Raw genomic sequence first — 135,957 nt, 5'->3', positions numbered from 1 at the left:
TTGTATGCTTTCATGTTGTAACTTATGAACCAATGTTTCTCTATGTGACCATTAATTTTATCTCCTTAAGTTTTCCACCATCTTCATCACTTCTATATCCAAGAAGGTGTGAAAGACCGATTTTGATTTTAAGTCAAGTTCCCAACCACCACAAAGGATATTAAAATATTGTGATTGAGCAAATTGACTCCACTCCTGGCAACCGGCTGAAGAAACAACAGCAAACAAGAGATTTCATAAACATGCAAAAGTCTTCCACCCACAATTCAATTTTCACCTGGAGTTGACTGGTAATTCAACCTTCAGTCTTAACAATTTCAGTAAACTGAAAGCATCAGTCAGAAACTTTTGCATCATCCTCACTCCTGCATGAAATGGGCAGTAGCAAAAGGCCGGAATTCGTGATATATATTAAAGCAAGTCACAGAGTTTTTGTGAGATTAAGCTGATCGATCAGTTCTGCATGTCTGAAATACATTCTCCAATGAATTAAGAAAGCATCTTATTTCATAAAGTGTGGTACTACATAGTCATAAATGCAAATTGCCAAGTTTTTCTGGTGGAAGGAAGACATTAATTTTAAAAAGGGATAATATCAAAAACACATACCTGCATTTAATGCACCTTCTCAGGAATAAGCTACTTTCATTCTGAAACTGGAATTGCTTTGGTTTTCAATCACTGTTATAAAATCACAGCACAGATTGTTTTTACCTACGTTGACACCTTATCTATTCAGTTTAGATCAAAGGTATCTGAATTTCAGGAAACAAAATGAATCTCTTTTTTATTTGTAAGAATTTATGACTAGGAGATAAAAGTTTGTTAACAAAGAGGCATAATGGGAGATTATAAAGCTTCTGTCAAAATATGTTAATAATTCACCTTTTTTAATGGGTGAATTGTCTCTGCAGCTTGCAGTGTTTAAATAGATGCCCTCCTTCCATGAAACAGATTGGATTTATACTGTTGGTCTCTACTATAGACAAGTGCATTACTGTCAGTGGACCTTTACAGCAGTTTGAATTTGTGCAATATGTAATGGAAATGGAGTAGTTTAACAGGAATTATTCATGACCATTTTCTGAATTATTAAGGGATTTGTTTAATGTATAGGTTGCAGGTAAAGAGAATTTTAATTTCTCAGGGTTGATCTCAGTAGTTGGGAGTAAAGGAAAGTAATAGAGACAAGACTAGAAGAGAGACAGGGTGGGAATGTATTGTTGATTAAGGGGAGTCAGGGGAAGGAAATGGAGAGTAGAAATCAACATAAGTAACAAAGTACTGAAAAAAAATCAGAGAGATTTAATATCAGCAGCACATGTCGTGAAATGCATAATAAGTAAATAGAGAGGAAAAAAACTGAGTTATATTAAGTATGTAAATGTCTATTAAATAGTTAATTTAAAATAAGTAGCGAAAAAAACAAATATAAAAAAGTAGTGAGGTGGTGTTCATGGGTTCAATGTCCATTTAGAAATCCGACGGCAGAGGGGAAGAGGCTATTCCTGAATCGCAGAGTGTGTGCCTTCAGGCTTCTGTATCTCCTTCCTGACAGTAACGACAAGAAGAGCGCCTGCCCTGGTTGATGGGGGTCCTTAATGATGGATGCCGCCTTTCTAAGGCACCACTCCTTAAAGATGTCTTGGATACTATAGAAGCTGGTACCTATGATGGAGCTGACTAATTTTACAAGGCCAGTAATGGCAGATACACCCCTGGGACCTGATGATACGCATCACAACGTTTTGAAAGAGGTAGCAATAGAGACAGTGAACACACTGGTTGTTATTTTCCAAAGATAAAAAAAATCCATGGATTCTCAAAAAATTCCCACTGAATGGAATTCTTTAGTTTCTAAAGAACAAGTAACTACAGATTAGTTAAATTGACACCAGTTATAGGAAAGATTATGTTAATTTATCATTAAGGAAATGGTAACAGGGAACTCAGAAAATAATACTAGGAGAGTTAACATGGATTGATCGTCATAGAGACATAGAAAAGTTAAGGGCAAAAACAAGCCCTTCAGCCTGGAGGAGGTGGACAGGAGGGGAGGGGGGTGGGGAGTGGGGGAGAGGGGTGGGAGGGGAAGGGGAGGGGGAGGGGGAGATCTGTAGCAACTGCCGCCACAAAATCCTGACATTCTTTCCCATGCGATGCCTCAGTTGGCCGCCCCGACCTGGAACTGCTCGACCGCAGGGCCGTGTCTTCCATGCCACAACTGGAGAATGTCGGAGAACAGCTGGTTGGTTGGTGAGCTCCAGTAGTGGGAGCTTATCCACCCAGAAAAACAGCAGTTTGAGTGCTGTTGCAGATCAGGAACTTCGATAGAACCCCAGCCAACTTGAAAAGAGAAAAAGAGACATTAAATGGAGGAATTTAAGCTGGTTCCATAGATGAGTTTGGAGAAGCAGCCATTTCAGCCCCAGAAATGCTAACACTTCTTCCCCCATCATGTCCTTCCATCTGGTTTCCCAATCAAGCAAAGCCGACTCACCCCTCACATTCTCACAATTCCTATTTGACCCTAGTTTCAGGTTGAATTTCATTTTCAATCAGTTCTGTCATCGGCTACTTTTCTGTAAAGGCCCATTGTAACGGTGATTAATTAACCCTTTTTCAATGCACAATATGAGGTCTAAACTCCCTCACTGGTTATTCAACATATTGATCCAGAAAACCAGGGTCACGGCCTGAAACGTCGACTGTTTATTCTTTTCCACAGATGCTGCTGGGTTGCTGAGTTCCTCCAGCATTTTGCGTGCGTTGCTCTGGATTTCCAGCATCTGCAGACTTTCTTGTGTTTGTTACATATTTCATGACTTTGTCCTTTGCCTTTTGCTGCTAATTTGGGCTTCTATTTGTAAGTTAAATTCCCCACTTTGAATTTACTGATTTATACCCAGTACCAGCAGTCACTCGGGTCGAGTAAGATGTCCTCCTGAGGGGTTATCTATTGCTGAGCCCTCCACCGGTTGTAGAGGCCGATCTGGGATGTGTGGTTAGTAACAGAGTCTTTTGGTTGTTCAGACTCTCCTTTCACAGCTGCCACTTGCTCTCTGCAACACAGCAGAGGGTTGCTCTCAAGTTCAAGCTGACATAAGACGAAGGAGCAGAAGTTGGCCATTCAGCCCATCGAGTCTGCTCCATCATTTTGTCCCTTTGAAGGACATGTCATCATACAGTGTCCTCAGTATTTGTAAGTACTTGTCAGGGTAGCCAGGTCTTGATAGTATGCACCAGAGGACTTGGCAGGCTACTTTGTTAACTGCCTTTGTCAAATCTATGAAAGCCAAGTACGAATGTCGCCTTCATTGGCAACATTTTTCCTATAATTGGCGTGCTGTGAAGATCATGTCCGTGGTATCTCTAGAAGGGCACTGTGATTCAGGAAGTAATCCTTCAGATAGCAGAAGGAGTGGGTTGACAAGGATACGTGCAGGCACTTTGCCTGTTGTTGACAGGAGGGAGATGCCTATGTAATTACCACATCCGCCTTGTCTCCTTTCTTCAATGTGATCACTGCTAGAGTGTCCCTGAGCTCTGAGGCAGCTGTTCCTTTTCCCAGATCTTCGAGTGCTGGCTCACCTTCCTTGGGAATCTCTGCTCCAGCGAAGATCAACCAATAACTGCCCCCAAAGATTTTGTCCTTTTGCTGTTTTTTTTAACTCCAACCAGATTGATTCCAATTCTACAGACAAACACAAAAAATTGGAGCACCCGTGGGTCACCTAGCCCCTAAGCCCTGCTCCAGCATTTAGTAAGACCACGACTATTGCGATTGTAACCTAAACTCAGCATTCCTGTCTTCTTTCACACCTTTGCTTATAAGAAGCTACCTACCTCTGCTGCAAAGATATTCCAAAACTCTACTTTGAAGGAAAAGATCCAAAGGTTCACAATTCTCAAGGGAAAAAAGTGCCACATCTTTGTTTTTAGTGGGCAAACCTTTATTTTTAAACAGTGGCCCCTTACTCTGAAATTATCCCACAAAGGGAAAGTTCCTCAGAAACAGCTTCTTCTCCTTTGCTATCAGGTTTATGAAAGGTCCTCATTATTTATTTTATTTTGGAATATATTTATTTTATAATTTATAGTTATTTATGTCTGCACTGTACCGCTGCCGCAAAACAACAAATTTCACATCATCTAAGACAGTGAAAATAAACCTGAGTTTGATTCCCTCCACAACTACCCTACCAAAACCCCTCAGGGTCTCATTTATGTTGATTGTGCCCTTCTAGTTAAGTGTCTCTTCTACTGACTCTTCTAAGCACCAACAGATGTATGACTATCCCATCATAAACAGGAAAAAATCTGCAGATGCTGGCAATCCAAGCAATACACACACAAAATGTTGGAGGAACTCAGCAGGCCAGGCAGCATCTATGGAAAACAGTACAGTTGACATTTCGGGCCGAGACCTTTCATCAGGACTGTACTGTTTTCCATAGATGTTGCCTGGCCTGTTGAGTTCCTCCAGCATTGTGTGTGTGTGTGTGACTATCCTATCTAACTTTTCCTCCATAGACAACCTGTCCATTTTATCTGACAAGCTTAGATCACTTTTATTCCTGTAATGACTGCACTGGTCCTACCCCTGAATACTCCACCTCCTTTCCCCTTGACGATCATTGCTAAATACCTAATTATCCTGTGCCCATGCTTTTAATTATTTGTGCTGTGAAGTCTTTCATCTTGTAGGGCATTTAGCTTTTGTACCTTTAATTTTGCCTTTTTACTATTTGTCAGCACTTTGACCTCATTTGCTGAGTGCCTTTGTTCTGCCTATCTATTTAATTTACACATAAAGTGCCTTGCCAGAACAGAAGAAATAGGAGGTTGCAATGCACTGAGAAGTGGCCCTCATCGCAAAGTCAGAGCTTGTAAACTTCCAGAGAGTACTTGAGTGATTTCTGACTCAAAGGCTGCTTGAAAATTTGCAACATCTCCACCGAACCTTGGGAATTCCTAGCTGACACCACTCAGAATAAAGGAGCCTGGAGGAGGGTACGGAGAACCTCAAGTTCAAGAGCTCTTCACGAAGACGGAAAAGAAAGCACCGTCACACAAGCACCAATCCACTTGCCCCATTGTGTATCTCCTGCCTCAGCTTGGAAGTCTGCAGTTTGCATCAATCATAACTGAATCCACAAAACCAACATGGAAGCAAATCCTTGATCCCAAGTCAGCCTATTTTTTGTTTCTTTCAAATCTTTTCATTGTATATACGGGAAAAATAACATGAGTACATTGAAGTAACAACATTTACAATGCCTCAAAAAAACCATTATCTTAAAGATTGAAAAAAATATTTGTGATAGCAAGAAAAACCTACTAAGCAGAAAATTGAGAAAAAAAAGAACCCATTAGATGTACAACCCCGGAGTCATGCATCATACAAAAAGCTTCTAAAAATAAATATCAAACTGCCACCCAAGTCACTCTAAACATATTTATGGCAAAGAGATACAACTGCTCCACCTGGTGTCCGGGGACTCCAACTGCACGCATACTCAAAGCAGTCAATGAGGCGCCCAAGCAGGGCCGGATTGAGCTAGTGCAGGGACTGTAGCATATGTTATAAAGGAGCCCTAAATTTTAAAAACGCACATAAGTATTAAAACATAAATTAATTACTTGCATAGTAAAGTAATTCTTTTTTTTTCATTTGCTATATAGCCAGATAATACGACAAATATCTGACACTTCAGTAATAGTATTACTTACATGTAGGTATCAATTTCAAATGTCAAAAGTAACAAAACTACAATTTAAAAGTTACATTTTCTAGATTTAGCAAGAGTAAATTTATTGATGATACTGGAAAAGTCTATTTCATGCAGAAGTTCATGTTCAATGCTCATTAGAGTGAGATTGTTCAATCTGTTTTGACCCATGGTGCTCCTTAGTTCATTTTTAAGCCTTTTCAGTTTTGAAAGTGAGTGTTCTCCTCTGCAGTTGGTAACCATGAGTGACAAATAGATGCGCAAAGCATTTTCTACATTTGGAAAACATGACTCCAAAGAATTGTCAGTTATCAAACGGTACAACTGTGACTCTACAAGGTCTTGTTTGGCGCCAATATGAGAAGCAAGATCAGTTTTCAATAGTTCACTAAACTGTATAGATTCTTCATCAAGACTTTCTTCCAGATCCTCTGGACATGATTTAATAAGATTTGATAACCTCCTTACAATCTCTTCATGTGTAAACGACTGTAACTGACGATGGAATCCAAAAACACCATTCATCTTTAGATAAGCTTTCTGCCTTTTTGACAGGGCGGAAAGCAAGCTGTCAATAGTTTCAAGAAATGTTCGGCTTTTAAACTTCTGAGAAGGCGTTTGAGATTCAACAAGCGGATCAAGAGTGAAATCATCATACGCGCAATTTTGCTTGTGTTTTCTTCGAGTTTGCTGTTGATAAACTTCACACTTGGTCAGATCCTTGGCTTTCTGCTCAATGTCTGAAAAAGTAGACCGCATAGCTTGAATATATCCATGCAAGGATTGATAGACTGCACAAGCTGTGTTCAAGTCTTGGCCAGAAGATTGCAAAGAAGCACTGGTCATTTGAAAACGCTGCAATACTTGATCCCACAATATGACCATTATTCCTGTTTCCAACTTCATCATGGTTGAAAGTAGTCCACGAGCCTGTTGTCAACATTCTGCCTTCTGATCATTGTTATTTGAAATGTCATCCAAGCCTTGTTTTATTGCAGAAAAGCTGTGTAAAAGTGCTTTTGTCGCATCTGCACGAGCTGACCACCTGGTATCTGACATTCTTTTCACAATGGGCAAATGAACACCACCATCAGATAATGCAGCAGAAAGGAGATCCCACCGATAAGTAGAAGCAGAAAAAAATGTGTATAGGCTTTCTACAAATTGAAAGATAATTAATGCTTCTTCACAACATTCAGCAGCACATTTTCCAACCAAATTTAGTAAATGTGCAAAACATGGAATGTAATCTGCAATCTCATTCAGCTCTTTAACTCATGCTTGTAAGCCACTATACTTGCCACTCATGTTGCTGGCATTATTATAACTTTGACCACGGCAGTCTTTTATATCAATGTCATTTTCCTTTAAAAAGTCAAGCAAGCTTTGAGTGAGCTGTTCAGCACTATGACCTTCCATATCCAAAAACTTCACAAATCTTTCAACTGGTCCAGACGGCAAAACATAGCGCACAGTCAAAGTCAGTGGTGCACCCTCCAGCGGCGTAACAGCGCACGCTGCAGAGGCTTGGGAGTGTGGGAGATAGCACAAAGGTCACCACGACACAGCAAGGAGCTAACACACGCCTGCACACAGATACCATGCAGCAGGCAGCTCCCCCAACATGAAAACAACAGCCTTGCCAGATCGTCATGAGAATACGGTGAGATGCTGATTTCACCAGACTGCAGCTTGCAAGCATTTAGTGCAGGGCCCTCGAAAATGCAGGGCCCGTAGCATATACTACTTTTGCTACTAGGTTAATCCGGCCCTGCTCCAAGGTTACGTTCTCATTAGGAATTTCTATCCGTGATACTGATGAAAATCACAACCAAAATCGTGTCCAAGATATCCTGAAGTGGGAGGGTGAGGAGCCAGAGGTCGTGGTACATATAGGTACCAATGACATAGGTAGGAAAAGGGATGAGTTCCTGAAAGGAGAATATAGGGAGCTAGGAAGGGAGTTGAGAAAAAGGACCGCAAAGGTAGTAATCTCGGGATTACTGCCTGTGCCACGCGACAGTGAGAGTAGGAATGCGATGAGGTGGAGGATAAATGCGTGGCTGAGGGATTGGAGCAGGGGGCAGGGATTCAAGTTTTTGGATCATTGGGACCTCTTTTGGCGCAGGCGTGACCTGTACAAAAAGGACGGGTTACACTTGAATCCTAGGGGAACCAATATCCTGGCAGGGAGATTAGTGGGGGCTACTGAGGTGATTTAAACTAGAATGGTTGGGGGGTGGGAATCAAATTAAAGAGGCTAGGCATGTGGAGGTTAGTTCACAACAGAGGGATGGGAACCAGTGCAGAGCGACAGAGGGGTGTAAAGTGAGCGTAGAAGCAAAAAGTACAAAGGAGAAAAGTAAAAGTGGCAGGCCGACAAATCCAGGGCAAGCATTAAAAAGGGCCACTTTTCAACATAATTGTATAAGGGCTAAGAGAGTTGTAAAAGAGCGCCTGAAGGCTTTGTGTGTCAATGCAAGGAGCATTCGTAATAAGGTGGATGAATTGAAAGTGCAGATTGTTATTAATGATTATGATATAGTTGGGATCACAGAGACATGGCTCCAGGGTGACCAGGGATGGGAGCTCAACGTTCAGGGATATTCAATATTCAGGAGGGATAGACATGAAGGAAGGGGAGGTGGGGTGGCATTGCTGGTTAAAGAAGAGATTAACGCAATAGAAAGGAAGGACATAAGCCGGGAAGATGTGGAATCGATATGGGTAGAGCTGCGTAACACTAAGGGGCAGAAGACGCTGGTGGGAGTTGTGTACAGGCAACCTAATAGTAGTAGTGAGGTCGGAGATGGTATTAAACAGGAAATTAGAAATGTGTGCAATAAAGGAACAGCAGTTATAATGGGTGACTTCAATCTACATGTAGATTGGGTGAACCAAATTGGTAAAGGTGCTGAGGAAGAGGATTTCTTGGAATGTATGCGGGATGGTTTTTTGAACCAACATGTCGAGGAACCAACTAGAGAGCAGGCTATTCTGGACTGGGTTTTGAGCAATGAGGAAGGGTTAATTAGCGATCTTGTCGTGAGAGGCCCCTTGGGTAAGAGTGACCATAATATGGTGGAATTCTTCATTAATATGGAGAGTGAGATAGTTAATTCAGAAACAAAGGTTCTGAACTTAAAGAGGGGTAACTTTGAAGGTATGAGACGTGAATTAGCTAAGATAGACTGGCAAATGACACTTCAAGGATTGACGGTGGATATGCAATGGCAAGCATTTAAAGGTTGCATGGATGAACTACAACAATTGTTCATCCCAGTTTGGCAAAAGAATAAATCAAGGAAGGTAGTGCACCCGTGGCTGACAAGAGAAATTTGGGATAGTATCAATTCCAAAGAAGTAGCATACAAATTAGCCAGAGAAAGTGGCTCACCTGAGGACTGGGAGAAATTCAGAGTTCAGCAGAGGAGGACAAAGGGCTTAATTAGGAAGGGGAAAAAAGATTATGAGAGAAAACTGGCGGGGAACATAAAAACGGACTGTAAAAGCTTTTATAGATATGTAAAAAGGAAAAGACTGGTAAAGACAAATGTAGGTCCCCTGCAGACAGAAACAGGTGAATTGATTATGGGGAGCAAGGACATGGCAGACCAATTGAATAATTACTTTGGTTCTGTCTTCACTAAGGAGGACATAAATAATCTTCCAGAAATAGTAAGGGACAGAGGGTCCAGTGAGATGGAGGAACTGAGTGAAATACATGTTAGTAGGGAAGTGGTGTTAGGTAAATTGAAGGGATTGAAGGCAGATAAATCCCCAGGGCCAGATGGTCTGCATCCTAGAGTGCTTAAGGAAGTAGCCCAAGAAATAGTGGATGCATTAGTGATAATTGTTCAAAACTCGTTAGATTCTGGACTAGTTCCTGAGGATTGGAGGGTGGCTAATGTAACCCCACTTTTTAAAAAAGGAGGGAGAGAGAAACCGGGGAATTATAGACCGGTTAGCCTAACGTCGGTGGTGGGGAAACTGCTGGAGTCAGTTATCAAGGATGTGATAACAGCACATTTGGAAAGCGGTGAAATGATCGGACAAAGTCAGCATGGATTTGTGAAAGGAAAATCATGTCTGACGAATCTCATAGAATTTTTTGAGGATGTAACTAATAGAGTGGATAGGGGAGAACCAGTGGATGTGGTATATTTGGATTTTCAAAAGGCTTTTGACAAGGTCCCACACAGGAGATTAGTGTGCAAACTTAAAGCACACGGTATTGGGGGTAAGGTATTGGTGTGGGTGGAGAATTGGTTAGCAGACAGGAAGCAAAGAGTGGGAATAAATGGGACCTTTTCAGAATGGCAGGCGGTGACTAGTGGGGTACCGCAAGGCTCAGTGCTGGGACCCCAGTTGTTTACAATAAATATATTAATGACTTGGATGAGGGAATTAAATGCAGCATCTCCAAGTTTGTGGATGACACGAAGCTGGGTGGCAGTGTTAGCAGTGAGGAGGATGCTAAGAGGATGCAGGGTGACTTGGATAGGTTGGGTGAGTGGGCAAACTCATGGCAGATGCAATTTAATGTGGATAAATGTGAAGTTATCCACTTTGGTGGCAAAAATAGGAAAACAGATTATTATCTGAATGGTGGCCGATTAGGAAAAGGGGAGGTGCAACGAGACCTGGGTGTCATTATACACCAGTCATTGAAAGTGGGCATGCAGGTACAGCAGGCGGTGAAAAAGGCGAATGGTATGCTGGCATTTACAGCAAGAGGATTCGAGTACAGGAGCAGGGAGGTACTACTGCAGTTGTACAAGGCCTTGGTGAGACCACACCTGGAGTATTGTGTGCAGTTTTGGTCCCCTAATCTGAGGAAAGACATCCTTGCCATAGAGGGAGTACAAAGAAGGTTCACCAGATTGATTCCTGGGATGGCAGGACTTTCATATGAAGAAAGACTGGATGAACTGGGCTTGTACTCGTTGGAATTTAGTAGATTGAGGGGGGATCTGATTGAAACGTATAAGATCCTAAAGGGATTGGACAGGCTAGATGCAGGAAGATTTTTCCCGTTGTTGGGGAAGTCCAGAACGAGGGGTCACAGTTTGAGGATAGAGGGGAAGCCTTTTAGGACAGAGATTAGGAAAAACTTCTTCACACAGAGAGTGGTGAATCTGTGGAATTCTCTGCCACAGGAAACTGTTGAGGCCAGTTCATTGGCTATGTTTAAGAGGGAGTTAGATATGGCCCTTGTGGCTACAGGGGTCAGGGGGTATGGAGGGAAGGCTGGGGCGGGGTTCTGAGTTGGATGATCAGCCATGATCATAATAAATGGCGGTGCAGGCTCGAAGGGCCGAATGGCCTACTCCTGCACCTATTTTCTATGTTTCTATGTTTCTATGTTAAAATACTAACATATTGTTTCTCCCAGGAATCTTCTGGTAATCAGTGTATGCTTATACAATGCACATGCATTTCATTTTTGTCAGTCACTGGGTGAATAAAGTATGAAGAATGTATGAGCTAGATTTCAGAGTACTAAATTTGATGGGATTTTCCGGAATACCCAATGTATCGATAGACGATTGATGGAAATTTTGGAGGAACAGCAGAGAATATTAGATCATGGGGTTGAATGTGATTTACTTGTCTTCAAGCCTTTTGCGTCAGCCTGTTGTGTCCAGGTGGGTGGATCAGTAAGCACTTCCTGTAGAGTACTGGGCCCTCTCTAAACTGAACAGCGGAAGGAGATCTGGATGCATTGTTGATGGGTGAGACTACAGCAAGTCGTTCATCTGTGAGGTGGCACGAATGATTGATATTACTGTGAGGAGGATGAAGAGGATGCTTTGCATGCAGGATGGTGTGAGTTGAGTGGTGTGGTTGGGTGGGGGGAATCAAAGGTGTGTTGACAAACAATGGGGAGAGGAATAGAAACACCCGCCATATATAGGGACCTTGAAGCAATAAGCAGCAGGAGAAAGGGGTTGCTATCAAGATCAACTCTATTTCCTTCTCTATTTCCTGAGGCGACTGAGGTCCTTTAACATCTGTTGGACGATGCTGAGGATGTTCTATGAGTCTGTGGTGACCAGTGCGATCATGTTTGCTGTTGTGTTTTGGGGCAGCAGGCTGAGGGTAGCAGACACCAACAGAATCAACAAACTCATTTGTAAGGCCAATGATGCTGTGGGGATGGAACTGGACACTCTGATGGTGGTGTCTGAAAAGAGGATGTTGTCCAAGTTGCATGCCATCTTGGACAATGTCTCCCATCCACTACATAATGTACTGGTTGGGCACAGGAGTACATTCAGCCAGAGACTCATTCCACCGAGATGCAGCACAGAGTGTCATAGGAAGTCATACCTGCCTGTGGCCATCAAACTTTACAACTCCTCCCTTGGAGGGTCAGACATCCTGAGCCAATAGGCTGGTCCTGGACTTATTTCCTGGCATAATTTACATATTACTATTTAATTATTTATGGTTTTATCACTATTTAATTATTTAAGGTGCAACTGTAACAAAAACCAATTTCCCTCGGGATCAATAAAATATGACTATGACTATGACTATGACTAACTCCTGGCCTTAATTCACCTGTGGGTTGATGTTGCAAGCTAATCTGATCAATTATCAAATCTTCTTAATTATCAAGTTTTACTTGAGTTTAAGGTCATTATAGCCAGGGGTGGTAGTTAGGACAAGCTCCCACTATTTATGAAATGCTCCAATGACGTGTGCCTCAAATAGCCTGTGCCTACCAAGTCCAGCTCCTGGCCCTCACGTGTGGCTTTGCTACTAAGCCCAGTGAAACTGTTTCTACTGACAGGAGAAGGGGCAAAGGCGGGTTGCTGACGCCTTAAAACCAGTCACTTTGGACAGATGGGGCTCGTCAGCTGTGGTTGGCAGTTCACTTCGAAGAAGGAAAACTCTGATCTCGAACTCAGCTGCCTGGAGGTTATACCAACGCAAGGGGAAGGCTTCAGGAGTAAACTACAAAGGAAAAATCCAGAGCTGGAGTGCCTAAGGTAAAGTACAGCACGTCGATATTCTGGGGAATGTCAATATTTAAAAAGTAGTGGTATAGGCTGTCTTGAAGTATATTGCGGATACATGCCCAGGGTTTGATGGAATTAATCTCAGGGTACTGGGGGACCAAGAGATAAGCCTTGAGAGTGATTGTAGTGTCCTCTTTAGCCACAAGTGAGGTTCCAGCAGACTGGAGACTGGTCAATGTTGTTTAAGAAGGGTTATAAGGAAAAGCCAAATAATTAAAGGCCAGCAACCCTTGCATCAATGATAAGGAAATTACCAGGGAAGATTCTAAGGGAGAGGATTTACAGGCCCTTGAAGGGTTAAGAATACTTAACTTGAGTACAGTCATGCTCATTCAAAGGGGTGGACTTGCTGGCAGGTGCAGGGCTGCAGGTATTTTGTGCATTGGGGGTACTCTGCTGGCAGTAATAGCTGAATGGTTGGGTTAAATGCCCTGGTCTAACTAAATTTCCCTTGGTCGTGTCTTGCTTTTATTTAAATGTATCGTTAGGCGGCCGCATTTCTGACGTGCAAACTGGTCAAGTTATGAAAAGTTTTCAGGAGAAGAACCCTGTCAAGGCCTGGGCACCACCTGTACTCGCATTTGGAAATAAAAACACATTAGGTGGTAAGGTCCTGCCTCACAAACTTGATCAAAGTTTTTAAGTGACAAAGACGATTGACAAAAGTCAGGCAGTGGATGATGTCTACGTGCACTTCAGTTATGCATTTGAAAAGTCCCTCATGGTGAGTTGGTCCAGAAGATTAAGTCACATGGCATCCATGGTGAGTTGATAAATTTGATAAATTGTATCCAAATTGTCACAGAAGACAGAAGACAGTGGTGATGGGGGTTGATGTAGTTCTCTGAATAAAGGTCTGTGACCTGTAGGGTACAGCAAGGAAATGTGCTGGGACCATTGTTGTTTGTAAAATGTAGAAATAATCTGGATGAAAATGTATGTGGTCTGATTGGTAAATCTGCAGATGACACAATTGATGTTGATTACTGTGAGTAAGATTTCGAAGATGAAGCAGGATGTAGATCAGTAGGGAAGTTTGGAAGAGAACTGGCAGACAGAGTTGAATCTGGACAAGTGGGAGCTAATGTATTTTGATATGTGAATTACGGTAAATGGCAGGACCCTCACGAACATTGATACACAGATGGATCTTGGGTTGTGAGTCCATAACGTCCTGAAAAGCACAACGGAAGGAACAGGGTGGTAAAGAAGAGATCCGTACGCTTGCCTTCTATGGTTGGGGCATCGGGGAGAAAAGTTGGGAAGTTGGTTAGGCCTCATTTGGGAATACTATGTGCTGTTCTGCTGTCCACACTACTGGAAGGATGAGGAGGTTTTGGAGAGAGTGCAGAAGAGGATCACCAGGACATTAGGGTGTATGAGAGGCAGAGACGACTGCTGCTGGGTGGATGCTGGAAGCGGATGTGATGACCATGGTTAAGGGGCATTTAGGCAAGCACATGAATAGGCAGGGAATGCAGGATATAGTTCATATTCGTGCAGATGGGATTAGTTTAGATTGACATGTGGTTAATGAGACAAGGCTTGTTGAATTGCCTGTTTCTCTGCTGTACTGTTCTAGTAAAATTCTCAAAATTCTTTCCTAGGTCATCAATGATGAAGTAATGAAGATCAGTTAATTCTTTACTGAAACTTCACCCGCCCCAAGGCTCACATATGATTTTCAATCACTTGCTGAATATGTGTCTCGGGCAGTTTCCTTCACTGATAAGACAGCTAAGAGATTTTGGTTTTGGAATCATGTATATAAGACTTTTTAACTGAAATAGAATCCAACCACAAAAATAATTAAAGGCACACAAAAGGAAGCTGAAAATTTTCATTTAGTAGCTTGTACTTTAGTATTTCATTGTGGCATTAATGTTAAGTTTGTTGACACAGTAGCAGGGCATTGTGAAGAAATGTTCAGTCTCCTAGGGCAACATTGTTGTATTAAGGAGACACAAACGACAACTGGAATCTGGAACAAAGAACAAACTTCTGGAAGAACTCACAGGTCAAGCAGCATCTGTGGAAGCAGAGGGGATGGTCGACATTTCAGTGAAGAATTTGCAACGTTACCTGCATTTGTACAAAACTATAAATAAAATGGAAGACAAAGGTTTATGAGACAGTCACATTGCTCAGAATGTTGTGCCAGCAATTCTGGCCGAGTTCATTGCTCATTGAAGTGCCAACAAATTTGGGATTTACGCATTCAGTCATTTAACACAGAAATCCATAATCATTGTCAGTGATGCAGCCATTTTGGGTTGACTATATTATTTGCATCATTATGGAAAATCAGTTAAATTGGCATCAGAGGAGGGAAGGGCCAGCTGGTGGCGCAACGACATCGGCGCTGGACCCGGGAGCGAAGGTTCCCGAGTTTGAACCCAGTCGGGTCTGCCCCCGAGTACGCTTTCCATCCGTGCTGGGTTGAGTGTCGAGATCACAACTCGACCTCGTAAAATAAAGGGAAAAATACTGCGAAAATATGTGTGTGAGGAATGGTACGCCACAGTCTCTCTCTCTCGCTCCATGCCTTATAAAAAAGCCATGAAAAATCTATCATCACGGACGCACGCACACACACGCAGATGCACAGACTTGCACGCACGCGGGCACACGCAGATGCACAGACTTGCACACACGCGGGCACACGCAGATGCACAGACTTGCACGCGGGCACACGCAGATGCACAGACTTGCACGCACGTGGGCACACGCAGATGCACAGACTTGCACGCACGCGGGCACACGCAGATGCACAGACTTGCACGCGGGCACACGCAGATGCACAGACTTGCACGCACGCAGGCACACACAGATGCACAGACTTGCACGCGGGCACACACAGATGCACAGACTTGCACGCATGCACGCGGGCACACACAGATGCACAGACTTGCACGCGGGCACACACAGATGCACAGACTTGCACGCATGCATGTGGGCACACACAGATGCACAGACTTGCACGCGGGCACACGCAGATGCACAGACTTGCACGCACGCGGGCACACGCAGATGCACAGACTTGCACGCGGGCACACGCAGATGCACAGACTTGCACGCACGCATGTGGGCACACACAGATGCACAGACTTGCACGCACGCGGGCACACGCAGATGCACAGACTTGCACGCACGTGGGCACACGCAGATGCACAGACTTGCACGCGGGCACACACAGATGCACAGACTTGCACGCACGCACGCGGGCACAGACTTGCACGTGGGCACACACAGATGCACAGACTTGCACGCACGCGGGCACACGCAGATGCACAGACTTGCACGCGGGCACACACAGATGCACAGACTTGCACGCACGCGGGCACACACAGATGCACAGACTTGCACGCACGCACGCGGGCACACACAGATGCACAGACTTGCACGCACGCGGGCACACACAGATGCACAGACTTGCACGCGGGCACACGCAGATGCACAGACTTGCACGCACGCGGGCACACGCAGATGCACAGACTTGCACGCGGGCACACGCAGATGCACAGACTTGCACGCGCGCGGGCACACGCAGATGCACAGACTTGCACGCACGCGGGCACACACAGATGCACAGACTTGCACGCACGCATGTGGGCACACACAGATGCACAGACTTGCACGCACGCGGGCACACGCAACAAAAAAAGAAGAGGAGGGAAGTTCCACCACAGAGATCACCAGGTATCTGTGAAGAGTTTTTATTATATATCAGATCAACAAATGTCACTGTTAATTCGTCACTGATACATTTTGAGACATTGTTTTGAACTTAATGTGTTCATTAGGCTTCCAGGAAATTAGTTTATTTACTTTGTCCACCTGATGGCTTTGACAGTGGTATGCAGGAATTTACCAAAAGGAGCACTGCCAGTTGCAAACTTTTGCTCCTTTGAATTAACATGGAAGTTCCCATCCCTTTCTCTGAGATGTTCCATCTCCACCAAGTCTGTTTCCAAGATGAGGCTTTCCATTCCAGGACACCAGACATGTCCTCTTTCAGGCAATGTGGCTTTCCCTCTACCCTGGTTGATGGACCTGCCTTTGCCCCATTTCTCAGACATCTGCTCTCCCCCCACCCCACCCCAGACAGAACAGGGACAAATTTCCCTTGGCTCTTACTTTTCAACCTACCAGCCTCCACATGTGGAGGATGTGCTGGAGCGTTTGAAAGCATCAAGTTGGATAAGTCACCGGGACCGGACAAGATATAACCAGGCCACTGTGGAAAGCGTGGGAGGAGATTGCTGAGCCTATGGTAATGATCTTTGCATCATCAATGAGGTTAGGAGAGTTCCGGAGGATTGGAGGGTTGCGGATGTTGTTCCCTTATTCAAGGAAGGGAGTAGGGATATCCCAGGAAATTATAGGCCAGTGAGTCTTACTTCAGTGGTTGGTAAGTTGATGGAGAAGATCCTGAGAGGCAGAATTTATGAACATTTGGAGAGGCATAATATGATTAGGAAAAGTCAGCATGACTTTGTCAAAGCAGGTCGTGCTTTACGAGCGAGACTGAATTTTTTGAGGATGTGACTAAACACATTGATGAAGGAAGAGCAGTAGATGTAGTGTATATGGATTTTAGCAAGGCATTTGATAAGGTACCCCATGCAAGGCCTGTTGAGAAAGTAAGGAGGCATGAGATCCAAGGGGACATTGCTTTGTGGATCCAGAACTGGCTTGCCCACAGAAGGCAAGGAGTGGTTGTAGATGGGTCATATTCTGTATGGGGGCAGTGACCAGTGGTGTGCCTCAGGGATCTGTTCTAGTGTGGTGATATCACGTGCAGTGATGTGCCAGTACCTGATTGGAGAGCACTGAGCATGCGCGGGGTTTGCCAGTATGTTCCAGCACGTGGCGTGATTAAGACGTGTTTGTTTATAGCTGTAAATAAAAGTTCTATAATTCTCCCAGAATATGATTCTTTACTGTTAACCCATGGTACGTTCAAATAGAAGAAATACAACATGGTATCAGAAGTGCTTCTGGAAGAATAATATGGGGGAATCGAGAATCGAAAATAATTGAAAAAAGAAGAAGAAAAAAGTTTGAACTGCAAACGGTAAAATGGAAGGTTTACAAACCTCACCAAAGCATCAGCTGACTGGTAACGTAGCAGAGAACTGGAGGACCTTCAAGCAACAGTTTGAAATATATTTATCGGCGATCGGAGCTGATCGAAAAGCAAACAAAACTAGAGCTGCAGTCCTGCTCCATGTAATCAGGACTGACACAGTAGAGGTATATAATAATTTTGTCTTTGAAGACGGAGATAGCTTCAATTTAAACGATAATGGACAGACTTGAAGTATTTTGTATACCTAAGTGCAATTTAACGTATGAGCGATATAAATTCTTCAGATGTGTGCAGAGAGCGGCTGAAACAATTGATCAGTATGTTACTGAGTTAAGAGAGCATAGTAGAACATGCGAGTTTGGATTGCTCACAGACTCTCTTATAGACTAGTTTGTGGCATTCAAGATAATGTACTGAGAGAAAGGCTGTTGAGAGAGCAAGATTTAAATTTTGAAAAAGCTTTTGCGCTCTGCAAAGCTTCTGAGACTGTAAAGTCGCAGGCTGAAGAGCTTTTTGTTGAAAACTGTAATGTAAACGCCGTAAAAAAGTGCAAATATATGAAGAAATATAATAATACGTCGACAAAACCGATAGTGAGCAAGATGGCATTTGAAAAAAAGTCATGTGATCGCTGTGCATGGGAACACCGTCCAAATCAGTGCTCTGCATATGGCAAAATTTGCTACAACTGCGGTAAGATTAATCATTTTTCACGCTGTTGTAGAAGTAGAAAGAAGGAAAATGAAATGACTGTAAAAGCTTTTATAGATATGTAAAAAGGAAAAGACTGGTAAAGACAAATGTAGGTCCCCTGCAGACAGAAACAGGTGAATTGATTATGGGGAACAAGGACATGGCAGACCAATTGAATAATTACTTTGGTTCTGTCTTCACTAAGGAGGACATAAATAATCTTCCAGAAATAGTAGGGGACAGAGGGTCCAGTGAGATGGAGGAACTGAGCGAAATACATGTTAGTAGGGAAGTGGCGTTAGGTAAACTGAAGGGATTGAAGGCAGATAAATCCCCAGGGCCAGATGGTCTGCATCCTAGAGTGCTTAAGGAAGTAGCCCAAGAAATAGTGGATGCATTAGTGATAATTTTTCAAAACTCGTTAGATTCTGGACTAGTTTCTGAGGATTGGAGGGTGGCTAATGTAACCCCACTTTTTAAAAAAGGAGGGAGAGAGAAACTGGGGAATTATAGACCGGTTAGCATAACATCGGTGGTGGGGAAACTGCTGGAGTCAGTTATCAAAGATGTGATAACAGCACATTTGGAAAGCGGTGAAATCATCGGACAAAGTCAGCATGGATTTGTGAAAGGAAAATCATGTCTGACGAATCTCATAGAATTTTTCGAGGATGTAACTAGTAGAGTGGATAGGGGAGAACCAGTGGATGTGGTATATTTGGATTTTCAAAAGGCTTTTGACAAGGTCCCACACAGGAGATTAGTGTGCAAACTTAAAGCACACGGTATTGGGGGTAAGGTATTGGTGTGGGTGGAGAATTGGTTAGCAGACAGGAAGCAAAGAGTGGGAATAAACGGGACCTTTTCAGAATGGCAGGTGGTGACTAGTGGGGTACCGCAAGGCTCAGTGCTGGGACCCCAGTTGTTTACAATATATATTAATGACTTGGATGAGGGAATTAAATGCAGCATCTCCAAGTTTGTGGATGACACGAAGCTGGGTGGCAGTGTTAGCTGTGAGGAGGATGCTAAGAGGATGCAGAGTGACTTGGATAGGTTGGGTGAGTGGGTAAATTCATGGCAGATGCAATTTAATGTGGATAAATGTGAAGTTATCCACTTTGGTGGCAAAAATAGGAAAACAGATTATTATCTGAATAACAACACACATCAAAGTTGCTGGTGAACGCAGCAGGCCAAGCAGCATCTCTAGGAAGAGGTGCAGTCGACGTTACAGGCCGAGACCCTTCGTCAGGACTAACTGAAGGAAGAGTGAGTAAGGGATTTGAAAGTTGGAGAGGGCGGGGGGAGATCCAAAATGATAGGAGAAGACAGGAGGGGGAGGGATAGAGCCAAGTGCTAGACAGGTGATAGGCAAAAGGGGATACGAGAGGATCATGGGACAGGAGGTCCGGGAAGAAAGACAAGGGGGGGGACCCAGAGGATGGGCAAGAGGTATATTCAGAGGGACAGAGGGAGAAAAAGGAGAGTGAGAGAAAGAATGTGTGCATAAAAATGAGTAACAGATGGGGTACGAGGGGGAGGTGGGGCCTTAGCGGAAGTTAGAGAAGTCAATATTCATGCCATCAGGTTGGAGGCTACCCAGACGGAATATAAGGTGTTGTTCCTCTAACCTGAGTGTGGCTTCATCTTTACAGTAGAGGAGGCCGTGGATAGACATGTCAGAATGGGAATGGGATGTGGAATGAAAATGTGTGGCCACTGGGAGATCCTGCTTTCTCTGGCGGACAGAGCGTAGATGTTCAGCAAAGCGGTCTCCCGGTCTGCGTCGGGTCTCACCAATATATAAAAGGCCACATCGGGAGCACCGGACGCAGTATATCACCCCAGTTGACTCACAGGTGAAGTGTTGCCTCACCTGGAAGGACTTTTTGGGGCCCTGAATGGTGGTAAGGGAGGAAGTGTAAGGGCATGTGTAGCACTTGTTCCGCTTACACGGATAAGTGCCAGGAGGGAGATCAGTGGGGAGGGATGGGGGGGACGAATGGACAAGGGAGTCGCGTAGGGAGTGATCCCTGCGGAATGCAGAGAGATGGGGGAAGGGAAAGATGTGCTTAGTTGTGGGATCCCGTTGGAGGTGGCGGAAATTACGGCGAATGATATGTTGGACCCGGAGGCTGGTGGGGTGGTAGGTGAGGACCAGGGGAATCCTAGTGGGGTGGCGGGAGGATGGAGTGAGAGCAGATGTACGTGAAATGGGGGAGATGCGTTTAAGAGCAGAGTTGATAGTGGAGGAAGGGAAGCCCCTTTCTTTAAAAAAGGAAGACATCTCCCTCGTCCTAGAATGAAAAGCCTCATCCTGAGAGCAGATGCGGTGGAGACAGAGGAATTGCGAGAAGGGGATGGCGTTTTTGCAAGAGACAGGGTGAGAAGAGGAATAGTCCAGATAACTGTGAGAGTCAGCAGGCTTATAGTAGACATCAGTGGATAAGCTGTCTCCAGAGACAGAGACAGAAAGATCAAGAAAGGGGAGGGAGGTGTCGGGAATGGACCAGGTAAACTTGAGGGCAGGGTGAAAGTTGGAGGCAAAGTTAATAAAGTCAACGAGTTCTGTATGCGTGCAGGAAGCAGCACCAATGCAGTCGTTGATGTAGCGAAGGAAAAGTGGGGGACAGATACCAGAATAGGCACGGAACATAGATTGTTCCACAAACCCAACAAAAAGGCAGGCATAGCTAGGACCCATACGGGTGCCCATAGCTACACCTTTAGTTTGGAGGAAGTGGGAGGAGCCAAAGGAGAAATTATTAAGAGTAAGGACTAATTCCGCTAGACGGAGCAGAGTGGTGGTAGAGGGGAACTGATTAGGTCTGGAATCCAAAAAGAAGCGTAGAGCTTTGAGACCTTCCTGATGGGGGATGGAAGTATATAGGGACTGGACATCCATGGTGAAAATAAAGCGGTGGGGGCCAGGGAACTTAAAATCATCGAAAAGTTTAAGAGCGTGAGAAGTGTATATATTATTCTCCATAACTTCCGCCACCTCCAACGGGATCCCACCACTAAGCACATTTTTCCCTTCCCCCCTCTCTCTGCATTCCGCAGGGATCGCTCCCTACACAACTCCCTTGTCCATTCGTTCCCCCCCATCCCTCCTCACTGATCTCCCTCCTGGCACTTATCCGTGTAAGCGGAACAAGTGCTACACGTGCCCTTACACTTCCTCCCTAACCACCATTCAGGGCCCCAAACAGTCCTTCCAGGTGAGGCAACACTTCACCTGTGAGTCGACTGGGGTGATATACTGCAGCCAGTGCTCCCGATGTGGCCTTTTATATATTGGCGAGACCCGACGCAGACTGGGAGACCGCTTTGCTGAACATCTACGCTCTGTCCGCCAGAGAAAGCAGGATCTCCCAGTGGCCACACATTTTAATTCCACATCCCATTCCCATTCCGACATGTCTATCCACGGCCTCCTCTACTGTAAAGATGAAGCCACACTCAGGTTGGAGGAACAACACCTTATATTCCGTCTGGGTAGCCTCCAACCTGATGGCATGAACATCGACTTTTCTAACTTCCGCTAAGGCCCCACCTCCCCCTCGTACCCCATCTGTTACTCATTTTTATGCACACATTCTTTCTCTCACTCTCCTTTTTCTCCCTCTGTCCCTCTGAATATACCTCTTGCCCATCCTCGTGGTCACCCCACTTTGCTTTCTTTCCGGACCACCTGTCCCATGATCCTCTCATATCCCCTTTTGCCTATCACCTGTCCAGCTCTTGGCTCTATCCCTCCCCCTCCTATCTTCTCCTATCATTTTGGATCTCCCCCCCCCCTCCAACTTTCAAATCCCTTACTCACTCTTCCTTCAGTTAGTCCTGACGAAGGGTCTCGGCCTGAAACGTCGACTGCACCTCTTCCTAGAGATGCTGCTTGGCCTGCTGCGTTCACCAGCAACTTTGATGTGTGTTGCTTGAATTTCCAGCATCTGCAGAATTCCTGTTGTTTGCGTTATTATCTGAATGGTGGCCGATTAGGAAAAGGGGAGGTGCAACGAGACCTGGGTGTCATTATACACCAGTCATTGAAAGTGGGCATGCAGGTACAGCAGGCGGTGATATGGTATGCTGGCACTTATAGCAAGAGGATTCGAGTACAGGAGCAGGGAGGTACTACTGCAGTTGTACAAGGCCTTGGTGAGACCACACCTGGAGTATTGTGTGCAGTTTTGGTCCCCTAATCTGAGGAAAGACATCCTTGCCATAGAGGGAGTACAAAGAAGGTTCACCAGATTGATTCCTGGGATGGCAGGACTTTCATATGAAGAAAAACTGGATGAACTGGGCTTGTACTCGTTGGAATTTAGAAGATTGAGGGGGGATCTGATTGAAACGTATAAGATCCTAAAGGGATTGGACAGGCTAGATGCAGGAAGATTGTTCCCGATGTTGGGGAAGTCCAGAACAAGGGGTCACAGTTTGAGGATAGAGGGGAAGCCTTTTAGGACAGAGATTAGGAAAAACTTCTTCACACAGAGAGTGGTGAATCTGTGGAATTCTCTGCCACAGGAAACAGTTGAGGCCAGTTCATTGGCTATATTTAAGAGGGTGTTAGATATGGCCCTTGTGGCTATGGGGATCAGGGGGTATGGAGGGAAGGCTGGGGCGGGGTTCTGAGTTGGATGATCAGCCATGATCATAATAAATGACGGTGCAGGCTCGAAGGGCCAAATGGCCTACTCCTGCACCTATTTTCTATGTTTCTATGTTTCTATGAAGCAAGTAAATGCAGTGATTGAAGATGAACGTGAGGAAGTTTATATCGATGTGGTTTATGAAAATGCTGACATGGAGGATATAAAAGCAGTAGCTGCAGTGTCTGAGACGACCAAACAGGAGGCAATTGATGATGTGAAAAGTAATGGCAGGAAGAGGTTGCTTCAATGCAAGCGATTAAAGGGCAAAAGTTTAGGGGTAACATGAGGGGGAACTTCTTTACTCAGAGAGTGGTGGTTGTGTGGAACGAGCTTCCAGCAGAAGTGGTTGAGGCAGATTCGATGTTGTTGTTTAAAGTTAAATTGGATAGGTATATGGACAGGAAAGGAATGGAGCGTTATGGACCGAGTGCAGGTCGGTGGGACTAGGTGAGAGTAGGAGTTCGGCATGGACTAGAAGGGCCGAAATGGCCTGTTTCCGTGCTGTAATTGTTATATGTTATATGGTTATATAATGAAAGAGACACTGAGAGACAAGATCTGTGTGTACCACTTAGGAGGTCTACTCGTGTTCCTAAACCCAAAAAGAGACTGATTGAGACTTGTTGAATTATGTCTTTGCTTTGATTAATGTTGTTAATTATTTTTCTTTTTAAGGAAGGGAAGATGTGGTGATATTACATGCAATGATGTGCCAGTACCTGATTGGAGAGCACTGAGCATGCGTGGGGTTTGCCAGTATGTTCCACCACATGGTGTGATTAAGACGTGTTTGTTTCTAGCCGTAAATAAAAGTTCTCTAATTCTTCCAGAATATGATTCCTTACTGTTAATCCATGGTACGTTCAAACAGAAGAAATGTAACATCTGGGATCCCAACTCTTTGTGATTTTTATCAATGACCTGGATGAGGAAGTGGAGGGATGGGTTAGTAAATTTGCTGATGACACAAAGGTTGGAGGTGTTCTGGAAAGTGTGGAGGGCTGTCAGAGGTTACAGCGGGACATTGATAGGATGCAAAACTGGGCTGAGAAGTGGCAGATGGAGTTCAACTCAGATAGGTGTGAGGTTGTTCATTTTGGTAGGTCAAATATGATGGCAGAATATAGCATTAATGGCAAGACTCTTGGCAGTGTGGAGAATCAGAGGAATCTTGGGGCCTGAGTCCATAGGACACTCAAAGCTGCTACGCAGGTTGACTCTGTGGTTAAGAAAGCATACGGTGCATTGGCCTTCATTAATCGTGGGATTGAGTTTAAGAGCTGAGAGATAATGTCACAGCTATATAGGACCCTGATCAGACCCCACTTGGAGTACTGTGCTCAACTCTGGTCGCCTCACTACAAGAAGGACATGGAAACCATAGAAAGGGTGCAGAGGAGATTTACAAGGATGTTGCCTGGATTGGGGAGCATGCCTTATGAGAATAGGTTGAGTGAACTTGACCTTTTCTCCTTGGAGCAGCGGAGGATGAGGGGTGACCTGATAGAGGTGTACAAGATAATGAGAGGCATTGATTGTGTGGATAGTCAGAGGCTTTTTCCCAGGGCTGAAATGGCTAGCACGAGAGGGCATAGTTTTAAGGTGCTTGAAAGCAGGTTAAGAGGAGATGTCAGGGGTAAGTTTTTTTACACACAGGGTGGTGAGTGCGTGGAATGGGTTGCCGGCGGCGGCGATGGAGGCAGATACAATAGGGTCTTTTAAGAGACTCCTGGATGGATACATGGAGCTTAGAAAAATAGAGGGCTATGGGTACAGCCTAGGTAGTTCTAAGGTAAGGACATGTTCAGCACAGCTTTGTGGGCCGAAGGGCCTGTATTGTGCTGTAGGTTTTCTATGTTTCTATCTACCACATCAACCTCTGTACTCTCCATCAGCTGCAATGAGTTCCCATCACCAGTCACATCTTCCACCCACGCTGTTCTGCTTTCAGCAGGGATCACTCATCCCACAGCTCCCTGGTTCACTCACCCCCACCCTGCAAAGATTCACATATATCTCCTCCAACCTCATCTACTGCACCCATGCTTTTGAAGTAGCCCCCTCTATATTGGCGAGACCTAGCGTAGAATAAGTGATCATATTGTAGAACATCTGCATTCTGTTGACATTGGCCAGTTTGAACTTCTGGTTGCATGGCACTCCAACTCCGTTTCCCATTCCCATCCCGACTCACTTGTCCTTGGCATCCTGCACAGCCAGGCTGAGGACAAACACAAGCTAGAAGGACATCAGCTCATGTTCTGCGAGGGTAGTCTACACCGTCTCAAGATGGCGCCAGCAAACAATGCGACCAACGGCGATGCCCTGCTGACAGTTCACAAAACTACTTCCTTAACTTCTTCTATCAAATATGATTCTACCACTAAGTTGCATGTGATTGGGACCTGTGATATACTTTTTGTTGGTGTTTTGGAGCCAATTGAGCTATCTGGTGCTCTGCTGTCTCCAAGGGCGTTCAATGAGGTTTGGAGCGGAGTGTGTGGCCTGGTGGCCTGGTGGCCTGTTAGCTGGGAGATGGGGCACAAGCCCATGACCGACTCCATTCCTTCTCCCCGAGTGGGGCTTTGAGCGGGGTTGAAGTCGACAAAGTTGAGAGCGGAGGATGGGTGGGTGTTCAGTGCTGTCTGCCGGCATTTGACCGGTCGTCCTCTCTCTCTCATGTTAGCCACGGTCGGAGAGAAGTGCTGGAGTCTTGCCTCATTGCCAGGATTGATCAGCGAGGCTGTGGAGTCATTTTGGAGGACTTCAATGTTCATGTTACATGTGTTCCTGGATTCTGGCTACTTTTTTTTTTGCTGTTTTTGAGCATTTTGATCAATACGTACTGGGGTGCTTCAGTAAGAACGGCCCTCAGTCCTGCATTGTCTAGTGGTGTGGCGCTTGTCACCTGGGTTCAGATATGGCCCAAGTGCGGAGTGAGAGACATTGAAACGGATCAATAGTTCACAGACTTTAATGCGGACAGTGCTAAAGGGAAAACAAAACAATAAATGCTCGGCCAAACAGGGCTGTTAACTAAAACACTCAAATGGAAGACAAAGCCTACACTACGGCTGAAAAGAACAACTAAGAATAAAACGAATACCGCTAGTCTTCAGAGTCAGTTGACTCAACAGTCCAATTTCTCAGGCAAGGCAGAATGGGGATAACGAAGCGTGGGTATGTCCATGTCTCGACAAATACTACAGTGGAATGAATGGAGTTAAATACTATCATAATTAAATAGTTAGCTGACACGTGCATATTCACGAGCGCAATTGCTGAATCTGATGCGCTGCCAAATCCGTGGTTGTCACACGGCCCCCTCTCCAGGCGCAGCCCCTGAGGCTGCACAGACCTGTGTGCGCTGGAAGTCCCAGATAAGGGACTTGTCCAAGATGTCCTTCAGTGAAGCTGGTAGATAAGTGCAATGGTGTTCACTGCCAATATTGGAGCCAAAGACTTCCACGTAGGGACTGAAACAAGAGCTTATACACAGGTAGCTCGACCAAGTGACACCGTGAGACGAATCGTTCTCAAAATGAGCTAATCGGGCATCTGCTTCAACAATAAAACTAACACAGAATCCCTGAGCTTATCAAAGTAAACTTAACATACTTAAGCAGAAAGCACCAGGAAACCACATTACAAAGAGCGAGTTGCTCGAGAAAAACACAAGAAACTTTAAAATTATTAATAACTGTTAATCGACAATTAACCAGTTCAGATGTTCTAAGAACGTCAGAGCCCAAAAGCTCTCTGTTACCCTGCACAGGCTTGAAGTCACTACAACAGTGGTCCCCAACCACCAGGCTGCGAACATGTGCTATCGGGCCGCGTCGAAACGATATGATTTGGCAATATGAAACGATATGAGTCAGCTGCACCTTTCCTCATTCCCTGTCACGCACCATTGAACTTGAATACCCCCCCCCCCCCCCGCCGGGGCGTCTGGTCCGCAAGAATATCGTCAATATTAAACCGGTCCATGGTGCGCAAAAGTTTGGGGACCCCTGCACTACAGGACCGCCCTCCCAACTTACAGCTGGAACCTGATGGCCCAGGAAGACTTGAGAGATCTGGGGAACTTGAAAGAGAGGCTTGGGATCCCCAACAGACTGAGAGACCAGGAACCCTGAGGGGCCTGGGAACCCCAACAGACAGAGATCAAGAAACTTCAGGCGGAACCGAGGGGGAGATTTGGGAGTTCGAGATGGGGAGGAAATTGAAAACCCCTAAACACGTTAAGCCTTGGAAACGATTGGAAAAAGAAAACCCTGGGAACATAGAGAAAAGTCCATGGGAAACCTTGAAACCATGAAACTTGAAACCTAGAGAAGGAATCTTTTCCAATCTTTTTCAGTGTTTTATCCTTCACAATTTTTTCCGGCGACAGTTAGGATATACTCTCAATTTTACAGATCAAGGCAGCATTGAGAGGTTTCTTTCATCACTAAGCCAGGAGGTTCTCTGTAGATCTGTTTAATTTGCTACATGAAAGTTCAATTTTCCCAGTCTGTACCATGAGTTTCATCAAGGGGTTAAAAATACTCTTGATAGGGTTACTTTACTTGTGTATTTGCACACTCCAGCCAGGGATCAGCTTTTGAGTAGGGCTCTTCCAGAATTTACACTTGACTTGAATGTTGAATCAATTGAAAAGCTTGTTTGAAGTGCTCATTTGTTACGCAGACTCAAGTCACAGGACCACAAAGCTGGGAACCTGGGTTCTTGTGACTGGAAAAGCTTGGAATGGATACCAGAGAAACTCAATGTAGACTAGAGAAGCTGAGTATGTAGACTCAGGACTCTCGGAATGTAGTCTGGAATTGCACTGAGAATAGAAAGAACCCTCTCCTCAAGCCACCAATGCCAAAATGTCACTGTTCAAACTTTGCTGGGTCCATTACTTGGCAAGATCCTTCTGTTACATTGGAGACAGAAACAAAAGTTCATACATAGGAATTACAACGGAACATTGTTGCCTCGATGAATCACTGACCAATGAATCTCATGGCCAAGGTCAGTCGCTCTCTCTCCATTGGGTCCATCTTTGCGAGGTCGAAACTTATTGTCACCCGGTTTGGATATGGCCCAAGTGCGGAGTGAGAGACACTGACATGGGTCAATAGTTCACAGACTTTAATGTGAACAGTATTAAATGGAAAAGGAAACAATAAACACTAGGTCAAACAGGGCTGTTAACTAAAACACTCAAATGAGAAACGAAGCCTACAATGCGGCTGAAGAGAACTAAATATAAAATGAATACCACTAGTCTTCAGAGTCAGTTGACTTGACAGTCCAATTTCTCAGGCAAGGCGGAATGGAGATAACGAAGCGTAGCTATGTCCAAGTCTCGACAAGTACTATGCCGGAATGAATGGAGTTAAATACTATCACAATTAAATAATAATTAGCTGACACGTGCATATTCAGAAGCGCAATTGCTATATCTGTTGCGCTGCTGAATCCGTGGTTGTGACAGACGTTGAACTGAATACCACTGGTTTGATGTTTGATATTCTATGTGCTGTTCACTTGCTTTTTACTGGTTGCACAATTTGTTCTTTTCTTTTGCACGTTGGGTGTTTGATGTCACCGTATATTACCTTGAGGTTCATTTTCTTGCAGATATTAACAGCAAAATAAAGAAAATGCAGAAATACAAAAGCATTTCTGAAAACAAAGACTGACAAATAATGTGCAAAAGAAGATAAGTTGTACAAATAATAATAAAAAATAAGTAAATAAATGATACTGAGATCAGGAGTTGTAGAGTCCTTGAAAGTGAGTCTCTCAGTTGTGGAATCAGTTCATCATTGAGTGAGAAGTTAGAAACATAGAAACATAGAAAACCAACAGCACAATACAAGCCCTTTTGCTCACAATGCGGTGCAAAACATGTACTTTCTCTGGAAATTACCTAGGTTTACCCATAGCCCTCTATTTTTCTGAGCTCCATGTACCTCTCCAGGAGTCTCTTAAAAGACCCTATCATTTCTACCTCCACCACCGCTGCTGGCAGCCACTTCCACACACTCACCACTTACCCCTGCGTAAAAAACTTACCCCTGACATCTCCTCTGTACCTACTTCCAAGCACCTTAAAACTGTGCCCTCTCATGTTAGCCTTTTCAGCCCTGGGATGAAGCCTCTGACTATCCCCACGATCAATGCCTCAAGTTGTCCACTCTGGTTCAAGAGCCTAAGGATTGTAGGGTAATAACTGTTCCTGAACATGGTGGTGTGTGGCCTAAAGCTCCTGTACCTCCTGCCCAATGGTAGAAGCAAGAGGCAAGCATGGCCTGGATAATGGGGGTCCTTGATGATGGATGTTGCTTTCTTGTAGCAACACTCCTTGTAAATGTGCTCAACAGTGGGGAAGGCTTTGCCTGTGATGGACTGGGCAGAATCTAATACTTTTTGTAGGTTTTTCCATTCCTCTGCATTGGTGGTTCCATACCAGGCTGTAGTGCATCCAATCACAATACTCTCCACTGTGCATCTATGCAAGTTTATCAAAGTTTTAGATGATGTTCTGAATATACATAAAGACCCTATCGTATCCACCTCCACCACCATTGCCAGCAGCCCATTCCACGCATTCACCACTCTCTGAGTAAAAAAACTTACCCCTGACATCTCCTCTGTACCTACTCCCCAACACCTTAAATCTGTATCCTCTTGTGGCAACCATTTCAGCCCTGGGAAAAAGCCTCTGACTATCCACATGATCAATGCCTCTCATCATCTTATACACCTTTATCAGGACATCTCTCATCCTCCGTCGCTCCAAGGAGAAAAGGCCAAGTTCACTCAACCCATTCTCATAAGGCGTGCTCCCCAATCCATGCAACATCCTTGTAAATCTCCTCTGCACCCTTTCTATGGCTTCCATATCTTTCCTGTAGTGAGGCGACCAGAACTGAGCACAGTATGCCAAGTGGGGTCTGACCAGGGTCCTATATTGCTGCAACATTAAATGTGGCACTGGATCTGGGTAGAAGCAAAAAGTAGTAAGGTGAAAAGTAAAAGTGGCAGGCCAGCAAATCCAGGGCAAAAATCAAAAAGGGCCACTTTTCAACATAATTGTATAAGGGCTAAGGGTGTTGTAAAAGCGAGCCTGAAGGCTTTGTGTGTCAATGCAAGGAGCATTCGTAACAAGGTGGATGAATTGAATGTGCAGATAATTATTAATGAATATGATATAGTTGGGATCACAGAGACATGGCTCCAGGATGACCAAGGCTGGGAGCTCAACATTCAGGGATATTCAATATTCAGGAGGGATAGACATGAAAGAAAAGGAGGTGGGGTGGCATTGCTGGTTAGAGAGGAGATTAACGCAATAGAAAGGAAGGACATTAGCCAAGAGGATGTGGAATCGATATGGGTAGAGCTGCATAACACTAAGGGGCAGAAAACGCTGGTGGGAGTTGTGTACAGGCCACCTAACAGTAGTCGTGAGGTTGGGGATGGCATTAAACAGGAAATTAGAAATGCGTGCAATAAAGGAACAGCAGTTATAATGGGTGACTCCAATCTACATATAGATTAGGTGAACCAAATTGGTAAGGGTGCTGAGGAAGAGGATTTCTTGGAATGCATGCAGGATGGTTTTCTGAACCAACATGTCGATGAACCAACTAGAGAGCAGGCCATTCTAGACTGGGTATTGAGCAATGAGGAAGGATTAGTTAGCAATCTTGTCATGCGAGGCCCCTTGGGTAAGGGTGACCATAATATGGTGGAATTCTTCATTAAGATGGAGAGTGATATAGTTAATTCAGTAACAAAAGTTCTGAACTTAAAGAAGGGTAACTTTGAAGGTAAGAGATGTGAATTAGCTAAGATAGACTGGCAAATGACACTTAAAGGGTTGACAGTGGATATGCAATGGCAAGCATTTAAAGATCACATGGATGAACCACAACAATTGTTCATCCCAGTTTGGCAAAAGAATAAATCAAGGAAGGTAGTGCACCCGTGGCTGACGAGGGAAATTAGGGATAGTATCAATTCCAAAGAAGAAACATACAAATTAGCGAGAAAAAGCGGTTCACCTGAGGACTGGGAGAAATTCAGAGTCCAGCAGAGGAGGACAAAGGGCTTAATTAGGAAAGGGAAAAAAGATTATGGGAGAAAGCTGGCAGGGAACATAAAAACTGACTATAAAAGCTTTTACAGATATGTAAAAAGGAAAAGACTGGTAAAGACAAATGTAGGTCCCCTGCAGACAGAAACAGGTGAATTGATTATGGGGAGCAAGGACATGGCAGACCAATTGAATAATTACTTTGGTTCTGTCTTCACTAAGGAGGACATAAATAATCTTCCAGAAATAGTAGGGGACAGAGGGTCCAGTGAGATGGAGGAACTGAGCGAAATACATGTTAGTAGGGAAGTGGCGTTAGGTAAATTGAAGGGATTAAAGTCAGATAAATCCCCAGGGCCAGATGGTCTGCATCCCAGAGTGCTTAAGGAAGTGGCCCAAGAAATAGTGGATGCAGTAGTGATAATTTTTCAAAACTCTTTAGATTCTGGATTAGTTTCGGAGGATTGGAGGGTGGCTAATGTAACCCCGCTTTTTAAAAAAGGAGGGAGAGAGAAACCAGGGAATTATAGACCGGTAAGCCTGACATCGGTTGTGGGGAAAATGCTAGAGTCAGTTATCAAAGATGTGATAACAGCACATTTGGAAAGCGGTGAAATCATCGGACAAAGTCAACATGGATTTGTGAAAGGAAAATCATGTCTGACAAATCTCATAGAATTTTTTGAGGATGTAACTAGTAGAGTGGATAGGGGAGAATCAGTGGATGTGGTATATTTGGATTTTCAAAAGGCTTTTGATAAGGTCCCACACAGGAGATTAGTGTGAAAACTTAAAGCACACGGTATTGGGGGTAAGGTATTGATGTGGATAGAGAATTGGTTGGCAGACAGGAAGCAAAGAGTGGGAATAAACGGGACCTTTTCAGAATGGCAGGTAGTGACGAGTGGGGTACCGCAAGGCTCAGTGCTGGGACCCCAGTTGTTTACAATATATATTAATGACTTAGATGAGGGAATTGAATGCAGCATCTCCAAGTTTGAGGACGACACGAAGCTGGGCGGCAATGTTAGCTGTGAGGAGGATGCTAAGAGGACGCAGGGTGACTTGGATAGGTTAGGTGAGTGGGCAAATTCATGGCAGATGCAATTTAATGTGGATAAATGTGAGGTTATCCACTTTGGTGGCAAGAACAGGAAAACAGATTATTATCTGAATGGTGGCCGATTAGGAAAAGGGGAGGTGCAACGAGACCTGGGTGTCATTGTACACCAGTCATTGAAAGTGGGCATGCAGGTACAGCAGGCGGTGAAAAAGGCGAATGGTATGCTGGCATTTATAGCAAGAGGATTCGAGTACAGGAGCAGGGAGGTACTACTGCAGTTGTACAAGGCCTTGGTGAGACCATAACTGGAGTATTGTGTGCAGTTTCGGTCCCCTAATCTGAGGAAAGACATTCTTGCCATAGAGGGAGTACAAAGAAGGTTCACAAGATTGATTCCTGGGATGGTAGGACATTCATATGATGAAAGACTGGATTGACTAGGCTTGTTCTCTCTGGAATTTAGAAGATTGAGGGGGGATCTGATTGAAACGTATGAAGTTCTAAAGGTACTGGACAGGCTAGATGCAGGAAGATTGTTCCCGATGTTGGGGAAGTCCAGAACAAGGGGTCACAGTTTGAGGATAAAGGGGAAGCCTTTTAGGACAGAGATGAGGAAAAACTTCACACAGAGAGTGGTGAATCTGTGGAATTCTCTGCCACAGGAAACAGTTGAGGCCAGTTCATTGGCTATATTTAAGAGGGAGTTAGATATGGCCCTTGTGGCTAAAGGGATCAGGGGGTATGGAGAGAAGGCAGGTATAGGGTTCTGAGTTGGATGATTAGCCATGATCATACTGAATGGCGGTGCAGGCTCGAAGGGCCGAATGGCCTACTCCTGCACCTATTTTCTATGTTTCTATGTTTCTATCTGTACTTAGCCACACAATCGTGGGTGTAACCCGAGTAGAACAGGGTGCTAAGCAAACAGCCTTGCGGTGCACCTGTGCTGATGTGATTGTGGAGGAGATGTTGTTACCAGTCTGAATGGATGTTGCATTGAAGTTAATCGTATTTGCCAGTGTTTAGCCCATTACTTTTTAAACCTTTCCAGTCCATGTACCTGTCCTTTAAAAGTTGTTATTGTACATGCTTTAACCACTTCTTGTGGAAGCTGATTCCACATAGATACCATCCTTAGTGTGAGTCAAGAACCAGAAAAGCTTGCTTTGCCTTTGGTCAACTGAAAGATCCAGTTTGGTCACAGAACATCAGGTTGGCCACCAAGTGGAAGGTATACAGGGTCATTGTCATATCAACCTTGTTATACGGATGTGAGACATGCTGCCCATATCAGAGACACTTACGCCAGCTTGACCAACTGCAGCAGTGTCACCTACGTTCTCTGATGAAGATCATCTGGCGAGACAAGGTCTCCAATACCGAGGTCCTCTCTCGAGCCAGAATGCCAGCAGTTTCAACCTTGGTGATGTCAGCCCAACTGCGCTGGGCAGCACATGGTGTCAGAATGCCTGACGGAAGACTGCCCAAGGACATCTTGTATGGCCAACTGTCCAGTGGTACCCGAAAACGAGGAGGCCAGCGACTACGGTACAAAGATGTTCTGCACAGGAGCCTCAGGAAAGCTGACATTGCCCCATCAACATGGGAGGATCTGGCTCAAGATCGCTCACAGTGGAGGGACGCCATCAGAAATGGTGTGGATGCTGCTGAGAACAAGCTGAACGAGGCAACAGAGGAAAGGCACAGGAAGTGCCACAACAGAGATTCTGCCCCTGCTGCCCCTCCAGGCCTCACCTGCCAAGTATGTGGCAAGCAGTGCCTGTCAAGGATTGGCCTGTACAGCCACTCCAGGACACACATATCAAACACCACTAACTGACTGAAAGGAACCATCATCATCCTATGGGATAGATAGCCAGAGAGAGTGTGTAAAAAAACTTTCTGAAGTTCCTCTTAACTCTTTCCATTCTCACATTATACTTCTGCCCTCTTGTTCTTGATATCCCAACTACAGGGAAAGAGATTGAGTACAATCATTCTATCTGTACCTCTCATGATTTTATACACCCCTATAAGATTACCTCTCAGTCTTCTACCCTCTAAGGAACAAAGTCCTAGCCTGTCCAACCGTTCTCTATAACTCAGTCTCTCAAGTCCGGGCAGCACCCTTTAATTCTTTTCCACATTCCTTCTAGCTTAATAACATCTTTCCTATAGCAGGGTAAACAAAACAAAACACAATATTCCAAGTGAGGCCTCAGCAGTGTCCAGTGCAGCATCCACAACCTCTCAACTTTTATACTCAAGGTCAGTGTATCAAATGCCCTCTTCACCATCTTGACTACCTGTGACTCCACTTTCAGGGAGCTCTGTACCTAAACTCCAAGGTTCCTCTGTTCTACAGAACTCTCTGTCGCCCTGCCATTCACTATGAAAGTCCTACCTTGATTTGACTTTCCAAAATTCACACTTATCTGAATTAAACTCCATTTGCCATTCCTTGGCCCACTTACTCAGCTCATCAAGATCCCTCTGAATATTCCACTATACCATCTATTTTAGTGTCATCTGCAAACTTATTAACCATGCCTTGCACACTGCTCTTCAAATTGTTGACATACTGTAGATGACAAACAACAATGGGGGCCAGCACTGAGCCCTGAGGTACACCACTAGTCATGGGCCTCCATTCTGAGAAGATGCTGATTGACCTCTTGAGTTGTTTCAACAGTATCGTTTTGCTCCATGTTATAGCATCTGCATTCTCCTATGCCTCCATTAGAATATTCAAAATGGGTCTTGTAACCCAAGATGAGGTCCCTGCATGAATCCAGTTGTCCACGCATAAAAACACTAAGCTGAGCTATGCATAGTAATAATTGAAATTGTATTTTACCACCCGCTACTTTTTTTTTACCTAAAACATAATAGATTTGAATTTCAGGAAGTTCTTTCTTTCCCCCCCACCCTCCCACATGTTTGCTGAATAAAGATAATTTCAATCTATGGTTACAGATTCTGAGTAATATCCAAATTAGTGATATTGATCAGAGGGATAGACCAAGCCAGATCCTCTTTTATTGGTGAATAGTTATGAAAATGCAATTGCAAGGCACAGTCGGAGCTTAGCAAAGTAAGCTAGTGATTAATGAATAGTGTAGCTAATATGTAAACTATTAGCTACACTGATGTTTACCATGATGAAGATTTTTGGTTTCGCAATTACCTGAGTAGATGTTGCAGAGATTGTAGACTGGATGTCAGCACAAAGAATATGTAAGGATGGGATATGGATGATTGGTGTCAGGGAGGTGATGATAAATGTTAGTTTAACTGCTGACTTTGGAATATGTAATGGCTGTGGGATTTTGAACACTGAAAGCCAAATAAATCAGGTTGAACATTGATTGACCTTTGTCTGAGAATTGAGAGATAGAGATGACTACGTGGTTGAAAATTCACAAAGGCTAAAGGGTTTACATGGAACAACAGGAAAGTGGAGAACAGATACAAAAGGATGGCAGCTGTGTCTGAGGGCTCCAGAGACCCAGGGTTGAGAACTGCTTGTCATTTGTCACAAAATTAAGTATAGAAGGTTGTACTTTCAATATACTGTATTACCAAGCTCACTTTGCCTTGCACAAAAACATTTTCCTGATTCTGAATGAAGAGTCAGAAACCCAGCCAGATGCAGCTGCACAGCTACAAAAGCTGCTGCCTTACAGCTCCTGAGTTCAGTTATCAGCCATAGTACTGTCCTTGTGGAGTTTGCACGCTTCCCTGGTGGCCTGTGCCAAAGTAAACACCAGAAATGGACCCAAACGTAGGCAGCACACTAGCGGAAGCATTCGGCCACATCATTATGTTTGGCTGACCACTGGCTTTGCCACAAATGACACTAAACTTCATTTGTCTGAGTTATAAGATCAAATGAACTGGCAACCCCACATTCAGGAGCATCCAGTGAGACTTCATGTGGTGTACTACCCCAGTGATTTACTGGTAGCTTTGGACAGGAGGCATAGATGAGATGGAGCTTAGCCTGCTGTCAAAGCTGTGTTTGACTTTAAATTTTTAAAACTCTGAGCTGTTTGGAGACATTTAAATCTACTAACATTAAAATGAAAAGCAATACAAGCAATTAAAATCACATCAATTTACTAAGCAACACACATCAAAGTTGCTGGTGAACGCAGCAGGCCAGGCAGCATCTGTAGGAAGAGGTGCAGTCGACGTTGCGTTCACCAGCAACTTTGATGTGTGTTGCTTGAATTTCCAGCATCTGCAGAATTCCTGTTGTTTTCAATTTACTAAGAATGCCTTTAAACATTAGATAGAAATAAAAGAGTAAAAGATGTCACCTTTGTCATTACCTAAGAGTCTTGGTCATGCATCTATATTCAAATGAATGGGACCTCAAGAAGTACACCAGGTCAGACTGATCTGGGATTAAATTTGAGGATGCCCAACATAATCTATCACTTAGATTAAAGTGGATCCACAAAAATCTGGGATTAAACTGGTAGTAATTGAATGTCAATAGAATGCTGATAACTGGAACTGTCAGACACAGTTAGCATGATTTGGTTCATTATGTAGCATGAAGATATCCAACAATTTTACTGCTGGGCTGTATCTAGAACTCTGCCATAGATCCATTGCATTTTACAGCACAAAAATTGGACTTCTTGCCCACCGCGTTCACTTGCCTGCATTAGGATCACACCTTTTCCTGTCCCAAATATCTGTCCAAATGCCTTTTATAGAAACTGGGAGGTGGGAAAGTGAAGTGAGATTTTGGTATGCTAATTACGGGCTTTCCAATCCACGAGCCTCATTAAAACTACTTCTGTCTCTGACCATAAATGTTATGGAGGAGATAACAGAGGTGGATGCTTCCTATTAATTATTTTAAATGGACTGCAGTGGTTTCTAAGGCCATATGCATATAGCTGGTTCCTCACTGAATATCAATGTTCAAATGTTTAAAGAGCTTTTATTATCAAAGTATGTGAACATTATACGACCTCAAGATTTGTCTCCTAACAGGCAGCCACGAAACAGAGCAACCCAAAAGAACCCATAAAAATGAAGTCCGTGCTGAGAAAAGAAAGGAATAACAACCAGTCATGCAGAAAATAACCACAAGCAAATAGCGTTTTCTGAACTGAAGTCCCCTGATGAGAACTGGCTCATGGACCTCTGGTCTCCTTCTGTAGTTAATAATCAGCTCCTTGGTTTTGCTGACATTGAATAAGAGGTTGTTATTGTGGAACCACTCAGCCAGATTTTCTACCCCCCTCCTATATGCTAATTCGTTACCTCCTTTGATTCAGCTAACGGCAAAGGTATCATCAGCAGACTTAAATATGGCATTTTTAGCTTAGATCACATTTCTTTCCATTTCTGATATTTACTCGTAACAACAACTGAACCTATTGACCATGTCTGTATGCTCTTATGCATTGAGTACCTGCCACATGATTGGCTGTTTAGATATTTGCATTAACGAGTAGGCATACCTAATGAAGTGGCCACTGAGGGTACATTTACAATTCTTAAAAAGGAAATAAACTCATGTAATTATTAAACTGTCTACGTTTTATGCAATGAGATATCTTCTTACATTAATATATGATAATATGAGAGATAAGAAGTCAAATCTAAGGATGGATTGTACATTGAAAGCCATTTCCAAATACTGTCCCAAAGAGTTTGAAAGATGAGTTGTACTGTAAGGCCATAAAACATTGGAGCAGAATTAGGCTATTCAGCCCATCAAATGTACTCTGCCATTCAATCATGGCTGATTTATTATCTCAATCAACCCCATTCACCTGCCTTCTCCCCAAATCTTTTGATGCCCTGACTAATCAAGAACCTCACTTTAAATAAACCCAATGACCTGGCCTCCACAGCATGTGTGGCAGTGAATTCCACAGGTATGTTACCCTCTGGCTAAAGAATTTCCTTGTCTCTGTTCTAAAGGGACGTCCTTCTGTTCTGTGGCTGTTCTCTCTGGTCCCAGGAAACCCCGCTTTTGGGAACATCCCCTCAATGTTCACACTCTCTCGGTCTTTCAATATTTAATAGGTTTCAGTGAAATCCCCCACATTCTTCTAAACTTCCATTAAGTACAGGCTCTGAGCCTCAAATGCTCCTCATATGTTAACCCCTTCATTCCTGGGATCGTTCTTGTGAACCTCCTCAAGATCCTTTCCAATGTTAGCACATCCTTTCTTAGATAAGGGGCCCAGAACTGCTTGCAATACTCCAAATGTGGTCTGGCCAATGCCTTATAAAACCTTGGGATTGCATTCTACTTTTATACACAAGTCCTCTTGAAATGAATGCTTTACTTACAACTGTCTCAACCTGTAAATTAACCTTCAGGGAATCCTGTACTAGGCTTCCAATTCTTTTATACTTCAAATTTCTGAATTTGCTCCCTGTGTAGAAAATATTCTACACCTTTATTCCTTCTCCCAAAGTGCATGACCATACACTTCCCTACACTGCATTCTGCCTATCCTGCAGACTCCCTACTTCCTCAACACTACGTGACCCTCCACTTATTTTTGTATCATCTGCAAACTTAGCCACAAAGCCATCAATTCTGTCACCCAGTTATTGACATATAACGTGAAAAGAAACCATCTCAACACCAACCCCTGCAGAACAGCACTAGTCTCTGGCAGCCAACCAGAAAAGGCCCCCTTAAAGCCCACTCTTTGCCTTCTGCCAGTCAGCCAATACTCCGTCCATGATAGCATCTTTCCTGTAATACCAGGGGCTCTTATCTTGATTAGGAGTCTCATGCATGGTACTTTGACAAGCCTTCTGAAATTCAAGTAAACATCATCCTCTGACTCTCCTTTGTCTATCATGCTTGTTATTTCCTCAAGGGATTCCAACACATTCGTCAGGCAAAATTTCCCCTTAAGGAAACCATGCTGACTTCAGCCTATTTCATTATGTGCCTCCAATAACCCAAAACCACATCCTTAACATTCTGCCAACCACTGAATTCAGACTAACATACCTACTGTATAACTTCCTGTCTTTTGCTCCCGCTCTTCTTAAAGAGAAGAGTGACATTTACAATGTTCCAGTTCTCCAGAACCATACCAGAGTCTTGTGATTCTTGAAAGATCTCTACTAATGCCTTCAGAATCTCTTCAGCAACCTCCTTCAGCTCCCTCGGGTGTAGTCCATCTGGTCCAGGTGACTTATCTACCTTCAGACCTTTCATCTTCCCAAGCATCTTCTCCCTAGTAATAGCAACTGCACTCACTTCTGCTCCCTGACACTCCTGAATTTCTGGCATTCTGCTGGTGCCTTCCACTGTGTCGACTGATGTAAAATACTGATGAAATTCGCCTGCCATTTCTTTGTCCCCCATTACTGCCTCCCAAGCATCATTTTCCAGCAGTTCAATATCCACGTACCCTTCTTTTACTCTTTTTATAGTTGAGAAAAAATGTTGGTATCATCTTTTATATTATTGGTTAGTTTTCACTATCATGTATGCCCTCTCTTTTGCTTTCATGCTTTCTTTGACTTCTCTTGTCAGCCATGGTTGCTTCCTTGTCCCTTTAGAATGTTTCTACTTTTTTGAGATGAACCAATTATGCACCTTTTGAATTACTTCCAGAAACTCCAGTCACTGCTGCTCTGCCATCATCCCTGCAAAATCTAGCGGCTTACAAAGCAATCAAGTTAAAAACTACATGTACATGTCTGTAGCCTGATACTATACAAACCCTCTCACCTGTATCTTCCAATACTAATCCCATCCCCACCTCCTGCTCTCAGGGTCTCTCTGGCCCTTCATACAATGTGGCGCTCAGTGAATCCTGTAGTGATCGATTCCCAAACGGCACAGCCTGTGGGATAACCACACTTAAGTGTAAGTGGTTTGTTAGCCCTGTGTCTCAGCATGATAAATAATTAGCAATGGATCCCCTTCTGCCACACACCTACTCCCCACCGGATGTCCTCCAATCACCGTGCTGCTTTCAGATGTTCATTTCACAGCACCACACGATGAAACCATTTCTCACATGTAAAATCGCGTGCCATTGGTAAATCTCACAGCTGGTCATTCTTCGTTGCTCCTTCAATTTACAGACTATATTTTACACATCCAATTATCCAAATCCCTCCGAGCGGAGTTGCATATTTACTGTTCCTCTGGAAGTGTGTTCGCATAGTTAAATCGTTTTTGCCCAAGCTATCCTTTCAGGTGGGACCAGTGTTTCCATTTAAGCTCTTTCTTAGTCTCCACCAGGTTTTAGTTAAGAATTTGATAAAAAATAGGCCAAAGGGTACCCCCATTTTTATTATCTGGGACAGATGTGGACCTATGCCATCTTTCAGAAATTGTAAGAAGATGTCATTGACCCGTTTAGTTGCACTTAGGATACCATGTTGCTCATATGCCTAATATTTTCACTCAGCATAACCCTCAACTTCCTCCCCTGGTCTTGCTTAAGCAAAGAAATCATAGTCTAATTTGCTTGTCCTTCACCTATCACATCCCTAACTGCCTCACTAAATTACCCAATTTGTCCCGTGGGGATTGGTTTCTCCCTTTGAGTCAATTTTTATTTTGGATATGTTCAGGCAATACAGACCAGACCTGCCTGAATATTTTAACCTTTAGCAGGACGTGACTATCATTGAGAGTCACATGGTCAGCCTCCCTTCAACCTTTTGCCAAAAAAAGCACATTGTCATTATTAAGGTTGATAGTGGATCTTTTATTTAGCAACATCTGTTTCTCTGTTGCTGCATAAGGTTCTTCCTCCCCGGACTCTGCATTGTTATTTCCTGCGGTCTTTCCAGGTTACCCAGAAGGGTGCGCCTTCTGCTGCCTTTTTATGAGGTAGAAGTCGTGAATCTTTACTTTGAGTCTCATATTCATCAGCCCAAACTATATTAGTTTCTAGGGTTTCAGTCCTGACGAAGGGTCTCGGCCTGAAACGTCGACTGCACCTCTTCCTACAGATGCTGCTTGGCCTGCTGCGTTCACCAGCAACTTTGATGTGTGTTGCTTAGTTTCTAGGGGAGTGCTTGGAGCTAAACCACCTACCACTCACCCCAGATCAGGGAGTTCTGTGCTTGTTTGGCAATTGCAACTCTGTGGTGATTGCACAATAATGCTGTTACTATTACTACAACCTTTTTAGATTTGCCCTTCGCTTGTTTCTTCCACCAGGCAATTTGCTCAGGGGTTGTTCCGTCCGGACTGTAACCTTCCTTTACCATTTTCTGTATCTGTTACAGTACACTACTGTCTGGAGGAGGGACCTTCCAATTCTCACACAACTTCACTGGTTTCCTCTGGCTTCCTTTCTTCCCTCTGTTGCCTTTGCTTAGAGTGTCTGCAAATCCAGCTCCCTAAGCCTATCTCTCAAATGAAGTTGGTTAGTCAATCAATTTTGTAAATCAATTGCAACCTGTAACCACCCAGACCCCATCCACAAGTTATCCAGACACTCCAATCCCCTGTTCCCCTCACACTCCATGGTCTCTTTTCACCACAACTTACAGTTGCAGCCAACTATGATGTTATTCCCTCACATAACAGGATGGTATCACAAACACACTCACCGAACTAGGAGATTCATAGTCGGCTGTGACCCATTGAGGTATCCTGCCGACTACACCAATTGTAGGAACAAACTGAAAGGCCACACGGAGTTGTTGTTTAAAATTATAGACTATTTATTAAAATTGGTTCATAGTAGGAAACCAGTCAAAGCTGATCTATCTGAGTTTGGATTAACAGAGCTTTTATATTCTCAGTTGACAAGATTAACATTAAAACTATACTTTAATAACTGAATGGTGGTTACAGGAAAACTTAATTAAGTTTCAGACTAGGTTTTGATTACAGAATAAAAAGATTATCAGCAGGTCCAACCGCAAATCCAATTTCCTATTACAACAATGGGTGCACTCTATAACACAATTAGTGGAATTCCTGCAGTCTCGGGTGTCATCATGCTGCATTTCATGTCTCTATTAATGCAGTTTATATTACAATGGGTGTATCCTATAACATAACGAGTGAAGTTTCCCGAAGTCTCGGTGTCATTATACTGCATTTCATGTCTCTACTTTCAGGGTTTGTTTGTGCTGCCTTTTAGCACAATCCACAACTCTGTTTACTCGTTATTAGCCCCACTATTCTTCACCTGCAAGACTGACTACGCTGTCTGTGATTTTCTTTTGTGTTAGACCACATATGAGCAAATAAAGTCAGAAATTCAGGCTCTAACATTGAAGGCAGTTACTCTCAAATGGACAGTTGTATCTTGGTACAATGATGTTTCCTGTGACACACGCCAATTAACATTAAAATATACAGTACACACACACACACAAACACACACACACACACACACACACACAACCTGCTTCTTTAAGAAGGAAATACAACCATGCAATAATTAAACTATTTACCAATTTTATGCAATGAGTTATCCACTTTCATTGAACATAGAATAGTACAGCACAGGAACAGCCCACGATAATGTGTCAAATCAGCTAAAAAGTAAATCAAAAACTCTCAAAAAATGAATCCTTTCTACCTACACAATGTCTATATCCCTCGATCTTCCTCACATTCATACGCCTATCTAAACATCTTTTAAAAGCCTCTAACTTAATTGATATAATTGTTGAAGAAAGTGCAAAAATGGGTCTATCTATCAATTGCAAAAAGACAGAATGTATGGTGATATCCAAAAAGAAGGAGAATCCTATCTGCAGGCTGAGAATAAACAGGGAAGACATAAAACAAGTACAGAACTTTTGCTACATAGGAAGCTGGGTGACATCAGATGGCAGGTGTGACATGAACATCAAAAGAAGAATAGGGATGGCAAAAGACACCTTTACGAGAATGAAGAATATACTGACCAACACTAAACTAGGCATGACAACCCGCCTCAGAGTACTGAAATGTTATGTTTATCCAGTTATGTTATATGGCTCAGAATGTTGGACAATATCTAGTAACATGAGGAAATGAATTGTAGCAGCAGAGATGTGGTTTTCGAGGAGGATGCAAAGAATATCATGGACGAAATGAGTATCTAACGAAGATATCATGAACAGAGCAAACACAAAAGGAGAAATGATGTATGAAATCATGAAAAGGCAACGTACCTTCATTGGACATGTGATTTGGAAAGAGGAGTTAGAATGCACGGTAATTATGGGAAAGATTGAAGGGAAGAAAGCAAGAGGAGGACAAAGACAAATGATGATGGAGACAGCAGCCAGAGAACTGGAAAGGAATACCAATGAATTGATCCACTTGACCCAAGACAGGAGTGTGTGGGGCATGGCAGTCAAAGCTCAAACTGGGCACAGCACTTAATGATGATGATGAATGTATTTGCCTCCAGCACCATACGAGACAGCACATTCCAGGCATCCACCACTCTCTGAGTAAAAACCCCTCTCATCCCCTTTGAACCTACCCCCTCTCACCTTCAACACATGCCCTCTGGTATTAGACATTTCTACCCTGGGAAACAAGATACTCCCTGTCTACTCTATCTATGCCTCTCATAATCTTATAAACCTCTATCAGATCTTCCCTCATCCTCCGCTGCTCTAAAGAAAACAACTCAAGATTGTCCAGCCTCTCATGATAGCACATGCCCTCTAAACCGGGTAGTATCCTGGCAAACCTCTTCTGCACCCTCTCCAAAGCCTTAACATCCTCCCAGTAGTGGGGCAAGCAGAACTGTTTTCAATTCTTCAGATTGGCCCAACTAGAGTTTTATAAAATTGCAACATAACCTCCTGACTTCTGAACTCATTGCCTTGACTAATAAGAGCAAGCATTCCATAAGCCCTCGCGACCACCCCATGGACCTGCGTAGCAACTTTCATGGAGTTATGAACTTGGATCCCAAGATCTCTCTGCTGAGCAACACTGTTAAGGGTCTTGCCCTTAACAGTGTACTGTCTCCTTGTGTTTGCCCGATCGAGGTGAAACCCCTCACAGTTATCTGATTTAAGGTCCATCAGCCTTTTTGCTGCCCATATCCACAACTGATCTATGTCACACTATGTTCTTTGCCAGTCTTCTACACTATCCACAACTCCGATCTTGGTATAATCTGCAAACTTACTAACCCACCCATCTACATTTTCATTCAGGTCATTTATATACATGACAAACAGCAGAGGTCCCAGCTCAGATCCCTGTGGAACACCATTAATTACAGACCTCCAGCTCGAACAAGTCCCTTCAACCTCTACCCTCTATCTTCTATGTGTAAGCCAGTTCTGAATCCAAGCAGCCAATTCACCGCGGACCCCGTGCATCATTACCTTCTGGATTAACCTCCCAGGAGGGACTTCGTCAAATTCCTTACTAAAATCCAGGGAGACAACATTCATGTTCTATCTTCATCAATCTTTCTCGCTGTTATGTCTGTGCACAACTACATATACATTAAATAAAAGCACACACGAGGGTGATGTCTTTAACTGGTGTATTCACATTGCAGTGAGAGAGAGAGAGAGAGAGAACAATGTGTATGTGTAGACAACAGTGCATGCACACAGACAACAGATCAGTACATAGTGCTGGGAGGGGGGTGGGGGTCATTGCTCTAAAAGAAATAGCTCCATACATTACACTTCCTCCCCCTTTAGATTACATGGAAACATAGAAAAGCTACAGCACAATACAGGCCCTTTGGCCCACAAAGCTGTGCCGAACATGTCCTTATCTTAGAAATTACTAGGGTTACCCATAGCCCTCTATTTTTCTAAGCTCCATGTACCTACCCAAAAGTCTCTTAAAAGACCCTATTGTTTCCAACTCCACCACCACCGGCAGCCCATTCCACGCACTCACCACCCTCTGCGTAAAAAACTTAGCCCTGACATCTCCTCTGTACCTACTCCCAAGCACCTTAAACCTGTGCCCTCTTGTGGCAGCCATTTCAGCCCTGGGAAAAAGCTTCTGACTATCCACACGATCAATGCCCCTCATCATCTTATACACCTCTGTCAGGTCATCTCTCATCCTCCATCGCTCCAAGGAGAAAAGGTCGAGTTCACTCAACCTATTATCATAAGGCATGCTCCCCAATCCAGGCAACATCCTTGTAAATCTCCTCGGCACCCTTTCTACGGTTTCCACATCCTTCCTGTAGTGAGGCCATCAGAACTGAGCACAGTCCTCCAAGTGGGGTCTGACCAGGGTCTTATATAGCTGCAACATTACCTCTCGGCTCCTAAATATCACCTGTCTACAACCACTCTTTGCCTTCTGTGGGCAAGCCAGTTCTGGATCCACAAAGCAATGTCCCCTTTGATCCTATGCCTGCTTACTTTCTCAGTAAGTCTTGCATGGGGTACCTTATCAAATGCCTTGCTGAAATCCATATACATTGCATCTACTGCTCTTCCTTCATCAATGTGCTTAGTCATATTCTCAAAAAGTTCAGTGGGGCTCGTAAGGCAAGGACCTGCCCTTGACAAAGCCATGCTGACTATTCTTAATCATATTATGCCTCTCCAAATGTTCATAAGTCCTGCCTCTCTGGATCTTCTCCATCAACTTACCAACACTGAAGTAAGACTCACTGGTCTATAACTTCCTGGGCTATCTCTACCCCCTTTCTTGAATGAAGGAACAACATCCGCAACCCTCCAATCCTCCGGAACCTCTCTCGACTCCACTGATGATTCAAAAATCATCGCCAGAGGCTCAGCAATCTCCTCCCTCGCCTCCCACAGTAGCCTGGGGTACATCTCATCCGGTCCCGGCGACTTATCCAACTTGATTCTTTCCAAAATCTCCAGCATATCCTCCTTCTTAATATCTGCATGCTCAAGCTTTTCAGTCTGCTGCAAGTCATCACTACAATCATCAAGATCCTCTTCCATAGTGAATACTGAAGTAAAGTATTCATTATGTACCTCTGCTATTTCCTCTGGTTCCATACACACTTTCCCACTGTCACACTTGATAGGTCCTATACTTTCACGTCTTATCCTCTTGCTCTTCACATACTTGTAGAATGCCTTGGGGTTTTCCATAATCTTGCCTGCCAAGGCCTTCTCATGGCCCCTTCTGGCTCTCCTAATTTTCTTCTTAAGCTCCTTTCTGTTAGCCTTATAATCTTCTAGATCTTTAACATTTCCTAGCTCTCTGAACCTTTTGTAAGCTTTTCTTTTCTTCTTGACTAGATTTACTACAGCCTTTGTACACCACAGTTCTTGTACCCTACCATAACTTCCCTGTCTCATTGGAACGTACCTATGCAGAACTCCACACAAGTATCCCCTGAACATTTGCCACATTTCTTCCATACCTTTCCCTGAGAACATCTGTTCCCAATTTATGCTTCCAAGTTCCTGCCTGATAGCTTCATATTTCCCCTTATTCCAATTAAACGCTTTTCTAACTTGTCTGTTCCTATCTCTCTCCAATGCTACTGTAAAGGAGATAGAATTATGATCACTATCTCCAAAATGCTCTCCCACTGAGAGATCTGACACCTGACTAGGTTCATTTCCCAATACCAAATCGAGTACAGCCTCTCCTCTTGTAGGCTTATATACATATTGTGTCAAGAAACCTTCCTGAACACACCAAACAAACTCCACCCGATCTAATCCCCTTGCTCTAGGGAGATGCCAATCGATATTTGGGAACATCCTCTCCACATCCATTCTATCAAGGCCCTTCACCATTTGATAGGCTTCAATTAGATCATCCCTCGTTCTTCTGAATTCTAGTGAATACAGACCCGGAGCCATCAAACGCTCTTCAAATGTCAAGCTACTCAATCCTGGAATCTTTTTTTGTGAACCTCCTTTGAACCTTCTCCAGTTTCAGTCCATCCTTTCTATGATAAGGGGCCCAAAACTGCTCACGATACTCAAAGTGAGGTCTCACCATGAAGTCTCAACAGCACGTCCTTGCTCTTGTATTCTAGTCCTCTTGAAATGAATGCTAACATGGCATTTGCCTTCCTCAGCACCGACTCAACCTACAAAGTAACACCCAAGTCCTTTTGTACCTCAAATTATTGTATTTTCTCTCCATTTAGAAAATAGTCAGTCCTTTTATTTCTTCTACCAAAGTGCATGATCATACAATGCCCGACACTGTATTCCATCTGCCACTTCTTTGCCCATTCTCCTAATCTAGATCCTTCCGTAGTCTCTCTACTTCCTCAAAACTACCTGCCCCCCCATCTATTTTCTATCATCTGCAAATATTGCAACAAAGCCATCAACTCCATCATCCAAATCATTGACATATAATGTAAGAAGAATTTGTCCTAACACAAATCTATGTGTAACACCACTAGTCACCAGCAGCCTATGAGAAAATCCCCCCCTTATCCCACTCTTTGCCTCCTGCCAATTAGCCACTGCTTTAACCGTGCTAGAATCTTTCCTGTAATACCACGGGCACATAGCTTGTTAAGCAGCTTTGTGTGGCACCTTGTTAAAGGCCTTCTGAAAATCTAAGTCTATCTTGCTTGTTATTTCTTCAAAGAATTCTAACAGATTTGTCAGCAAGGTTTTCCCTTTGGGAAACTATGCTGACTATGGCCTATTTTATCATGTGTCTCCAAGTACCCCAAACACATCCTTAACAATCAACTCCAACATCCTCAAACAACTGACTAACTGTCGGAGGCAGAACGCTCTGTTCTCAGTAAGGGCCTCACGTTTGTCCCCCTTCGCCCACACCTCAGCGAGTTCCGTGTTCGCCACGATGCGGAACTTTTCTTCCGCCGTCTCCGTCTCCGAGCCTACTTCTTCGGCAAGGACTCTTCCACCCCCACCGATGACCCCTTCTCCCGTCTTCAACCCTCCTCTTCTTCATGGACACCCCGCTCTGGTCTTCTGCCTGCTCTGGATCTCTTTATTGCTAACTGCCGACGGGACATCAACCGTCTCGACTTCACCACACCTTGTCCCCATTCCAACCTCACTCCTTCGGAACGCTCTGCTCTCCACTCCGTCCGCACTAATCCTAACCTTATTATTAAACCCGCCGATAAGGGGGGTGCTGTTGTAGTCTGGCGTACTGACCTCTACCCTGCCGAGGCACAGCGACAACTCGCAGATACCTCCTCTTATTTACCCCTCGATCGTGACCCCACTAAGGAGCACCAGGCCATTGTCTCCCACACTATCACTGACTTTATCCGCTCAGGGGATCTCCCATCCACTGCTACCAACCTTATAGTTCCCACACCCCGCACTTCCCGTTTCTACCTCCTACCCAAGATCCACAAACCTGCCTGTCCTGGCCGACCTATTGTCTCAGCTTGCTCCTGCCCCACCGAACTCATTTCTGCATACCTCGACACTGTTTTATCACCCCTTGTTCAATCCCTTCCGACCTATGTTCGTGACACTTCTCACGCTCTTAAACTTTTCGATGATTTTAAGTTCCCTGGCCCCCACCACTTTATTTTCACCATGGATGTCCAGTCCTTATATACTTCCATCCCCCATCAGGAAGGTCTCAAAGCTCTACGCTTCTTTTTGGATTCCAGACCTAATCAGTTCCCCTCTACCACCACTCTGTTCCGTCTAGCGGAATTAGTCCTTACTCTTAATAATTTCTCCTTTGGCTCCTCCCATTTCCTCCAAACTAAAGGTGTAGCTATGGGCACCCGTATGGGTCCTAGCTATGCCTGCCTTTTTGTTGGGTTTGTGGAACAATCTATGTTCCATGCCTATTCTGGTATCTGTCCCCCACTTTTCCTTCGCTACGTCGACGACTGCATTGGCGCTGCTTCCTGCACGCATACAGAACTCGTTGACTTTATTAACTTTGCCTCCAACTTTAACCCTGCCCTCAAGTTTACCTGGTCCATTTCCGACACCTCCCTCCCCTTTCTAGATCTTTCTGTCTCTGTCTCTGGAGACAGCTTATCCACTGATGTCTACTATAAGCCTACTGACTCTCACAGCTATCTGGACTATTCCTCTTCTCACCCTGTCTCTTGCAAAAACGCCATCCCCTTCTCGCAATTCCTCTGTCTCCGCCGCATCTGCTCTCAGGATGAGGCTTTTCATTCTAGGACGAGGGAGATGTCTTTCTTTTTTAAAGAAAGGGGCTTCCCTTCCTCCACTATCAACTCTGCTCTTAAACGTATCTCCTCCATTTCACGTACATCTGCTCTCACTCCATCCTCCCACCACCCCACTAGGAATAGGGTTCCCCTGGTCCTCACCTACCACCCCATCAGCCTCCGGGTCCAACATATTATTCTCCGTAACTTCCGCCACCTCCAACGGGATCCCACCACTAAGCACATCTTTCCCTCCCCCCCCCCTGCATTCCGCAGGGATCGCTCCCTACACAACTCCCTTGTCCATTCGTCCCCCCCATCCCTCCTCACTGATCTCCCTCCTGGCACTTATCCGTGTAAGCGGAACAAGTGCTACACATGCCCTTACACTTCCTCCCTTACCAACATTCAGGGCCCCAAACAGTCCTTCCAGGTGAGTCATCACTTCACCTGTGAGTCCACTGGGGTGATATACTGCGTCCGGTGCTCTCGATGTGGCCTTTTATATATTGGTGAGACCCGACGCAGACTGGAAGACCGCTTTGCTGAACATCTACGCTCTGTCCGCCAGAGAAAGCAGGATCTCCCAGTGGCCACACATTTTAATTCCACATCCCATTCCCATTCTGACATTTGTCCACGGCCTCCTCTACTGTGGAGATGAAGCCACACTCAGGTTGGAGGAACAACACCTTATATTCCGTCTGGGTAGCCTCCAACCTGATGGCATGAACATCGACTTCTCTAACTTCCGCTAAGGCCCCACCTCCCCCTCGTACCCCATCTGTTACTCATTTTTATGCACACATTCTTTCTCTCACTCTCCTTTTTCTCCCTCTGTCCCTCTGAATATACCTCTTGCCCATCCTCTGGGTCAACCCCCCCCCTTGTCTTTCTTCCCGGACCTCCTGTCCCATGATCCTCTCGTATCCCCTTTTGCTTATCACCTGTCCAGCTCTCAGCTCTATCCCTCCCCCTCCTGTCTTCTCCTATCATTTTGGATCTCCCCCTCCCCTTCCAACTTTCAAATCCCTTACTCACTCTTCCTTCAGTTAGTCCTGACGAAGGGTCTCGGCCTGAAACGTCGACTGCACCTCTTCCTATAGATGCTGCTTGGCCTGCTGCGTTCACCAGCAACTTTGATGTATGTTAACTGGCCTATAATCTTCCTTTCTTCTTCCTTGAAGAGTGGAGTGATATTTACAATTTTCCAGCCTTCCAGAACCATTCCAAAATCTAGTGATTCTTGAAAGATCGTCACTAATACCGCCACAATCTCTTCAGACACCTCTTTCAGAACTCTGGGGTGTACGCCATGTGGTCCAGGGGACTTATCTACCTTGAGATCTTTCAGTTTCCCAAGAACCTTCTTCCTAGTAATGGTAACTCCACACACTTCATGGCCCCTGACACCTGGAACTTCCACCATACTGCTAGCATCTTCCACAGTGAAGACTGATGCAAAATATTATTCAGTTCATTTGCCATTTCCTTGTCCCCCATTACTACTTCTCCAGCATCGTTTTCCAGTGGTCCGGTACCCACTCTCACCTCTCTTTTACACTTTATGTATTTGAAGGAATTTCTGCTATGCTCTTTAATAGTATTGGCTAGCTTACTTTTGTATTCCATCCTTACCTTCTTAATGACTCTTTTACTTACCTTCTGTTGGTATTTAAAAGCTTCCCAATCTTCTAACTTCCCACAATTTTTTGCTCTCTTATATGCCCTCTCTTTGGCTTTATGTTGGCATTGAATTCCCTTTTTAGCCACAGTTGCCTTTAGAATACTTCTCCCTCTTTGACAGGTACTGGATATATCCTGTGCCTTCCGAATTTCTTCCAGGAATTCCAGCCAGTGCTGCCCTGCCGTCATCCCTGCGAGTCTGTTGGCTCTAGTTGTCTCACAGCTGCTTTGGTACACAGGCAGGTACACTAATGAAATGGCAGACATTTTACAATTGCATAACTTTTCACAATTAATATATTTTGAAAGGGAAAATGATAAAATTTAGTAATAACTAAAGTCACATCTAATCCTGTATTAAAAATGTTTAATTTACCACATTACATGCAAGAAGATGAATCATATCACCACTTTCAACAAATCAAAGCCGTTGCATGATTGGTCAACAGGAAACTGACAACACATTGAAATAACCCACTTTAGCACATTCCATACTCCCCAGACAGAAGGATTGGCTGACCCTTCCAAGTGGCAGTCAATGCCTCACTAATTTCAGACAGCCACATGACCCACTGACGCGAGGAAAGGGGACGAGCTTTCAGTGAGAGTTGGTTGAGTGTCGCTCTGGCGAAAGAAAGTTGTACTGTACAATGTTTCAGTGCAAGTGACAGCATGGGTCCTGTCCGTGTTCTTCTGTTCGTCAGTCTTTACGAGCTGGCAGATTCTGTCACCCGAGTTTATTACCTCGCAGTCAAAGAAGAGGTCTGGGACTACGCGCCCGCAGGAGAAAACAATCTTCCAGACCAGAACCTGGAACACGATAAGTATGTAGAAGATGGAATAAATGGAAACATTGTTAGATGCCGCGGAAAGGCAGCCGTTCGTCCTTGTAAACCCTTAGCCTTTTGCAACGTTATTTCTTCAAATCAGGAAACTGCTTTGTGTTTTTTTTCGGGTGAGCGTTTTTGCGGGATGGTTGTCACCCACCCCCACCTTTTTGTTTACAAAAGCACGGCTAATCTTTGTGAAATTAAAGCGCCTATTATGTGTACGTGATAGCACGTTCTTTGAAAAGGTGCTCCGTTATAAGTGCTGAAATGTGTATGTTTAACGTTCTAGACCTTTATTGTGGACCTCCTTACAAATTTGCTTCAAATGTTAAGCCCCGATATGCCAATCATTTTATCACCCATCGTTTAAGCTTCCATACACATGCTAATACCTAATGCCTTACAAATTCAGTCCGTCCACACATTCTACCATGTATCTTCCCCCAAGCGTTGCCAGAGAAGTCCAAAGCATGTTCCGGGTTATATGTACCATCATCTAGGAACTTTTGTAAATGAGACCATCTGTAATTTAAAAATAAAAGTTTGTTAAAATACAGTCCAATTCTATGACAATTGTATAATGGTCCAGCAGTGAAAAATGTTACTGTTAGGATGTGTATAAAGCTGTTGTTTTGAAGAACGTCCTAACAAAGGACAATACAGTCCAGAAATTCAATCATATGACACCCTCTCAAACTGCACAATGCTGGGGAAAATAGAACTTTTTTTTCTGGAGTGAAACATGATTTCAGCTATTTTCAGATGGTGTTGTGTTACACAAGACTCTTCTAGTCATGAGCCATGCTTGTATTCCTGCTTTCTGAGATGGATTATTCCCATAGGAAACTCCCCTTGGAGCTCTGAAGGGAAGCTGGACCATATTGTCCAGTAAACGCCCTTCGATGTTGCTGCTGGAGCAACCTGGGTTTGTCAGTGCAGTGCAGAGCTGGAACCCCTACCGGACAAGTCCATTATACTTAGAGTTCTACCACCAGTTTCCATCTCCAATCGGCCCTGTCCTGCCAGCACCCACTTTAGGATTGGTGTCCAACCTGCTCATGATTCGACAGTTTCCTGAGGCCCAGTCTCTTACCACCCATGATCCTTAACATAACCCATCACATACCGCATTGTGGGCATAGTGCTTCACTTGACCACTCTTGTCTTAAGCCGGCCAACGCTACCATTTCCACCCTCACAACAAAGCATCAGCGGCCCCTGGTATTCAGCCACCATCACATTGCAGATCATTAGTACCAGCATGGTATTCAGATGCTACCAACCCCTTCCCCTAAACTTGCAGTCACAGTCAACAATAGAAACTTAATGCTGATCTGCTGCTCTGTAATTATTTAACCCAGCTTCAGTCTATCAGAATTTCTTGGTCATCTTCCTAAATGTTTTGTATTTTGGAACAAAGTAATCATGAACGGGAATTGTACAAAAACATTTGACATTCAATTCTGTTTCTGAAACTGATCTGCAGTTTAAGATTTCTGAGATTACTCAATCGGTTTTTTCAAGTACGTTCTTGCAACACACCTCACCATATTTGCACATTCTGTTGAGTCTGCTGCGTTTGTTCACCAGCAACTTTTATGTGTGCTGTTGAGTCTAACTCATTTTGAAAACGGATAGCTTTGCATTTACAGATACATTTTGTTGTATTCACTTCAGTTCTGTTTGCTAGTATATCACATTTTTTTGCATTTTAAAATTTTGATATGTAAATACAGGGAAAAAATTGAAATTGAGATTCAATTTAGTTTTGGAGATTTAGATTTTTGCATTAGAAAGGTTCTATAGGATCAGGAGTTCAGTAGCCATCGTGATGCTGACTGAAATGCCTTCTGGAAATTTAAAATTTCCCAAAATGGCTGGTATTTATTGAAAGTTAAAGTTAGCTATTGCCTGAAAAATTATTTTAGAGAAGTAGTTTGTTTTCTTCTTGCAACCCTTCAGACGTCAATCAGGTGCACCACAGGGAATTATCTGTAAAAAGATATCCATATGAGACAGTGAGGGACTTGTTCAAAGGACAATGTGTGCCGCAAGGCAAGTTTACCGTTGTTCTTGTTGCACCAGTTACACACTGTCAGCTGCAGTTCATAACATAAATACAATTTTATGTGGTTCTTATCCACAATTATACAGAGTTTTGATGAGACCATACTTGGAGTATTTTGTCTCGCTTTGCCATTGAGGGAATGCAATGGTGGGATTCCCATCTGAAGAGAAAACAGGTTGAGTAGACTTGCATTAATAAAAATAAGAGATCTAATTGAAATGTAATGAATTTTTAGAGACAGTGAACTGGATACAGGGAGGATATTTCCCCTGGCCGGGGGTCTAGAGCTACAAGTAACAGTTTCAGGATATATTAACAGAAATGTTTTCATCCAGAGCGCATTGAACCCATGGGTGAAGACAATGGGAGCCAAGCCACTAAATACATCCAGTGTACACCTGTACACTTGCTCGTTAATGCAGATATCTAATCAGTCAATCATGTAACAGCAACTCAATGCATAATGGCATGCGGACATGATCAAGATATTGTTCAGACCACATATCAGAATGGGAAGAAATGTGATCTAAGTGACTTTGACCATGGAATGTTTGTCAGTGCCAGACATTCTCAGATGCTGCTGAGATACTTAGTGATGGACGTCACCACCCTGAATGGTGGATGGCACCTTCTTGAGACACTGCCTTCTGAAGATATTCTTGATAGTTGGGAGGGAGCTGGCTGAGTCTGCAACACTTTTCTTGGCTTTATCACACTTGCACAAATGTTGATTGTCTATCTCCTGGATAGATAGTTGGCAGCTTTTCTGTTGTTGAAAATGAAGCTCTTCTGTAGTTACGTAAGAAGCAAGTCAAATTATTACTTCTGTCATTTGGCTATGGCATGAACACAGATAACTTTCTTTAGTGTTAACCTCTACACTTCATCATGGTGCACGGCCAGCAAAGTATTGCGATGTGTGAGACCTAAGTATGTCTCAAACTTCCTGAAGTCATCACTGTTGAGCTGGTTCTTGCAAGTTTGTCATTGTGTTTGACTACTATTGTTAAAATGTTACTGATTGCGTTCAGGCACAGAAAGTGTTTCTGAAAACCGTACCTTTTCCGTTAACAGTGGTATAATTTTCACAATTCCTTGTTGGGCTCTGTGTGTATTTTCTATGAGACTATCTGTTGGTGTGTGTGGGATGATAAAATGATCACAACGCACAAGGTTTGCCATAAGTGAGAAAACTCTGTACAGATCTTGTAAAGAATGTGCAGAATTCTAGGAGGGTTATGCTCCCCTGGCCTGTTTCTACTTCTACAACTGAACTCTTGCCATGCACTCTAACAGCAAATTTAAAACTGCAAGAAGCAAGGTATTCCAGTCATGCACATCTGCTGATAGGATGTAGATAATGAATAACTATTCAGCCCTTGATACAAATGTGTTGCTTCATGCTAAGGTTATTGAACAAGGAACAAGCATCTCATCGTCACAATTATAAAGCTGCAGATAAAAAAGTGATAACCCCAAGTCATGGCCTTTAAGTAACATTGCTCCTCAGGCACTAGTAGTCTTCCTTAGATCGTTTTCTATAGCCATTGTCAGTGCTCAGCCTGAACCCATTCAGGTGGGGAAAATAAGCTAACGCTCACAGTGTAACACAACTCTAAACACTTTTAAAAAGTTTATTAAAACCAAATAACTGGCATAAATCGAGGCACAACTGCGCAGGTGCGTGGACATCAGCGAGTTAGACTAGTGGGAAGAATTAAAAAAAGACAGCTTAGAGCAGGCGCCAGAGAGTGGGAGTCAGAGTAGGAGGGCTTTGGCTCAAAGGGGCTTCGGTGATAACCGGTCGAGGTGGGGTAAGTTACTTGTGAAGAATAGGAATAGGAAGTATGTCTGTGGGGCTGGTGTTCTGTACTGGGTGTCAGATGTGTCGAGCTGCTGCTCCTTAGGGACTGCATTAGGGAACTGGAGATGCAGCTCGATGACCTTCATCTGGTCAGGGAGTGAGGAGGTGATAGAGAGGAGCTATAGGCGGGTAGTCACACCGGGGCCTCGGGAGACAGGTAAGTAAGTAACAGTCAGGAGAGGGAAGGGCAAGAGTCAGATACTAAAGATTACCCCAGTGACTGTACTCCTTGACAATAAGTACTCGAGTACTGTTGGGGGGGAATGACCTACCTGGGGGAAGCAACAGTGGCTGCGCCTCTAGCACAGGGTCTGGTCCTGTGGCTCAGAAGGGCAGGAAAAGGAAGGGGATGGCAGCAGTGATAGGGGACTCTATAGTTAGGGGGTCAGACAGGCAATTCCGTGGATGCAGGAAATAAACACGGATGATAGTTTGCCTCCCAGGTGCCAGGGTACAGGATGTTTTGATTGCATCCACAATATCCTGAAGTGGGAAGGTGAACAGCCAGAGGTCGTGGTACATATTGGTACCAACGACATAGGTAGAAAAAGGGAGGGGGTCCTGAAAACAGACTACAGGGAGTTTGGAAAGAAGCTGAGAAGCAGGACCACAAGGGTAGTAATCTTGGGATTATTGCCTGTGTCATGTGACAGTGAGTATAGGAATAGAGTGAGGTGGAGGATAAATGTGTGGCTGAGGGATTGGAGCAGGGGGCAGGGATTCAGATTTTTGGATCATTGGGACCTCTTTTGGGGCAGGTGTGACCTGTACATAAAGGACGGGTTGCACTCGAATCTGCGGGGGACCAATATCCTGGCGAGGAGGTTTGCAAAGGCTATAGGGGAGAGTTTAAACTTGAATTACTGGGGGGCGGGGTGTAGGAACCGAACTGAAGAGACAGAGGAAGGGGCGGTTAGCTCACAAATAGAGAAAACTTGTAGGCAGTGTGAAAGGAAGGATAGGCAGGTGATAGAGAAGGTGATGCGCTCAGACTGATGGTTTGAGATATGTCTATTTTAATGCAAGGAGTATCATGAACAAAGCAGATGAGCTCAGAGCATGGATCAGTACTTGGAGCGATGATGTTGTGGCCATTACAGAGACTTGGATGGCTCAGGGGCAGGAATGGCTACTTAGAGTGCCAAACCTTAGATGTTTCAGAAAGGACAGGAAGGGATGTAAAAAAGGTGGGGACGTGACACTTCTGCGTTGAATCTACGCCGTAGGTATGGCATAGCAGTAGCCTGACGCGCACCTCCCCAAAAATGTAACTACGTGTCGTGGCGACACAGACTGCAACAACTGTGATTGGTCCACTTGGTAGCATTGCATATTCTCCTGCGCATTTCCAGTTGCTACTTCTCGTCAAGTCGTCAAATCTACCTGCCGACATCCGAAAATATTTGAAATGCATTTCCTCATCCATGTCTCTCAGTGGTTGGACAAGCACAGAAAATTCACCCTCCTTCTGCCTCAATCCGTTCAGTGGTCGTACACACCATCTCCTCTGATGTCTTCTCTCTTTTCTACGTTGCAGTAATTTCAATAATAGTAACTCTTGTTCAACATTTATTAGCTCCAACTCCAACATGATGCGCTCAGTTTCAGTCGCCATTGTTTAGTCATAGTCATACTTTATTGATCCCAGAGGAAATTGGTTTTCGTTACAGTTGCACCATAAATAATAAATAGTAATAGAACCATAAATAGTTAAATAGTAATATGTAAATTATGCCAGTAAATTATGAAATAAGTCCAGGACCAGCCTATCGACAGGGTGTCTGACCCTCCAAGGGAGGAGTTGTAAAGTTTGATGGCCACAGGCAGGAATGACTTCCTATGACGCTCTGTGCTGCATCTCGGAGGAATGAGTCTCTGGCTGAATGTACTCCTGTGCCCACCCAGTACATTATGTAGTGGATGGGAGACATTGACCAAGATGGCATGCAACTTAGACAGCATCCTCTTTTCAGACACCACAGTGAGAGAGTCCAGTTCCATCCCTACAACATCACTGGCCTTACGAATGAGTTTGTTGATTCTGTTGGTGTCTGCTACCCTCAGCCTGCTGCCCCAGCACACAACAGCAAACATGATAGCACTGGCCACCACAGACTCGTAGAACATCCTCAGCATCGTCCAACAGATGTTAAAGGACCTCAGTCTCCTCAGGAAATAGAGGCGGCTCTGACCCTTCTTGTAGACAGCCTCAGTGTTCTTTGACCAGTCCAGTTTATTGTCAATTCGTATCCCCAGGTATTTGTAATCCTCCACCATGTCCACACTGACCCCCTGGATGGAAACAGGGGTCACCGGTACCTTCGCTCTCCTCAGGTCTACCACCAGCTCCTTAGTCTTTTTCACATTAAGCTGCAGATAATTCTGCTCACACCATGTGACAAAGTTTCCTACCGTCTCCCTGTACTCAACCCCATCTCCCTTGCTGATGCATCCAACTATGGCAGAGTCATCCGAAAACTTCTGAAGATGGCAAGACTCTGTGCAGTAGTTGAAGTCTGAGGTGTAAATGGTGAAGAGAAAGGGAGACAAGACAGTCCCCTGTGGAGCCCCAGTGCTGCTGATCACTCTGTCGGACACACAGTGTTGCAAGCACACATACTGTGGTCTGCCAGTCAGGTAATCAAGAATCCATGATACCAGGGAAGCATCCACCTGCATCGCTGTCAGCTTCTCCCCCAGCAGAGCAGGGCGGATGGTGTTGAACGCACTGGAGAAGACAAAAAACATGACCCTCACAGTACTCGCTGGCTTGTCCAGGTGGGCGTAGACACGGTTCAGCAGGTAGACGATGGCATCCTCAACTCCTAGTCGGGGCTGTTAGGCGAACTGGAAGGGATCTAAGTGTGGCCTGACGATAGGCCGGAGCAGCTCCAGAACAAGTCTCTCCAAGTTCTTCATGATATGGGAGGTCAATGCCACTGGTCTGTAGTCATTGAGGCCGCTGGGGCGCGGCGTCTGGGGCGTGGCGTCTTCGGCACAGGGACGAGGCAGGACGTCTTCCACAGTACAGGAACCCTCCGGAGCCTTAGGCTCATGTTGAAGACATGGCGAAGTACTCCACAAGCTGAGGGGCACAGGCTTTGAGCACCCTGGTACCAACACCATCCGGTCCTGCAGCCTTGCTTGGGTTGAGACGTTCCAGCTGTCTTCTCACCTGTTCAGCTGTGAAGCCCACCATGGTGGTTTCGTGTGGGGGAGGGGTATAGTCATGAGAGCAGGGTGGGGGACTGTGAGGAGGGGTAGGAGAGGAGAGTGGAATATGTGTTGGTTGGGGGCCAACAGCAGATGGCTCATGTGGGGGATGGGCAGGGGTCACAATGTCAAATCTGTTAAAGAACAGGTTAAGTTCGTTGGCCCTGTCCACACAAAGAAACTCAACACTGTGGCATAGAAGCCCCATGGCCAACTAGTGTTTTGGCGGTGAATTACAGAGTGATGCAGACACACCAATGCACAAGTATAAATGCTCACAATGGCGTAAGCCACTTGCATAGGCTACGGCGTAGAGCCTACGCATAAGTATAAATCAGCCTATAGTGTCGTGGCTGCAGAAAAGGAGGAAGTCATGAGGGATTGTCTACTGAGTCTCTGTGGGTGGAAGTTAGAAACAAGAAGGGGTCAATAACTCTACTGGGTGTTTTATAGACCACCCAGTCATAACAAGGACATCGAGGAGCAAATAGGGAGACAGATTCTGGAATGGTGCAATAATAATAGGGTTCTCGTGATGGGAGATTTTAATTTCCCAAATATTGATTAGCATCTCCCTAGAGTGAGGGGTTTAGGTGGGGTGGAGTTTGTTAGGTGTGTTCAGGAAGGTTTCTTGACACTATGTAGATAAGCCTACAAGAGGAGAGGCTGTACTTGATCTGGTATTGGGAAATGAACTTGGTCAGGTGTCAGGTCTGTCAGTGGGAGAGCATTTTGGAGATAGTGATCATAATTCTATCTCCTTTACTATAGCATTGGAGAGGGATAGGAACAGACAGGTTAGAAAAGCATTTAATTGGAGTAAGGGGAAATATGAAGCTATCAGGCAGGAACTTGGAAGCATAAATTGGGAACAGATGTTCTCAGGGAAATGTACGGTAGAAATTGGTAAATGTTCAGGAGATATTTGCGTGGAGTTCTGCATAGGTATGTTCCAATGAGACAGGAAGGTTATGGCAGGGTACAGGAACCGTGGTGTACAAAGGCTGTTGAAAATCTAGTCAAGAAGAAGAGAAAAGCTTACGAAAGTTTCAAAAAACTAGGTAATGATAGAGATCTAGAAGATTATAAGGCGAGTGGAAGGAGCATAAAAATGAAATTAGGAGATCCAGAAGGGGCCATGAGAAGGACCTGGTGAACAGGTTTAAGGAAAACCCCAAGGCATTCTACAGGTATGTGAAGAGCAGGAGGATAAGATATGAAAGAATGGGACCAATCAAGTGTGACAGTGGAAAAGTGTGTTTGGAACTGGAGGAGATAGCAGAGGTACATAATGAATACTTTGCTTCAGTATTCACTACAGAAAAGGATCTTGGTGATTGTAGGGATGACTTACAGTGGACTGAAAAGCTTGAGCATGTAGATATTAAGGAAGAAGACGTGCTGGAGCTTTTGGAAAGCATCAAGTTGGATAAGTCTCCAGGACTGGATGAGATGTACCCCAGGCTACTGTGGGAGGTGAGTGAAGAGATTGCTGAGCCTCTGGTGATAATCTATGCATCGTCAATGGGGACGGGAGAGGTTCGGGAGGATTAGAGAGTTGCGGATGTCGTTCCCTTATTCAAGAAAGGGAGTAGGGATAGCCCATGAAATTATAGACCAGTGAGTCTTACTTCAGTGGTTGGTAAGTTGATGAAGAAGATCTTGAGAGGCAGGACTTATGAACATTTGGAGGGCCATAATATGTTTAGGAATAGCCAGCATGACTTTGTCAAAGGCAGGTCATGCCTTACGAGCCTGATTCACTAATTTTTGAGGTTGTGACTGAGCACATTGATGAAGGTAGAGCAGTAGATGTATTATATATGGATTTCAGCAAGGCACTTGATAAGGTACCCCATACAAGGCTCATTGAGAAGGTCAGAGGCAAGGGATCCAAGGGGACCTTGCTTTGTGGATCCAGAATTTGGCTTGCACACAGAAGGCAAAGAGTGGTTGTAGACAGGTGATATTCTGCATGAAGGTTGGTGACCAGTGGTGTGCCTCAGGGATCTGTTCTGGGACAATTTCTGTTCATGATTTTTATAAATGACCTTGATGAGGAAGTGGAAGGATGACACAAAGATTGGGGGTGTTGTGGATAGTTGTGGAGGGCTGTCAAAGGTTACAGCAGGACATTGATAGGATGCAAAACTGGGCTGAGAAGTGGCAGATGAGTTCAACCCAGATAAGTGTGAGGTGGTTCATTTTGGTAGGTCAGTCTGCAAGTCTGTGGTGGCCAGTGCGATCATGTTTGTTGTTGTGTGCTGGGGCAGCAGGCTGAGGGTAGCAGACACCAACAGAATCAACAAACTCATTCATAAGGCCAGTGATGTTGTGGGGATGGAACTGGACTCTCTAATGGTGGTGTCTGAAAAGAGGATGCTGTCTAAGTTGCATGCCATCTTGGACAATTTCTCCCATCCAGTACATAATGGACTGGTTGGGCACAGGAGTACATTCAGCCAGAGACTCATTCCACCGAGATGCAACACAGAGCGTCATAGGAAGTCATTCCTGCCTGTGGCCATCAAACTTTACAACTCCTCCCTTGGAGGGTCAGACACCCTGAGCCAATAGGCTGGTCCTGGACTTATTTCCTGGCATAATTTACATATTACTATTTAATTATTTATGGTTTTATCACTATTTAGTTATTTAAGGTGCAACTGTAACGAAAACCAATTTCCCTCGGGATCACTAAAGTATGACTATAAATATGATGGCAGAATATAGTATTAATGGTAAGACTCTTGGCAGTGTGGAGGATCAGAGGGATCTTGGGGTCCATAGGACACTCAAAGCTGCTGTGCAGGTTGACTGTGTGGTTAAGAAGACATACGATATATTGGCCTTCAGCAACTGTGGGATTGAGTTCAAGAGCTGAGAGGTAATGTTAAAGCTATATAGGACCCTGGTCAGACCCCACTTGGAGTACTGTGCTCTGTTCTTGTCACCCCATTGCAGGAGGGATGTGGAAACTAGAAAGGGTGCAGAGGAGATTTACAAGGATGTTGCCTGGGTTGGGGGGCATGACTTATGAGAATAGGTTGAGTGAACTCGGCCTTTTCTCCTTGGAGCGACGGAGGATGAGAGGTGACCTGATAGAGGTGTACAAAATGATGAGGGGCATTGATCATGTGGATAGCCAGAGGCTTTTTCCCAGGGCTGAAATGGCTAGCACAGGAGGGCACAGTTTTAAGATGCTTCGAAGTAGGTACAGAGGAGGTGTCAGGGATAAGTTTTTTTTTATACAGAGAGTGGTGAGTGCGTGGAATGGGCTGCTGGCGGTGGTGGTTGAGGTGGAAACGATACGGTCTTTTAAGAGACTCCTGGACAGGTGCATGGAGCTCAGAAAAATAGAGGGCTATGGGTAACCCTAGGTAATTTCTAACGTAAGGACGTGTTCGGCACAGCATCATGGGCTGAAGGGCCTGTATTGTGCTGTAGGTTTTCTATGTTTCTATGTTTTTTAAAATACAATCATTACAAATCAAATGACTTAAGGTATTGTATGAAATTTTTAATGGAATGAAATACTACAAATACAACTTCTGTATTCTGTAAAAGGACTATTGCCTTGATGCTGTTGAGTGTAACTGCCCTTTATACTCTACAGCATCAAGCCAATTCTCTGTGTGGATCCCTTGGAAGATGATCATTTAGCTGTGAATATTTTTTTATCTCCAAATACTGGGAGCAGAACTTTCCACCGGATCATTTGTGTACCTGTCAACTGTTGCATCAGTTCTAAAGTGCCATCAACTGTTGAATCAGTTCTAATGTGCCCATCAACTGTTGAATCAGTTCTAATGTGCCCATCAACTGTTGAATCAGTTCTAATGTGCCCATCAACTGTTGAGTTTGTTCTGATCCTCTTCTGGCCAGTCGGGAAGTGCACCTTTTGTACATGTTGCTATAAACAGAATTATTGTTAAATAGGGGGAAATTCTGTGGCACAATTAAACCATGAGTAGTATTCCAGCAGTTTACAGGCATTCTCTACATGTCTTGAATGCAGAAAGATGCACTAAAAAGGATCTAATTAAACATCTGCCCTAGGCAAGAAGGCAAAGTATTAACAAAATTCTACTAAGTTATTAGACAAGTATCACTCAGTTGATTAAAAAGGATTATTTGATTAGAGATACAGCACAGAATAGGCCCTTCGATGAGCATCTCACTGATTTAACCCTAGCCTAATCATGGGACAAATTATCACGAGCAATTAACCTACTAACCGGTACTTCTTCGGACTGTGGGTGGAAACTGGAGCACCCAGAGGAAATCCTCACATTCACGAGGAGGACGTACAAGCTCCTTACAGATGATGTCAGAATCGAACTTCAAACTCCGGCGCCCCGTGCAACTGCTCCATTCATGGCGTCCAGTATGTTCTGTTGATGCCATGAGAGTGGGTTATGTTTGCATTCTGTTGGCCCTGGGATTTCCACCTGTACTGGATGTGGAGGACTGATCTTACTGAGCCTTGGCACCTTCAAGTCAGTAGTCAGGCCTTGGATGGTGAAATGCCCAGCCCCAACTCTTAAAGTGCCCTCTGGCATTTCCGGAACAACAGTGGAGTTGTGACTTGCCTGCTGCTGAGGCTATCATGAATTTGGAACTTATATAAATCTTTGACTTCCAGAAATAATTAAAAACTATTAAAAGTGAAGAAAATAATTTTAAAAGCTTGCAATAAAAAGTTAATTTAAAACAAATAGCAGCTCATGGAAATTATTGAAAGCATTAAAATGAAGCATGATAATTAAAAACATCGTAAGGTACCTCCCGTTTGGTTCCTGACCTAGAATCCTTTGCAACACTCACAAAACGCTGGAGGAACTCAGCTGGTCGGACAGCATCCGTAGAGAGGAGTAAACAGTCGACATTTCGGTCTGAGACCCTTCATCAGGACTTGCGGTCTTTCGCACATCCTAGAACCCTTTGATCGCTCCCTACTTTCACAGTACTTTTCAGGACTGACATTTCCTCTGCTTCCCAGGGTCAGACTTCAATTTCTGTTTGAGTCTGGGAAATACTTTTAAAATGTGCTAATTAAATGAAATGGAGAAAATGCTGTATTCTGTTTGAGTTTGATCTCAAGTACTTACTGTAGGCCTGAGGAAGGGTTTCAGCCCAAAACGTCGACTGTTTATTCATTTCCATAGATGAAGCCTGGCCTGCAGAGTTCCTCCAGCATTTTGTGCGTGTTGCTCTGGATTTCCAGCATCTGCAGATTTTCTCATGTTTATTACTTCCTATAGATATTTTGTAAAGAATCCTTTCAATATGTAAAACATTTTGTATTGACTTACAATAAGTATTAATAAATTTGTTACATAAGCTAAGTATATGGTGTCAGAGAGACGGTTTGAACTGGGGCATAAGAATTTCCCAAGCAGTATCTCCTCCAGACTGCAACTTTATGTGATGTGTTAAGGATATTCATTTGCAAGCCTTCTCTAAAATATACAGATCAATCTCTAATTGCATTGGCCCTGACAATTGTTCTTATCTGAAGCCTGAGAAAAGAATGACACTGCAGCATGGTGTGTAAGAGGAAGGGAAGAGCTGCATGCTCGGAATGAGCTCCAGAAATGTATTTAAAACAAATAGCAGCTCATGGAAATCATTGAACGCGTTAAAATGAAGCATGATAATTAAAAACATTACCTCCCCTTTGGTTCCTGACCTAGAATCCTTTGCAACACTCACAAAATGCTGGAGGAACTCAGCAGGTCAGACAGCATCTATAGAGAGGAGTAAACAGTCGACATTTCGGTCTGAGACCCTTCATCAGGACTCAGTCTTTCGCACATGCTAGATCCCTTTGATCGCTCCCTACTTTCACAGTACTTTTCAGGACTGACGTTTCCGCTGCTTATTGATGTAATTGGATAGTGAAGGAGGTGAGGGCAAGAACCATACGGATGGTGTTGCTGTGGCATGTTATCAGGCACTCTGGAGAAAGGAATGTGTTACGTACCCCATGATGGGTTAAAAGAACCAGCAGAAATGGAACACACCTGGAGTCTGGTTTTGCCGTTTACTAACACTATTTTTATTCGTCACTACACAATGCAGTAATATAAAACTAGATAAATCAAACAGGTTAGCAAAGTTTATGCATATATAGGTGTGGAAATATAAAACCCAAACTTCTTCAAGCTTAGGTGGTAAGTGATATAGTCTTACGATGGTAGGTAAGAAAACTTCAGTTCAGATGCACAGGTTAATTAGTGCAAGATGTTTGTAATCCACAGGCGAATGTTGTGAGAAGGCAATTACGTCGATATTCCACAGATTCCACGACAGCAATATAAGATAACAATAGTGGTAGGTTTTATCTCCAAAGTTGTTCCACTCCACACACAAAATATTACCGACAGTGATCTTCAACGAATATGCTTTCAACACAAGTGGTACCACACCCGAATTCAGCTACGGGACATCTCAAAATGGTGGCTACAGGATACTCAAACAGAATCCACATATGCATTATCTCCAAGAGTAGCTTATCACAAAGGGGACCCTCTTCAAGGGAACCACCACCCAGGTAAGGGTCGACACACCGGTAGATTCCACAAGGTTACCCCAAACACACAACATGATAGCCACTTATCCAGATCCATGACGTACAAAATAACTCCAACAGTGATTTGCCACGGGGTACCTTTCTTCAGTGAACTACCATACCCAGACAAAGGGTAAGTACATATGTGGTATTCATAAAGGTTTTCCCCTCACCAGAGAACCCACTCCTGTGGATTAACTAAGTGACAATCACGCTTTCGTTGTCGAATGGAAACAAATTCACCCTCACAGGCTACTCAGAGTCCAAACAGTGATCTCTTTGTCACTAGGTCTCTTCTGTTTCAAGTCTATCTCTCCTCTCTTCTCTTTCTGCAAACTTGTTCTAGTTGCAGAAAACTTGTGAGAATCATTTATCAATACTTAGGATCGATCTCAACTCACCCCTTTTGAGCTACTGAAAGTTTTAAACCAGCAACTGACTCACTGGTGTCTTCCATGGACCGAATCCATCTTGACTCTTAACTGTGTGTGTCTGTGTGTGTCTGTGTGTCCTTGCATATTCGAAACAAGCTGCAGAGAAATCATAACATTCAAATAACCCCATACATATATCCCCCTCCCCCTCCCCCTCCCCCAGTCTCATTCGCCCGACGTTTTAAAATGACAGTCCACAGAAAATATGAACCCTAGGGGTACATAACAAATGCGATACGTTTCTGGTCATAATCTTTTTATTGGAACTCAAGCCTGAGTTTTCCTTTGAATTGACAACACCCTTATGGGTATTGAGATGAAGCTACTTATTCCCTCTATCAGAACTTCCTGGGACATTATAGAAAGGTAGACAACCTTATCATAGGTCTCTGCAGAATCTGGAAACGTGCTAAAATTTGGGCAAGCTCCCAGTCTGTTTTTCAAATGCTTATTAATTCAAGGAGCTAAGTATTCCAGGGTTTGAGCTGACTAAGTGGAGTGTCAGGACTGAACCCTCTGCCTGATTGTCAAACTCGGGAGTCCTTTAGATCCTATAACCTGAGTACCTCATTTTATTTTATAGTCAGTGGAGTGTCAGGGCTGGCATTTCATCTTCAGTAAAGTTCCAGGTAAAACTAAGGATATAACACAAAAAGACAATTCTCAAGGTTTCTAATTTGAAATTCTTCACAGCCTCTTCATTTCTTTGACTTACGATGATGAGAAATTTCAACTTAAGAGAAGTATTTCAACAACCAGTATAAGAATGAATGGTTTGATTGTATGCACATAATTAACAATTTTTCTTTTAAAGTTATGCTTCTTTTTGTTTTTACGTAGACGTACACCACTATATCTAAAGAGTGGAACAGACAGGATTGGGCAATTGTACAAGAAGGCTGTGTATAAACAATTTACTGATGGAACGTACTTGACTGAGATTCCTAAACCTAATTGGCTGGGATTTCTAGGCCCAGTGCTCAGGGCCGAAGTGGAAGATGTGATTATTATTCACTTTAAAAACTTTGCATCTCGCCCCTACTCTGTGCATCCACATGGAGTCTTCTATGAAAAAGGTTCTGAAGGTAATTTTGCTTCATAAAAGTGAAATAATGTTCATTTATGTAGCACCTTTTCCAACCAGGAGATCCCAGTACACAACAGCCATCGTAGGGATACAAGGAAGAACTTTTTCCTGTTCCTTAAAACACTGACATTTGACTTAGGCACTGAACTAGGTTATTTCCCATTAATATCATAACATAATTTTAACTGACTTTTTAAAAGATGCTATACAACATTATAACAAATTTCCAGGGAATTTTACTTGGAAATTAGTAAGTCTTCATGTTATTCACCTTTATTTCACAAATGCATTGCACTTAAATAAGTTTTTAATGTTCCACCGAGAGTAAAAGGGACATTGGCATGCTATTCTCACAGTCTATTTTCACAAAGTTGGTGTTGTGTATTTAATATTTCAGTAATATCTGAGTAATATAGTAAATATATTGTTTGATTAAGCATTCTTTGTTTACATAATTCATTGCGGGTTATATGTGAATGGCATACATCATTACGCCACCATGCCATAAAAAGAAAATGAATGGAATAAGACATGTTACATCTGCATCATACCACCCTGCTACACTGGGCTTGGTGGAATGGTTTATCCAGAGTCTAGAGAAGACGCTGTGAGCAGTGTCAGCAGAACACACTACACTGGCACTGAATCAGAAGTTCGCCAATTTCCTCCTTGCATATCACATTGCAGCACTCTCCACAACCAACAACTCACCAGCTATCCTGTTCATGGGTCTTCCCTTGTACTCATGACTGGCTCTTCTCAAACCCAATCTCAGAAGGAGTACACAGGACAAACAGCTGAGGCACATTGAGGGCTCCTCAAACAAGGAGGTTTGATGTTTCACTCCTGGACAAGCAGTCCCGGTGAGGGACTACAGAGGTGATCAAAGGTGGGTACTTGGAAAGATTAAAGTCAGAACTAGACCGCTCTCCTACACAGTGGAGATTGCAGCTGGAGATGACACATTGATCAGCTGAGAAGAGTGGATCAATTGTTGGAGAAGAAAATTGTCCTGAGGTGTCAGAACCACTTCCTGCAGTCTCAGAGTCAACTCCTACAACCACCATGGAGGAGACCCCAGAACCCGAGATTGTTTCACAGCCACAAGTCTCCCCTGCCAAACAGAGTGACCTCCCTCATCAGGAAAGATGTTTGATGTGCCTATAAGAAGTATTCACCCACCTTGGATGTTTTCACACTTTTCATGTGTAAGGGGTTTCTGTTTTTTTATGTCATGTGTAGTCTAATTAAAATGGCTTCTTTGTTATGTTATAATTGAAAAGGCCTCTTTGTTATGTTAACGGCTGAGAAAGTCCTCCCGCTAGCAGTTTGTTTGGATCACGGTACTGATAAAAAGATGTTATGAACCAACTGGGATAGTTGTTATGTTTTTGGTGTGTCTGTAAGATATTGTATGCGCGGGGTTTTGGGGCAGAAGGTGGGAGAGAGAGACAGAGGATGAACCAGGTGCTATGAGTCCACTAATGGGGTCGCACCCAGAGCGGGGCGTTCAGCGAGGACAGGACACGGAGACGGACTTGTGTGGAGCGTCTGGTCGACCACCGTTGTTGGTACCAGGCGGCCGGTCGAGGTGGTCCGAGGGGTCGCAGGGTGAAGAAGAAGGGTCCTGAGCTCCAACTGTTTGTGCACGAAGAGATTGAACTTTGATAAGTGTGGCACCTTTTATTTTCCTTTTATATTTTATTCTCTATTAATTATATAGTTCCAGTAATATCTATAAACTGTAAATCATTTAATCGTATCTGGTGTATTGTCTGTTATTTGGTGGTGTGGGGTACATCACATAGCATCCACACAAACTGATTACCCAGTTTGGCAGGGCCAAGGGCTGTTTCCCTAGATGACAGCGAGCGAAGCGACCCTGAGGCTGGCTGGAGGGGGGGGGGGCTTCACATAAATAGATACTGTATATAAATAAATATATTCTCAATATATGTGTATATATATGTGTGTGTGTGTATATATTTGTATATTTATGATTAATTCTATATTGACTTGGATTATAGCTAAGCAGGGAGGAGTGTTCAGTATTTAATATTTCAGTAAAGTTTGAGTAACACCGTAAATATATTGTTTGATTAAGCATTCTGTTGTTTACATAATTCATTATGGGTTGAATGTAAATGTACATGAATGGTATATGTCATCACATCACTACGTCGTATGTGCGTGCCTCACTAAAGTAAAACTGAACATACACGAGTTATCCCCAGCTGCATTTTTTTTTCAATTATTTTTGTGTTTTGGAGTTACATGGAAATTTAAAGTGCGCTGCCATATTTCAATGAAATAATGAAGTCCTGTAGCAAAGGAGACCGATGGCAACCCTTGTACTATTCCGTACATGCATAGCTCTTATTGTATCTCAATACATGAGATCAATCTCTAAGCATTTCATTCAGATGGTTATGAAAATGTATAACTTCCTTAACCTTCTTAACTGTCTTGTGGTTTTAAGTGAGATTGGCAACTAATATCTGTAACAGAAAGATACTCTTTTATGATTTCTGTGACTCTTGTAGGACGCTCGAGTTTGCAAAGAGGTAGTTTACAATTTGATGTGCACTAATTTTTTCCAACATCGCCTGATTTGGATTTATTATATTTTGGTAAATTTAATCTGTACCCAAAGAGCATACATGTCAGAGGTAGAAATGCATGTGAAGTAACATGGAAATGGACAGTTTAAAATTCTAAATGGTACTTCTTTCTGTTGGAGACTTAATTCTTAATCCTTCTGGACGTTAACGTAAAAGAATATTGTTGAAAAATGTGAAATGAACTGTTAATAACTATTAATTAATTGCTGCTTTCATCCTCAGTCTTTGCCATTGGGACATCTTTCATTTCAATCTTTCCTTGTTCATCATTGTTGTGTATTTAATATTTAAGCAATGTTTGAGTGATCTTGTGTGCATGTATATTGGTTGATTAAGCATTCTTGATCATTTAAATAGTTAACTACGAGTTACATGTGTGAATATGTGAATTGCATACATCATCACACTACCACATGATATGTGCACGCCTTGCTTAAACTAAACACAAACAGGCTCACATTTTGGATGTATTTCAAAGTGAATGGCAAATTAATTAAAATGGTATTGGATACTGTTTCAGCCATTCCTCAGAGTTAGTTTGAAGGGCATTTCAAAGCTACTGAATTAAAGTCTGCAGATATCCAGCTAAGAACTTGTACTGGGGAAAAGATAACTCCTGTGGGAATGACATTCGTAACGGTGAAATACAACAACTAAAAAGTCGCATTGAGCTTTTATGTGGTATGAGTCCCTGCATTGTAGAGATGTAATTGTCTGAAAAAGCTACAAGTCGATTGGATATCCATCCACTATTTGCATGCCACATCGCCTGCAATGTAGCCAACCGAAAACGAATTAAGAAAGATACTGGGTGATGCCACAGCAGTCAGAAGCACTTTCTGCAGTCCCAGAGTCAACTCCTAAAACCAGCACAGAGGGCGCCCCAGAACCTGAGATTGGTTCACAGCCACTAATCTCACCTGCCAAGCAGAGTGAAATTCCTTGTCAGAAAAGACGTTATCCCACAAGAGTAAGAAATCCCCCACAGTGGTTAAATCTTTAGGTCTGAATGGGACAATGGAAAATTTACTATGCTGTGGATGTCTGTACATAGCAGTTGTATTACATGATATAGTGTTTATACAGTTAAGTGTATATACACAATGTATATGTGTGTATATTTTTTTTTGATTAAGCATTCTTTGTTTAAATAATTCATTACGAGTTATATTTACAAATACATGAATTGCATATGTCAACTCGAAGTTAGACCTGCATTTTGGATCCCTGTATTTTCCTTTGGATTAGTTTAATATTTTGAAGTTACAGAAGATAAGAATCACCTTATTTAATGAAGATTTGCTATGTTCGGAGATTGCATTTGGTTGTTAACTAAGACCATTCCAGTTTTTGTAGTTTGAGAGCTTCTTTCTTTCAGGTGCTTTTTATCCTGATGGTACATCTGGTAAGCAGAAGATGGACAACGCTGTTCCGGCAGGGGGAAACCACACTTACAGATGGACAGTGAAGGCACAATATAGACCGACAGATGCTGATCCCAACTGCTTAACATGGATTTACCATTCCCATGTGGATGCTCCCAAGGACATTTCATCAGGTTTGATTGGAGCACTGTTAACATGTAAAAAAGGTACAGTCACTCATTGGTTGTTCAACCATCTTAAAAACTAAATTCCTGGGTTTGGGAGGTTACAATGGTTTTGATTTGACTGACGTGCATTGGAGAAGATTGTCAAGGTGGAAAACGTCTATTTTTACATAGCTAGCCACACAATACCACTGTTCCAAAGATTCTTTTACACACCAGTATAAACAAAGTCCTCTACCCTGCCAGCTCAGCAGTGGGCAGGTCAGCCATGATCTCAAAGACCGCCAACTGAAAATTGGGAGTGGGAAGGGAATAGGGTCTGAGGCATCTGAGGGGGTGGGTTGTGATGCAGGAATGCTATAGGACACTGGGCATCAGATGAGCCTTCAGGACTGGGGTGGCTGTGCTAGAGATCAACGTGGGGTTTAAAAGTAGAGCTGTATGGAGATTTAAAACAAGGTGGGTGGTGTTAGTATGAGATATTAGGCTAAATCTTCAGGGAGGCCTAACTTGCACAGAAGTATGTGCTGTGAAGATCTACTTCAGCATGCATGGGCTGTGTCATTTGCAGGATAGGCTTGTCCAAGTTAATTAGCTGCCAGTGACTGTACTATATGCTGTTGATGGCCTCCCTGTACTTACATGTTATCTGCACTCTCAGCATGGTCCAAAAATGGCAACTAACTCAATTTCTATGCTAAGATAAATGCAACAGAATTTTTGCTTAAATTTGATTGTATAAAATCCGAAAATGTTCTGCTGTATAATAGAATTTCTAAGCTGGCGTCTTTGTATTGTACCAAGTACCAGCAGTGAGTTTGCAGGTTTGGTGGAATTGTAAATGCTAAATCAACTCCGTAAATTGCAGAGTTTCTCCTGGACAGTTCGGCAGATCCTTCAGAATTGTAGATTCATTCTGTGAAGGTACACCCGCACCATAAATGTGACCAAATCCATCTAGCACAGCAGTCGCCTCGGTTTATTTTTAACCTGGTACTGAACTATTCCAGAAAAAAAACTTCCACTGTCCAATGATAAATTAATCTATTGTTTGACTCTGATACCAGTTAAGTGGCTTGATCAGTGGATTTAAAATGTTGCTGACTCCAATTATTTGTGGCATTTCTTTCATTACCACTAACATCAGAAAAGGACAGGAGAGGCTCAAATGGAGTATAGGTGGCAGGGTGGGGCAGTCGGGTTGAATGTCAGTGATTTATATTTGATGTAACTGGGAGCGTACATTTCAGAGTTACAGACTTTCACCTCCTACCGATTTCTTCCTCCGGAGAAGATTAATTAGTAAAATGAAGATGAAATTGGGCCACACCACTTCTCTACTAGGAAGCTGCTGTTAGCAAATTAGCTATGTTACAATGTACTCCACATACTTCATTTGACTCCACTGGAGGAGAAACTTTGGCCTAAGATGCAGATCAACGTGAAGTCATTTTTTTTAATACCAGCTATTGCAACTACTGCTATTTAACAGTAGCCGGGTCCTGGTGCGAGTTATGAGCTGTTGTTTAGACAGTTTAAATGCCAGCCCAGATCGGAGGTGAGAGCTGATTTCTCTCCCTTTCAGTGCTGTTCACTCCTCTCTCCAGGGCGCTGGAGCCTTTTCCTGTTCTGTTGTTTGGTCAATTTAAATACTGGCGCAGATAGACTAAAAAGATAGGGTATCGGGATCTGAGGCGAGAGCCGATTTCACTCGCTTTCCGTGCTGTTCACTCCTTTCTTCATGGTACTGAGGCTATGAAGACTGCCCCGGCTGCTGTGCTCCATGCCAGCTAATATGGTGAATTGTTTAGTCAGGCCTTGGGCCTACTCCAGGCTGTTCCGGGGTTTGGATCTGAGGACTGAATTTGGTTTGGAATATTGTTGTTCGCTTCCATTGTTTGCTTGTCTTGTGTGTTTTTTTTCTTTCTCTTGTGCATCAGGTGTTGGTCTTTTATTTTTTTTATCTTTAATTAGCTTCTTTTGGATTTCTTGCTCTGTGGCTACCTGTGAGCAAACAGATCTCCAGGTGATATAATTTATACATTCTTTGATAATAAATGTACTTTGGATCTTTGAATTTTGTTGCAATGATGTGTCCAAAGCAATGAAGAAGCATGTAGTGATGGTTTAGGAATTAGAACATCAGAACATTTTAAAACTCAAAAGAGGAATCCTGACTCTATGAAACTCACAAGGAGTTGCTGAATTTCCTCCACAATAAGCAGAATTGTGAAAGCTGTGCTCCATGATATGATTCAAGGTGAAAGGATTTTTCACAAAGCCATGGAAACAAGTTGTTTTCAGTTGTAGTTTGTAGAAAAATTTTTAAAAAATTTCCTCAGGACTTGATGAAAGCATCTCAAAACATTGTAAGAGGTGTTATTGATGGAGACACTGTTATCATTTTCTAAAATTCCAATCATTTTACAATGGCTCCTATAGATTGGAAGGTACAAATGAATGCCCATTCTTTAAGAAAGATATGAAAGAGAAACTACAGGTCAATGAGTTTGTTATCAGTAGAAGACAAAATGCTTGACTCCATTATTAGAAAATAATAATAGGATTGTCAGAATTAATATTTAGGGAATTGAAATTATATCTGATAAACATCTTAAGAGTTTTTTTTGAGGTGGCAACTCTCAAGCTAAGATATCTGGAACTAGGGATGATGAGTTAACAATTCAGGACTGAGGTGAGAAGAAACTCTTCTTCAGTTAAAGAGTAGTGAATATTTGAAATTGACAGGACTGTGGAGGATCAGTCACTGTGTTTAAGGCAGAGAATGGTATTTTTCAAATATTACGGAAATGAAGGGATGAAGAATAAGAGGAGAAAGTGTTAATTAAGTATAAGATTTGCAACGATCTCATTGAACAGGAGTGTGAGCACAAAAGGCTAAATGGTGTATATCTCATCTCCGACATATGCTAGAGGTACCTAGTAATGTTTTAATAGATTAGTCCACATTTTAGTTTAACTAGACTGAATTGCTTTTTCCTGAATTTTGACATCTCCTCATTGACAGTCAACACAGGCATACCTCAGGAATGCCCACTTACCCTGCTGCTCCAGCCTCTGTACCTAGGCTCGTGACTTTGTAGCTTGGCACAGCTCAGATGCCATCAACAGTCACTGATAATGCCACTGCTGTTGGCAGAGTTTCAGATGGTGACGAGGAGGCATACCAGAGTGAGATAGATCAGCTGGTTGAGTGGTGTCACAACAGCCACCTTTCACTCAGTGTCAGTAAGACGAGGGAATTGATTGAGGACTTCAGAAAGGGGAAGTTGAGGGAACACACACCAATCCTCCTCGAGGGATCAGGAGTGGAAAGGATGAGCAGTTTCACGTTCCTGGGTGTTGACATTTCTGAAGATCTAATCTGAGCCTAACATATTAATGCAATTAGGAAGGCACACCAGCAGCTATGTTTCATGAGGAATTTGAGGAGATTGTAGCAAATTTGAGGAGATTCTAGGAGATGTTAGGAGATCTAGCAAACTTCTACAGATGTACTGTGGAGAGCCCCCTGGCTGGTTACATCACTGCCTTTTAAGGAAACGCCAATGCACAGGATCAGGAAAAAACTGCTGAGGATTGTCGTCTCAACTAGTTCCCTCATGGGCACTAGCCATCCCACTTTCGAGGATATCTTTAAAAGGTGATGCTTCAAGATGGCGGCATCTATTATAAAGGACCTTCACCACCCAGGACATGCTCTCTTATTACTGCCATCGTAAAGGAGGTACAGGAGCCTGAAGTCACACACTCAACATTTTAGGAACAGCTTCTTCCCCTCCACCATTCGTTTTAAGAATGGTCCATGAAGCCCATAAACACTATCTCATTATTTCGCACTACTTTTTGATATTTCTTTTGTAACTTATAGAAATTTTTTAAAGCACTTGCACTGTACTGCTGCAAAATAACAAATTTAATGCCTTATGTCAGTGATAATTCTGATTGATGGCAGATTAAAATGTGTTCCCTTCAGGGCAGTGGAGAGCTGATTAATGTTAATGATACAAGCTGAAAAATGATCTAGTACATGGGTGAACGTCTTTGATGTATGTGGTCTACATTACAAATAGTCTGTAAATGGATTGTGTCTTTGACAGATAACACTGACTGCACTATTCTGTTTACACTTTTCCAGGGACCTTTGATGAGGTGACACTGGAACGGAAAGACGTTGACCAGGATTTTGTTTTAATGTTCTCCGTTGTGGATGAAAATCTGAGTTGGTATCTAGATGAGAACATTAATAAGTATTGCAGCATGCCATCCACAGTTGACAAAGATGATGAAGACTTTCAAGAAAGCAACAAGATGCACTGTGTGTATTTTATCAGAATTTCTGCTTCTTGTTTACACACTTGTATGCAGATGTTTGTATCACTTATTTCAATGATGAATATCTAGTGACTTGACTTGAGTGGTTTTCCACTAATATGATTTTAATTTATTTCATTAAAAATGAAATAATGTGAGTGCAGAGTGCAAGTAATGGATACACAACCAATTAGTGACTCTTGCATAGTGACTCTACCCTCTGTGGAAATAATTTCATCGCATCATGGAATCCATAGATTAACTTCGGGAGTTTTCATATTGGCTCTTGTTCTTTTTCTGTGTCCTGTGCCACTGAATCCTTCCCAATCCAGCTCAGGCGATGACATATCCACTTTAGAGTGGATTTGTACCCAGACTAGGAAAAATTCTGGACCACTTCCATGCCCCTTCCAGTCACTTGTTAATGCTCTCTTTCCTTATCAATATGAACCTCCTCAACTCCCACTCCAGATTGTCACCTTTCTATTCTTAGTGCCCTGTGTTCCTGTTCGATTTTGCAGCTCAGTTTTAAAATTCTACTTAAGAATGTAACAAATACGTGTTGAAAATCAGATGCCTCTTGAGCTCTGTCTTTTAATGTAGGCATTGCTGATCTAATCTTTGGCCTGAACCCCCAGTTTTTGCCCCTTTGACTCCATGTAACTTTGAATATAGTTAATGGCATAATAACCGTAGCTCAAAGATTCACAAGAGAGGACGTTCTCCCTTATTTCAGAGGTGAGTGGTTTAACCTTTTAACCGGAGACTTGGCTGTCTGGTTCTGGATTGTCACGCTTTCACCAGCTCTGGATCCCCCCAAGTCTGGCCTCTGGTCTACTTCTTTCACCATCGGAGGCTGTACCTTTACCTTTGCAGGCCATTAACTCTGCAATTACTTGACCAAGCTGCTACTACTCTCCCCTTACCTCCTCAGAGTTAACCTTTTGAGTTAATTTTTGTCTGAATTGCACTCTTAAGTGAATTTTTAGATATGTTGACTGTTATAACTTGAGACTTAAGTCCATGGTACGACTGATCTTCCACCGTGGCCACTCTCCCAGTTTTGAAGCTCCATTCGTGGGCTACCGGTACCCTAAATTCCTCTCTCAGCACTCACCAGAGGTCTATCGAGTTACCCACTATTGACAATTTTTCAGTCAACACCTTAACTCTTCCAGTCTCCTCATTCACAAGTCTTTCTGCAGAGTTCTTCTGTTTTTTTTAAGACCTGGTATTTGAGTTAAACAATATGCAACTTTAATGAGATTATTAAGGGAAAGCAAAACATTTGGGTTTGAAATTGCCGTTGAATGTTGTGTTAGACACGAAATCCAGTAGCAGTCTGCTTATGCATTTTTATTCTGTTGAATTTCAAATGCAGGCTCTCTATAGTGCAGGATACCATGTAAAAATGTCTGCTCCCATATGGTCTCAAGATCCTTCTGCAGAATAGATTGTCATTGCAGTACGACGTGCCTGCAGATAAATTCCTGCTGCATTTTCTGTTCCAGGCTTTATGTTCTAATCTTCACCTCTGCTATAACTTGCTCTTATCCTACTTCGTATACCCTAAAATCATAGCACAAATATGGCGTTTGAATCAATGAACAAGTGTTTTCATTAATATTTTCACTAGTAATTAAAATGTTTCACTTTACATTTTTGCGTTGACTCCTCAGCGATCAATGGCTATGTGTTTGGAAAGTTACCTGGCCTGAACATGTGCAGAGGTCAGTCTATTTCCTGGCACTTGTTTTCAATTGGAAATGAAGCTGATGTTCACTCGGTGTATTTCCACGGCCAGACTTTCATTAACAGAGGGCACAAAATGGATGTTGTTAGTCTCTTTCCAGCTTCCTTTGCCACAGTGCAAATGTTTCCTAGAAATGTTGGAATATGGCTACTAAGGTGCCAAGTCAATGACCATATTAAAGGTGAGAAAGTAACTTTCTGAATTACTTTAACTATTATTCACTTGGGATGCTGGGCAGAATTTAATGGTTGAATTTAAAATTACATTAAGGTTATATTATAATTTATTTTCTTAGCACTGAGACCTAGTGACATTTTGTGTGGTTAATACAAAATCTTATACTAGAATTGTGTCCCTTTCAATCTAAACTAAAAGGTGGTATAAAATTGGTTTTAGATGTCCACACACAGGTCTTGATGTAATAAATGCAAATTGAATGGCAGTTAACAGAGGATTTTCTCAACTTTATTTCTTATGAAGTCAACAAAAATACAATGGAGGATCAATATAAAACAAGCTGCTAACATGCTGTCATTCATTTTACCCATTCTCACAAATCGATATCTACACTGATGACTTCCAACGATACATGCTACTGAAACTGATTTTAGCTCCTGGACTGTAAAAAGAATATTTAAAGTAATTTAAAACTGGTTTTAATCTCATATTTTCTATTGGATTTCAAGTGTTTATGTCTATTATGGAATTGCAGAAAATGCTAACCCTAAGTGGTTCTGCAAACATTACTTTTCTGGATGTTCTGCTGCAAGAAGGGAATAAAGATTTGGAGCCGGAGAGGGTATAAAACACTTTTATAGGGGAAGGACAATGAATATGACCCAGGCTCCACCCCATTGTGAATAGATTGTAAGATGAATCTTTGGTGGCACCTTAGGCTGCTCCAAGACATTTCTGAGATTTTTTTTTTGACTTACAAAGCCAGTGACCGTTAATTTTTTGCTGGTGTAAGATGGATAATCCGGGTTGATTTTTTTTTCCCCTATAGGAAAGACCTCAGTAAGAGCCAGAGAGGTTAAAAAACTTTTATCCAGTTAGTTCTCTGGAGACTTGGCACTGCTTTAGGTTGAGTGGGTACGGATGGTTCTTGGCACAGACCACCTTGGATTGAATGCTGTGAACAGTTTGAAAAGCTGGGTTGGTAGGCTAGCTTCAGGTTTCAAGGCATTGCTATGGTACATTACTTCATTGAATCATTTCTGAAACTTAATGAAAAACAATAATTTGGTTACAGAGCCACTCTACCAGCAAGAAAAAAGTTCTTTAGGAGAAGGAAGCAGGGATGTTAAACTGTTCAATATTTTTTTCTTGAATTGCTGTGCCCTCATAAATTTGAACTTTCACTTCCTAGCCTTAATATTTTTTTTTATCTTTCAGCTGGTATGCACGCATTATTTGTGGTGCAGGATTGTAACCGCAATGTTTCAGAGATTACACTAACTGGCAAAGAGAGAAGGTACTTCATTGCAGCTGAGCTGGAGAGGTGGAAGTATGCCCCCACAAACAAGAACTCATTTAATGGTCAGCCACTAGATGCAGAAGGAAGGTAATTTTAAAAGCAACCAACTTATGATTAATAATACTAGCTGAAAATCTTATCTTCAGTTTTGACTTCATAATTCACCCCCTTGTAAAGAAATAGATTAGCTTTGCCTTGTACAGATCTTTGACGATAAGTATGAATTTATTTATCTTCAGTTGAGGGCTTGTGTATCAGAATAGATCTACCTTTTTTGGTGCTTAAGTATTCTAACAGAAAAATGTTTCTTTTATGGTTTTCTAGTGTTGTCCGGCTACCAACCCCTTTAATACTACGAAAAAGACACAGGATCATATTTTGCTGACATTTTTGCATTAAATAAGTACATAATAACAGTAAATCTGTGTTATTGGCTAATGACATATACAGCCCATTCTTTTTATAATTTCTCTACAGAAGTTTAAGTAAATCCTTCTTTTATTTTCCTTAAATTCTGCTTTGTATACGAAATTATTTATCCTTGTTTCTTTCTCTTTTTGAGCATGATTTTGTTTTCAGTTACCTCATCAGCATTGTTGGATTAATAGGGTTGAACAGGATTAGAGAATATTATGTTGGATTAATCTAAAGGAGTTCTTTGAAGATGTGGCTAATAGAATTAATAACTGTGCAGCAGTGGATGTCTTGTATTTGAATTTTCAGAAGGTTTGGGATAAGTTGCCACAAAGAAGGTTTAGTCAACATGGAGTTGGAGGTGTTACACTGACAAGGACTGAAAACTTGTGCTGAGATATATCCTAGGTTGCACTAGGACACATCATCAGTGATGTAAGCTGGGGTCATCGGGTGTTTCGGGTCTTTCAACGTCAGACAGGGTTGATCAGGCCCTGGCTTAAGTTCTAGCAGCATTGGTCCACGGGTCACATCTCTTTGTCCATAGCCAACTGGGGGCTCGCAAATACGAAGAGGAATGCATCAAACTTCAATAGGATCTGAACAGGCTCGGTGAATGAAAAGAACAGATCAACCCCTTTGGCGCATAAACCAAGTGAGCAAATTACTTTTAAAACAGTGAGTGATTGGGTTAATGGCCAAAGGAGTTGTGCACAAGTCACTGAAGCCAACATGCAGGTCCTGCGGGTGATTAAGAGGGAAGGTGATCAGTTGGACTTCATTACAAGAGAGTTGAACACAGGAATAAGGAAGATTAACTGAAATGATACCAGGTCTTAGAGAGACTGCAGTTGTAATACTGAGAATAATTTGGGTCTCCTTTCCTCGTAATTCTTGTACTGTCCATATTGGGAATGCAACAGTGGTTTCAGAGGCTTGGTTCCAGTGATAGTGGGTTTGTCATATTATGGGGGATGATTAGACTAAACCTTCATCGTGGCATCTTATCCAAAACCTTCTGAAAATTCCAATACAACACATTCAATTGAACTCTATGGTCTCTAGAGTTCAGGAAAGAAACAAATGATTTCTTTCAAAATTACAACAGTTGTTCAGGGCTGGATATAAGGAAGATGATTCAAAGGAAAGCCAGCAAAAATAATTTAGTATTAAAATATGTAGATATCACAACAAAGCTCAGGAGATTTGATCCAGAGGTTTTAGTCTTACAGTTATCCCTGTAGGAGGTTGGAATAAGTTGATGATAAATTACTTGACTAGGGGGTGGTGACAATCCCAAGGGGATGTAGAAATTTTAGTTACTGGATTAATTCAATGCAGAGATCAATAGATTTCTAGATATTAAGGATTTGAGGGATGTGGGCGTTAAGCAGGAAAATAGTGTTGAGCTAGAAGATCATGGTTAGCAGAGCAGGCTTGAAGGGTCTTCCTTTGTTCCTCTGATAATTCAACAGATTTTCTGTTTAACCTTTACAATGGGAAGAGGTTAGTTCCAAGGGCAAAGGGTGGTTTTCACACTTGTAACTTTATATCTGTATGCCATAATGTTTTTCTTTTTTTTGATTGAAGGGCATTTGTAAATATTAATATCCAACCTAAAAGCCTGTGTCAATGATTTATGGCTGGACAAATATATGTATTTGTCCAACCTTAAATCTTGTATATCTGAGCATGAATCTACAACATTGTCATTATTTGGGACTCTGTGAGTAAACTGTGCTTATCAAGCCTGTCTTCAGAATTTTGGTACTTATTTAATGTTTGATGAACTGGACCTGGTGGAATCGAGATTCATCGTCACCGAGGAGGACTTTAGAAGGGCCTTCCTGAAGATAAATCCAAGGAAGACGACGGGCCCAGATGGTATCCGGGGACGGGTTCTCCGGGCCTGTGCAAGCGAGCTAGCTGGAGTATTTGCTGACATCTTCAATTGCTCCTTGCTTCAGTCTAAGATCCCTTCATGTTTTAAGAAGGCAACGATAATCCCAGTGCCGAAGAAGAGCAAGGTGGCATGCCTGAATGACTATCGACCTGTGGCTCTGACATCAATTGCTATGAAGTGCTTCGAGCGATTGGTTATGGCACACATCAACCACAGCCTACCGGTCAACCTCGACGCATTGCAATTCGCCTACCGGAGCAACAGGTCAACGGCAGATGCCATCTCTCTGGCCCTACATTCCTCCTTAGAACACCATAGAATAAAGACACATACGTAAGGTGTATATATATGTATATATATATATATATATATGCTCTTTTTCATTGACTACAGCTCTGCCTTTAATACCATCATTCCAAATAAACTGATTCTTAAGCTCTGGAACCTGGGCCTTAGCACTCAGATCTGCAGATGGATCTTCAACTTCCTCACAGACAGGACCCAGGCTGTAAAAATAGGGGACAAGCTCTCCTCTACAATCACTCTGAGCACTGGTGCCCCACAAGGCTGTGTACTCAGCCCCCTGCTGTGCTCAATGTACACCCATGATTGTGTAGCCAAGTTTCCATCAAACTCAATATATAAGTTTGCTGATGACACAACAATTGTAGGCCGTATCTTGGGTAATGATGAGTTTGAGTACAGAGAGGAAATTAAGAACCTGGTGGCATGGTGTGAAGACAATAACTTATCCCTCAAAATCAGCAAGACAAAGGAATTGGTTGTTGACTTCAGAAGGAGTAGCGGACCGCACGACCCAATTTACATCGGTGGTGCGCAAGTGGAACAGATCAAAAGCTTTAATATCACAAATGACCTGACTTGGTCCAACCAAGCAGAGTTCACTGCCAAGAAGGCCAACCAGCGCCTTTACTTCCTGAGAAAACTAAAGAAATTTGGCCTGTCCTCTAAAACCCTCACTAATTTTTATAGATGCACCGTAGAAAGCATTTTTCTAGGGTGCATCACAACCTGGTATGGAAGTTGTCCTGTCCAAGACCGAAAGAAGCTGCAGAAGATCGTGACCACAGCGCAGCACATCACACAAACCAATCTTCCGTCTGTGGACTCACTTTACACCGCACGCTGTTGAAGCAGTGCTGCCAGGATAATCAAAGACATGACCCACCCAGCCGACAAACTTTTCATCCCTCTTCTCTCCGGGAAAAGGCTCAGGAGCTTGAAGACTCATACGGCCAGATTTGGGAACAGCTTCTTTCCAACTGTGATAAGACTGCTGAACGGATCCTGACCCGGATCTGGGCCGTACCCTCCAAATATCCGGACCTGCCTCTCGGTTTTTTTGCACTACCTTACTTTCCATTTTTCTATTTTCTATTTATGATTTATAAATTAAGTTTTTAATATTTACTAATTTTTACTATTTTTAGTATTTAATATTTGTAATCCAGGGAGTGGGAAGTGCAGAATCAAATATTGCTGTGATGATTGTACATTCTAGTACCAATTGTTTGGTGACAATAAAGTATAGAAGTATGTTGTTTATATTTTCTTTTAGTGATTCTGAGATCTTCTTCAAGAAGAATGCCAATCGAATAGGAGGAGAATACTGGAAAGTACGATATGTTGAATATACTGATGGAACATTTAGCACCAGAAAAGATCGATTACCAGAGGAGAACCATCTAGGAATACTTGGTACAACACATGATTTACACTTGCTATCTTGTTTTCACTAGTTGAAAACAATCAAGGTTACAATATTTTAATTCGTTTTTAGGCCCAGTGATTAAAGCTGAAGTTGGAGACACCATTATCGTTACTTTTAAGAATAATGCAGATCGGGCCTACAGCATTCAGCCTCACGGGGTGTATTTTACAAAAGAGTTTGATGCAACAAGATATGCTGATGGTAAGGTAATGCATCACTTTCTGTTGCAGGCTTTCTAACTTGAAATGTTCCCGTTTGTTTTTCGAATACTACACATTTGAACTGTTTACAAAAAACAATATTTGATATCAATTCCTTTTTTATCCTTTCAATCATAAGTTCAAAATGAATCTTCATTGCTTTACTCTTCTCTTCCCCCTCCACACCCTCCTGCCCCGTCATCTGCCCTCGCCTCCCCCATCATTATACACCCTCCACCTCCCACTGTTGCCGCTCCCCCCTCTCCCTCACCCCTCTTTGCATTTGCAGAGTATCTTTTAAAACAGGTACAGACAGCAATGGGTTTGGACGTCAATGTAACGAATATAGTCTGGAGGTCCTGGGTGGCATATTATAAGAAGGCAAATGGGTAAAGTTAGTGCTCATGAATTGATGGGGATAGAATGGTGTGGTTGGCCTTCTAGTTGAAATGCATATGAATTAAACATGCATGTTAAGTGGTGAGAAGGGCCATCGCTCCATCTTAACGCATATGTTTAATTCATATATATTTCAACAAGATCGTCAGTTGGGGCATTGAGTTTCATATAGTGATGGATGAGATCAGCGTTGCTTATTGATTGCAAACTCAGTCGGCTACACACACGGCAATAGAACAAGCATTGGTTAGTGCGTGATAAAGCGATTCATCTGACAAAACTCGTGCACCATCTGTGCACAGTACTTCCCTCCTCCTCCTCAGTCTCCCGCAACATCTAAAAGACCAGCAACACTGTTTTGAATTTCCCGCTGCTCGTCTTTTTTGTAAGGGATTATCTCAAGTGGAAGTATTTCTTGGAGTAAAGTGCATCAGCTATATAGAACTTAACAGAAGACTAATTAATAGTTTGCTGATTCAAACTGCTAATAATAATTTTAAAATAATTGTGGTAAAAGGCTATTTTTTATCTGTTTAAATTGAAATGTTAAGATTTTGCAAGAAATGGTTCATCTGTTAAGCCCGGAACATCCTTCACCTATAAGTGGACTGTGCCACAGCATGTCGGACCAACAGTCAACGACCCATACTGCCTGACTTGGATGTACTATTCAGCCACCAGTGTAGTGAGGGACACCAGTTCTGGCCTCATCGGGCCATTGCTCATCTGCAAGCAGAACACATTAAATCCAGACGGTTCACAGGTATGTATTAGACTCTGTTTTTGTAACTCTCTTTTAAGTAGGTTTATTTTGTGACTCTCTTTTAAGAAGGTTTATTTTGTGACTGTCTTTTAAGAGGGTTTATTTATTTTTCATCAGATTTATTGGTATAACCTTTTCTTTCACCTGTAAAATGCTGCTGTGTTTTTGTCTGTCTTTGCCATTTTTGACATGTGTAATACAAATTGTTTTAAATGGCTTTCTATAGATCTATTAGCACAAACAGCATCTCATTTATGCACTAAATGAGCATGGGGAAATCTGAAATAGCAATATACTGTGCTTGGTATATAGCCTTACACTTTTAAAAAAACTATTAACAGTGTTCCAGGTAACCTTGCTGTTAATTGTGCAAGTCACCACAAGGAGCAGGGACTCCAAGAGCAAGGTCAACAGGAAATCGTACCTCACAAATTAGATTGAGTTTTTTTGAAGAGGTAACCAAGAGGATGATTGACCAACAGTAGTTGGTGTCTCTGTTGACTTCAGCAAGGTCTCGAATGATAGGCTGGCCCAGAAAAATAGATCATATGGATCCAGTATGAGCTAACCAATTGGCTACAAAATTTCTTTGGTGGTAGGAGTCAGAAGATTTTTTTCAGATTAGAGGTGAGCCACGGGTTTCAACACGATGTCCACTATTTTTTGTCTTCTATATTGTTTATAATTGTTTGTGCCACGTGTGAGTGAGGCGAGGAACAGAAGGATTATACAGATCAATATGTGGCTGAGAGGATGGTGCAGGAGGGAGGGCTTCAGGTTTTTAGATAATTGGGCTTTGTTCCAGGGAAGGTGGGATCTGTTCTGACGGGACCGTTTGCACCTGAACTGAAGAGGTACTAACTTTCTTGCAGGAAAGTTTGCTAGTGCTGCTTGGGGGGGGGTTTAAACTAAATTTGCAGAGGGCAGAGATCCAGAATGTGAGAGAGGATAACGAGATGAAGTATGGAGGACAGGTGGGGACTACATGGTTCCGGAATATTAAGTGTGAAGTAGAGAAAGGTGAGGCGGAACGAGTGATAAGGAGGATACATGTGCAGAGGGATGGTCTGACGGAGCATGGAGTTAAGTATGCAGAAAGAGCAAGTAAACATAAAAAGGACAACAAAATTCAAGGGGCGTATAGCCCGGTGAGAGTTCGGGGAGCTGGATTATGCACAATAGGCTGTGATTTAAACAGAGAGAGGAGAAATGGGTTAAAAATTCTATATCTGAATGCACCAAGTGTCAGAAATAAGGCGGATGAGCTTGAAGCTCAGGTGCGAATGGGTTGGGATGTTGTTGGGATAACGGAGACATGGCTGCAGGGCGATCAGACCTGGGAATTGAAGGTACAAGGGTATACGTGCTATCGAAGGGACAGAAAGGTGGGCAGAGGGGGTGGGGTGGCCCTATTGGTGAGGAATAAGATTCAGTACCTTGCAAGGGGGGACATAGAGTCAGGAGAAGTAGAGTCAGTGTGGATAGAACTGAGGAACAGTAAGGGCAAAAAGACCCTAATAGGTGTTATCTACAGGCCCCCAAACAGTAGCATGGATATTGGCTGCAAGTTGAATAGGGAGTTAGCAATGGCATGTGGCAAAGGAAATGTCGCAGTAGTTATGGGGGATTTCAACATGCAGGTGAACTGGGAAAATCAGGTTGGTACTGGACCCCAGGATAGGGAGTTTGTAGAGTGCCTACAGGATGCATTTTTGGAGCAGCTTGTACGAGAGCCGACCAGGGATAAGGCTATTCTGGATTTAGTGTTGTGCAATGGACAGGATTTGATAAGTGATCTTGAAGTAAAGGAGCCATTAGGAGGTAGTGACCGTAATATGATAAGTTTTTATCTGCAAGTTGAGAGGGATAAGGGCAGATCAGAAGTGTCAGTATTGCAGTTGAACAAAGGAGACTATGGAGCCATGAGGGAGGAGCTGGCCAAAGTTGACTGGTCGGATATCCTAGCAGGAAAGACAGTGGAACAGCAATGGCAGGTATTCTTGGGAATAATGCACAAGGTGCAAAATCAGTTCATCCCCCGGAGAAGGAAGGATTCAAAGGGGGGAAAGTGGCCACATTGGTTGACAAAGGAAGTCAGAGATAGCATAGCATTAAAAAAGAAGTATAACAGAGCTAAGGTGAGTGGGAAGATGGATGATTGGGAAATTTTTAAGGAGCAACAGAACTTAACTAAAAAGGCTATACGGGGAGAAAAAATGAGGTATGAACGCAAGCTAACTAGGAATATAAAGGAGGATAGCAAAAGTTTTTTTAGGTATGTGAAGAGAAGGAAGATAGTTAAGAACAATGTTGAGCCCTTGAAGAATGAATTGGGAGAAATTGTTATGGGAAACAGAGAAATGGCAGACGAATTTAATAAGTACTTTGGATCTGTCTTCACTAGGGAAGACACAAGCAATCTCCCAGATGTATGGATGGGCCAAGGACATAGGGTAACAGAGGACTGAAACAGATTGACATTAGGAAGGAAACGGTGATGAGTAGACTGATGGGACTGAAGGCTAACAAATCCCCAGGTCCAGATGGTCTGCATCCTAGGGTACTAAAGGAGGTGGCTCTGTAAATTGTGGATGCATTGGTGATCATTTTCCAATGTTCCTTAGATTCAGGATCAGTTCCTGAGGATTGACGAATGGCTAATGTTATCCCACTTTTTAAGAAAGGAGGGAGGGAGAAAACAGAGAACTATCGCCCTGTTAGCCTAACATCAGTAGTGGGGAAGATGCTAGAGTCCCTTATTAAAGATGAAATAGCGGCATATCTTGATAGCAGTGATAGGATTGGGCCGAGCGAGCATGGATTTACCAAGGGCAAATCATGCTTGATTAATCTATTGGAGTTTTTCAAGGATGTAACCAGGAAGATAGACGTGGGAGATCCAGTGGATGTGGTGTACCTTGACTTTCAGAAGGCATTTGATAAGGTACCACATAGGAGATTGGTGGGTAAAATCAGAGCTCATGGCATTGGGGGGAGGATATTGACATGGATAGAAAACTGGTTGGCAGATAGAAAGCAAAGGGTAGCAGTGAATGGGTGTTTCTTGGAATGGTAGGTGGTGACTAGTGGGGTGCCACACGGCTCGGTATTGGGACACAGCTGTTTACGATTTACGTCAATGATTTAGAGGAAGGCATTGTGAATAACATCAGCAAGTTTGCTGATGATACTAAGCTAGGTGGCAGTGTGACATGTGATGAGGATGTTAGGAGAATTCAAGGTGACTTGGATAGGCTGGGTGAGTGGGCAGAAACTTGGCAGATGGTATATAATGTGAATAAGTGTGAGGTTATTCACTTTGGGAGCAAGAACAGGAAGGCAGATTATTATCTGAACGGTGTGGAGTTAGGTAAGGGAGAAATACAAAGAGATCTAGGAGCACTTGTTCATCAGTCTCTGAAGGTGAATGAGCAAGTGCAGCAGGCAGTGAAGAAGGCTAATGGAATGTTGGCCTTTATTACAAAGGGAATTGAGTACAAGAGCAAGGAAATCCTTTTGCATTTGTACAGGGCCCTGGTGAGACCACACCTGGAGTATTGTGTGCAGTTTTGGTCTCCAGGATTAAGGAAGGACATTCTGGCTGTGGAGGAGGTGCAGCGTAGGTTCACTAGGTTAATTCCTGGGATGTCCGGACTGTCTTACGGAGAGAGGCTAGGGAGACTGGGCTTGTACACGCTGGAATTAAGGAGATTGAGGGGGGATCTGATTGAGACATATAAGATCATTAAGGGATTGGACAAGATAGAGGCAGGAAATATGTTCCAGATGCTGGGAGAGTCCAGTACCAGAGGGCATGGTTTAAGAATAAAGGGTAGGTCATTAAGGACAGAGTTGAGGAGGAACTTCTTCTCCCAGAGAGTTGGGGAGGTGTGGAACGCGCTGCCTCAGAAGGCAGTGGAGGCCAATTCTCTGGATGCTTTCAAGAAGGAGCTAGATAGGTATCTTATGGATAGGGGAATCAAAGGTTACGGGGACAAGGCAGGAACTGGGTATTGATAGTAGATGATCAGCCATGATCTCAGAATGGCGGTGCAGGCTCGAAGGGCCAAATGGTCTACTTCTGCACCTATTGTCTATTGTCTATAAGAGAATGTAGTTGGTGTGGTCAGATGATATCAAAATTTGTGGTGTAACGGACAGTGAGGAAGGATATATAAGGTTATAACAGGATCTAGATGAACTGGGGAATTGGACCATGAATGGTCGTTGGCATTTAAGCTAGACAAGATTGAAGTGTTTCATTTTGGTACATTAAAATGGGGCAGGAATGCACAGTGATTGGTGGGACCTGGAGAGTATTGTAGAATGGGGTACCAGTACACAGTTCCTTGTAAGTGGCCACACAGCTAGACAGGGCAGTAAAGGTGGATGGCGCAGAGTGTGAAAATTGTGTCATCACGTTCCAACTGTACAAGACGTTGGCAAAACCGCACTTGGAGTACTGCGTGCAGTTCCGGATTCCTTGCTATTGGGAAGATGTGATCAAGCTGGAGAGGGTGCAGAACGAGGAGCGCAAGGATTTTATGGGGCTGGTGGGCTTGAGTTATAAAGAGAGGCTGGAGAGCAGGGGTTCTTCTCCCTGAAGCTTGGGATGTTGAGAGTAGACCTTGAATGGATGTATAAAATCATTAGAGCTCTAGGTAATGTGAATACTTAGTCTCTTCTTCAGGGTAAAACTGGAGGGTTTAGATTTAAGGTCAGAGGGGAAGGATTTAAAGGGGAACTGAGGGGAAACATTGTCACTTGGAGGTTGGTGCAGCACCAGCTGTCAGGAGAAGTGGTAGAGGCAGATGTAATTTCGACATCCAAAAGACCTTTAGACAGATACACGGGCAGAAAAGGTTCAGAGGAATATGGGACAAGCAGGCACTTTTTCAGCATGGATGAGCCAGGCCAAAGGGCTTTTTTTCTGTTTTTATAGCTCTGTGACTCTGAGCTAGGCAGCAGCAGCAACCTGGAATTATCCTGAGGAGTGTGATCCTGATTTCAATGTGGACTAAATGCCCAAGATGCACGTGATTGAATTTGAGACCTTCAGATGTCAGAGGTTTCAATGAGGACAGAGGATACCGTCTGAGTCCTGTCCTTTTAAATGGGGTTAGTTAAGCCTCATTGTTCTATGTGCAAATAAGAACCACCAGTTTTCAGATAAGTCAAGTTGAAAATATCATTGCAGATGAATTTTGCAGGTTGTATTTGTGCTTGGGCAAGTGCAAGGCCTGAAGAATGGTGCTAATGAAAATTAAAATCTCACGAGGCAACCAGGAATGTCTGCAGAACTGCTCTAATCCAGGATAACCTGACTTCCAACTGCATAGCTGTACTGTTTTTGGAATTGTGAGAATAAATTTGTGGCTCCATCTCAAAAGCAAAGCCATCTCTCAATAATTCTTTCAAATATCTGATTTGACTTTAAAATGTGTCGACTTCTCTCTGTCTAAGCATTTTCTGTGTACTGATATCATAAACCTGACCACGCTCGTCCGACTGGGATGAGACTGAAGACACGAGAGTCCATTGGATCGTTTACCTCAGTACAGTGACAAGCACTCTGCACCAGACTGTTCCTGCATTTCCCGCAGACACATTGCCATTGGGAATTCAGTAGAGGGAAAAGAGTTGTTTTCGAGGGGATGCTGCACAGATTTCCCAGATAGCCTGCGAAAGCTAACCGCAGGATGCCTTTTAAATGTTTTCAGCATGCTCGGTAGCCATTTCATTAGTGATTCATCCTGGAAACATAGCCAAGAATTAGTCATGCAGCCAGGAATGAACACACATGCGAATGAAGGCAGAGTCAGCACTTATGAAGATTGATTTACTTTTGAACAGAGCAGTGTGAGCACACTTGGGTCTAATGATTGCCCTGTGACCCAGTGACTTAGTGGCTTCAGGTTTTGACTCTGAGAACCACATGCTGCAGATTTACTAAACAGGTTGGCAATGGCGGAGCTGCTGGGAAGACCTTTGTTTGCTGAGTATGCATGGCGTGTTCTGATGACATAGAGTCATTGAGATGTACAGCACAGAAACAGGCCCTTCGGCCCATCTAGTCCATGCTAAAACCATTTAAACTGCCTACTCCCATGGACCTGCACCGGGACCACAGCCCTCCAAATCCCTACTATCCATGTACCTATCCAAACTTCTCTTAAACGTTGAAATCGAGCTCGCGTGCACCACTTGTCCTGGCAGCTCGTTCCACACTCTCACAGGCCTCTGAGTGAAGAAGTTTCCCCTTGTGTTCACCTTTCACCCTCAACCCATGACCTCCGGTTGTAATCCCACCCAACCTCGGTGGTAAAAGCCTGCTTGCATTTACCCTACCTATACCCCTCATAATTTTGGATTCCTCCACCAAGTCTTCTGTCATGAGTCCTTGGGCACTGTGTCCGATAAATGTGTACTGTGGGTTCCCTGCACAAAAGTGCCCTGGGCATTCCTGCAGCACCAGCTTTCTGGACACTAGGAACAGAAACGTGCAAAACCTGGAACTGCTGGAGGATTTAAGCTTCAATGCCATGTTGAATTAGACTGAGCTAATGTTATAGATCACCATTAGATTAGATAAAGTTGTGATGCAAAATGTTTCACATCAGGTAGACTGGTAATTTAGTTAGAAAAGGGGGGAAAGTTGGGAGTGGAATGAGAGAAAAGGAAATTGATTGATTACTACGAAGATAAACTTAAGTTGACACTTATGCAGAACCTGCTGTTCCAGCTCCCTGCGTACATGTGGAGAATATGTCAGAATGTTTCATATTGTTGCTTAAACTGACCACGGTGCAATTGGCAAATTCAGCCATTTGTTATAGGTGTAGGGGGTTTGGTTACTGCATTTCTCAACGTGTACTTAAGCATGTAGTATTTCTGTGTGCTTCCCTTGGCTAGTTTGATGTGATCTGAAAGTTTCTGGGGAAAGCAACTTTCAAACCCAGCTCCTTATCAATCCTTAAATGATTTTGTTCAATGACAGCGGCCCAGTGCCAAGATCCCCAGCACCCACTATTTTTTTTTCATTGAACTGGGCAATTTGCAATCAGTTTTTATGTTTTACAAATTTTACTTCTTTTCTGTAACCTTTTACCTTTAAATCAGACACAGTACGGCTCAGTTTAGAATTCCTTTTGTGAACCGATGCATTTTCTTCTCACTACCTATCCCACTGGCAACTTTAAAACTGGCTCACAGAGAGGTAACCTTGAAATTCACTTTTGTATAGTTTCCCGAGGCTTGGGTAAAAGAACAGCTACGAGGAACAGGAGTGCTCTTTTTTGGCTCCTTAAGAGTGTCTTTGGCATCCCCTCTGAATGCTAGTTTTCTTCATGATCAGTGATACCTCCCAATTCCCTGTTGCCAGTGCCCTCTGCTGGAGGCTTCTGCAGTTCATTTCCTCTGGCTGTTTGCTGGATGGGCACAAAATCAGAAAAACAGTAGAAGTTTGCTTAGGTTTTCTGCTTCACCCCCCTTCTGCATCTAAACTTCATGTAATTTGTCAATTAATAAAATGATTCAACTTGGAACAAGCAGTTCTTCAAATCTCTGCATTTAGTCAATTATTAAATGCTTGTCAGTTAGTTTTGGCAAGATCCGTGTTTTTCACACGACTGGATTATGAATTATTGTCGCATCAGCAAATTGGGACCAGGTTCTATCCATTATTGTGTAAAGGAGATGCGAAAGACAGACTTTAATTATTTTGGATGGAGACAGCAATCTTGTTTAAATTGGTAGATATAAACAATAAACTTTATTTAGTGTTGAGCACTGCGGTTTATTGGAGAAGCTGCAAAAGTTACAATTTGAAAAGAATACTGTCCTGTTAAAAATATTGCAAAGGACGGGGAGTTTGATCATTTGGCATGGAAGATGCATAGTTTGTAATATCTTGGAATGGGCCAAGTCATATTTTTGTCCTTTTTACAATAGGATGTTTTGCACTGTAAATTTTTCAGGCATATTTTTAATTGAATTGACTTTATTTCTTACATCCTTCATATACATGAGTAAAAACCTTTATGTTATGTCTCTGTCTAAATGTGCAATGTGCAATTCATAGTCATTTGTAATAAATAGTATGTACAACAGGACAGACAATATAACAGAAAAACAATTGTATCAGCATGAATTAATCAGTCTGTTAATTATCAATTATGTTTAATTGACTCTTAAATATTGATCAGTTTCATAATCCTCTTAGCAGGAGGGAGTTTTGTAAAATGCTGTTCTTGATTTTCCAGAGTTTTGGTTACTCATTGTTTATAACACCCTGGTTCTGGCCGCTATGAAATTATTGCTTCAAACAATAGTTGAATAAATCAGCTCCATCTCTATGGAGTGAGACCTTTTATTTTAGATTTCACATTTTCTTTTCTTAATCCCACATAGTAGAGGCTAGTTAGAATCCTGTTTGTTACCGTGATGAATTAGATTTTTGGACAGAAATTTTCAGCTCCATATTTGAACACGTTAATACTTGAGGTGCCTTTGCCTGAAAGTCAGCACACATCTTCGAGCATTTTTATGTTAATATGTGGAACTATAACATTTGTTCTTCACTTAGATAATTAAAATTTTGGTTGTTTACAAATTTCTATAAATTTCAGCTTAAAAGTATTCTTCCAAATATTGAAATGTTTATTTTTTCTTTTGTAGAAAAGGATGGACAAGGCGTTTTACCTGCTGTATACAGTATTTGATGAGAATCTTAGTTGGTACCTCTCAAAGAATTTGGAGACGTTTATTCAGAATACTAATGTTGACTTGGAGGATGAAGAATTTCAAAATTCAAACCAAATGCATGGTGTGTGGTTACCATAAGCTTATTATTGTCATATTTGCATACATATTGCATTTTGGCATGGCCCATTCAGTAACTAACATTGAGTAGCTCCTGTTTTAAGGATGTTTTTACTGAGAATGATTATTATTTCTTAAATGTGTGGATTTCATTAGCCTCTTGCATCTGGAAAAGATGCAAGATATTTTGGTATGGTTTCATCTCGGTACCTCAGTAGCTTAATGTTCCTATGGTGTGCTATAACCTCTTGTAGATTCCAAGAGGTTGTTTCCTTTATTGTTTTGAGAGAGTCCCTGTTGAAATACTTGAGAATTTTGAGAGTCCTCTTCATGTGAGAGGAATAAATCTGAGATGGCTAACTGGTGCCCTCTGGTGGATACTGCAGGCATAACTACAGGTGACCCCCGTTTTCCGAACGTTCGTTTTATGACACCTTGCTGTTACGAAAGACCTACATTAGTTACCTGTTTTCGTTAACAGAAGGTGTTTTCACTGTTACGAGAAAAGGCAGCGTGTGGAAAAAAAGCAGCGCGGGAAAAAAAGCAGCACGCCATGAAAGGCAGCGCACACCTGAACAGCCAAGCTCCTCCCCCGGAACTGCATTCTAGCCGGCATTGCTTAAACACGTGCTTTATCTCGATTTATTTTGTGCATCCGTGAGCAAGATGAGTTCTTAGGTATCAGAAAAAGCCTAAAAGAGCTCCTAAGAGTGTTACACTTAGCGTAAAACTAGATATAATTAAGCAATTCGATCGTGGTGAATGAAGTAAGGACATTGTCCCCGTGTTGAACTTGCCTGCGTCCACCATTCGCACTATTTATGCACAGAGAGAATTTTGAAAGCTGCCGATGTTACTGTTGGTTCTGCTCATAGCAAAATGGTCTCTGTTAGTCGGCATCCAGTAATGGATAAAATGGAAAGTCTATTGCTTGAGTGGATTGATGGGTGTACAAAGCGTAGTGTTCTGTTAAGTTTTACTTCAGGAGAAATCAGTCAGTCTTTTTAATAAGCTGAAACAGAAAGCACTGGACAATGGTGATGAAAGTGGAATTTAAAGGTAGTCATGGGTGGTTTGATCGGTTTCTGTGGCGAGGGCAGCTTCATAGTTTAAGCAGTGGTCCCCAACCTCCGGGCTGCCAACCGATACATTGCCGTGATGAATGCAGTGGTGCAGCGGTAGTCGGAACGCACCCAGCACATCTTTAAGAAAAAAGCCGAAATAAACAAGCTAATTAATTAGGTGTCGCCCGGCATGTAAATGTTGGCTCAGATCAGAGGCGATTGCCGATTGCGTCAGGTGGTTATTCGTATAAGCAAGTGTTTAACTGTGATGAAACTGCAATTTATTGGAGTCTTTCCGATTCCGGTAAGTGAAACTACACTGTACATACATTATTTCTACTTTATATAGGCTGTGTATTTTTATGTATTATTTGGTGTGATTTGGCAGCTTCATAGCTTAAAGGTTACTGGAGAGAGTGTTTCTGCCGAGAGCGCTTCCGCGAGATTTTTGCTGCTCTAGACAGTGCTGCAGAAAAGTATTTCTACTTTATATAGGTTATGTATTTATCATATCATTCCTGTTTTTACTATATGTTACTGTTATTTTAGGTTTCATGTGCTATTTGGCATGATTTTGTAGGTTATTTTTTGGGTCTGGGAATGCTCAAAAATTTTTCCAATATTAATAAATGGTAATTGCTTATTCACTTTGCAACATTCCAGCTTACGAACTGTTTCATAGGAACGCTCTACCTTCGGATAGAGGGGGAAGCCTGTACTTGGTTGTCATGCTTCTTGAACCTATAGTACAGAGTTATAGTTACAGGTGTACAACTGTACACCTTGCTAGCTTGCATGTGAGGAAAGGACACAGTACTGGAGGGCTGGCATTAGTCAGTCATCCCAAATGTAGAATTGAGGGTAAAGGAGAGGCAGAGGGGAGGCTGGTAAATATTGCCGTTATCTCACTATCACAGATTGATGTGTGTGATTTGTCACTCGTGGTTAAACAATTGGGTCAACTTTTCAAAATTGTTAGTTCAGGAAACATCAAACCAGATAAACATTCACTTACATTGACTAAAATGTTAATTTATCATTTTAGTTCTAGTAAGAAACAGTCTGTTGAAATCAGGTATTTTGATTCTATCCTATCATGTTTCTTTACAATGCACCCTTAATTTAGCTATGTTTCTCTGATAGTGAGGCTGACGGGTCAAATACAAAATACTGTAACTGAACCAAAAATTTGAACAAACTGCAGAAACTGATATGAAATTTCATGTCACACGCCACTGTGTAATAAATCTGATTCTGAAATTTAATAGAACCTATTTTAATGCTTGTTCAATAACATTGCAAAAAAAAACGTAACCAGAGTCACCAGATACTGTTTTGGGACTGAAGTTGGTGGGTTGTGACATGGATTTCCAAATCAGTTGTATTAGCTTTGGGCAACAAATGGACACCCATTGTGTCCATAAAGTAGCAAACAATATGGACTTTTTTCACTGTGTTGTATTGTGTAATATCCTTAATGTACGATTATGACATTTTTCTAGCTATTAATGGTTACATGTTCGGTAATCTGCCTGGACTGGTGATGTGCAAGGGGGACAAAGTTTCATGGCATTTGATTGGACTGGGCAATGAAATCGACCTGCATGGTGTTTACTTTCAAGGCAACACCTTCCAAGACAACGGGATGAAACGTGATGTGTACAATCTGTTTCCTCATACTTCAGCAACAATCTTCATGCAACCTGATGATGTTGGTAAGAATTTGCTGCTCTCCGTCATCCACACTCTACTAAGCCAGAAGTTTAATATACTGTCTATATATTTAATGAATACATTTTTCTAGCTGATGATTTGCCAATTTGTTGGTAAAGTGAAGAGGACATAGATTAGCTCTGTATTTCCCCAGCAAAAATCTAGGAGATACTTCTGCGCCGTAAATATAAAATGGGATGCAATCTTCTTTGAGAACGTCTGCCCAAATTAGTGATAATCTTTAAAGAAACACTTTCTCACATGCTATGGTAATTTTGAACAGAGATTATCATTGATTAATTACAGACCTTTTTTTAAAATAAAGGACAAGTCCTGTTTATTATTCATGTGTATTCATTGTTTTACTATTAATAAAATTATAACAGAGATAGTTTGAAATAAATGAAGCATTTTAGAAAATCTGTTCAGAAATTAATAATAATCTTTTAAAAAGAAAACAGAAAAATAATGTAAAAAAAATTATGTTCTACACAGGGAACGCTTGTCAGTGGATGTCAACATGTTTGCAGCCAGATTGACAAGGCCTTTCTCTGTACCAATCATCACACACAAACTGCTGGAGGAACTCAGCAGGCCAGGCAGCATCTATGGAAAAAAACACTGCTTCTTTCCATAGATGCTGCCTGGCCTGCTGTTCCTCCAGCATTTTGTGTGTTTTGCTTGGATTTCCAGCATCTGCAGATTTTTTTTTGTTTGTTCTTTACCAGTCATGCTGGGTGCACCATCATTTGTCGTGGAAACTATTTTTGAAAGGCTAACTTGTCGATCAGATAAAAAAAATCTCTGCTCTTGGGCTGTAAAAAAAAACACATTCGCTGCTTCAATTGGCAATAATGATAACCGTTAGGTATATTTATTTTTATACTGAGTAGGGTTTAAAAAAATTGGGGGGGAGGCTGTCCATGCTGTGTGCCAACAAAATTTTGCACATGCCATAGGTTCACCATCCCTACATTGAGCTAGTTAACTGACCTTATCTGGGAACCACACAAGTCAACTCTGCACCCCTGAAACTTGTCTGGGAAGCTGTAACAGAGTTTCAGGTGACATATTGTGAAGCTCAACACTAGAACATACAAGGATTCTGCCCGGTCAGTTCGACCTGAGTTTGTAAGGAAAGGTTGAACAGGTTAGGACTATGTTCTTCAGAATGGAGAAGATTGAGAGGAGATTTGATAAAGGTGTACAAAATCATGAGAATAGTCAGGGTAAATGCAAGCAGGCTTTTTCACTGAGGCATAGGTTAAGGATGAAAGGTGAGAAGTTTAAGGGGAACATGAGGGGAAACTTCTTCACTGAGGGTGGTGAGAGTGTGATGCTTGCCAGCTTAATTTCAAGGTTTAAGTTAAGTTTGGATAGGTACGTGGGATGGTAGGGATATGGAAGGCTATGGTCCCGGTGCAGGTCGATGGGAGTAAGCAGTTTAAATGGTTTTAGAAACATAGAATAATAGAAAACCTACAGCACAATACAGGCCCTTTGGCCCTCAATGCTGTGCCGAACATGCCCTTACTTTAGAAATTACCTAATTTTCTAAGCTCCATGTACCTATCCAAGAGTCTCTGAAAAGACCCTACTGTATCCAGCTATTTCAGTTTAGGCATGAACTAGATGGGCTGAAGGGCTTCTTTCTGTGCTGTACTTCTCAGTGACTCTATAACACTCTGACAGAGGCAAGCCTGGGGTTGGAGCTTCATCTCAGAGACATTTATAAGAGTTTTTTAAATTTCACTGATATTGAAAGATGTTTAAAAAACGATTTAAAAATCTTCAAATAAATATGATTGTTTAAAAAGTTAGAAATAGGAAGAGTAAAGGCACATATATCTTCTCATCGGGGCCTTGATTCTACATTGGATCTGGTTGGCTCAGATCACAGAGACAGATTCATTGTGGCAGTACAGAGGAATCTCAGAAAATATTGGCTGCACTGTCAGATTCCACATGGAATCCAGTGGCTAAGAGAAGCAATGGCTTTGCTGTTATCAGTTGCCTAACAGTTCTCTGTAAGCTGGGGACATACTCAGCCGAGAGCAGCTGAATATCAGTGAGTCCTTTAGAGTGGAGACAGAGCACAGTTCCTATCTGGGGAAAAACTGGCAGCTTCTGAATCAAAATGCGATCAGCAGGATAGACATTTTGGGAATTTAGCTAGTGAGTGCGAATATAGGGAAATGGGAAATTAGATCAAAATGACACCTCCCATACCCAAGTTCTAGCTTTGAAGCCATTATAAAATCTCACTTTTCAAATCCTTTACTGTTGTTTCTTTTTCACTTATAATTATCATTAACCTACAAATTTTAATTTAGGCACCTTTAAGGTCAACTGCCGAACAGCTGATCACTACAGGGCTGGAATGAAACAGTTGTATCAGGTTAATAACTGCAATAAAAGTATCCCAGCCCAGAAGTTTGGGATAATCCGAACGTATTACATCGCAGCAGTGGAGACAGAATGGGACTACTCGCCTGACAGGAGCTGGGAGCTGGAAAGATTCAATACCACTGAAGAAGAAAGGTGAACCCTTTCATTTAGTTCTTTCACAAAAGTCAGGGAACTCAAGTATTTGCGTTGAAGTCTGACTCTGCAGGATATTCCTTTTTTCCCCAATATAAAGGTTTTGTAGAAATGTAGTCAGCATCACTTCTCAGTGTATGCTCCAATTAGTGAAGCTCTACACTAGTAAAATCTGTAAAGCTAGTACTTCCTATTGTTCTTAAATTGATATCATTTTGTCTATTACATCAGATTTCATGTGTAACTTGGCTGTCCTTCTGAACGCTGGAGAAATACCCAAAGCCATCTTGCTCTTAAGTTAGTGTTCCTACTCCATCCTTTTCCACAACAAAAAGGGTGAGGCCAGCTGGGCTGATCATGAGCCCAGCTTGTTATTCTCTGGGTTCTCTGCTCCCTTTTCTCATTCCTTCTCTGGTAAATCTTGTATATAAAGCCACCCTCTTGCTTCCTGCACACCAAACCCAGTGATTTGGAGGCAAGGCAATTTGATGCACGGTCTTGACCCAAAACATCAGCAATCCCTTTTTGCCCATGGATGTTGCTTGACTCGAAGTTCCTCTAGCAGCTTGATTTTTTTTTCCAAATGCTGTTTCCTTCCCAGTGCGGTCTGCGCTGTCTCGGATTGTCCTTCCCAGTGCGGTCCGCGCTCTCTCAGATTGTCCTTCCCAGTCCGGTCCACTCTCTCTCGGATTGTCCTTCCCAGTCCGGTCCACTCTCTCTCGGATTGTCCTTCGCAGTGCAGTCCGTGCTGTCTCGGATCGTGCAAGGCATGCAGTTTTATATACATTTGGAGATGAGGTGCAGTGTTTTCACCAATGAACGCAGGTTCAATTATCAGTCTCTGACCTACCTGGACATAAAGCTGTGTAATCAGTTGCCTCTGACCATAAGACATAGGAGCAGAATTAGGCCCACCCATTGAGTCTGCTCTGCCATTCCATCATGGCTGATCCTGGATCCCACTCAACCCCTTCTCGCCATATCCTTTGATGTCCTGACTGATCAGGAATCTCAACTTTCACCTTAAATATACAAATGGACTTGGCCTCCACCACAGTCTGTGGCAGAGCATTCCACAGATTCACTCCTCTTGCTAAAAAAAATTCCTCCTTACCTCTGTTCTAAAAGGTCACCCCTCAATTTTGGGGCTGTTACATCTAGTTCTGAATACCCCCACCATAGGAAACATACTCTCCACATCCTCCAAAATTCCAGAGAGTACGGGCCCAAAGCTGCCAAACACTCCTCATATGTTAACCCCTTCATTTCCAGAATCATCCTTGTGAACCTCATCTGAATCCTTTCCAATGACAACACATCTTTTCTGAGATATGGGGCCCAAAACTGTTGACAATACTCCCAACTGCGGTCTGACTAGTGTCTTATAAAGGCTCAGCATTATCTCCTTGCTTTCATATTCTGTTCTCCTTGAAGTAAATGCCAACATTGCATTTGCCTTCTTTACCACAGTCTCAACCTGTAAATTAACCTTCTGGGAGTCTTGCACAAGGACTCTCAAGTCCCTCTGCACCTCTGATGTTTGAACCTTCCCCCCATTTATGTAATAGTCTGTACTATTGTTCCTTTTACCAAACTGCATTGTTACACATTTCCTAGCACTGTATTCCATCTGTCACTTTTTTGCCCATTCTTCTAATGTGTTTAAGTCCTGCTACAATCGCATTGCTTCCTCAGCACTACCTACACCTCCATCTATCTTCGTAATATTTGCAAACTTTGCCACAAAGCTATCAGTTCCATTATCCAAATCATTGACAAACAATGTGAAAAGTAGCGGTCCCGATACTGACCCCTGAAGAACACCAATAATCCCTGGCAGCCAACAAGAAAAGGCCCCCTTTATTTTCACTCACTACCTCCTGCTTGTCAGTCACTCCTCTATTCTTGCCAGTATCTTTCCTGTAACACCATAGGATTTTATCTTGTTAGGCAGCCTCATGTGTGGCACCTTATCAAACACCTTCTGAAAATCCAAGTAAATGACATCCACTGCTTCTGCTTTATCCACCATGCTTATAACTTCCTCGAAGAACTCTTAACAGATTTGTTAATCAAGATTTCCCTTCACAGGGAAATTAGTGCAGATAGCTGACTTTGACTTATTTTCTCATTAGTCTCCAAATACCCAGAAATCTCATCAATAATAGACTCCGACACTTTCCCAAGCACTCAGGTCAAGCGAAGGGGCCTATAATTTCCTTTCTTTTCCCTTCCTCCCTTCTTAAAGAGTGGAGTGACATTTGCAATCTTCCAGTCCTCCAGGACCATGCCAAAATCAAGTGATTTTTGAAATGTCATGACCAATGCATCTGTTATCTCTTCAGCATCCTCTCTCAGGACTCTAGGATGTAGTCCAACTGGTCCAGGTGACTTACCTGCCTTAAGACCCTTGGAGTTTGCCTGGGACTTTTTCATTTGTAATAGCAATGGCACTCACTCCTGTTCCCTGACACTCATGGACCTAAAAAATCCCCTTCTTCAGTTAATGGTAGTCAGTCTATAATCTCCAATTACCATATATGTCCAGAAGCCCTCTGTTTTCAGGTCTCTCTTACTCTGTCAGGAGTTATCTGCACTGACTTCATTTATTTGAGACAAATGATGCAATCATGACTTCCCTGTGTCTTTACTGTGTGCAAATGTTTTGTCGTCTTTTCAGAGGACTTGGGCTTCTGGATGCCACGAAATTGCTCACACTGTGATGGAGGTGGCTTCATTACTTCTCAGTACGTTAACACAAAGACTACAAGCTAGGTTCTTAGGCTCACCTCTAAGTGAGCAACTTGTTTCTCAGCTTGTCGGTTCATTTGCTCAGATTGCTGCTCAGTTGATTGCTCTGATCGGGTTGAAATCTCCTGAGTAACACATGCAAAATGTAGGAGGAACTCAGAAGGATGGGCAGCACCTTTGGAGAGGAATATTTCAGGGCGAGACTCTTCATGTGTTTGTGTTGAAATATACTTCTGTTTTACACTGTGCGTAAAACATGTATTTCATTCACATTTACTGGAACAAGGTAAGGAGTGAGTGTGAGGTTTTGTGGTTTTCAGGTTCCTTATTATTTCCCAACTTGTTACCTTGTGTGATCTTCAGCTAAACTTTGCAGCTCGTGTCAATAGAAATGGATTTCCCTTATTTGATATTCTTGTGAATAACAGTTGTTGTGACAGTTGGCTTGTTGCATACATAATATTACAGTCATTTAAGTTGGTATTCTGACCAACATGGTCAAGGTCTGGATGAACTAGGGCTACACTCACAAAGCTTGGCCTGTCACCTAAGTCGAGAACACACGTACTATGGAGATTGTGGTTTGCAATGAGGGCCACGTTAGCACAAGGAAAATCACAGCGAAGACCATCAGTATTGTTGGGTAGCTTGACTTACACTGGAAGACCCTGCAGTTCTCAACCATGTAAATACTAAATGTTGTGCTGGGAAATAGTGTGACAGAATCATTATCATAACTGAGATCATGCTGGAGGCACTTGGCCAGTAGTGTAGTGGCATTTGCACCGTACTTCGAGGCGAGTGGTCCCGGGTTCGAATCCAGCCAGCTCCTTTTACGCTTTCCATCCGTGCTGTGTTGAGTGTTGAGCTGGCAGCTCTGCCTCGTAAACAAATGCTGAAGGAACGCAAGGTTGCTGCCCAAGTCACCGCAAGGCGCAGAGAGGTCGAGCAGAATTACTTCTGAGAGAGGGAAACAATATTATGTGTTCATTATGAACAGTAAGCAAACTGGGGAGGTGGGTGAAGGGAGACCAAAGAAACGATTATGATAGGATGTGGGTTAAAGTTATCAAGGTAACAATTGCTTTAATAAACAGACATTGAAGACAAAAAATACAAGTGACTGGATTCTTGGTTTTGTAGACTGATTGTGTCTGCAAAGGAATTGCCCAGAGTGTGTGTGCTTTCTTCTGTGCTGAGGGATCATCATTATTAAATCAATTAGCTTGCAGTTTTTTTTAACCATAATGTATTCAGACTGCCTATCAGAAGTTTGAATGTTTATGGAAAAAGTTTAAGTGCAGTTCTCAATAAAGTTTTATGAAGTTAATTAAAAAGTCCGTTTATAGCATTCTTGAAATAAAACTGCTTTGCAGATGAAATTTTGAAAGTAACCAAAAAGAGATTTACTAATTATTTATTTCTGTTTCTTTCAGTCCTGGCCAAGTGTTTGTTAGTGCAGGGGAAGGTAAAATTGGGTCAAAGTACAGAAAGGCAGTTTATAGGGAGTTTACGGATGGAACATTTACCAGACAGAAAAGAAGATTACCAGAAGAACAACACTTGGAAATATTAGGTATTAAATATTACACATTTAACTTCTCCTAATGTGATGTTATGTTTTCTTTTCAATGTCAATTAGAAAGCGTTCTCTAATAATCCGTAACCTGGATGTTGCACACACATTCTGCAAAGCTCAGGCTTAAAATGAATATATTTTTAGAGTCTTATTACTTCCTATTTTATAGTTGGACTATCTTCAATTAAAATTGATGGGTAGTGTTTAGGAACAATCCAAAAGTTATTTCTGATAATCATTAATCTGAATGCTACACTAACATTCTTCATATCTTAGATTTAAAATTAATTTTTATGTTTACAGGCTAAGTGCTCCTTGCTTTGTGGTTTCAGTAACCTAATTAGCTATTGTAACAAAATCGAACAATGAATTGCCCTATTTCCACAGAATGGGAGCACTGGGCACAAATCCAGGTCTCATTTTGGCTTACAATTTCTTTCTCTGGCCCTTCACTGCTGGAGACACACTTCCAGTTTGATCAGACAGTCATCAGAAAGGGGCGCAGACCTTCCCACTGCAGAGTAACCAGCTCTTCATCACCCTGTCCCAGTCAGTCAGAAGATGGGCCTTGTCAGTGATGTGAATGTGCCCTGCTGAATCTAATATGTCAGCAGTTCTGGTCTCAACACCAAGTGGTGCCTTGTTCCATTCACTGATTTAGGTATCATCTTCTTCATAGAGCATTTTATCCTCTTCCGCTGTTCTCCTAATTTAAAACCTCCTTTCTCTCCAGTCCTCACTGGTACCATAAAAATATTCTCACTGAGATATTGGCACTACTCTCACTCATCCTCTGCATCGACTGGTTTTGCATTCTCAATTACTTAGTTCACCTTATTCAGAAATACATCATGGAATAGGCCCTTCTGACCCTTGGAGTTGCACTTCCCAGCAACCTGAGGTTCAATCCTAGCCTAACCACGGGTCAATTTATAATGACCAATTAACGTACTAACCAGTACATCTTTGTACTGTGGGAGGACAGTGGAGCACCCCCGTGCATTCAGCGGGGAGGATGTACAGTCTCCTTATAGATGGCATTGGAACTGAACTTGGAACTCCGGTGCTCCGAGCTGTAATAGTGTCGTGCTAACCACTGGGCTTCCGTGGCTCCCACATATGAGCTCTATCTTGGTTCGACCTTGCTCTCTGTTCTTTGTGTTTATTGATCAGCCGCTGAATTAAGCGTAAAGCTGCATTAAAGTAACAGAACGGTGACTTGGATACTAACCAATATAGGCGCGGTAGTATGCTTACCAGGTTCACCTTCAGTGAAATGTATTTTCCAATAACCAAATGTGGTTGGGGTATTTTGGACCAAGGTGAACCATTAAAGTCCAAAAGGATCTGTGATTGTTTTAGAGAAAGAAACATCTCAAGTGCAATGCCAAGGCAGGAATATAAAAGGAGATTATTGAACATCTCTCATGGAAATAGTTCTTGCAGTGGCCTGAGAATGTGAAACAGTTTTCTTTTGTATAATCTAATGCACTTAGGTCCAATCATCCGTGCAGAAATTGGTGACAGTATCCTGATAATATTTAAGAACCTGGCATCTAGGCCTTACTGTATACACCCTCATGGTGTTGAAGAAGTAAACAGTGGTAAACATCTCAAAGTACCTGTTACTATGCCAGGTGAGTGGTCACATATTCCCCATATTGATTCATTTTAAACTAACATTTATTTTCTTCAAATTTACTTACCTAGAAGTAACTACTCACATTACGTATATGCATATAGTTGGAGTTCCAAGTGCTCTTTTTTTTTTGCTGCTTCATGTTTAGAAATATGATTACCAAACTTCCAATTGGTATTTTTGAGTTAAAAGGATCTGTCAACTTGTGACACATAATTCGCAGAAAACTCCTGAAATATAAAATAACATCAACGTTCTCATTTTATTATCAGTGTTCTCCCCAAGGGTTTGATGTTCCTCTGTAGTGATGTTTCCGACAGATCAATGTACAAATTACTTTGCTGAAATGGGAGCACTCAGAAAGCTCTCAACATACAACCAGGACAAAGATAGATGAAGTTATTTCTTCTAGTATCATCCATCATTATTAGAGAGGGTATTTGTTTATAAAGCCACAATGAAGAAACATATTTGATCATTTTCATCTACTTTCTGCTGAGTGATGGCATTTAAGACAATAAAGTTTAGAAATTAAATGGTAAAATTACATTGTTTATTAGAGATTAGTCACATGACCTGGAAAGTGATGATTTCAAAATGTAATTGTGAATATATTTTATCCATTAAAATATATGATCTTTCAGAAATAGATAAGGATCATTCGGCCAAAGGAAACTTTTTATGTTAAACTGCACCACAAATGTCTTTTACTCTTCAAAAAAAGACTTTCCTTGCTACACTATGCTAAAAGACTATCAGTATTTATGTGAAAATTCTCAGCTTTCTTTCTCCCATGATTGCCCAAAGAATTTTACTAGTATTTACACCGTAAACATGATGGAATTGTCCTTTATTGCCATAGTTATGGCCGTAAAATGGAATTAATACATTCTGTCCACCAATGGACATTTAGTTTCCATTATATTTTCCTTTTTTACCGCTATCAGCTTGTACTTCTTGTTTTAATTAAATATATCTAATATTATTTTAGGTGAAATCAAGACCTACAGATGGAATGTTCCAAAAAGATCAGGCCCTGGTAAAGGCGACTCAAATTGTAATACCTGGATCTATTATTCTGCAGTAAACTTTATGAAGGTAGCATTCAATTAAAAATGGTAATACGTTACGGAACCAGGTTCTCTGAAGGATCAGTAACCTGGGGATAGTATGTCTGGGCAGTAAAGATATTTGATCATAATAGTATTTTCAGTTTATATTACCAGTTACTGGAACATTCTCAAGAGGTGTTTGTTTCTTGTTGAATAATGATTATGTTTATTTTCTTGTCTTAACATAATAATTACAAGGGGTGATTGATAAGTTTGTGGCCTAAGGTAGAAGGAGTCAATTTTAGAAAACCTAGTATATTTATTTTTCAACATAATCCCTTCCTACATTTACACACTTAGTCCAGCGGTCGTGGAGCATACAGGTCTTAAACCTCCAGAAAGTGTCCACAACATGGGTGATTGATAAGTTCATGGCCTAAGGTAGAGGGAGATGAGGTATACAGCTCTCGTTACATGCACATGCAGTTCAACTCTTTTAGTGATTATGCAGAAAGTTTGAAGTTAATAACTCATCAGGGGTGATTGATAAGTTCATAGCCTAAGGTAGAAGGAGATGAGTTATTAACTTCAAACTTTCTGCATAATCACTCAGAGTTGAACTGCATGTGCATGTAACGAGAGCTGTATAACTCATCGTCTTCTACCTTAGGCCACAAACTTATCAATCACCCATGCTGTGGACACTTTCTGGAGGTCCAAGATCTGTATGCTGTACGACCGCTGGACTAAGTGTGTGAATATAGGAGGGGACTATGTTGAAAAATAAATGTGCTAGGTTTTCTAAAATTGACTCCTACCTTAGGCCACGAACTGATCAATCACCCATTGTAATGCAAAGGCACTGTGCTATGAGATTTTGGAATGTTAATGCTTTAAGTAGCTTCGGAGTACACAATTATTTGTAATTTAGTGTAGAGGTGATAATGTAATTTACTCTGAACAGTTCAACTAATCCGAAGAGGGTGGAGAAAAGACTATTAATATACCATTGTGTGATTTAATAAACCACCCATTTAATAAAAGGGCTAGGAAAAATGCCAATATTTTATTTTTAATTATATTTTTATTTTCTGCTTTATATCAGTGCATTTCCACAGCCTGCACTGCAGCTGGTTTGGCTCTAACACTGTGTAGGAGCTCTGTCTCTCCCTTTATTAAACTGCAATGGAGTTAAGCTATTATAACTGGTTTTGAGTGCTGAGTTATCATCCCAGTGCTTTCTGCTTAAACAAAGCAAAGCTTTGCTTACGTAAATTCCCAGAGCTATGCTGACTACATTTAGTTACCGCTTAAAATTTAAATGATGAACAGCTGCCAAGATACTCAGCACTTTGCTCAAATATAAATTTAAAAGAAAATATTTTGAGAACTCATTGGTGTCCAGCAGTATCGAGACGAAGCAGAAAGAGGCTAACTACTTGGAATTTTATTAACTAAAGTAAATTTTAAATCTAATCTGTGCCAAATCCAGAGCAACTGCACTGTCACGTGTGTTGTATTGATGGGAAATGTGAGTACAGCTCACCGCATTGCCAATCATTTCATCTTCCAAAATTTAGTCCTTCCTCAATCTTGTAATTACTAATTTGCATAATTTATTGCAAAGCAATGTGCAAAGAAAAAAAATGTACCAAGTACTCAATGTTTTATTTCAGGATCTGTACAGTGGGTTGGTTGGCCCTCTGATTACCTGTCGTAAGGGAACACTTGATGATAATGGTAGGAGGAAGGATGTTGATCGGGAATTTGCTTTGTTGTTCCTGGTATATGATGAAACTGAATCCTGGTACCTGAATTACAACATCCGTACGTACCTTAAGATGGATCCAACAAAGTTCAGGAAAACCTATGAATTTGTACGAAGCAATAAAATGCATGGTATGTCAGCATAATAATTGTGAAATTTTTGGAGCTGTGCATTGTTTTACAGAGCTAGCATGTTATATTTCCCCAAAATAATTATTTCAGCAATTAATGGGAAGATCTATGGAAACCTTCATGGACTGACTATGTTCGAAGGAGAAAAGGTTGACTGGTATTTGTTGGGAATGGGGAATAAAGAGGACATACATACCGTTCATTTCCATGCCCAGAGCTTTCTCTATAAGGTAAGCAACTTTAAAGTGATGGAATTTTATATTTTCTCATAGAAGTTGTCTCTACACCAACCAGCTGTGATTTTATCCTTCGTGGATTTCAGAATATTAACGTAAAGTTCAAAATTATTTTTCCGAGGATATAATTTGGTTACTAAAGAGCAAGACAGCAGTCAAACATCCATGCAGAGATGTATGGCTGGAATTTGAGAAGACGTTGTCAACTGTTCCAAGTAATTTTCAAGAATGTGCTCTAATATGAATAGCTCCAAGGCATTCAGCATGGAAATACAGAATTGAGGAGGTACCCACGGTTATGATGGGTTCCTGCTTAGCATTTTAACACTGAAACCAGCTACTTGCCTCACAGCTTCACAGGTTTAGACATTGGCCCAAATCTTGGTGCAAACTATCTGACCTTATTACTAAATTACGTTTGTGTCTGTCTGTTTTAAATATTAATACACACTAATCTCTGTCTGGGAAAGTTGAAGCAGCAATACAGCATAGATTATGTGTCACATAGCTGTTTAAATGTTGAATCAGTAATAAGAGTGGCAGTGGAAGGTCAGCTGGTTATTTCCCAAATCTGTGGCAGTATAAACCATGGATTCGGGATGGACTAAAGATAGAGTGGATTATGAATTAAAGATGAAGCGAGCAGCCAAAGTTGTAATGGTTTTGGGGAGTGAATGAGCACTTTAATAAACATTTCAATTAATTGTATCTAGTAGGCTCTTAAAATAATGAGGAAATACAGTGACGGAATACAGCAGATGTGCCAGAGAGATGAGAGCTTTGGGGAAAGTTGCATTTAATGAAAGGGAGATCAAAATCATTGGACAACGGAATAGAAAAGTTAAAAATTAGTGTAGAGTTTAATATAGCATAAAGTATTGAAATTTTTGTGCTCGATAATTTGGGTTACTGCAGAGATTTAAAATGTTGTAGTGTGGGGTAAAAGAACATAAGCAGGAGAGGCTAGAAGGGAAACTTCATCTGAATGATGACGTCAAAGAAAACACATCTGTAGAGATGCTGGAAGTGCAGACAATAGAAAAATTCAGGATCAATAAAGAATGTTTCTAGACCACTAAAGGAATGGAAGATTTTGTGACAAACTGAACTACAGATGGCAAAGATGCTGTGTTATGTGAAGCAGAGTGAAAGGCAATTGTTTTTAAAATAATGAACAGAGAGTAGTTTCTGAGAGCTAATTGTTCAAAGTATGCACCTTATTAACAATAATTTTGTGCTCGAAAACTTTATCCATTGGAAGCATAATCAGATAATTCATTGATATATTTTTATAGAATATTGGGTGTTTTTTTATAGGTGGAAAATCACCACAGAGCAGATGTGTACGATCTCTTCCCTGGAACATTCCAGACAATTGAAATGGTTGTGTCAAACCCTGGGACCTGGCTGTTGCATTGCCATGTAACTGATCACATCCATGGTGGCATGGAAACTGTTTATACCATCCTGAACCGGATAGGTAAACTCAAGACATATTAGAAAAAAATGTTCCTTTCAATCGTAAATAAAGTATCTTATACTCATTTGAATTTGACACTATTATGTGTGCAGCTGATCAGTTTGGTCCAGATCACAATAAATCAAACAATCATTTGTATTTCTGGGACAAATGTGTATTGAACCTTCACTTGGAAGGAATAATCTTTCTCATGTCTTGATTCCATTTCTACTGATTAGCATTTTAGCAATCTCACTTTTCATGAGGACATACCAGCATTATGACAATAAAGCGTCTTCTTTAGCATGTTGATTTTGGAGAATCTTGTTTTGATAAAGATATAAATAACATTAACCATTTATTAGTGGTTCTGCATTTTCTGAAATGTGTTATCTAGTTTAAATACTTCTGAAGAAGATGATAAAATGAGTTAAAAATTCCTTTATTTTGTTAGTTTATGTGGATCACCATTGACTACTGCTTTACTTTGAACTGTTTACTTTAAAGCAGGGGTTTCTATGCCACAGTCCCCCACCTCTACTATTAATCAAGGTGTCCGTGGACCCCAGGGTGGGAACCGCTGGTTTAAAGCATGATTTTAACCATGATTAGCCAGTTTGAGAATAGGTCAAGGCTCCCAATTTAATCTTTAAGGGAGACTAAAACTACTATCTATGGTTGGGTTAGAAATATCATGTTCTAATCTTGTAAAGTTGTGCGTTAGCTATTTCTCATAAAGAACTGTTTTAAAGAGGGCATATTCTTGTATTGATTATTATCTAAATCAAACTTTATAAATATTCTCTACAACATTTTCCTTCTTGGAAGTTCTATATACTTCTAATGGGCTAAATCAGAAACAGATGAATTGCTCATGCATGCAAAGCAAAGGTTGTAATGCATGAACAAGTTACCAAGCCACTCTGCATTGAGTAAAATCATGTGATCTTTAGTGATTAGAGATAAGAAAAATAAGCAGAAACATGCCAATCCCCAAGTCTCAATTCCCAAACCAACCCTCCCAACCCATCCTCAAGTTTCAATAAGTCTCAATTCCCAACCCCCTCCCCCCGCAACCCACCCCAGGTCTCAATTCGCAAACCAAACCACCCAACCCATCCCCAAGTTTCAATAAGTCTCAATTCCACCCCCCCAACCAATCCCCAGGTCTCAATTCCCAAGCCTCTCCCAACCCATCCCCAAGATTCAGTAAGTCTCAATTCCACACCCCCCAACCAATCCCCAGGTCTCAATTCCCAAGCCTCTCCCAACCCATCCCCAAGATTCAGTAAGTCTCAATTCTCTTTATGGCATGCAAATTTTGGCATAGGAGCAAAAACACCGTTCTGAAATTATCTGGAATTTGACAAACCCACAACTGGACTACTGCAACGAAGAAAAAAAATACCAGTTGCCACCTTAATTGTTGCTGTATCAGCATATTAACTTTCAGTAATAATATTTTGAAACAATTCATGTGGTCAGTGTACTCTATAGTGGAATTATTTAAGTAGTTCCAAGAGTCAACTTTAAAGTCTTAATTGTCAGATTGTAGTTTTCATTGTTCATGACAATAAATTGAATTTTCTATGTTGTCAGGTTGACTGTTCTTTGCTTGTTTATGACAATAATGTTTTTACACAATGTTTAAATGTAATCCTTTTCTAATATACTTTTAGATCTTTGAGAGTAATGTAACAAAGTATTCACTCATTGATACTTTCATGTTTTTAATAGATGATGCAAGGACTACTGTGCAACAGCTGTCTACAGATTCTGCAGCAAATGGTGTGTTCTTGAAATTGAACGGAGACAAATTATAGTTACATTTTTACAAATTTTAAGAAGTGCATGTTCTTCTGGTAGCATTCCTGCCTTTGAGCTAGCTATGCAGGTTTGGGACCCATTCTACATGGCCCTAGTAAAATTAGAGTGTAGTCTCCAATAGGTTTCTTGAGAACTAGGAATGGGATAATTGTGACAGGACAGTTTATGCTAGTAAACTCCATCTGTATTAGCAGTTTGCCTCAGGCCTGGCTGTAAATGGATTGATGAGATTGCCATAACAACCTTGAATATGGGCAGAATTACGTAGGATGATAGTGGAGGTGAGTGGGATGCCCTACTCAAGGCAAGGAACTGTAAACAATGAAGCAGGAAAAAAAAATATCCTTGATTTTTTTTTTGCCCTGGGAAATGGTTGTAGAATTATCTGTGAAATTTGAGTTAGAACTTGTCCGCAAATGCACTGGACAAAAAGATTATGTGCATCCATCTATCAGTGACCTGTAAAACAGCGGGTAGTACTGTTAGGTTCTATTTTGATCATTTATGTAACCCTCTGAGGTCAGTTTCTCTTTTGTAATTGACTTGCTGTGAATAAGGTTTAGAGAATGTTTAAATCTGCCATTAATCTGACAGGGTAGTGATAGGGATACCAGAACCTCTGACTGTGAAAGCAGGAGGAAGAGCACTGCATTACCCAGAGTTCTGGTTCCTCATTTTCACCCTTTGAACTTTGGTGAAATTGTTTCTGGAAGAACATCAGTTGGGGATGAAGTCAACTTTTTCTCTGATGCCCATCACTGCGGACATCAGGAATTGCCTGATGTCCTTTAAAAATGCTATAAACTTTGAAAGATCCTTAACTGGAGGAAGATATTTGAAGACGTTATGCCTTCAAGTTGAAAAACAAGAATGACATTGAAATGCGCTCTAAATCTGTATTTGCATATCTTAAACTACATTGTTCCTGTAAAACCTAAGCCACTTCCCGAAATCCTAATCAAGGGCAGCACAATGGCTTATCTAGTGGAGATGGCACTAGAGATCAGGGTTCAGTCCTGACCTTGTTTGGAGTTTGCACATTCTCCGTGTGAATCCATGGATTTCCTACAGATGCTCTAGTTTTCTTCAACATCTCTGGGGGAAGTTGCTGAGGATGTGAGCAGAACAAAAAGAAGAGGATAGCATAGGATTGGTGTAAACAAGTGGAAGATGGCCTACATGAAATCTATGAGCTGATCAGTCTTTTTACATGTATCTCTGTATGACTGTATGGCTTTGGGATTAAGTAAAACGAGTTGAAGTATTCATACTAAAAATATGAACCAAGTCTATTTGTAATATATACATCTGTGTAATATGCCAAATGTTTAGAAAAATCAAGGTAGAGTGTTGCGTAAATATATATAGATTGGGTTAATGTTATAAGAATAGTTTAGCTAAGATTCACACTCACTATTAAAAAAAATGGGTGAAAAACTTGGCCAAAGATTTTTATTTTGTAATTTGGGAAACAACTTATCATTTTGAATTATCTGTAGTCCCTCCTTTTTTTGCGGTTAATTTGGATAAAAGACAGACGTGTACAATAAAACACTCTTGTTTATTTTTACAGGTGGTACTGCATTAACATTAGACCTCTTTGGGAACAAGCTTGATAAAAAAGAAATCAAATTAATGCTGGCATTGCTTCTCATTACCGGGGGCCTTCTATTGGTAATGGTTTTGGTATTTCTCAGTGTTATTATTTACTTGTGCAGAAGGAAGTCCTATAAACCAGTGACCCATGCTTCATTTCCCATGAATAGAATTTGATTTATTGTTATAGTTGTCGCTGTTTGTTCAGTGTGTTTGAAAACACATTATTTTGTAATTGTATTGATATGAATGGATGTACCTGTATGTTATCTGATAAAGATCTCTCTGATTTAAGGTTTATTTGATTCAATCCAATAACTAAAATCAGACTTCTGAATTGGGGAGAAAATTTTAAAATATATCATATTCAACATAAATGAAATCCCAGGGTAAAATTCTGTTAAAGAGTGTCATGCGAGAAGCCTGTTCTCAAAGTAAACTCATGAGGGTCAATTTTAATTGTATAACCACCTAATACTCTAACCATGAAGTCACAGAGTAAGTTGCTTAAGTAAATGTTGAATTATTATAATCCTGATCTTTTTGCACAAGCTCTGCCCTCAGGCATGATGAGTGGAACTCACCCCATCACAAGGCCTGGGACTTCCTTGGTCCACTCTTATCCACTAACCTTGATGCCATCCCTGATGCTCTGGATGTGAGGCAGATGTGAAATATCACAGTCATGCCCAATGGTTGAAGTTGCAAGACTTAGTGTTTGCTAAACACTTTAAAATTGATCCTATTGATTCAACTGAGGGACCTTTACTACAGGTTCACCATTTCTCCATGTCCAGTGTAATTCCCCATTAATCCCAAATGCTTTTGAGGGCTGGAGTATTTTAAATCTGAGGATTGATGGAAATAGTTCAGATTTGCTTCCTACCTCAGAACAGCAGGAGAAGGTGTCCTAAAGAATAGATGGAGGAGCAGGAGTTGTTTTAGGAAACAAGGAAATGGCCTCTGCCAAGGAAATCAGGCTGGCTAGAGATAGCTATCTGCTGACTACAGCTGGGAAAATGGTGGACAGGAGGCAGTAGGGACGTGGTGTGGAAGAAGCCCCTTCTCAGGCTTAATTTTCACTCAACAAAACACATCTATGCTAGTAGCCTTTTCAATAGGTTTTAAAATAATAAGGGTGGGGAAAGATTGGCACAGATTGCAGCCCCTCCCTCAGGAACTTCTGTTATATCCATGTGATATCGCAGAGCCCTGCAGAGGCACTGGCATAGGATCACAGTGATGACTTGTGCTTCACCCCCTGTGTCTGTGTTACCGCTCAGGGTTGGCAAGAGTCAACCCTCTACAGAAGCAATGACACCGCTGTTGGACATCTTTTGCTTTCCTTTCTCCAGCTGGAGTTGACACAAATAGATTTTTCCTGCCACTGGGAGAGTGGAGGAAAAGCAGCACCAAGACAAGCAGCTATGGACCAGGCTGAGTTGCTGGCTGCTGGCAGAAATAGGGGTCATCACCAGAATGGATCAGAATGTGATTCCATCAGCCAGCACATCTCTCCGTCCACCTTTTGCATTCCAACGGAACCATTTCCCCCACAACTCCCTGGTTTGCTGTTTCATTTCCATCAACACCTCCTCCCCTTTTCACTGCCTCTTCCTTGGAGATGCAGAAGATGCAACAACGGCCTTGCACTCTTTCCTGAGGAAGCAGCGATTTGGTGTCTTCCACTCTGTGTGTCTGTTGTGGCCTCTGTGTTGAGTAAACCCTTTGCAGAACGGCTCCATTTAATTTTCAAGAGTGACGCTGATCTTCACGCTGCCTGTCATTTTAATTTTCCATCCCTCCAACTCCTGGCCTGGCCTCTCTCTGGTTGACTTCTTGCCCCATTCCAGTCAAGTTTAAAGTAAGCTTGAGGAACGGTGTTTCATTTTCCAACAATCCGTGTTACTGCCTTCCGGTCCTGATATTGAATCTGGCAATTTCAGATAAGCTGCCTTCCCAGTTTGTATCTGAGGTGGCCCAATCCAATAAAAGGTCATCAAGCTCAAAGTTAATTCTACTTAACTATATCTGCAGATGCTGCACAACCTGATGGACACCCAGATGTATTCTTTTTGATTTCAGATTTCCAGAACTGCACTGCCAGAGCAGTGGGCAGAAAACAATGTTATTTGTTTTCTTCTGTCCTCTGTCCTCACTCTACTTGCATCTCCTCCAGACAGATCAGTTGTGATTAGCCAACCCTTTCCACTCACTCTCAGGTCGGACATCTACTCGTGCCATTCAACCTCTTGATCTCTACCCTATCACCAGCGTCCCCTTTGTTCTCACCACCCTTCTTCTCTGAGCTTGTCATGTATTTGATTTCTAAATGTTCCTACTGCCAATGAACGATCACAATCCTGCTTCTTTATCCACGAATTCACAAACCTTTTGGGCATTTTGTGGTTTCTTTTATATCAAGTTAACCAAGCAGAAAAATATACTTTGTACTCAATGGTCCCTGCTACTCTTTTACAGGGGCGGCTGCTGATCGCTTGACTGGAAATCAGAGCTTTTAAATTTACCTGACAATTACCTCTGATTACACTTGCACAGTGAAAGAGCAGTCAAACCACCCCACTCGTGTATGCAGTTGACTCAAGAACCATAGCTACATCGGGCTGTCCGCAGCCTTGCCTTTGCAGGACCGAGAAGGGAGCAACAGGAGATGGCAATGGAGAGCAGCCAACTGGTCTTAGACTGGCATGGGACAATTGACTGCCCATTAAGATAGCAATAAATATTTGCTCCATTTTATGAAGTTAAAAACATATATAAATCTAAAAATTAGGAGGCACTTTTTAAACAAATGAGAGCATTCCAGAGTAATCAGGCTGGTAAATCAGTGTAACCCTCCATTCCATTCCAATCCTTATTAGATAGATAGATACTTTATTGGTCTCAACAGAAATTAGTGTCAAAGTAGTATTGAAAGTGCACAGATATACAACTTTACAAATATTAGAAGAGAAGTAAGGAAGAATTAAAAAAAGTAAGTTACCTCAAGCAGTCTAACAGGAAGGGGGGTCATCACTTCCCTGGCAAAAGGTTGACTCATTATAGAGCCTAAAGGCCAAGGGTAAGAATGACCTTATACAGTGCTCTTTAGAGCAGTGCAGTTGCCTTAGTCTAGAGGAAGTGTTCTTCTGTGCAGCCAAGGTGGCAGCAGTGGGTGAGAGGGCATGCATTGTCCGGAATTGCCAGGATTTTCCGTAGGGTCCTTTGTTCTACCACAGCCTCCAGTGTATCCAGTTTGACTCCTATAACAGAGCCAGCCTTTCTAATCAGTTCATCGAGCCTGTTGGCATCACCCGTATTGATCTCATTGCCCCAGCACACCACCACGTAGAAGATTCTACTGTCGACAACGGATTGGTAGAACATCTGAAGGAGGGGCCTGCATACTCCAAAGGACCTCAGTCTCCTCAGGAAGTAGTGGTGACTCTGGCCTTTCTTGTACTTAGCCTTGTATTGGTACTCCACTCAAGTCTGTCATCCAGGTGCACCCCCAGATACTTGTAGGTCCTCACCACATCCACATCCTCACCATCAATAGTAACTGGGAGCAGTGCAGGCTCAGTCTTCCTAAAGTCCATCACCATCTCCTTTGTATTCCTTTGTATTACGCTAGAGAACAATGATAATATCATTGTCTTCTAAACTGTTATCTGCTACCTTTCTTTATCACTGGAGGCAACACATTGTTCTGCTCTTGAAAGAGTGTCTTTCCCTCAACCTTGTCTACATTCCATGCCTACTTCTCCATCCCGCACCGATGACCACTTCTCCCAGCTTCAACCTTTCTCCTTCTCCTCTTCCTGGACACCCTGCTCTGGACCTTTACATTGCTAACTGCACCTCTCCAATTCCAACCTTACTCCTACTGAACGCTGTGCTGTCCACTCCCTCCGCACTAATCCTTACCTCACCATCAAACCTGCAGATAAGTGGGGTGCTGTAGAAGTCTGGTGGACTGATCTCTACCTTGCTGAGGCCCAGTGACAACTGTCAGACACCTCCTCTTACTTACTCCTCGAACAGGACCCCACTAAAGAGTCCTGTCCAATCAGATTCCTCCTTCTCCAGGCCATTGTCTCCCACACCATCACTGACCTTATTAGCTCTGGGGATCTCCGACCTACTGCCACATAATTCCTTCACCCCACACCTCCCGTTCCTACCTCCTACCCAAGATCCGCAAATTCACCTTTCCAGGTAGACCCATTGCTTCTGCTTGTTCCTGCCCCACTGAACATATCGTCATACCTCAACTCTGTTTTATCCCCCCTTTTTCTTTCCCTTCCTACCTACATCCGTGACACTTCACACGCTCTTGATCTTTTCAATGATTTCAAGTTCCCTGGCCCCGAACCACAATGGATGTTCAGTCCCTATACACCTCCATCCCCCACCAGGAAGACCTCAAAGCTTACCGTTTCTTTCTGGACACCAGACCCAACTAGTGCCCCTCCACCACCACTCTCCTCCATCTAGCGGAACTTGTCCTCACTCTTAATAATTTCTTCTTTGGCTACTCGCACTTTCTTCAAACAAAAGGGGTAGCCATGGGCACTCGCATGGGTCCCAGCTATGCCTGCCTTTTGGTCAGCTACATGGAACTGACTAAGCCTACACTGGTATCACTCCCCAACTTTTCCTGCGCTACATCGCGACTGCATTGGTGCTGCTCCTGCACCCATGCTGAACTCGTCAAATTCATCAACTTTGCCTCCAACTTCTACCCTGCCCTCAAATTTACCTGGTCCATTTCAGACACCTCCCTCACCTTTTTCAATCTCTCTGTCTGTAAGTCCTGATATCTATTATAATCCCACAGACTCTCACAGCTACCTGGACTATACATCTTCCCACCCTGTTACTTGTAAAAACGTCATTCCCTTCTCTCAATTCTTTTGTCTTCTTTGACTCTTCATCCTAGAACAAAGAAGATGTCCTCCTTAAAAGAAAGGAGCTTTACTTCCTCTATGATCAATGCTGCTCTCAACTGCATCTCTTCCATTTCATGCACGTATGCCCTCACCATCCTCCTGCCACCCCACCAGGGATAGGGTTCCTCTTGTCCTCACCTACCAACCCACCAGCCTCTGCATCCAGCACATAATTCTCCATAACTTCTGCCATCTCCAAGGGATCCCACCACCAAGCACATCCTTCCCTCCCCTCCACATCCTGCTTTCCGAAGGGATCATTCCCTTGTCTATTCATCCTTCTCCCACTGATCTCCCTCCTGGCAATTACTCTTGCAAGCAGAACTAGTGCTTTACCTGCCCCTACACCTCCTCCCTCACTACCATACATGACACCAAACAGTCCTTCCAGGTGAGGCGACACTTCACCTGTGATCCAATTGGGTCATCTACTGTATCCGGTGCTCCTGGTGTGGCTCCTGTACATCGGTGAGATTGTATATCTCGATGTCAATTGGGAGACTGCTTCGCCGAGCACCTACGCTCTGCCAGAAAAAGCAGGACATCCCTGTGGCCACTCATTTATAATTCCATTTGCCGTTCCCATTCCGACAAGGCAGTCCACGGCCTCCTCCAGTGTCACAATGAGGCTACACTCAGGGTGGAGGAGCAACACCTAATATTCCATCCGGGTAGCCTCCAACTTGATGGCATGAACATTGATTTATTGAACTTCTGGTAATTCCGCCCCCCGCCCCACCCATCTCTTTCACCATATCCCATTCCCATTTCCCTCTCTCACCTTGTCTCTTTACTTGCCCATCACCTCCCTCTGGTGCTCCTCCCCTTTTCTTTCTTCCATGGCCTTCTGTCCTCTCCTATCAGATTCCCCCTTCTCCAGCCCTACATCTCTTTACCCCCAGCTCTTTATTTCACCCCTCCCACTCTCCCGGTTTCACTTATCACCTTGTGTTTCTTCTGCCCCTCCCCTCCCCCTTCTTACTCTGAATCCTCATCTTTTTCTGTCCTGTCCCGATGAAGGGTCTCAGCCCGAAACATCGACTGTACTTTTTTCCATAGGTGCTGCCTGGCCTGCTGAGTTCCTCCAGCATTTTATGTGTGTTGCTCGGATTTCTAGCATCTGCAGATTGTCTCCGGTCTGTATTCAGAGAATAGTCTGAGGGATTCATAATCTGAAGCAGACAGTAATCTATCCAATTCTTTGGTAAGTGAGGCCTGGGCCTGGGCCTCGTTCACATGCCCACTCGCTGGCAGGAATGATGACACATCTGGCTAGAGGGTATTAGAATACACCAGTACCACACAGGAGCAGGCTCTTGGCAATAAATACTCCTGTTTGAGTGCTGTTAGGGGGGGACAGCCTACCTGGGGGAAGCAGCAGTGCCTCTGGCATAGAATCTGGCCCTGTGGCTCAGAAGAGTACGGAACTGAAGAGGATGGCAGCAGTAACAGGGGACTCTATAGCCAGGGGGACAGATAGATGATTCTGTGGACACGATAAAGAAACACAGATGGTAATTTGCCTCCCAGGTGCCAAGGTCCGCGATGTTTCTGATTGCATCCACGATATCCTGAAATGGGAGGGTGAGCAGCCAGAGGTCATGGTATGTATTGGTACCAATGATGGTGGAAAAAGGGAGGTGGTCCTGAAAGCAGAATACAGGGAGTTAGGAAGGAGGCTGAGAAGCAGGACCTCAAGGGTAGTAATCTCAGGATGCTGCCTGTGCCACACGACAGTGAGTATAGGAATAGAATGAGGTGGAGGGTAAATGCGTGGCTGAGCGGGGGCAGGGATTCAGATTTCTCGATCATTGGGACTTCTTCTGGAGCAAGTGTGACCTGTACAAAAAGGACAGGTTGAATCCGAACTGGAGAGGAACCAATATCCTAGGAGGGAGGGAGGTTTGCTAAGGCTATTGGGGAGAGCTTAAACTAGGTTTTCAGGGGGATGGGAACAGAAGTGAAGAGGCAGAGGATGGGGTGGTTGGCGCACAAGTAGAGACGGCTTGTAGGGAGTTTGTGAGGAAGGAAAAGCGGATGATAGAGCAAAGGTGCACTCAGTCAGATGGTTTGAGCTGTGTCTATTTTAATGCAAGGAAAATCATAAACAAGGCAGATGAACTTAGAGCGTCGATCAATACATGGACCTATGACATTGTGGCCATTACAGAGACTTGGATGTCTTGGGCAGAAATGGCTGCTGAGTGTGACGGGCTTTAGATGTTTCAAAAAGGACAGGGAGGCAAAAGAAGTGGGGGAGCAGCATTGCTAATCAGAGATGGTATCGTAGCTGCAGAAAAGGAGGAAGTCTTGGAGGGACTGTCTACTGAGTCAGTGTAGATGGAAGTCAGAAACAGGAAAGGGGCAAGAACTCTACTCGGTGTTTTTATAGACCAATCCCCTAATAGTAATGGGGGTATCAAGGAACAGATACGGAGACAGATTCTGGAACGGTGCAGTAATAATAGGGTTGTTGTGATGGGTGATTTTAACTTTCCTAATATTGACTGGCATCTCCTTAGAGCAAGGCGTTTGGATGGGGTGGAGTTTGTTAGGTGTGCTCAGGAAGGTTTCCTGATGCAATATGTAGATAAGCCAACTAGAGGAGAGGCTGTATTTGATCTGGTATTGGGAAATGAACCTGGACAGGTGTCAGATCTCTTAGTGGGAGAGCATTTTGGAGGTAGTGATCACAACTCTCCTCTACCATAGCACTGGAGAGGGATAGGAGCAGACAATTTGGGAAAGCATTTAACTAGGGTAGGAGGAAATATGATGCTTTTAGGCAGGAACTTGGGAGCAGATGTTCTCAGGGAAAAGCACTGCAGAAATGTGGCAAATGTTCAGTAGCATTCTACATAGGTATGTTCCATTGAGGCAGGGAAAGGATGGTAGGGTAAAAGAACCATGTGCACAAAGGATGTAGGAAATCTAGTTAAGAAGAAAAGAAAAGCTTACAAAAGGTTCAAGAAACTAGGTAGTGATGGAGTTCTAGAAAATTACAAGGTTGACAGGAAGGAGCTTAAGAATGAAATTAGAAGAGCTAGAAGGGGCCATGGCGAGCAGGATTAAGGTAAACCACAAGGCATTCTTCAACTATGTGAAGAACAAGAGGATGAGCTGTGTGGGAATTGGACTAATCAGATGCGCTTGTGAAATGTGTGCATGGAATCAGAGGAGGTAGTGGAGGTACTTAATGAATACTTCAGTACTCACCAGTGAAAAGGACCTTGGCAATTGTGGGGATGACTAACAGTGGACCGAAACGCTTGAGTGTATAGACATTAAGAAAGAGGATGTCCTGGAGCTGTTGAAAGGTATTATGTTAGATAAGTCATTTGGACCAGAGGGGATGTACCCCAGGCTACTGTGGGAAGTGAGGGAGGAGATTGCTGAGCCTCTGGTGATAATCTTTACATCATCAATAGGGACAGGAGAAGTACTGGAGGATTGGAGGGTTGCAAATGTTGTTCCCTTGTTCAGGAAAGGGAGTAGAGATAACCCAGGAAATTATAGACCCCCCCCCAAAATTGTTGGAGGAGATCATGAGAGGCAGGTTTTATGAGCATTTGGAGAGACATAATCTTATTAGGGATAGTCAGCATGGCTTTGTCAAGGGCAGGTCGTACCTTATGAGCCTGATTGAATTCTTTGAGGATGTAACAAAACACATTGAAGTTAGAGCAGTGGATGTAGTGCATATGGATTTCAGCAAGGCATTTGATAAGGTTCCACTTGCTAGGTTCATTCAGAAAGTAAGGAGGCATGGGATCCAAGGGGACCTTACATTGTGGATCCAGAATTGGCTTGCCCACAGAAGACAAAGGATGGTTGTAGATGGTTTGTACTCTGCATGGAGGTCAGTGACCAGTGGTGTTCTGCAGGGATCTGTTCTGGGACCCCTCCTCTTTGTGATTTTTTTTTAATAAATTACCTGGATGAAGAAGTAGAAGGGTGGGTTAATATATTTGCTGATGGCACAAAGGTTGGGGGTGTTGTGGATAGTCTGGAGGGTTGTTAAAGGTTACAGCGGGACATCGATAGGATGCAGAACTGGGCAGAGAAATGGCAGATGGAGTTCAACTCAGGTAAGTATGAAGTGGTTCATTTTGGTAGGTCAGATTTGAAGACAGAAAATAGTATTAATGGTAAGACTCTTGGCAGTGTGGATGATCAGAGAGTTCTTGGGGTCCATGTCCATAGGACACTCAAAGCTGCTGCACAGATTGACTGTGTTGTTCAGAAGGCGTATGGTGTGTTGGCATTCATCAACCATAGGACTGAGTTCAAGAGCCGTGAGGAAATGTTACAGCTATACAGGACCCTGGTCAGACCCCACTTGGAGTACTGTGTTCAGTTCTGGTCACCTCAATACAGGAAGGATGTGGAAAGCATAGAAAGGGTGCAAAGGAGAATTACAAGGATGTTGCCTGGATTGGAGAGCATGCCTTATGAGAATAGTTTGAGTGAGCTTGGCCTTTTCTCCTTGGAGTGATGGAGGATGAGAGGTGACCTGATAGAGGTGTATAAGATGATGAGAGGCATTGATCATGTGGATAGAGGCTTTTTCCCAGGGCTAAAATGGCTAGCATGAGGGGGCACAGTTTTAAGGTGCTTGGAAATGGGCACCGACCGAGAGGATGTCGTGGTAAGTTTTTCACACACAAAGTGGTGGGTGTGTGGAATGCACTGCTGGCGGTCGAGCTGGAGGCAGATACAATAGGATATTTTAAGAGCCTCTTAGATAGATACATGGAGCTTAGAAAAATAGAGGGCTATGTGCTATGGAAATTCTAGGCAGTTTCTGGAGTAGATTACATGGTCAGCACAATATTGTGGGCGGAAGGGCCTGAACTGTAGATTTCTATGTTCTATATTTTGCCTTAATGCTGAAAATAACGCCAAATCAGATTAAACCACACACATCAAAGTTGCTGGTGAACGCAGCAGGCCAGGCAGCATCTCTAGGAAGAGGTACAGTCGAGGTTTCGGGCCGAAACCCTTCGTCAGGACTAACTGAAGGAAGAGCTAGTAAGAGGTTTGAAAGTGGGAGGGGGAGGGGGAGATCCAAAATGATAGGAGAAGACAGGAGGGGGAGGGATGGAGCCAAGAGCTGGACAGGTGATTGGCAAAAGGGATATGAGAGGATCATGGGACAGGAGGTCCAGGGAGAAAGACAAGGCGGGTGGGGGGGGGGGAACCCAGAGGATGGGCAAGGGGTATAGTCAGAGGGACAGAGAGAAAAAGGAGAGAGAGAGAAAGAATATGTGTATATAAGTAAATAACGGATGGGGTATGAGGCAGAGGTGGGGCATTAGCGGAAGTTAGAGAAGTCAATGTTCATGCCATCAGGTTGGAGGCTACCCAGACAGAATATAAGGTGTTGTTCCTCCAACCTGAGTGTGGCTTCATCTTTACAGTAGAGGAGACCGTGGATAGACATATCAGAATGGGAATGGGATGTGGAATTAAAATGTGTGGCCACTGGGAAATCCTGCTTTCTCTGGCAGACAGAGCGTAGGTGTTCAGCAAAACGATCTCCCAGTCTGCATCGGGTCTCACCAATATATAGAAGGCCACATCAGGAGCACCGGACGCAGTATATCACCCCAGCCGACTCACAGGTGAAGTGTCACCTCACCTGGAAGGACTGTCGGGGGCCCTGAATGGTGGTAAGGGAGGAAGTGTAAGGGCATGTGTAGCACTTGTTCCATGTACAAGGATAAGTGCCAGGAGGGAGATCAGTGGGGAGGGATGGGGGGGACGAATGGACAAGGGAGTTGCGTAGGGAGCGATCCCTGCGGAAAGCAGAGGTGGGGGGGGAGGGAAAGATGTGCTTAGTGGTGGGATCCTGTTGGAGGTGGCGGAAGTTACGGAGAATATGTTGGACTCGGAGGCTGGTGGGGTGGTAGGTGAGGACCGGGGAACCCTATTCCTAGTGGGGTGATGGGAGGATGGAGTGAGAGTAGATGTGCGTGAAATGGGGGAGATGCGTTTGAGAGCAAAGTTGCCAGCATCTCCAGAATTCCTCGTGTTTACGTTACCAAATCAAATTAAATCTCTTCTGCCTATACACTATCTATATCCTTCCCTTCCCTTCCCTTCTGCTTCCTTAACCAGGAGTGGTAGAGTGGACAAGCTCCCATTACCTACTTAATGCTCCCAATGATGTGCATCTCAAATACCCTCTGACAACCAAGTCCAGCTCCTGGCCTTCATGCGTGGCTTAGCTACTAAGCCCAGTGTCAGAAGAAGGGGCAAAGGTGGGTTACTGGCGCCTAAAAACCAGTCGCTTTGAGCAGATGTCAGCCGTGGTTGGCAGCTCGTCTAGGAGAAGGAAAACTGATCTGAAACCTCCAATGCTGTGCAGCTTTAACCACTCATGGGGAAGGCCTCGGGAGTAAACCTTGAGGGAAAATTCCAGAGCTGGAACCCCAAAGGACAACTCCTGGGATGCTGCTGGTACCAAACTGTACCAGTCTCTGCCGTTCTTTGGGTTCATCAGATGCGTAGAAAGGGGGCGCTTGCTCCATGGGTAACAGCTTGCTGTCCATATCGTACTGCCCATGTTTGCATTTGTAGGCAGCTAAGGTGAAATATCCATGGTGAGCTCTGACCGATGGAGGTCTCACTCATCCTTCCACTCCCTGCTTGTTTGTCTAAAATGCCACTTTCATCTCTGCTTACACTACTACCACTGACTGCCTTACCCAAGTGTCTACTATTCTTTAAGAAAGAAATAATTGCTGCCCACATCTATTATAAACTTCCCCACTCTCACCTTAAGTGCATGTCCTCTTGTACTTATTATTTCTACTTTGGGGGGGGGGAAGTCACTTTTTTTGAAGTAAATTGCCGTAAGCGATCACTGCAAGCAATGAAGAAGCGAGTGAAGGCAAAGTGAATTCAGGAGATTCACTCTGCTGGTGCGCTGCAAAATCGACGTGCTTGGAGATGGAGCTGTGCTGATTGGAGCGGACAATTCAGAGGGGAGAAGACAGGATGGAGAAGCCTGCTGCTCAGCCAACTAACCCGGGTATGAGGGTGGATCACTCAAAGCACCGAGCCAGTTTGGAGAATGGCTCCTTCGGCAGCGAAATCCAGGTCTGAAGCAAATTGCTGGGCGGTGTGTTCGAGGCCTGGAGTGATTCACTGACAGTGCAGTGGGTCCTAGTGCAAGGTCCAGACAATTGAAACGCCAGCACAGATAGTCTGGGGACTTCTCCCTCCGTGACGCTAAGGCCCTGGCTGCTGTGCTTCGTGTCCGTGAACTTTGCGGTGATTTGCCCAGCTAATATGATTAAATTAGATTATGAGGACATGCAGTCCTCTTTTATTGTCATTTAGTAATGCATGCATTAAGAAATGATACAATGTTCCTCCAGTGTGATATCACAGAAACACAAGACAGACCAAGACTGAAAAACTGACAACAACCACGTAATTATAACATATAGTTACAGCAGTGCAAGGCAATACTGTAATTTGATGAAGAACAGACCATGGGCACGGTAAAAAAAAGTCTCAAAGTCTCTCGAAAGTCCCATCATCTCACGCAGACGGTAGAAGGAAGAAAACTCTCCCTGCCATGAGCTTCCAGCGCCGCAAACTTGCCGATGCAGCATCCTGGAAGCCCCTGACCACAGTCCGACTCTGAGTCCATCCGAAAACTTCGAGCCTCTGACCAGCCCTCCGACACTGAGCACTGAGCACCATCTCTGCCGAGCGCTTCGACCTCAGCCCCGGCCGCCAGCAACAGGCAAAGCTGAGGATTTGGGGCCTTCTCCTCCAGACATTCTCGATCACACAGTAGCAGTGGCAGCGAACCGGGCATTTCAGAAGTTTCTCCAGATGTTCCTCCGTGCTTCTCATGTCTACCTCCATCAAATCAGAATTGTGCATGGCATCCTACTTACAAATACGATATCATTCACCAGAGAGGCCATGCGCGCTGCACCGCCATCTTCTCCTCCCTCCCAATTGATGACCTGAATTCTGAGGCTTTGGGCCTACTCCTGGCTGCCTCGGGGATTTGGATCTAAGGACTCCATTTGGTTCAGAATGTTTCTGTTGTTGCTTGCTTCCATTGTTTGCATGATTTGTTTTGTTTTTTTTTCTCTTTCTCTGTGGACACTGGGGTGTTGGTCTTATTTTTTTAATTGGGCTCTTTTGGGTTTCTTGCTTTGCGAATGCCTGTAAGCAAACAAATCTCAAGGTTGTATAATTTATGCATTCTTTGATAATAAGTGCACTTTGAAACTTCTGGAATTCTGACTATCTCTCCTATCTATACCACAGTTTAAAAACTTATATCAGGTCTCCACTCAGCCTCCAATGCTTCATGTTTGTGCAGCCTCTAAATGCATCAAGTAAGGGTAATGACGTAATTGTAATGGGGGACTTCAGTCAGCAATGGGATTGGGAAAATCAGGCTGCTGTCAGATCGCAAGAGAGGGAATTTGTTGAATGCCTACGAGATGGCTTCTTAGAGCACCTTGTGCTCGAGCCAACTTGGGAGAAGGCTATCCTAGATTGGGTGTTGTGTAATAACCCAGATCTTAATAGGGAGCTTAATGTAAGGGAACCCTTGGGGGACGGTGATCATAATATGATTGAATTCGTACTACAATTTGAGAGGGAGAAGCATAGGTCACATGTATCAGTATAGCAATGGAATAAAGGGAATTACAGAGGCATGAGAGAGGAGCTTGCCCAGGTGGATTGTAGGAGGACATTGGCGAGGATGACAGCAGAACAGAGATGTCTAAAGTTTCTGAATAGTTCACAAGGTGCAGGATGGCTATGTCCCAAGAAGTTGCTCTCAAATGGCAGGGATAGGCAACCATTGCTGACAAGGGAAGTTAAGAACTGCGTAAAAGCCAAGGAAAGGGCATATAAGGTAGCAAAAGTGAGTGGGAAGATGGATAATTCAGAAGCTTTGAAAATCCAACAAAAGGCAACTATAAGAGCTATAAGAAGAGCAGACTAGCCAATAATATAAGGCAGGATACCAAAAGTTTTTTCAGTTATTTAAAGAGTAAAAGGGAAGTGAGAGTTGATACTGGACCACTGGAAAATGATGCTGGTGAGGTAGTAATGGGGGACAAATAAATGGCAGATGAACTTAATGGGTACTTTGCATCAATCTTCACTTGTGAAGGACACTAGTAGTGTGCCAGAGGTCCGTGAGTGTCAGGGAGCAGGTGTGAGTGCCATTTCTATTACAAAGGAAAAAGTGCTAGGCAAACTGAAAAGTCTTAAGGTGAATAAGTCACCTGGGCCAGATGGACTACATCCCAGAGTCCTGAGAGAGGTTGCTGAAGAGATAACGAATGCATTGGTCATCATCTTCCAAGAATCACTTGATTCTGGCATGATACTGGAAGAACTGGAAGATTGCAAATGTCACCCCACTCTTTAAGAAGGGAGGAAGACGAAAGCAAGGAAATAACGGGGCCATTTTGCCTTACCTCAGCAATTGGGGAGGTTTCAGGGAACTTGGAGACTAATGAGAAAATAAGTCAAAGTCAGCATGGTTTCTGTGAAAGAAAACCTTGCCTGACAAATCTGTTACACTTCTTTGAGGAAGTTACAAGCAGAGTGGACAAACGACAGGCAGTGGATGTCATTTACTTCAATTTTCAGAAGGCATTTGATAAGGTGCCACACATAACGCTGCTTAACAAGATAAAATCCTATAGTCTTACAGGAAAGATACTGGCATGGATAGAGGAGTGACTGACAGGCAGGAGGCAGTGGATGGGAATAAAGGGGACCTTTTCTGGTTGGCTCAGGGGTCAGTATTGGGACCGTTACTTTTCACATTGTTTGTCAACGATTTGGATAAAGGAATTGATGGATTTGTGACAAAATTTGCTGATGATATGAAGATAGGTGGAGGTGTAGGTAGTGCTGAGGAAGCAATGTGATTGCAGCAGGACTTAGACAAATTGGAAGAATGGGCAAGAAAGTGGCAGATGGAATATATTGTTGGGAAATGTATGATAATATATTTTGGTAAGTGGAACAACAGTGCAGACTATTATCTAACTGGGGAGAAGGTTCAAACATCAGAGGTGCAGAGGAACTTAGAAGTCCTCGTGCAAGCCTCCCAGAAGGTTAATTTACAAGTTGAGTCTATGGTAAAGATGGCAAATGCAATGTTGGCATTTATTTCAAGGGGAATAGACTATAAAAGCAAGGAGATAATGCTGAGCCTTTATAAGACACTAGTCAGACTGCAGTTGGAGTATTGTCAAAAGTTTTGGGCCCCATTTCTCAGAAAAGATGTGTTGTCATTAGAAGGTGTCCAGATGAGGTTCACAAGGATGATTCCAGAAATGAAGGGGTTAACATATGAGGAGCGTTTGGCAGCTTTGGGCCTGTACTCACTGAAATCCACCGAATGTTGAAAGGACTAGGTAGGGTGGATGTGAAGAGGATGTTTCCTGTGGTGAGGGTATCCAGAACTAGAGGGTACAGCCTCAAAATTGAGGGGTGGCTTTTTAGAACAGAGGTAAGGAGAAATTCTTTTAGCCAGAGAGTAGTGAATCTGTAGAATGCTCTGCCACAGATTGCGGTGGAGGCCAAGTCCGTGGGTATATTTAAGGCGGAAGTTGATAGTTTCCTGATTGGTCAAGGCATCAAAAGATATGGTGAGAAGGCAGGTGGGATTGAGAAGGGGTTGAGTGGGATCTGGGATCAGCCATGATGGAATGGTGGAGTAGACTCGATGGGCTGAATGGCCTAATTCTGCTCCTATATCTTATGGCTTAAGACTCGTACCCTCAAATTCAAGTAGTGTGCTGTTAAATCTCTTCTGCATTCCTTTCAAAGCCTCCATGTCCTTCCTATAATGGGGTGATCAGAATTGTCCTCATCGCTCCAAGTGCAACCTCACCAAAATTTTCTACAGCTGCAATATGACTCCTTTGCTCTTGCACTTAATGTTCCAAGTAATGAAGACAAACATGCATATTGCCTTCCTTAACAACCTATCACTTCCAGGAAGTTATGGAGTGGGACCCCAAGATCGCTCCGCACATCAGTGCTGTTTTGGGACCTACCAATTAACTATTTTTTTTTGGAATTCCCTTACACTTGGAATTGGTTCATCTTTGTCAAATGTACTGAGGTACAGTGAGAAGCTTGTTTTGCACACAGTTCATACAGAATAGATGATTATGCAGTGCATTAAAGTGGAACAAGGTAAACCAATATCAATGCAGAATAAACTGTTACAGCTACAAAGAAAGCTACATTTGACCTCCCAGAGAGCAACACTTCACTCTTGCTCAGATTAACTACTACCCATATCCTACTGATAGCTCGCTATATTGTTTATATTGAAATCCCTTGTACAGTGGAAAGGTGATGACCAGGGACCTAGAGAAAATTCCCCTGTGAGGTGGTTGAATGATGGAAGGTGCTGTGAATTAGGAAGATTAGTAGATTGGGAATTAGGAAGTACTATTTGTGAACGTTTATACGGTGTGTAAGGAAAAGAAGTGTCTCTGTGAGAGGATACGGAAGACACAAAGTGCAGCCAGGTGAAGCTGGATGGCTAGTGAGAAGGTGACGTGGCAATAATAACAATGGAAAGGAAGTGTTTGTCTAAGTGGATACAGGAAAGACACCGTTTCTCCCTAGCCGTTGAGACTGTGCACCGAACTAAATCTACTAGCAATAAGAATAAGAACGTTGCATTGGCATATGGGAATTTTAATGTCATCTGTCCTAACTGCTAGTACCCATTTTTTTTCTCTCTCCTGTTGCCCTGCAGTGATTGCAACAAACTGAAGGTGCTGCTCAGGGAAACGGTGCAACGCTGGAGTCCATCTCAAATTTCCTCCTGTCTGCAATCAGTAACGTTAGAGAAAAAAGCACGCAACATGCCAGACTGGCAACTGATTCCGAACTGCAGCTGAAAAAAATCATCGATCAGTTATGGATTACAGCAAGTGAGCTTTTGCTTTTATGTGCAGGGCAACTTTCCATAGTACTCAATTACATAAGGGATACACAAACAAATGAGAATTTATTTTGTCAATAATCTGAATATACTGTCAATTTGCCCTCAGATTGGAGCATGAAATGCAGTAAATGTATCAAACAATCGTCTCGAATGAATCACATCGGTAATTGTAGAAAAGATCAATATCTTCTCGAATTTTATGAAATTGCTTGATTCCTTTGCCAAGATAAAATAAATTTTTTTTTTAAAATCTGGAAGTGGTCCATATAACCTTTCAGTTTAGTAATGCTGAACAAGGTAAGGGACTATTTGGACTTTTGGGACCCAGTCATCTTCCTGTTGAGAGCAAGTTGCTAGTTCCACTCATCCTTTCTCCATATTTCTGTAGTGTTTGTTATCCACGTTTACTATTAGCAATGCAAACCTCTTTATGCCAAAAATATGTTTTCCTGTGGTGTTAGTTATCATAGATTACCATATCAATACATTCTTCTTATCAAAGTTTCTTCAGTATATCCATGTAATCCCATCCTTCAGACTGTTTGAATAACTATCTTCTGTGATATTTCAAAGGCTTTACAAACTTCTTAAGGCATGGTGCTTGGAACTGGACTCAATTCTCCCTCTACAGTAGACTACTAACTACTTTAAGGACGCTTTTTACTCATTGGGAAGAAATTTGTCCAGCACTAAATTCAGAAGTTGCACCCTGCTTTCAAAACTCAAGCATCAAGCTGTGCATTTAATCTTAATGACCGGGACCAGGTTCTGGGCATGCACCAGGTTAACAAAGCTAGGAACTTCATCGTCTCCTTTGTTAACCTGTCCTGCCAACTTTAATCATCAAGTGACTCCTGATATCCTGAAAACTGAGCTATTTGGCATTCATTCTTTCTCCTTATTGTTCCTCCTGAGGTATAGCACTTCACACTTGTATTAGTTGAACTTCATTTGTCTATTCCATCAGCTTGTTCACGTCCACTTCTAGTCTGTTTGTATTTTCCTCATTGTCTGCTACACCTCCAAGTTCCATGTAATCAGCAGATTGTACATTTGTGCCCTGAACCACCACTCCCCCAACCTCCCTCAATGCCAAGTGATCAATGGATATCAAAAGACATTGTCTGTTCTGTAACTGAGTCTTGGGGAATACCACAGTACATGTTGTCCCAGTCTAACAAGCAGCCGAACACAGCTTTCTATCATGTAGCTCATTTTCTGTGTGTATTACTAATGCATATTTAAACCCATGGATTTCAAATGGATTAACAAGCCAACTAGTTCAATTTTATTGATGCCTTTTGTGTTAAAAAAATTGCATGTAACTTTGATGTATCTTTTTGGACATAATTCTCACTATAACTATCTACATTATTATATTTTCCATGTACTTGGCTAAGGTATTTTAAAAATAGAACATATTCATCACTCCTTAACTAAATTTCTGTGCCACAATATTGGTTTCATTTCATATTTTTGCATTTTGGCAGCTTGTTTCTTGAGAGCCACTCTGTGGAAAAAAAATGCATGCGTTGAGCAGTATTCCAATAATGGGCAGTAATTATCACCATCTTCTTGGGTTTATGCATTTTCCTCTTAAGCACACATACATAGAAATCAGTGAGGCTTTCTGCTTTCTGCTCAGTCTGATGGAAGCTGGGAATCACTACGTTCGGTTTCTATCAATCATTTGGAACTGCAGTGCGGCAGATGAGAAACTATTTTTGTAAATGGATAAAGCTGGTCATGGTTACCAGCTTCCCACAACTGCAACTTGTATTAGTATTCTGACTTGAACATTGTAAAGTGCCTTAAGCATGGGAGGATTATGAAACACAATTTTATATTCAATCATATAAGGTCACACCCAAAGGGGAAGGTTTGCTGGTGTGCCATAAAATAGTTAGTAGTCTACCCTAGAGAGAGATTGTGTCCAATTCTAAGCACCACACTTTAAGAAGTTTGTGAAGCCTTTGACGTGGCACAGAAGATAGTTATTCAAGGAGAGGTGAAGTCCAATGAGGACTACAGGAAATGGCACAGAATTCCAGAAAGCTCACGGAGGAAATTCAAATCAATTAGAACTTTAAAACAAAGCCATTCCTTCTCGGAGACCTGATGTAACTCACAAAGCACAGGGATGAATAAGAATTGATGTGCATTGAAACAGCCAATTCCACATGTTACAAAAGCATAAATGACATTTTTTGTGGAAGATGAGCAGAGGCAGGATGAATGGCTTTAAAGAGATGAGACCTGATGGATGTACTGACGTGGTGTTTGCTGCAGATGCATTTGTAACTGTACCCATATTGGAGGAAGAATGGAAGATGGCTACAGAATAAGGAGTTTTCTTTGGCCCAAACACACACAAAAATTGATCAAATGTTAAGTCACAAAATATTTTAAATAATAAATGAGCATCGTGATATGAAAAAGGAAGGAAATACGGGATGGGTCATTGTAAGTTTGCTGAAGTTTAACCATCTGTTCTGAGCCTCACCCTTTACCTATCCACAAGACTCTGAAACTCATAGAAAGTAACAATCTTGGCAGAAACACTTTTAATCAAAATGCTCACCTTTTTATGGTGATAAACAAAATGGTATTCCTTAGTCATAATTGACTGGTAAGCTCAGTGTTGACTGGCAATACCATAAATAAACAGAATAGAGATGGTGTAAAGCACGAAGATGGGATGAAAAGGTTGGTGAGTGGGGCTAGTAGTGAATCCAGCTGCACATCAGGAGACATCCGATGTAAATTTTCAGCTGAAATGCCACTTAATTGTATATCAATAAACTCTTGAAACTGTATCAAGGTAAAGAGATGGCTAACACAATATAGGCAAAGATGAAATAGTTGGGGCTGCATTTCTACTTACTTACCTGCCCAAGACAAGTGCAAACCTTAGCTACGATCAGAGGCGATCTGGAGGAGACGATTGATTCTGACCATTGGAGTTTTGCCTTAAAGGAATATCTTCTCAGCTGCACATACAGTGCCTATAAAAAGTATTCACTCCCACTTGGAAGTGTTCATGTTTTATTGTTTTACAACATTGATTCACAGTGGATTTAATTTGGCTTTTTGACACTGATCAAACAGTGAAAGACTCTTTCATATCAAAGTGAAAACAGATCTCTACAAAGTGTGATCTAAATTAATTACAAAAAAAGACACAAACTAATTGATTGCATAAATATTCAACCCCCTTTAATATGACACACCAGATCATCACTGGTGCAACCAATTGCTTTCAGAAATCACATAATTAGTTAAGCTGTCCTAGCTATATATAAACCTGTGTGCAGTCAAGGTTTTTCAATTGATTGTAGTAAAAGTACACCTGTATCTAGAAGGTCCAACTGCTGGTGAGTCAGTATCCTGGCAAAAACTACACTATGAAGAGAAAAGAACACACCAAACAACTCCGCAAAAAGGCTATTGAAAAGTACAAGTCAGGAGAAGGATACAAGAAAATTTCCAAGTCACTGAATATCCCTTGGATCAATCATCAGGTAATGGAAAGAATATGGCACAGCTGTAAATCTACCCAGAGCGAGCCGCCCTCAGAAACCGAGTGACCGTGCAAGAAGGGGACTAGTGAGGGAGGCCACCAAGAGACCTTTGACATGTCTGGAGGAGTTACCAGCTTCAGTGGCTGAGACGTGAGGCATACAACAACTGTTGCCCGGGTGCTTCACCAGTCACAGCTTTATGGGAGAGTGGCAAAGAGAAAGCCACTGTTGAAAAAAAAAACTCACATGAAATCTTGGCTAGAATTTGCAAGAAGGCATGTGGGAGACTCTGAAGTCAGCTGGAAGATGGTTCTGTGGTCTGATGAACCCAAAATTGAACTTTTTAGCCATCAGATTATACGCTATGTTTGGTTTAAGCCAAACACCGCACATCATCAAAAATACACCATCCCCACCGTGAAGCATGGTGGTGGCTGTATCATGCTGCGGAGATGCTTCACTGCAGCAGGCCCTGGAAGGCTTGTGAAGGTAGAGGGTAAAATGAATGCAGTAAAATACAGGGAAATCCTGGAGGAAAATCTGATGCAGTCTGCAAGAGAACTGTGACTTAGGAGAAGATTTGTCTTTCAGCAAGACAATGACCTCAAGCATAAAGCCAAAACTGCACAGGAGTGGCTTAAAAACAACAAAGTTAACGTCCTGGAGTGGCCAAGTCAGAGACCAGTCCTCAATCCAATTGAGAATTTGTGGCTGGACTTGAAAAGTGCTGTTCACTCACAATCCCCATGCAGTCTGACAGCTTGAGCAGTTTTGTAAAGAAGAATGGTGAAAAATTGCAGTGTCCAGATGTGCAAAGCTGACAGAGACCCATCCACACAGACTCAAGGCTGTAATTGCTGCCCAAGGTGAATCTACTAAATACTGACTTGAAGGGGGTGAATACTTATGCAATCAATTATTTTGTGTTTAATAATTGTAATAAATTTAGACCAATTTGTAGAAATTTGTTTTCACTTTGACACAAAAGAGACTTTTCTATTGATCAGTATCAAAGACCAAATTAAATCCACTGTGATTCAATGTTGTAAAACAATAAAACATAAAAACATTCAAGGGGAGTGAATACTTTTTATAGGCATTGTACACTGCAGTTAGGGAAATATGATTTAGTCAGTCGGCAAAACACATTGGCAGATTGACTTCCCAGGCTGCTGTGAATTTGTAATTTAGAGAGCAGTGATTGAATTGTCAACTACCATATTAAGTTACTGTAATCTTAACTGCAGTGAAGATGTAACATCACAGAAAATGATACACTGATATGCTGCCATTTATTAATTCCTGGCTGAGACACTTAAACAATCCCAGCCCTTGTAAATGTCAGGGAGACTATTCATTTCACTTGGATAAGTTACTAATGGTTATTGTAGGTTGTGAAGATTCTGGCTCAGTGTCAGTGTAAGAGAGAGATGGAGTCGGTGGCCAGGAAACCGTGTATGTGGTGGGAACTTCTCTGTTACAGCTCCAAAACATAAAAATAATCAAAAGAAAAACACAGAGCTGGGGATAATGTGTATGTTTCATTCTTAATTTAGTGATGCGCATGCATTGGTATTGGGGGTAAGGTATTGGTGTGGGTGGAGAATTGGTTAGCAGACAGGAAGCAAAGAGTGGGAATAAACGGGACCTTTTCAGAATGGCAGGCAGTGACTAGTGGGGTACCGCAAGGCTCAGTGCTGGGACCCCAGTTGTTTACAATATATATTAATGACTTGGATGAGGGAATTAAATGCAGCATCTCCAAGTTTGCGGATGATACGAAGCTGGGTGGCAGTGTTAGCTGTGAGGAGGATGCTAAGAGGATGTAGGGTGACTTGGATAGGTTGGGTGAGTGGGAAAATTCATGGCAGATGCAAATTAATGTGGATAAATGTGAAGTTATCCACTTTGGTGGCAAGAACAGGAAAACAGATTATTATCTGAATGGTGGCCGATTAGGAAAAGGGGAGGTGCAACGAGACCTGGGTGTCATTGTACACCAGTCATTGAAAGTGGGCATGCAGGTACAGCAGGCGGTGAAAAAGGCAAATGGTATGCTGGCATTTATAGCAAGAGGATTCGAGTACAGGAGCAGGGAGATACTACTGCAGTTGTACAAGGCCTTGGTGAGACCACACCTGGAGTACTGTGTGCAGTTTTGGTCCCCTAATCTGAGGAAAGACATCCTTTCCATAGAGGGAGTACAAAGAAGGTTCACCAGATTGATTCCTGGGATGGCAGGACTTTCATATGAAGAAAGACTGGATGAACTGGGCTTGTACTCATTGGAATTTAGAAGATTGAGGGGGGATCTGATTGAAACGTATAAAATCCTAAAGGGATTGGACAGGCTAGATGCAGGAAGATTGTTCCCGATGTTGGGGAAGTCCAGAACGAGGGGCCACAGTTTGAGGATAGAGGGGAAGCCTTTTAGGACCGAGATTAGGAAAAACTTCTTCACACAAAGAGTGGTGAATCTGTGGAATTCTCTGCCACAGGAAACAGTTGAGGCCAGTTCATTGGCTATATTTAAGAGGGAGTTAGATATGGCCCTTGTGGCTACGGGGGTCAGGGGGTATGGAGGGAAGGCTGGGGCGGGGTTCTGAGTTGGATGATCAGCCATGATCATAATAAATGGTGGTGCAGGCTCGAAGGGCCAAATGGCCTACTCCTGCACCTATTTTCTATGTTTCTATATAATGTGGTGTAATGACCCACACATATGACGTGGTGGCATAATATTGTGTGCCATTCACATACTTTTATGTATAACCCATAATAAATTAAGTCAACACCAAAGAATACTTAATCAACAAATGTATTTACAAAACAACACACACACAAACTGCTGGAGGAATTCGGGTCAGGCAGCATCTATGGAAATAAATAAGAAGTCAATGTTTCAGGCCAAGCTCCTTCTTCAGGACTGCGAACAAATGGGAAGATGCCAGAATAAAAAGGTGGGGGGAGGGGATGTAGGCAAGCTAGAAGGTGGTAGGTGAAGCCAGGTTGCTGGG

The 135,957-nt window shown here is 42.7% G+C and overlaps 1 protein-coding gene across 2 annotated transcripts; it reads left to right on the top strand.

The window, feature by feature from the left end:
• The first annotated feature begins 51,684 nt into the window (after positions 1 to 51,684).
• On the top strand, positions 51,685 to 130,864 carry LOC134349478 (ferroxidase HEPHL1-like). 2 transcript variants are annotated; one of them, XM_063053850.1, is made up of 21 exons: positions 51,685 to 51,925; positions 66,925 to 67,169; positions 71,171 to 71,383; positions 75,501 to 75,680; positions 77,356 to 77,610; positions 78,825 to 78,993; positions 82,803 to 82,942; positions 83,025 to 83,156; positions 84,106 to 84,317; positions 92,994 to 93,141; positions 95,704 to 95,916; positions 98,248 to 98,455; positions 102,643 to 102,782; positions 104,282 to 104,422; positions 105,416 to 105,522; positions 107,153 to 107,375; positions 107,466 to 107,605; positions 108,929 to 109,091; positions 110,808 to 110,858; positions 112,471 to 112,571; positions 129,228 to 130,864. In XM_063053850.1, exons 1-21 carry the CDS (start codon positions 51,774 to 51,776, stop codon positions 129,228 to 129,230), a joined length of 3,336 nt encoding a protein of 1,111 aa, XP_062909920.1. In that variant the 5' UTR covers positions 51,685 to 51,773; the 3' UTR covers positions 129,231 to 130,864. The 2 variants fall into 2 exon arrangements, with proteins under 2 accessions (XP_062909920.1, XP_062909919.1); XM_063053849.1 differs by lacking the exon at positions 129,228 to 130,864 and having other exon boundaries at positions 112,471 to 112,782.
• The last annotated feature ends 5,093 nt before the right edge of the window (positions 130,865 to 135,957 follow it).

Source organism: Mobula hypostoma, chromosome 7 (genome assembly GCF_963921235.1).
Source record: "Mobula hypostoma chromosome 7, sMobHyp1.1, whole genome shotgun sequence".
Lineage (NCBI taxonomy): Eukaryota > Metazoa > Chordata > Chondrichthyes > Myliobatiformes > Myliobatidae > Mobula > Mobula hypostoma.
This window is presented reverse-complemented; position numbering and strand designations above follow the sequence as displayed.

What these genes read in the sequence shown, in the direction of transcription:
- LOC134349478 (XM_063053849.1), top strand. Translation starts at nt 51,774, where the DNA reads ATGGGTCCTGTCCGTGTTCTTCTGTTCGTCAGTCTTTACGAGCTGGCA. An exon ending in TAAATCCAGACGGTTCACAG is followed by an intron (nt 84,318 to 92,993) that starts GTATGTATTAGA and finishes TTTCTTTTGTAG; the next exon opens with AAAAGGATGGACAAGGCGTT. An exon ending in ACGAAGCAATAAAATGCATG is followed by an intron (nt 107,376 to 107,465) that starts GTATGTCAGCAT and finishes TAATTATTTCAG; the next exon opens with CAATTAATGGGAAGATCTAT.